Raw genomic sequence first — 144,179 nt, 5'->3', positions numbered from 1 at the left:
ATAAGACACTACAAAAAAAAAAAAAAAAGATATCAGAATCAGAAATGGTTTATTGCCAAGTAGATTTGCACATCAAGAATTTGACTTAATCATTTGGTGCATAACAATAGACAGTGTGAAAGTATAAAGACATAATATAAAGTGGTGGCACTAGATGGAAGGTCAGGGAATCTCCAAAGTCACTGGGATTTATCCTCTGGGTATCATGAATATCTGTGTCAAATTTCATAGTAATCCACAAAGTAGTTATCTTGACGTAAAGTTGGGATATTTTCAAAGTCAGTACGATTAATCCTCTGGTGACCATGAATGTTTTACTAATGATTTCCAAATGATTCTAAAAATATCAATACTGAACAGATGTAAATGGCTGATTTGTAAATGATAATGTATCATTAATTGATTATAAAAGTGAACGTGAAGTGTGAGAGCAGCACTCTTTTTCATCACCCCCACTGAAGTGCCCATGAGCATTGCCCTTAACCCCCAATCCTGCTGACGTGTGCCACCTGCAGTCTGCCTGAATACACAGGCGCTGGGCAGGTAAACATGGGGCCTGACTGTCTCATGAACACACTGGAAGCGGCAGTGTGCCTTTTGAGACACTGTGGGTTTTCTGCGTGATAAGAGATAACTCTGTAATGGGCCGCGATGAAACATTAATGTGCATTAATTCCAGTAATGGGTTCAGTCTGTGCTCATGGGGTGCTATATAACCAACAACAAGACGCGTACAGTATACCTTCATCCATATATGCAGAGAGGGACACAAATTATTGATGTCCTCTCTGGAAATAGACCAACAGTAAATTGGACTTGGAGCATAAAATATATGTTGTGTGACATGAAATCAGCAGAGTGATGATGCTATATATCAGATACATTCTGATGACCTCATTCTGGATTTTGCACTCTATATTTTGGAGCTTTTTGATTGGCTCAGGACTTAAAATGTGTCACACATGTCTCCAAAGTCAGCCAAAAGTTCACAGCCTGTATTTTACACAGTCATGCAGGCTGTTTGTGTAGGATCTAAGCTATAGGGCTGCTAAGATACAGTAGCAATCACAGATTGGATGCCATGGTTACTACCCCACACCATCACCATCCTCCATCACATATTGTTGTCACGGTAACGTCTGCTCTGGCAGAAGGGCGCACGTGACTTAGGTGAGAATGCGTTACAGGGGCTCAACAATGTGCACACACAGGCCCTATTGATCTGCTCTACCAGGTCTTGAGTGCGACTGAAACGTGCCTGGATTACCATGCCAGGAGTCCCACAAACAAAACCTCCCCTGCTTCACACTCTGCTCTGTGCATTGTACATTAGCCATGATTAGTTACTGTATTCTCTATCGGACAAGACAGCCATAAAACAAGACCAACAGGCCTAAGTGAAAAGGTTTAAAGTGATTTTTACATCAATGAGGAAAACATTTCTGTATACATTTGCATTTCAATGTGGAATATCTGATTTTACTAAAACATAGTGTTGGATAAAAACAAACATATTTCACTCATGAAATCAAATAAAAAATGCGCCATTACTGTAATAGCTGTTTGACATTTGTCATATTTGTAAGGCTGTAATGTCACTTTCTGCCTTTTAAAACTTTTAAATTTAAACATTACATGGATGTCACTAGATGATTAAGAATATCTGGACAACTCAATGAAAGGCTATGCTATCTCTATCGGAGATTCCTCAATGACTCTTTGGTTCAGTCAAACAAAGATGATGGCAAAAAGTTACTTCTCAGTCATCTTGTGGGTTATCAGATTAATTTCTCAATAGTCATCTTAGGCTGTAGGCTATTTCCCCCAAAACTTTATTAGAACATGTGTATCACATATAGAACAACAGTGACAGAATCAAGACATCCACAAGCCTTTGTCGCAGCTGACATTTCAACATGTCATGCTAGGAAAAGTACAGGTGTTAATAAGAGTCATTATTCAAGTGTTCCACTAAGCTAAAATGGACTGTGTGAGAAAAGGCCTATGTCATCATTATGACCATTTATAAGAATTATTTTGCATAAGTTATAAAAGATAAATTATCATCTGTCATAGCTAGACTTATCTGAAGAAGGTCCGGCTGCTGAACCCATCATAATACTGCACTAAGGGAGAAACCTTTAAACCAATTACAATTGCCTGGGGCAGTGCTAAGCCCAAGAAACAGCAATGGTGCCTTTGCAAAATAGTGTCAGGAGGGAACAGTCATTAAAATGGATGAATACCTGCAAAAGAAAACCCCACATAAAACATTAAAAGATGTTTCAGTGTGTAGACTGCAAGCTTGGAAGTTGTTCTTTCATGCACAGCACTAAAACAAAGTGTGGAGATAGGTCTTATGCAGATAGGCAACTGTTGATTTGCTGGTTTACTGTCTATTGATGAAAACACATTAGTTGGCATAGTCCTGGTGCATGTCTAAAAACTGTACGATGATTTTTCCACCATTTTAGTTCATTTGTAGTAACTCTTGATCTTATCTTACTCCTATTGTTACTCTGTTGGACACTGGTTTTTGCTTTTGCTTCTTGTCTTATATATTGGAATATTTTGCCAGATATTTAATACTGTATTGTTTTTAAAACTGGGCCCAGTAAGTGATCCTGACCTGGGGAACCAACTGGTTGTCTGGTTGTTACTGGCTGTAAATGTTAAATTGTGGTTACTGTAATTTGAAGCATTCTCTGGCACAAGAATTTCCCTCAAGATAAATAAAGTTCTACTGAATTAAATTGAACTGAATTGAATTTTATTGTCCTGATTTTTTAATTTTATTTTAAAAAAGCAAAGCAATCTCTTTTGATTAACCAGTATTGTGTTAATCATGTAGTATACAGTACAGGCCAAAAGTTTGGACACACCTTCTCATTCAATGCGTTTTCTTTATTTTCATGACTATTTACATTGTAGATTCTCACTGAAGGCATCAAAACTATGAATGAACACATGTGGAGTTATGTACTTAACAAAAAAAGGTGAAATAACTGAAAACATGTTTTATATTCTAGTTTCTTCAAAATAGCCACCCTTTGCTCTGATTACTGCTTTGCACACTCTTGGCATTCTCTCCATGAGCTTCAAGAGGTAGTCACCTGAAATGGTTTTCCAACAGTCCTGAAGGAGTTCCCAGAGGTGTTTAGCACTTGTTGGCCCCTTTGCCTTCACTCTGCGGTCCAGCTCACCCCAAACCATCTCGATTGGGTTCAGGTCCAGTGACTGTGGAGGCCAGGTCATCTGCCGCAGCACTCCATCACTCTCCTTCTTGGTCAAATAGCCCTTACACAGCCTGGAGGTGTGTTTGGGGTCATTGTCCTGTTGAAAAATAAATGATCGTCCAACTAAACATAAACCGGATGGGATGGCATGTCGCTGCAGGATGCTGTGGTAGCCATGCTGGTTCAGTGTGCCTTCACTTTTGAATAAATCCCCAACAGTGTCACCAGCAAAACACCCCCACACCATCACACCTCCTCCTCCATGCTTCACAGTGGGAACCAGGCATGTGGAATCCATCCGTTCACCTTTTCTGCGTCTCACAAAGACACGGCGGTTGGAACCAAAGATCTCAAATTTGGACTCATCAGACCAAAGCACAGATTTCCACTGGTCTAATGTCCATTCCTTGTGTTTCTTGGCCCAAACAAATCTCTTCTGCTTGTTGCCTCTCCTTAGCAGTGGTTTCCTAGCAGCTATTTGACCATGAAGGCCTGATTCGCGCAGTCTCCTCTTAACAGTTGTTCTAGAGATGGGTCTGCTGCTAGAACTCTGTGTGGCATTCATCTGGTCTCTGATCTGAGCTACTGTTAACTTGCGATTTCTGAGGCTGGTGACTCGGATGAACTTATCCTCAGAAGCAGAGGTGACTCTTGGTCTTCCTTTCCTGGGTCGGTCCTCATGTGTGCCAGTTTCGTTGTAGCGCTTGATGGTTTTTGCGACTCCACTTGGGGACACATTTAAAGTTTTTGCAATTTTCCGGACTGACTGACCTTCATTTCTTAAAGTAATGATGGCCACTCGTTTTTCTTTAGTTAGCTGATTGGTTCTTGCCATAATATGAATTTTAACAGTTGTCCAATAGGGCTGTCGGCTGTGTATTAACCTGACTTCTGCACAACACAACTGATGGTCCCAACCCCATTGATAAAGCAAGAAATTCCACTAATTAATCCTGATAAGGCACACCTGTGAAGTGGAAACCATCTCAGGTGACTACCTCTTGAAGCTCATGGAGAGAATGCCAAGAGTGTGCAAAGCAATAATCAGAGCAAAGGGTGGCTATTTTGAAGAAACTAGAATATAAAACATGTTTTCAGTTATTTCACCTTTTTTTGTTAAGTACATAACTCCACATGTGTTCATTCATAGTTTTGATGCCTTCAGTGAGAATCTACAATGTAAATAGTCATGAAAATAAAGAAAATGCATTGAATGAGAAGGTGTGTCCAAACTTTTGGCCTGTACTGTATACTACATGATTAACACAATACTGGTTAATCAAAAGAGATTGCTTTGCTTTTTTAAAATAAAATAAAAAAATCAGGACAATAAAATTCAATTCAGTTCAATTTAATTCAGTAGAACTTTATTTATCTTGAGGGAAATTCTTGTGCCAGAGAATGCTTCAAATTACAGTAACCACAATTTAACATTTACAGCCAGTAACAACCAGACAACCAGTTGGTTCCCCAGGTCAGGATCACTTACTGGGCCCAGTTTTAAAAACAATACAGTATTAAATATCTGGCAAAATATTCCAATATATAAGACAAGAAGCAAAAGCAAAAACCAGTGTCCAACAGAGTAACAATAGGAGTAAGATAAGATCAAGAGTTACTACAAATGAACTAAAATGGTGGAAAAATCATCGTACAGTTTTTAGACATGCACCAGGACTATGCCAACTAATGTGTTTTCATCAATAGACAGTAAACCAGCAAATCAACAGTTGCCTATCTGCATAAGACCTATCTCCACACTTTGTTTTAGTGCTGTGCATGAAAGAACAACTTCCAAGCTTGCAGTCTACACACTGAAACATCTTTTAATGTTTTATGTGGGGTTTTCTTTTGCAGGTATTCATCCATTTTAATGACTGTTCCCTCCTGACACTATTTTGCAAAGGCACCATTGCTGTTTCTTGGGCTTAGCACTGCCCCAGGCAATTGTAATTGGTTTAAAGGTTTCTCCCTTAGTGCAGTATTATGATGGGTTCAGCAGCCGGACCTTCTTCAGATAAGTCTAGCTATGACAGATGATAATTTATCTTTTATAACTTATGCAAAATAATTCTTATAAATGGTCATAATGATGACATAGGCCTTTTCTCACACAGTCCATTTTAGCTTAGTGGAACACTTGAATAATGACTCTTATTAACACCTGTACTTTTCCTAGCATGACATGTTGAAATGTCAGCTGCGACAAAGGCTTGTGGATGTCTTGATTCTGTCACTGTTGTTCTATATGTGATACACATGTTCTAATAAAGTTTTGGGGGAAATAGCCTACAGCCTAAGATGACTATTGAGAAATTAATCTGATAACCCACAAGATGACTGAGAAGTAACTTTTTGCCATCATCTTTGTTTGACTGAACCAAAGAGTCATTGAGGAATCTCCGATAGAGATAGCATAGCCTTTCATTGAGTTGTCCAGATATTCTTAATCATCTAGTGACATCCATGTAATGTTTAAATTTAAAAGTTTTAAAAGGCAGAAAGTGACATTACAGCCTTACAAATATGACAAATGTCAAACAGCTATTACAGTAATGGCGCATTTTTTATTTGATTTCATGAGTGAAATATGTTTGTTTTTATCCAACACTATGTTTTAGTAAAATCAGATATTCCACATTGAAATGCAAATGTATACAGAAATGTTTTCCTCATTGATGTAAAAATCACTTTAAACCTTTTCACTTAGGCCTGTTGGTCTTGTTTTATGGCTGTCTTGTCCGATAGAGAATACAGTAACTAATCATGGCTAATGTACAATGCACAGAGCAGAGTGTGAAGCAGGGGAGGTTTTGTTTGTGGGACTCCTGGCATGGTAATCCAGGCACGTTTCAGTCGCACTCAAGACCTGGTAGAGCAGATCAATAGGGCCTGTGTGTGCACATTGTTGAGCCCCTGTAACGAATCTACAATGTAAATAGTCATGAAAATAAAGAAAACGCATTGAATGAGAAGGTGTGTCCAAACTTTTGGCCTGTACTGTATGTTGAAAAATAAAAAAAAACAATAAAGTAAATAAAGTGTAAAATAGATCTGCGGGCCACAATTGGCCCCTGGGCCAGACTCTGGACATGACTGCTGTAAATGATAAGTATTTGGACATTAGAGCAAAAAATTAAAGAAAATAAAAATAAATAATAATATAATAACCTGTCTCTTTAAATAATTCCTGAGGCTGATTCATGATATACTTTTCTAATTACTGATAAACTCAAGAAACTCAATGTTTCTTCAAAATTCAGCGATTAATTATTGAAACTATGTCACTTCCGGCCGCCATCTTTGATTAGCCGGAAATGCACCTGCTGTTCCTTGTCACTTTATTTTTAATTTCACAGCCGTTGGAATATTATTTCAGCTGGAGAGTCTTTGAGAAAGCTGGAAATGTTCTCACAACGGAGGTGTGGTGTCATTACGCGACCTGTGCTTTTTTTTTCCGTTAACATAATTTGGAAAGAAAGATTCAGTCTAATTTTAGCTAACATTAGCTTAGCTGGCTAATTTTCGTTTACCGTCTGTGTTAAGCTAGCTAACTGAGAGCTAGATGTGAGAATTTGTTCTTAACTAACAGATGTGAGGACCATTTTTTTCTCCTTGTCCAGCTCCTTCAGGTGTTTCAGTAACTCAGGAGCATCTTGATAACACCAGGAAGATCCTCAGTCAGATAACAGCGACACCACCGACAGACCGTGGGAACATAACAGCTCAGGGTGTGAGTGTTGCAGCAGGCGGGCAGAGGCGCAGCAGCACTTTGCAGGCTGCTGCTGATGGAGAAGGTGGGATGAGGCTCCACTCATGGCCGTTGTAAAGAACTGTTTGTGTCTGCAGCGCCAGCATCAGCAGTGTTTGTAAAGGCGCTTTGTGCATCGCTAATCCGCTCTGATGTCACGGTGGAGAAGGAGGGGCTGAACGAGCTCTCCGCTTTAATCCGAGCAAGTTGTCTGGAGGGACAAGCCGAGCCAAGCCAACCCGAGCCAAGCGAGCAGGCACGGGAACAGGGAGCGATGTGTACTGCAGCAGCCGAACCCGGGCCTCTCCTCCTCTGACATGCAGGTAAATGAGTGAATGTCCAGTGACAGGAAGCCGGGTTTAATGTGTGGGCTGGAGGGAACGTGTTAGGTCGTTTCTCCTGATGGCGGATCCGACACCTGCGAGATGTAATTTGGACCATCAGGAGGAAAACAGGGAGGCATTTAGACAGGTGACAGTTTGCTGCACTTTATTTCCCCACATAGATGTCAGGCGCCTGAGGCATTGAGCTACAAGGAGAGACGGTGTATGTGCCTCCCAGCATGTACAGTACGTGTTTCATATCTAGTACAACGCCATGATCATGCATTAATTGTATTTGAAAGAGGAGGGGTGCTGGACTGATCAACTGATAATGAGTACAGATCCCTAAAGGAAAGGCTTTTGCTCCTTTTAACATAATAAAAAAATCGGTCAAGGCCATTGGAGGGGATTTAAGAAGCCAGCAAGCCTTCAAAATAAAAGCACTTGCCAATTTGGCACTTGTTCATGGATTAATCTTCTCCCCCTGGAGCAATGGCGTAGTCTACATGTAAACACAATCTAAGTAATGCGACTATTGATACATCCCACCATGGATTCTATGCCTGCTGAGTGAGTGTGGATGTCACTGTGTGTGTGTGAGTGTGAGGGAGAGATGGGAGGATGAATCATGCTGTCAGGAATAGAAAAGATGAGAATCTTCCAAAGTGAGGACAGTTGCAGCTAATGATGATTTTCATTATCGGCCGATCTGCCACTTCCAGGCATTTTCTAGATCAATCCTTTGGTTCATTAATTGTCAGGAAATGGAGAAACTGCCATCACGACTTCCTAGAGCCCATGGTGATGTCTTCAGATTGCTTTTTTTGACCCAAAGATCAATTTAAAAGAAGCAAAAGTAGCAAATCTTCACATTTGAGAAGCAAGAACTCGGTATTGTTTTCCATTTTTGCTTGAAATACATAAATCTAGTATTGAATTCTTTACATTTCTGCTAATTGACTGATCTATCGACCAGTTGTTTCAGCACTTGTTCAGATTTTAGGACACTAAATTATGAGGTTTGTACAGTACTGAGGCCTGCATTAAGAGCAAAATTTATATTCTAGACTGAATCTGTTTATACAATCTAATATAATCTCTGATATGAGGCTTGATACTACTTGCATAAAGCATTTGGTTGCTAATTTTGTGACCTTTCAATGTTATCTTTTCCTGATCACTGCACCACCCACTTGAATAACAGTCTGTTAACCTCATCATTTTAACACAACATAACATAATAACACAGTCATGTCCAGGATCATTTTTATACCCTGCTTTCACCAGATGATTTTTCATTTTTGCTCCTCCTGGATCCTTGTCATGTTGTTTTAAACACGGTGTTGTTTATTGGTCTTGTTTACTGGAGCTGCAGGTGCAAATTAGCTTAAAGCTTATCCAGGTGGTGTTGCTTGCTTTTAACAACAAACAAGCAATCAATGAAACTACTAAACAGAGTCATATGTATTAGTTTTCAGAGCTTATTTAGTTATTGAGGAGGGTGAGAAATGAACAGTAAATGCTTGTATCTGTAGAACTCATGACTGTTTTTTAAAATTTACATTTCTTTTGTGTGCCTTCTTAAATCAGCAATAGTCTAGTCAACCCCAAATTAGAGCTCTGGGAAATTGCATTGGTAATTTTTCCCCACTTTTCTGATATTGTTTTGACTAAATGTTTAATCTGTTAATGAATAAAATAACAGACAGGTACACTGATAATGAAAATAATATTAAATTGCATCTGTTACATTGTCGTTAAACCCTAGTTTTAGGTATATAGCCGAGAAAGTCAAAGGCTAGTGAATAAATTGAATCAGTTCTCCCAAGTATGTATAGCACACACGTGTTGTTGCCAGTGTGTGCCTGTCGGTCAGTATAAGATCAGGAGTTAATGGGCTAGTAAATCCCCCACCCCGCAGCTTTCACTGCAGCCTGACAGATGGAAGTGCAGTGCTGGGCTCGCAGCTCTACAGGCCTGTACGTTTCACTGCCACGCTGCCAGGGCCATCTGTGACCCGGGCAACCCTTCCTCCCTTGACCCCCACCCTCCGAGTCACCCAACCATCGCGGTCCTGTCCTAAACTCCCGGCACACAGGGACATTAGCCACCCTGGGGGCCTGCCCTCGCTCCTGCTGCGTCCCTTCGTGTTCCCTCAGTAGCAGTTGTGGTCCGCGCTCAGATTACAGGATCAACATTAACCTTTTGGCCTCCGTGTCTTCGCTCTGTCCACATGTTCGATCTTTTTAGAAGTCCAGAATTTATATATATCTGCTTATTTAAGATGACAACCACATCACTTAACATTCTGCTACCTAAATCAAATTTGAAACGTGTTGATTCAAGAGGAGCTGCAGCAATTGACAGAAAGCTTATCATTAGTTTACTGAGGTTACAAGTAATCCACTCACATGTATACAGTCAGATAGGTTGTAAACAAACTACTAAAGATGAAAACAGGAATGAAAATTCAAAAAGATAAAACACGTTCAATTTTATTAGCAGTTCTTTTAAGATTTCTTCACAAAAAAAACAACAATAATGGTTTTGTTTCCAGTCAAGTATACAATAAGTACAGAGTTGAGTTGAGGGATCTTAATGAGAAAAATCGAGATGTCTCTGGCATACAGTCCCACATTTATGCCTTCTGCTGATCATTAAGTCAGATAAATAACTTATGAAAGCGGCCTCAGTGAAACATATGGAGTAGCAATAATGAGAAAGGCTTTTAAGCTTTCATGCAGACGTGCATAAACAAGCTTTTGCTTTCTCCAAATCAGACCATACAGTTGTCTCTATCGGTGACCTTTTCTGGAACCACTTTATTATTCCCGAAGCATCTAGTTCGATTACGTTCTGGTGTCCTTTCTCAGTGTGTTGACCTCGGACACGGTGACGCCTGTGATAACTGATGGGTACCCTGATAGCCTCGTCATATTAAATGAATATCAAAACTGGGCTTCTCACTCACAGAGGGCATTTATTATTCAGATCGCCGCCCTATCCATCGCTCTCTGTCAGGTCTTATCTGATACCACAGAGATGTCCCTCCTTGTCCTTCTGCCCTGCTGCCTCCTCCTCCTCCTCGTCCTTTTCTCTCTTACCGTCCCGTGCCATCTGCCAGCTGTCGGTGGACGGATGAATGTGGTGCAGATTAGAGTGCACTGCACACCCAGATGAATCCCTTAGGATTTAGGTTTTCACTATTAGCAATATGAAGACTGGGAGTTCCCGGACTGATATCCAATATCCCTGTATTATTTTCTTTTTAATGTGTATCTATAATCTCAGGTTGGAGAAATGTTGCTTAAAAAGCCTTAAATGTTTTTAAATACTAGGCCTTAGAAGGCATTAAACAGTCTAAAATTCGAATTTCTGAGGTCTTAATTGCCACAGATATTTGATCTGATTTTATTTAACCGTCTTTTAATTCATTTTTGTGAAAATGATTCTAGCTCGCATTGAAGGCCACATTTCTGATGCTGTAAATCTTCAAACCTGCCACTTAGGCTGTGCAAAATGCCTGTCACAATATCCCAGATCCAATGTCATGTCTTTGTATTGCTTGTTTTGTCCAACCAACAGTCTGAAACCTAAATACATGCAATTGTCAATAATAAAAAGCAAAGAAAAGCAGCAGATCCTCACATTAAATGGCAAATGACATTTGAATTTTAGTTTTCTCACATTCTTTAGACTAAATGTTTGATCAAAATCAACTGATTAATCAATTAAAATAATTGTTAGCTGAGTCCTAGGTGTCTTAAAGGAATACTTCATCCCCCAAATGACCATTTGTATATTAATTACTCACCCCATGTTACGTTAAATTCTTAAAGAAAACTTTGTTTTTCTTGCATGCTTCCGTGGTGAGAGAAGAATCCAAAAATGGAGAAAACTTTTGATGAATTGAGGTCATAGGGGATTTGTGTTAAACAACATCAAAACGTCACTTTCCAAACTCTCACACACAACTCGTCCAGTACAATCCAAGTTTCATTTATCTACTCATATGCTCAGTGCTTCCCAAACGGTTAGCCCTTTTCAACAAATAAAACTTATCTATGCTCTCTTCTAAGCCAAACTCCATAAATAGAAACAGTAATTTTACCTTGCTGAGCATGGGAGCTGCTGCTGCCTCAATCAGGTGGTCTGTGTTATTGTTTGACTTTGGTGTTTTAAAGGTTCAGCTCAGATTCACCAAAGTCACACAATAACACAAACAAATGAAGTGATCGAGGCAGCAGTAGACCAGCAGCTCCTGTGTTAAGTCAGCTAAAATGACTGTTTTTGTCAGTGGAGTCTGGCTTTGAAGAGAGCACAGATATGTTTAACTTTTGGTTCAGTTCAGCTTCAAAAAAGGGCTGTCTGTTTGGGAAGTACTAAGCATGAGACTTGGATTATACTGCATGTGTTGTGTGGAAGAATTCATACCGAGATTTCTCAGTTTTTGGATTCTTCATTGACTGTGGAGGCATGCAAAACAGTTTTCTTCATGAATTCAGTTTTAACACAGGGTGAGTAATTGATATATAGATTGTCTTTAGTGGTGAGATATTCTCTTGACACAATCCAAATGTCCAAGAATGTTGCCAAAATTAAATTCAGTCAAAAATTAACCATATTAAACAAAATATCTGCTCAAAGCAAGACTGAGAAGCAAGTATTCAATGCCATTAATGTTCAATATCCAGCCTTAATTAGGTTTCTGTTTTACACGTGAACTTAAACCTTTTCTTGGACCTCTTATGCATGTCATTAATCCCTGTTAATATCCTGTCTCTCCCAGGCCGTGCTATGAGCGGGGTTTTCTTGGAGACAAGAGGAGCATGTTCTGAAAACTGGAGTCGGATCACACCCCAGCCATGAGCCACAAGTATCAGGGAGAGGCGTCCGGGGAGGCAGGTGAGGAGCACAGGTTGCCTCCGAGGAACAGGCAGCCCAACGGGACGTCACCCGGGGAACCTCCTGTACGTCGGTCCTGGAGACCATGTCAGATGCTCAGCCAGGATGGAGAACTGAATCCCCATCACCATCATCATCATCATCACCATCACCAACACCACCCACCCACAGGTCGCGGACCTCATCGGCATCGCAGGCGGCCTCCATCAGGGCAGGGACAAAGCCAGGGTCAAAGCCAGGCTCAGAGTCCAGGTCAGGTCCCGGCAGTAACTCCTCCCAGGCCAGACAGGGACGAGAGTCGAGATGCTGAGCCTCGTCCTGTCCAGCAACCCCGTCCTGCTGTCACCCGTTACCGCCGTCATGGCGACCCTAACCCCAGGCTCAGAGGTCACAGACACAGGCAGCCAGTCAAAGAGATGCAGGACCTTTCACCTGGTGCAGATGAGAGAGAGGGTCCAGTAGAGGTGAAGGTGCAACAGCGCTCCTCAGAAGATCCTGTAACCGACCAGTTGCAGGACAGAGGATCTCCTCACCAGACTCCTGTTGCAGTCGTCACCTCCACCCACCTCTCACCTGGTCCTGCAACCTGTAACATACAACTTCCTGCCAGTCACACTCCTCCTGTTGAGGAAGAAGAGGACCTCCAGGAGCATAAAGCAGAGTGTGAAGATGAACTGGAGGAGGTAAAGGAGAAGGACGAAGAACCAGAACAGGAGGAGGATGATGGAGACCACCACTTGACCACAGGTCACTCCAGCTGCAGCCATAATGACACGAAAACAGTTGATGACGAGGCAGAGGAACGTGCAGAGAGGGTGGAGGAGGATCAAGAAGAAGTGATGGATGACGTTGCGGAGGACATGGCAGCTCAGGGAAGTGAAATCACTGATCTCTGCTCTGACACTGAGAGCGCCGCCTCGCTCAGTATGGATGGGCCTCTCCACAGCCCGCCGCCACTCCACTCCCCGACTCCTCCTTCGTCCCCTGATGTTCCACCTTTCCCCCAGCTGGACCACTTCAGTGAGGACGCCAGTATGAGCCCTCTGCCCGACAATGACCTGCTTCCTGAAGATGAAGATGATTGCTCTGAATCATGCTCGCTGTCTCACACTTCCTGCTCTGACTCTTATCCTAAAACCTATGCAGACTTTTATACGGAGTCCCACCAAAAATCGAACCCAGAGCCTATCTACGATTCGTACTCAGAGCCAAAATCCCATCCTAACTCTTTCCCTGAGCCCCTTAAGACCTCCTACCCCGAGTTACACAGAGAGCCTCGCAGGCAATCTGGTCGGAGGACTGAGTCTAATGAGGCCCAGCAGGAGTCCCGCCAAGAGCCCCGCCAAGAGCCCTTTACCAGCCATAGACAGGAGAATGTACCAAAGGGAGCTCCATCCTCCCCCACCAAGGGCTCCCATTATGCCCCAAGGCAGGGCAGAAACCACAGCTTGCATCACGCCCCGCTGGACCGCTCTGTTGGCTGCAGGTTGCACCACTATGACGGACAATCTGACGGCGAGGGGGACAGCACCAATCAAAGTCCCATTCCCAAGAGTCGTAGGCAGGCACCCAGACAAGCAGAAACCCAGGCCAAGAGCCCCTCGTCTGGGCAGAGCAGCTCAGGAGAAGCCCAGGAGGAGCGAAGTGCGATGAGTCTTCAAGGGGAGGACGGTACGAGGGGCTCAGGAGACGCCATCAGCATGGCAATTAAAGACATTAAGGAGGCGATCGAGGAGGTGAAGATTAAGACAATACGCTCCCCTTACACACCTGATCAGCCTGTGGAGCCGATTTGGGTGATGAGGCAGGAAGTCAGCCCCACAGAGGAGGCGTACCCACTGCAGACTACAGCCGGCCATGTAAGTATGATTTCACTCATCCTTAAAGCTCCCAAAAGACTTGCAGCACTGTGTCATCTGCTCCTGTTAGAATTTCTTAAGAGCCTTCTTGGGGCTAAGTGACTAATGGAGACAACAATTTAAGAAATTGGTCTAGTGTTGAGTGTGACGGCTGCAGACGGCAGCCGGGAAACAGGCTGCGATGTAACTACTCACCAAATTACATCCTCTTGAAGTGCTTGTTTTTGCCACTGACAGGCTCAGATTGTTATTTTAAGTGTTCAGCAACATTATGGAAAGGATCCCTACAGAGGTGGACCTGTTTGCTTAAGAGTAAGATCCTTTTTGTTTAACCAGAAACAGCCCTGAAATTGCCATCACCAATTTCACCAGACTCCATTTAAATAAACAGTAATTTTAGCATGTATAGGGCCAGCATATTTTCACATGAAACTGGCTGAATTAACGGTTTATTTAAGCCAACCAGTCACCTAGTGATTGTTTAAACAGTCTTAAGAAAAACCAGGGTAGCTTTTGTGAGTTTAATTTTGTTTCTGTCAAGTTTGAATGAAGTGGGTTTTACAATTATTAAATCACTGTTTATTTAAATGGAGCCTGGTGCGTTTGGCGATAGCGATTTTGGGGTTGTTTATGGTCAATCAAAAAGGATCTTAGTCTTTAAGAAAAAGGTCTCTCCCTGTGGGTCCTTTCCATAATGTTGTCAGACACTTATATTAACAATTGGAACCTGTCAGTGGCAAAAACGAGCACTTTAAGTGGACATAAATTAACAGCACTACAGTATGAAGCCTGTATTGCAGCTGTCTCACTCAATACTAGACAGATTTTAAAAAGTGCAAGTCCATTACTTGATTAGACACGAAATGTTGGAAAACAGGGACCAGGTTGAAAAATACCAAACTTACCGCTTAGGTAGTTAATAATAAATATGGAAATTAGAGCAGTGTGGCTTTGGGATACAGTCAGTTACAGTTATTTGGACTAAGCATCTGGTAAGAATAGATGTATTTGTGTTTTCACACAGATTTTTTACAGATTCTGTAAAGGAGTACATTGGTTCAGACTGATATATATATATATATATATATATATATATATATATATATATATATATATATATATATATATACATATATATATACATATATATATATATATATTTTTTTTTTTTTACCAGTTCTTGATGTTTCTGTTGTCCTATTTTGCAGAGTTCAGTTAACAGGGTTTTCTCATGTTGGTGGCAGCTCAGAAAATGATTTATCAAACAGAAACTGAACTGGGTTGAATCCCCAAAAGTGCTGCTAGCTTTTTCGCAGATCAGCCCTTGTACTAATTAAAGGCAGTGAAACTACAGAGTATTTGTACTGTTAATGATGTTTTTTGTTTTTAAATCAGATCTTTTTAATATTCAAAACAAGTTCCCAGATATATCTTTTCAGGAGCACTGCTAATTGTTGGGAGTCTGTATGAAGCAAGACATAAAAGAATAGCGAAACATTTTGGGGACTATGTTTTTTTGCTTTATTTCTGAGACTGAAATGAGAAGATCAATATCAGTAATGTCCCTGCGTTATGTATGTACAGAACATGTTTAGCATAGCTTAGTATAAAGACCAGAGGCAGGAGGAGACCTTGCTACATCCAAAGTGAAACAGTATGCATACAAACTGTAAGCTCTAAAGCTGTCTTTATCTTTTTATATCTTGTTTGATTAACACAGGAACATAAACAGAATAATAAAAGTTACAATTGTAGGGTTGTATCATTATCAAGATTTATTTCTTCTCCTAGTGCCATTTCTATTTCTCTCCCAAAATGGAGTACTGTACCTTTAAGGCTGTGCTGATGAGTGACATTGCCCAAGGAGTTTGGTCTGCAGTGTTGCAATAATTAAATTGGATTTCATTGCTTTCGGGAAGTTTTACGACAAGATTTACATCCCGGGCTCTCATTTCATTTCGTGTTACTTGGAGTGATGCCCAAATCCTGAATCATGTATCGTCATAAAAAGGTGCCAGCTGAGTTCCTGTAGATGCTTTGCAGTTTAAAAAGAGTGATTTAAAAAAAAAAATACTTTTTCTATTTTCTCTCTGTGTCCCTCTCTCAGTCTTCTCCTCACTCCCCTGCTCAGTCTGTGTCTGAGTCTCCGTCCAGATATGCTTCAGTCCCGGTTCGGGAGCCAGTCAGTCCACTGAGAGCCGAGTCAGCCAGAGCACTTCATCGTCAACAGTATCACCAACAGCAGTCCCAACACAACCATCACCACCACCAGGGCCACCATTCACAGCAGAGGGACACCGCCAGGCCGCCACAGACATACGCACAGCAGCAACCGTATGGACACATGCCGTCGAATCAGCACCACCAACGTCAACATCAGCAACAGATTCAACATCAACAACAGCAGCAGCAGGTGCCAGCTCAGCGGCCACGACCTCCAGCTCAGCCACAGTCGCCTCCGCAGCCACCGTCTGTCCAGGAGGTGAGAGTTTGCAAATAAACATCAAGAAGTTACAGAAAAAAGATTCTCCTTATACCTCCAGAGCTTGCCTGAGACTTGTCATATAAGTAATCCAGTGGCAGTAGTCTGCACGTCCACGGGTGCACTGCAAACAGGAACCTTCAAAAGCTAATTCCAGGAATTTTAATGCTGCCAATTTGTCAAAATTTTAACAATTACAGGCTTTAAAAAAAAAAAAAATCCGGGCTCAAGTTGCAGACCGTTGCGTAGCTCTGTGATGATAAATCCTGCAAAAACATTCATCATTTACAAGGTGTTTATCTGCCAGCAGCTAAATGGCTGACAGCAGTAAATGTCTTGCAGAATTTAAATGAGTTAGGAGAGACCTGCAGTATATGAGTAGAAATAATAAGGGCGTCTTTTTCCTTTTTGTTCCTTCTCAGCTTCGCAGATCTCTTCCTTCATTCCCTACATTTGTGGACGGTGAGTGGACTCACGTATGAAAATATTAATTATTTTTATCTGTTGACATAATGATGAATATTTGAGCATATTACATGAAACCATCTGTTAAGTTTTGTTTATTTTATGGTCAAAAATGTACCAATATTGTAGATATTGGGTGTGGTTTTGCCAGATCACTGTCACATGTTTGTTTGCTGGTATGTATACATGTTTATAAATGAGCCTAACGAGTGCATCTGGTCCACGCAGTCCCGGGACCATGCGACCCTGAGGACCTTATTGACGGCATCATCTTTGCAGCGACCTACCTGGGCTGCACCCACCTGTTATCAGAGAGGACGCCCACGAAGAGCGCCCGCATGCAGCAGGCACAGGAGGCCATGAGCAGAGTGCGGGTGAGAGCACACTACAGTTTATTTGATTTCATCATGCAGTTATATCATAGTGGAGGAAGAACAGGATAAAAATGACTCCATTGTTCACTCACTATAGACACTCAGTAGTTTAATCTAACGAGAGCAGAAAATTAAGATTTTGGACACTCATCAGTCATAGTCCTTTTGCATCATTTGCATTGTGAGATTGTTAGCAGAAAGTAGAATACATCCCTTGCACATCACCTCTTCTGCACTGTAGTAGGAATATTCGAGGGCACTCTATACAGTAGTGTTAAAAATTCACAGTCAGAATTTAGACACTCTTATTTCAGAAAAATAGGCATTTTCAAGAGCTCAAAGTGAAACTGTGGTATTTTTCAACCTGGACCCCAAAGTTAACCTTTAACTTGTTAGAAAATACTCCATTATTAGTTTTTAATTTTACTGGTACAATCTCTGCCTATTTCAGGCTGAATTTGGGGAAACCAAATCTAGAGTATGCCTATTTTACTGGACCTTAAAAACATGGACTCTAAGGTTCAGCATTTCACTAAGTATAACCATCATGTAGCCTCAGTATAGAGATGAAACAAGCTGACACAGCAGATATACATAAGCCTCGTTTCCACCGAGCAGTCCGGTTCAGTTCAGTTTGGTACACATTAGAACGATTATTTTTCCGTTTTCATATTGAAAAGTTGTGGATGGTACCAACAAAACTTGGTCACCATTTTTGGTCCCCCCTCTGTTGGGGTACCTAGCACACAGATCTGGTACTAAAAGGTAAAGCTGTGAACACCGCAGTTCGTTGATTGGTCAGTAGAGGACGGTCACTCTGCTCAGGGCTGAGTTGTGGCTGGTTTTGAAGGTTATGTAACCACTGTTCATACTGTGGAGAGTTTTCCATACATTAGTAAACTAACACTATAAAATGAAAGGATGTTTTGCTGCACCCTGCTGTTAAAAGGCTTCTGCTGACAGCTACTGGCAACTTTAAGGTGGAATGTTTTCTTGCATGTTACTCAGTGCATGAAGTGACGATGTGACGCAATTAACACACCTTAAATGTCAATATGACAACTCTGACCACTCCATTTGTCTCTATGAGATGGGCTTTAGTGATGATTTGATCCTTAAGCGTTTAAAAAATGTGAATACATTTACACTGGATTATGTGAACTGTAAAATCTATTTGCCCAGTTGGAGAAAAAACATGACGTTCAGGTGTCGTTCCGGTAAGCTCTGGTAGCTCTACACCCTGCTCTTGCCCGAGGCTCATTGCACAAACCCGCTGTTTTTAAATATCCCATGGAGAGAGACTCTCACTGCAACCTGTCCTGTTTTGTTCTAAAAATGTCGGCATGCCAACCCTTTTCTGTGGACGATAAATGAGGTGCAGAAGTTCCTCTGTATCACTGGTGAAGAGGAAACGCAGCGAGAGCTGGATGGGGCAGTGAGTAAAAAAACCCTGCCTACATTTAAGAGTGCTGTCTGTGGTGGAAATGCTAAACGGATCCAGGGTCTAGGTACATGTCCATTAGGGTTACTTTTGTTTCTTAAGGTACTATACCAAAACATTTTGGTGGGGATGTGGCTTTTGTGATACTGTCAGACAATGTGGTGTAAGATAATTTTCACAACCAACATTTTTTAATTAATAATAGTGCTTTACAACAGATATCAGGGAGCTCAAAGATTAAATCTGCATCTCCTTGGTTTGGAGCTACATTTTCTAACACACTTGGACGAATCATCAGTGATGTAACTGAGGTTCACTTCATATTTTGGTCTTTTAAAGTCAGAAACCCTCAGCAGGCAGCACAGCCAGCGGGCGAAAAGTCTCCGGGTTTGTGCACAATGAATCATCCACACATCACCGCTCCTGATCCGCAGTCATACAGGATTTTCTCCTCAGCTCCACTCGAACGTTATATAAACTCTTGATCAAGGCTGCGAGACCCTGGAGACTGTAGACCCCGCTTTCTGCTCCAGTCGCAGTGCATGATGTCAGACACATCACGCAAAGGAAAAACATTTCTAACATCCATCACAGGGATTAAACTAAGTATATCAGTGCATATAAATGGGACTTGTATGAGATATTATTTCACATTTGTTGTATTTTGCTGTTGACATGAGAAGAATCTTTGCGTTCCCTGTGTGAGTGCAGTTTGACTCAGCTGAGGGCCGGTGGTGTCAGGGAGTGAGTGTAAAAGATGGCTTACAGTGACAGTGTGGCATTCAAACACAGAACAGTGTGAGTGGGAGAAATGGGCAGTAGCACGTTGCCATTTTGAAGAGACGAGCGGAGAAAGTCAGAGGCAGGAAGAGGACACGAGTTGAGCCCAACTCTGCTTTCCAGACGGCTGACTGACAGATCCAGGACATCGCCTCCGTTAAGGTCTGAGAAACCTACAGGGAGGGAGAAATTTAAAGACGGCATAATGATGAGTGGGATACATAATAAGTCATTTTACTTTTTTCGAGTGGAAAGGACAGAGAGGAGGATTGCTGTCTAACGGGCTGGGTGAGCTGGCATCTCACTTACAGGGATCTGACTCAAAGAAGGGGGTGATGCAGAGAAGCGATCTGATACCACTACTCCTTTTTTTCCACATTTAAAATCTGTAAGCCTGTGTCCAACTGAGGAAAGGATTATGGGTTTAAAATAAACTCATACATGCACCCTTACATATATAAAATACAGAGATGAAGAAATTGCTAGTACATTTAATATATATTGAAAAAATGGCTGTTAATGTTTAGATGTAAAAAAGTAAACTTAATAAGAGTTAATAGGTAGCTAATGGTCCAGACTGGAGCTGATAATTCTTAGCTCACAAACTCAGTTCAATTGTTAAACACAAATAACATAAAAGTCTGTGTGTAAAAATCTCTTTTTTGAACGAGGACAATCAGTTCAGCAGGCTAAGCTGACAGGAAGTTCCAGGACTGTATATAAAGAAGGACTCTGTTTGTTATATAAGATGTTGCCATATATGAAGTGAAATACTTGAGGTGACATGGCTGCCCTTAACAGAGTGATATAATGTAGCGTCCACCACAGTTCAGCAGTTCATCCTGAGTTCATGATGATCAGCGAGCAGCGTGCTTGAGGTGACAAAAACTGTTGAGGTCGCTCTGTGTTCAGAGAGTGTCTGGGAGCCAGTCTGAAATAGGCATAAGACGATATGAATCATATCATAGAATAATAACCATAGAAATATTCTTAAAATTAACATTTAAAATGACACTAAAACACTTGACCTTACATTTTGTTGAGACATAAATTTATTGCATCATAGATACAATAAGACACATCTTTTTTTAGTGAAAAGCCAGGCTCAAATTCAACATCAAATTCAATTTTTATTCACAAAAACAGATTAAAAAAAAATACAAGTACACTTCATGAGAAATAATGGAAATGTGAAATGGGACACCCTGATATGCTGGGATGCAAAGCTTGAGAACAGTGGCCCAGATATGACACAAATTGTGTTTTAAAATAAGTTTACTTACATGTGTCTAGATTTTAAAAAAAAAGAAGGTGCATGTAATATACAGGTGGCGCAATGGTGCAGTGGTTAGCAGTGTCACCTCACAGCAAAAGGGTTCCTGGTTTGAATCTGGGGTGGGGTAGCTTGGGTTTTCTCCAGGTACTCTGGCTTCCTCCCACAGTTTAAAGACATGCAGGTTAATTGGTGACTCTAAATTGGCCGTAGGATTGAATGTGTGTCTCTACGTGTCAGCCCTGTGATAGTCTGGTAACCTGTCTCGGTGTACCCTGCCTCTCGTCCAGTGTCAGCCCAGAACAACTTTCCTGACCACAACCCATGAATACTAGTTAGTAAGGTTGAGCAGAATACTTGGATGAAGCAAGTATCTGATACAGATAATGCACTTTTTACAAGCAGGAGTATCATCTGAGTAAAATGTGTCAATATCTGTGCTTGGGATGAAAGATAATCTAACTTATCTTACTCTTGTGTTAATGAGAAATCCAAGGCTTAAATTTGAGGCTGATTTGTAAATAGTTTTATAATAGATATAGCAACATCTTATCAACCCACATCAATCCCTGGCTTAGAATAGCAACCTCAGATGAGGCCCCACCTACAGTTTTAGTTTTTTGTGCAGTTTTAACCCCAGCCATTCAGAGTACAGATACAAATACTGACACAGATACTGGTGTGCTTGCTCATCCATTGTAGTTGGCATTATGTGTCAGCTTTAATAGAAGTCTGAATATCACCATTTATACATGTCAGATTTCAATTCAGCAGAAGAAGAGTTTTTACATTGCATACATGGTCGAGGGCAGCAGCTATTGATTTTCTCCGTTATTGATTGTCCTATCTGCACATTATTTTCTTGATTAAGCTATAATTGTTTGGTCTATAAAATCTCAGAAATTAGCAAAAATGCCTCATGTCACATTTTCATTTTCAACATACTATGTTTAATACATTATTAATGCCTTAGTAACACCTTTGCTTATCCTACTGCAACAAGTCAAAATGGCTGTTAACATATTAACATTAACAGTGACTGATTACATCTGACTAAATTTGCGACAGTGTTATATCCGGTGGCTGTTGGCCAAAATGTTCACACAGTTCAGTCATTAAAAGTGCAGCTTTCGCAACTTGAAAATTACATCTTTAAAAATGCAATTTTAATATAACGAGTCTAAATTGTTTGAGCCTAAATAAAGCTTCCACAAAGTGTGCAACATATAAGCGCCATCTCTGTTGAAATAAGCTGTAGTCTGATCCAGGTAAAAGCTACAGTCCTTTTTGATTTCACAGATTAAATCCACTCTAATCACATCCCTGCTGATGAAGGTGAGCAGACAGATTTGGATTATAAACCTTAAAACAACACAGACGTAGTTTAGAGAGGAAATGGTGGCACAAGCCAACATTTGTAAACACAAACCCTGAGCTGTCAGGAGGCGTCTGGCACAAACACATGCGACCGCTTGTCTGTCTTCAGGGTTGTTTGTGTCACACTGATGAAGAGGAAACTTTTGATCATGTTGGCTGTAGGGGCCTCTGGCAGCCTGCTGTTGTCAGATGTGATAGACAGCAACATCACCATCTCTCAACATGCACACACCCAACGTACACCTTTAAGGTCCTTTTGTCCCTTAATTTGTCATTCGGAATGGAGGCGGTGAATGAGGCGATTGGGTTGTTGTCGATCCACTCTAAGCTATTTTCTTATGCTGTTGTCTTGATGTGTTGTTTCTATTCTGCTTTCTGATCACTGCAGGCTGCACAGAAGCAGGCGAAGAACAGGAAGAAGGTACGTTTGTTCAGTTTGTTCTCTTCGTCTCTCTGTAATTGTATGTTTCATGTACAAGATGTCTTAAATGTACAGAAATTTAAGGGTCAAACGCTAATGATAGACGAGGGGAACATCCGCGAAGGTGTGATTGACATTGATTGTATTCTTTTGCGTGTAGATTGCGTGAGACATCTGTGTTTTTCTTTCATTACTCTTATCCGTAGCTGTTAGATTTGATGGCTCTTGACAGTTGTGACGCCCGCTCTGATCTTCTTCGCTGTCATTCGTCAACCTGTTGCTTCTTCTTTTCACTTGTTGTTTCTTTACGGTTGTACAGAGCCCCGACAGCGAGGCTCCGTCCACTGCTGAGGTCGATCTGTTCATGTCCACGCAGAGGATCAAAGTCCTCAATGCAGACACTCAGGTATAAAAATAATAACATGGAATTCTGACCCTACTTCATCAACATATACCTTAGATCTCTTAGTAGCATACAAAGAGAGACGATGATTAATTAAGATGTCTTTTTTGGATCGTCAGGAGTCTCTAATGGACCTGCCGCTGAGGACCATCTCCTACATAGCTGACATCGGTAACATGGTGGTGCTGATGGCCCGGGGGAAGATGGTGCGCTCCCGCAGCGCACAGGAAAACCTGGACCACACAGCTGAGCAAACCACCATGAACCACGACGACAGACGGCTGTACAGGATGATCTGCCACGTCTTCGAGTCTGAGGATGTGAGTTATTAATTATTAATCTGTTGTTGTTGTATTATTTGAATCTACTAGCATATAAATCATACTGCTTGGAAGATTGGGTGTATTGCTTGCCACTGTCTGGGCAGGAACTGATCCAGGAAATCTACATTTGTGAGCTGAGGTGGGATGAGCTAACAGAAATCCCCATGGTTGACTGTGGCATTACTAAAACAGCACTCAGACATATCTTCTAAATACACTAGAGATTTGTGAAAAGTTATTCTGGACCTGAAACTCTTCTCATCTCACTCCCAGCAAGACAAACACTGGAAGCAGGGGAACTTTCTAGCCTTCACCAAAAGCAAAAATACACCTTTCCACAACTCATTGTTTATATGTTGTTAGCTTGTTAGCATGTGAGCAAGTTGCATGTACATCTACGAATCACCTGGATATTGTTTAGAGTGAAACTGTGAACTTAGTGATTAGGACAGGACTTCTAGGAGTAGTTAAAGGGGAACACCACGTAAATTAAGACTTCTAGTGTATTATTAACATGGCCTGGGGAAGTTCAATAAATATATGTGAACATGAGCTACTCTCTTGAAGAGGAGGAGGAGGAGTAAATCTCAAACTTGTGATGTCCTAAGATATAAAGTCTGGAGCTGCTCCTTAATCAGTGAATGGGAGACTGATTTTGTGGACCCACAGAATGTTTGTTTTCTTTTTTATACCCAAATGAGCATTATCCTATTGTAGTGTTCTCAGCTCTGAAACACGAAATGTCCCCATATACTCAGAACATTCCCGTGGGTGCTCTCAGTGTCAACTATAACATCTTCCCACTTCATTTTCTTTGGAGCAGTAGTAGACTTTATACCCTATGACATCCCAAATTTAAATTTCAGCACTCTAGTTTTTGGATTTGGAAAAAGACGTATGTTGTTAACAGTAAGAGTCTTAAAGAGCATCTGATCTTAAACATGATAAAACACATGTCAGTGTCTGCAAAACATTTCAGAAATGGAGAGAAAATGTTGCTAATAGTTTAACCTTCTGTTAACCGGAGCCAAAGCCTCACAGCTCTGGCTTCAAGTTCATGTTTACATAGCTAACGTTAGCTAGAACATCTAATCAGTGTGTCCTCCACCTCACTCTTCATCACTACAGACAGGAGAGTGGGCCCTGGAGACAGACCCTCAGTCAGTGGCTGTAGCAACTCAAACTAAGCCAGCACAGGGGGACTGGTCAGCCCAGACTCTGTTGCTGCTGTTTCACAGGTTAGACCCACAGTCACCGGCCCGCTGTGACTGCTGAATTTGTGTTAACATGGCCCCTGTCCAGCTGCCCTCCCCTTGTTAAAGCAGTCCACAGTGGCGGGAAGTGAGGCAGAGGGACTCTGGGGTAGCTAGCTAGTTAATTCTTGTCTCATTTGTTGTCTGATAAACACAGTATATGAAGTGCATGAACATGCCCATACTTGTCTGGTGGGACAGGCAGAAAACTGACTATCCCCCTTTTAAGTCACAATATCAGATTTTCAATGTCAACTTGATGAGAACAACGCAGTCCCAGAACCCACTGGCTGTCAGTCTTGCAACAATTCAGCCTCTGGGTGCATTGGGGTTCTGGTGTAGCCTAGACTTCATCTTCCATGTGCTGGTCTTTATTTATGGTCAGATTAATAACTTGAGATGAGAGATGACGAATCTCTATAAACAGGTATCTGCTTATGAATACAGACAATTTAATTTAAAAAAAATCCTGCGCAGATGATAGATGATGGGTTCCTGGATTGCATTTTGGTCCAGGCTTTTTGGTCTCCACACGTATGATTTACTTACATGCTACCAAATCCTGCTCAAATGTGATTGCTCAATACTATTTGGACTACAAAAGGAAATCAGAACACTTATGATACCAAAACTTTGTCCTGTTGCTTACAGATTTCACATTCGTATGCAGATACCTGTTGACAGAGATGAAGTATAACGTGTAAATATGACAGCTGTGGTGCTGTTCGAAGCCATGTTTGATTAAGTGAAGTTAAAAATTCCCACCTGCTTCCAGTGTTTGGGCTAGGCTAGGCTCAACATGTCAGAGACACCTCGGTTAAAAAAAGAGTACTCATTTACACCCGAATATCTGCTACTCTGAAATACATTAGCAGTAGGAGAGGCACTCCTGACACCCTAAATTATTATGCATAAAAATACTCAGTCTGTTCAATCTGTTCTGAGAGAGAAGGTCAGAGAATTTGGCCTTTGGAGGAGCTGCAGTTTAACGGATATCCTGGTGTATTACAACCTTGGTCTTATTTTTGTAGGTTTGTCCAACATTCCCTTTATTAATAATAATAACATAGCACTTACTAAGTTAGTTGCTTAAATCTAGGAATACATGCTCATTGCTAAAAAAAACAAACATTCTTCTGTTTTATTTATTTAGAGGTTAACACTCAGAAACTCAGCTATTCCACTTCATTATGTGTTGGTGTGCCCTGCCAACATAAGTAAACAACTCGCCAATTAGTGCATGGAAGTACAGCGTGACATCCTGTGTTTTTTTTAGTTTTCACAGCCCAACCTCGCCCACTTAAAAATCAGTAAGGAGAGCACAGATGGAGAACTTAGATGAAATATCCAAATCTGTTGTAACGTTCACAGAATTCTTTTCATGTAGGACCAAGTACACACAGCAAGAAGCTGTTTGAGAAAGTGCGTCGTCAGGGTCTTTAAGACTCGATTTTAGAGATGAAGTTAGAATAATGTCTAGGTTAGGGTGAGGTAAGATGAGGACAGTTAAGGAATGCATCATGTCAAGAATGGTCCTCCTGAGCATGGGGTGTAAACAAGCCTTTTAAACAGGAGGTCTGTGCTCAGTTTGTCTGTGTAGGGTCAATTAAAGTTACCGTCATTCACAAGCTCTTGTCCTGATCTTCCTCTCTTTCAGGCCCAGCTGATAGCTCAGTCTATCGGTCAGTCTTTCAGCGTTGCCTACCAGGAGTTCCTCAGGGCCAACGGCATCGACCCTGAGGATCTGAGCCAGAGGGAGTACAGCGACTTGCTCAACACTCAGGACATGTACAACGATGACCTCATCCACTTCTCAAAGTCAGAGAACTGCAGAGATGTGAGTAAACCAGCAGGTGGCAGCACAGTCACAGGAGTTTTTAATTTACTCTGTGTGCCTAAATTGAGTTTCTTCTCAAAACTAAACCGCTGCTGTAATTAATACAAAATACCACTCCACATATTGACACCCTTTTATATGTTGTGTGATGTCTAAACCTTCTGTACATGTAAAAACAACACATCCCCTCAGTTCAGGTCAAGTCATGTTAATTAATATTTGGACGCTAATGAGCCAGTGCCATTATTTTTCTGCTCAACCGACTCTGCTAGTTTGCCTTCCAGTGGTTCAAATGAGCAGCTGGTTTTGGAGTCACAGCTGTGTGACAGTTTTAAAAAATCAGATGTCGTTAGCCCCATTATGAAGGTGAATTAGAGATGCTCAACCTGGTCTGACCTGAGACCCCCCCATCACACTGCTTCAAACGCCTCCCGTCTGCTCACATTTTTCAGAATTGTGCAGTCGTCTGCGAAAAGCTTAGAGTGGGCTCAGCGTCACTGTTTCAGGTTGTTTGGATGACTAATTCAATAAGAGGGATTTTAAAAAAATACTTCACCCTCTGTATGACCATTTGTCATCAGTTACTCACCCTATGTAGTGCTGCATGTATGAAGAAAATTCTGTTTTTCTCGCATATCTCCGGTGATAGCAGAATCCAAACTTCATGATAAATTGAAGTGAAGGTGCCACCTTTAACAACAGCAAAAATATATCCAAGTTATTGATATAAAAATGTTCATTTTGGTGGTGATATATTCCTGAATTTGAACTGTGAATGTTATGTTTCCAATAGTTTATTCATCAAGACAAATGTCCTTTTCAAAATGGTTACAGTACAAACAATTACTTTGCGATGAGTTCACTGTAATCTGTCTTTGAAAAGTTGTACGAATAAATCTGTACGCGGTTCTCTGCAGGTTTACATTGAGAAGCAGAAAGGAGAGATCTTGGGTGTGGTGATTGTGGAGTCAGGCTGGGGGTCCATCCTCCCCACCGTCATCATTGCCAGCATGATGCATGCTGGTCCGGCTGAGAAGTCTGGTCGACTAAACATCGGAGACCAGATCATGACCATAAACGGAACGAGTTTGGTGGGTTTACCGCTCAGCACCTGTCAGAGCATCATCAAGGTAAGCTGGCATTACAGTTACTTAATTCTAATTCTGTTGTTTGTTCGTTTTTATCTCTGACAGGTATGAGCCTGGAGGGGATCATGGGTTGGGTCTCGAGTGTATCTGTCTGTCTACAGCTAATCTTGCAAACTGCTGGACCGATCAGCCTAATATTTTATGTGCACATGACTGTATGACTGTAAGCTCAAGGACTTCTCGTAGCTCACGGTGATCCACAACAGTTCAAAAAACTAAACTGTTTTATTGTCTGCTAGCTCCTCACTCCTCCTAGCCAGCTGAAAGTGGCTGCAAGATTTGTGGAAATTGTCTCGGCTAAAAACAACGAATTTTATGTAGTCTGATGAAGGCCACATTTTGGCTTTCATTGTGTCTCAAAAACTGACATCTATAGAAAAGTTTGGTCTCCTTTTAGACTGGAGCATCTGCAGATTATTTCCATTCCCGATATGTTGTGATCGACTAAAGTTAAGCACAGTATGAGATTAATAAATCCCCATTTTTTGTTGTCTTTGCCGCTGTTTTGACTGTAAGGGAACCTGGAGGGACCGTTTCAGTGGCCCCAGCTCTACTGGCTCCCCCAAGTCCCCCAAGTGTAGACCTTCAGAGTTTGTTGATTTGGCCATGTTTGGCCAGGCTATGTTCTTAAATGCTTTATTTTTTGCCTGTTTTTTGTGTTTATTGTTGTTTGTCCTACAAAGTTCATAGTACCATTACAAATGACTGCATTCTACATACTACATTCATCCTCCTATTTACCTTGTAGGCTATCCATAGGCCTATTTCACATACCGTGCCTGTTAGCAGGACAAATAATTTGTGGTATTGGACGGCCCTTTAGTCTCGTTATAACGCGGGCACATGGTAGCCCTAACTATCTCCTCATCTTCCACTGCATGTTTTTACCTTTGTGATGTCTGTCTCCTGTAGCTAATGAGACTCTGTCTCGTCTCAGGGTCTCAAGTCTCAGTCCAGGATCAAGATGAACATCGTCAGGTGTCCTCCTGTCACCATGGTGCTCATCCGCAGGCCGGACCTCAGATACCAGCTGGGCTTCAGTGTCCAGAATGGCATAGTGAGTGTGGGGGCTGATCACCTCCTTTATAGCACACACACACGCGCGCGCAGAGGATGTGGTTGAATTGTGGTCCTGCTGTGGAGTAATGTTCTCTAAAACCAGTGCGAGTTTCTTAGCAACAGACATAAAGTAGTGATTGTTACACATTTACAGTATTTTCATGATTAGTCTCAGTGACTGTCACTGGGAGTTAAAATATTATCCTCTGCTACAGCTGTCTTTGCTGGACACAGCCAGTTTGAGTCCACTTCTCCTGAGTTCATAATGTTCTCTGTGTGCAGATCTGCAGCCTGATGAGGGGAGGCATCGCTGAGAGAGGAGGCGTCCGCGTTGGTCACCGCATCATTGAGATCAACAGCCAAAGCGTTGTGGCAACGCCTCACGAGAAGATCGTTCAGATTCTGTCTAATGCCATGGGAGAGGTAGGAGCTCTGAGTGTCTCTTTAAAATCAAGATAAAGACATTCTGAAACATACAAAAACATTTGTTCCTACACAAAGTCTGCCAGTAAGTTCTACCTTTTTTTTTTTTTTAACATACTCTACTATGGGTCATTTTGACTTTTGACTTTTTTTTTTGTTAAATTACTATTCTATGGCTTTTTTAATTGATATTTTTTTTATAACATTTTACTATGGCTATACTATGGCCCTTTTGAACATATGTTATGACATGACTTATAACTTTTATAACTATGACTTTTATATTTGTAACATACAATACTATGATCATTATGTTTTTTTATAACATATAACTATTAATAACAAACTATAGTGTGACTTTTTATTATTCAGTTTTTATAACATGCTATACGTTGAATTTTTTGGGGCATTTTTTTTAAAAAATCATACTATGGTATGATTTATTTATTTTTTTTTATATTTATTTATTTATATATATATTTTTTTCACTATTTATTATATTCTATACTATGGCCATTTTTTAAGCATTCAATACATTGAACTTTTTGGGGGGCATTATTTTATAACATACTATAGTATAACTTTAAAAAACAACAACTTTCTATTATATACTGTACTATGGCCATTTTATAACATACTATACTTATATATATATATATATATATATATATATATATATATACAGTACAGGCCAAAAGTTTGGACACACCTTCTCATTCAATGCGTTTTCTTTATTTTCATGGCAAGAACCAATCAGCTAACTAAAGAAAAACGAGTGGCCATCATTACTTTAAGAAATGAAGGTCAGTCAGTCCGGAAAATTGCAAAAACTTTAAATGTGTCCCCAAGTGGAGTCGCAAAAACCATCAAACGCTACAACGAAACTGGCACACATGAGGACCGACCCAGGAAAGGAAGACCAAGAGTCACCTCTGCTTCTGAGGATAAGTTCATCCGAGTCACCAGCCTCAGAAATCGCAAGTTAACAGCAGCTCAGATCAGAGACCAGATGAATGCCACACAGAGTTCTAGCAGCAGACCCATCTCTAGAACAACTGTTAAGAGGAGACTGCGCCAATCAGGCCTTCATGGTCAAATAGCTGCTAGGAAACCACTGCTAAGGAGGGGCAACAAGCAGAAGAGATTTGTTTGGGCCAAGAAACACAAGGAATGGACATTAGACCAGTGGAAATCTGTTCTTTGGTCTGATGAGTCCAAATTTGAGATCTTTGGTTCCAACCGCCGTGTCTTTGTGAGACGCAGAAAAGGTGAACGGATGGATTCCACATGCCTGGTTCCCACTGTGAAGCATGGAGGAGGAGGTGTGATGGTGTGGGGGTGTTTTGCTGGTGACACTGTTGGGGATTTATTCAAAATTGAAGGCACACTGAACCAGCATGGCTACCACAGCATCCTGCAGCGACATGCCATCCCATCCGGTTTGCGTTTAGTTGGACGATCATTTATTTTTCAACAGGACAATGACCCCAAACACACCTCCAGGCTGTGTAAGGGCTATTTGACCAAGAAGGAGAGTGATGGAGTGCTGCGGCAGATGACCTGGCCTCCACAGTCACCGGACCTGAACCCAATCCAGATGGTTTGGGGTGAGCTGGACCGCAGAGTGAAGGCAAAGGGGCCAACAAGTGCTAAACACCTCTGGGAACTCCTTCAGGACTGTTGGAAAACCATTTCAGGTGACTACCTCTTGAAGCTCATGGAGAGAATGCCAAGAGTGTGCAAAGCAGTAATCAGAGCAAAGGGTGGCTATTTTGAAGAAACTAGAATATAAAACATGTTTTCAGTTATTTCACCTTTTTTTGTTAAGTACATAACTCCACATGTGTTCATTCATAGTTTTGATGCCTTCAGTGAGAATCTACAATGTAAATAGTCATGAAAATAAAGAAAACGCATTGAATGAGAAGGTGTGTCCAAACTTTTGGCCTGTATTGTATATATTATAACTTTCTTGGGGCATTTTTTTTTTGTATGACTTTTTTCCCCCTTACTTTTTATAATGCACTATACTATAGCTGTTTTGGGCATTTTTATAGCATACTATACTATATTAATATTTTGACATATTGACAGTTTGTAACACTTTTTAAAACATTTGTCAAATGACCATGATCACATTTGTAACACTATATTGTACTATTTTTTAATTTTTTACTATGCTATGGGTGTTTTTGACCTGTTTTAATAATATATAACACATTTTTAAAAAATACTATTAATTTATTTGGAATTGAATTAAAGTAAAGGTGGGTGGGTTTAATGACATACTATAAATTTTAGATCACATTGTTCTAACATACTATACTATGAATTTTTTGAAACATTTTTTGAAGCACACTATACACGGATCTTTTTTTTTTCCACATTTTTAGAAAATACTATGACTTCTATTTGAAATAAAATTGAAGTAAATGGGGCTGGGTTTAACAAACATACTGTACCATGTAACATACTACACTATGCCATTTGTAACATACTATACTGTGAGTTTTTCTTTTTTGGTAACATTTTTAGGACATACTACGCCTTCTTTGATATTTTCTATAACATACAATACATAGAACTTTTTTTCTATGTTTTTTTTAATTTTTTTTTATTTTTTTACATTTTTATAATTTTCTATAACTTTTGTAATTTGAATTGAATTGAAGTAAATGGGGGCTGGATTTAACAACATACTACACAGACTTTTTAAAACATTTTTTTATGACATACTGTACCGTAACTTTTTTTAATGGCACTTTGTATCATACTGCACTGTGACTTTTTTCTGATATTTTCTATAACATACTATACTATGACTTATTTTGGACATTTGACACAATATAAATAGAAAAAAGAAACAGTCCTGCATGTTCAGATGCAGACACATTAATTAGCTTTTTTTTTTTTTTCCAAGCAACGTTTTTGGTTGTGTTGCTCGTTAAATCTTTGGTTTCTTTCTGCTCCAGATCCACATGAAGACGATGCCTGCAGCAATGTACCGTCTGCTGACAGCACAGGAGCAACCTGTCTTCATCTGAACTCACACTTCTTCACATCACTCTCCATCTTTACTACCGTCCATCCATCTTTTCGTTGTTTTAAATACCTTTCTCCTCTCTGTATCCTGTTTGATATCACTTGACTTGCCTTAATCTGTACAGTACACTGTCATGTAAACATGTACATCTACAGTATGACAGCAGAAGACAGATTACCACACTAGGCTGAGTGTTAACGTGATGTGTTATGTTTGACCAAAGAAAAATTGTGGATTTTGTTGTGAATATTTAGGTGGCAAACAGAGTAAATATTACCTTTGGTTTAATAGCTGTAATATCTGAATGTACTCTAATCATGTTGGACCTATAAATTGTCAGGGTGACCCAAATGATAAAGAACTTTTAAACTGAACTGGTCAAGTTAAAGGGGATATGCATGTACAATTCTGCTGAATAAACTCTGAAGAAAAAGCAGTGGTCAGTAAAGTCATGTTTGTTTTATTCCCAAGGATGTGACCTGAATGTAGTTGGCTGTTAATTCTGATAAATGAGTGAGGTTCCAGTTCAAGAGCGAAAAGAAATGACTGTAGCAAGGTAGGCCAGAAAGCTTTGAAACTCAGTCATTATCCTACTTAAAAAATGTTCAGAATGTAAAATATTACTATTCATTTTACTGTCTGTGCAGAGGTGGGACTGTAGGCAGGATTTTGAACTCTTGAGCTCACCATGAATGCCCCAGAGGAGCGAATGTGCACTGCTTTGCTCATTTGAACACTTAATGCATCTTGTGGCTCACTGTGACAGCACATTTTCACCTGCTTTAGTGGGTGGCAATATGGAGCAGGTGTAACACTTTAAAGGGATAGTTAACTCCGAAATCAAAACTACATATTTTCTCTACTATTATAAATGTAGATTGTTCTGGTGTGAGCTGCCGAGTGTTGAAGTTGCTTGCCATAATTTGCCTTCTCCTGAATTACTTTTTTTGGACATTTCTTACAACATACGAAACTATGACTTTTATTTTTAGACATTTTTCTTTTTTTGTTAAAATACAACTTTTTGGACATTTTCTACAACATACTGTGACATTTTTTATATTCTTTCTATATATTATAAAATATGTCAGACTTTTTTTTTGACAGTTTTTAAAACACTTTTTCAGCATTTTAGACGACATACTATACTATGACTTCATGTTTTGGGACGACATACTATACTATGACTTTTTTTCATGATTTTGGATGACATACTATACTATGACTTTTTTTATGGTTTTGGACGACATACTATGCTATGACTTTTTTTCATGATTTTGGACAACATACTATACTCTGACTTTTTCATCATTTTGGACGACATACTATACTATGACTTTTTCATGCTTTGGGACGACATACTATACTATGACTTTTTTTCATGATTTTGGACCACATACTATACTATGACTTTTTTTCATGATTTTGGATGACATACTATACTCTGACTTTTTTCATGATTTTGGACGACATACTATACTATGACTTTTTTCATGGTTTTGGATGACATACTATACTCTGACTTTTTTGCATGATTTTGGACAACATGCTATACTATGACTTTTTTCATGTTTTGGGACGACATACTATACTATGACTTTTTTCATGATTTTGGACGACATACTATGACTTTTTTGCATGATTTTGGACGACATACTATACTATGACTTTTTTCATGTTTTGGGACGACATACTATACTATGACTTTTTTCATGATTTTGGACGACATACTATACTATGACTTTTTTCATGTTTTGGGACGACATGCTATACTATGACTTTTTTCATGGTTTTGGACGATATACTATACTATGCCTTTTTTCATGTTTTGGGACGACATGCTATACTATGACTTTTTTCATGTTGTGGGACGACATACTATACTATGACTTTTTTCATGATTTTGGACGACATATTATGACTTTTTTGCATGATTTTGGACGACATACTATACTATGACTTTTTTGCATGATTTTGGACAACATGCTATACTATGACTTTTTTCATGTTTTGGGTTGACATACTATACTATGACTTTTTTGCATGATTTTGGACAACATGCTATACTATGACTTTTTTTCATGTTTTGGGTTGACATACTATACTATGACTTTTTCATGGTTTTGGACGACATACTATACTATGACTTTTTTCATGGTTTTGGGACGACATACTATACTATGACTTTTTTTTAATGTTTTGGGACGACATACTATACTATGACTTTTTTCATGTTTTGGGACGACATACTATACTATGACTTTTTTTTTAATGTTTTGGGACGACATACTATACTATGACTTTTTTTCATGGTTTTGGACGACATACTATACTATGACTTTTTTTATGTTTTGGGACGACATACTATACTATGACTTTTTTCATGATTTTGAACAACATACTATACTCTGACTTTTTTGCATGATTTTGGACGACATACTATGCTATGACTTTTTTGCATGATTTTGGACGACATGCTATACTATGACTTTTTTCATGATTTTGGACGACATGCTATACTATGACTTTTTTCATGTTTTGGGACGACATACTATACTATGACTTTTTTCATGATTTTGGACAACATACTATACTCTGACTTTTTTGCATGATTTTGGACGACATACTATGCTATGACTTTTTTGCATGATTTTGGACGACATACTATACTATGACTTTTTTTCATGATTTTGGACAACATACTATACTCTGACTTTTTCATCATTTTGGACCACATACTATACTATGACTTTTTCATGCTTTGGGACGACATACTATACTATGACTTTTTTTCATGATTTTGGACCACATACTATACTATGACTTTTTTTCATGATTTTGGATGACATACTATACTCTGACTTTTTTCATGATTTTGGACGACATACTATACTATGACTTTTTTCATGGTTTTGGACGACATACTATACTATGACTTTTTTGCATGATTTTGGACAACATGCTATACTATGACTTTTTTCATGTTTTGGGACGACATGCTATACTATGACTTTTTTCATGTTTTGGGACGACATACTATACTATGACTTTTTTCATGATTTTGGACGACATACTATACTATGACTTTTTTGCATGATTTTGAACGACATACTATACTATGACTTTTTTGCATGATTTTGGACAACATGCTATACTATGACTTTTTTCATGTTTTGGGTTGACATACTATACTATGACTTTTTTACATGATTTTGGACGACATACTATACTATGACTTTTTTCATGTTTTGGGACGACATACTATACTATGACTTTTTTTTAATGTTTTGGGACGACATACTATAATATGACTTTTTTTATGATTTTGGATGACATACTATGACTTTTTTGTATGATTTTGGACAACATGCTATACTATGACTTTTTTCATGATTTTGGACGACATACTATACTATGACTTTTTTCATGATTTTGGACGACATACTATACTATGACTTTTTTCATGTTTTGGGACGACATGCTATACTATGACTTTTTTCATGATTTTGGACGACATACTATACTATGACTTTTTTGCATGATTTTGGACAACATACTATACTATGACTTTTTTGCATGATTTTGGACAACATGCTATACTATGACTTTTTTCATGTTTTGGGTTGACATACTATACTATGACTTTTTTACATGATTTTGGACGACATACTATACTATGACTTTTTTCATGTTTTGGGACGACATACTATACTATGACTTTTTTTTAATGTTTTGGGACGACATACTATAATATGACTTTTTTTATGATTTTGGATGACATACTATGACTTTTTTGTATGATTTTGGACAACATGCTATACTATGACTTTTTTCATGATTTTGGACGACATACTATACTATGACTTTTTTCATGATTTTGGACGACATACTATACTATGACTTTTTTCATGTTTTGGGACGACATGCTATACTATGACTTTTTTCATGATTTTGGACGACATACTATACTATGACTTTTTTGCATGATTTTGGACAACATGCTATACTATGACTTTTTTCATGGTTTTGGACGACATACTATACTATGACTTTTTTCATGTTTTGGGACGACATGCTATACTATGACTTTTTTCATGTTGTGGGACGACATACTATACTATGACTTTTTTCATGATTTTGGACGACATACTATGACTTTTTTGCATGATTTTGGACAACATGCTATACTATGACTTTTTTCATGTTTTGGGTTGACATACTATACTATGACTTTTTTGCATGATTTTGGACAACATGCTATACTATGACTTTTTTCATGTTTTGGGTTGACATACTATACTATGACTTTTTTTCATGGTTTTGGACGACATACTATACTATGACTTTTTTCATGGTTTTGGGACGACATACTATACTATGACTTTTTTTTAATGTTTTGGGACGACATACTATACTATGACTTTTTTTCATGGTTTTGGACGACATACTATACTATGACTTTTTTCATGTTTTGGGACGACATACTATACTATGACTTTTTTCATGTTTTGGGACGACATACTATACTATGACTTTTTTCATGATTTTGGACAACATACTATACTCTGACTTTTTTGCATGATTTTGGACGACATACTATACTATGACTTTTTTGCATGATTTTGGACATGCTATACTATGACTTTTTTCATGATTTTGGACGACATACTATACTATGACTTTTTTTCATGATTTTGGACAACATACTATACTCTGACTTTTTCATCATTTTGGACGACGTACTATACTATGACTTTTTCATGCTTTGGGACGACATACTATACTATGACTTTTTTTCATGATTTTGGACCACATACTATACTATGACTTTTTTTCATGATTTTGGATGACATACTATACTATGACTTTTTTTATGGTTTTGGACGACATACTATACTATGACTTTTTTGCATGATTTTGGACAACATGCTATACTATGACTTTTTTCATGTTTTGGGACGACATGCTATACTATGACTTTTTTCATGTTTTGGGACGACATACTATACTATGACTTTTTTCATGATTTTGGACGACATACTATACTCTGACTTTTTTGCATGATTTTGGACGACATACTATACTATGACTTTTTTCATGATTTTGGACAACATGCTATACTATGACTTTTTTCATGTTTTGGGTTGACATACTATACTATGACTTTTTTGTATGATTTTGGACAACATGCTATACTATGACTTTTTCATGTTTTGGGATGACATACTATAACTATGACTTTTTTCATGTTTTGGGACGACATACTATACTATGACTTTTTTTTAATGTTTTGGGACGACATACTATAATATGACTTTTTTTCATGGTTTTGGACGACATACTATACTATGACTTTTTTCATGTTTTGGGACGACATACTATACTATGACTTTTTTTCATAATTTTGGACGACATACTATACTCTGACTTTTTTTCATGATTTTGGACGACATACTATACTATGACTTTTTTCATCATTTTGGACGACATACTATACTATGACTTTTTCATGCTTTGGTACGACATACTATACTATGACTTTTTTCATCATTTTGGACGACATACTGTGACTTTTTTTCCATCAAAATGATGAAAAAAAGACATAGTATAGTATGTCGTCCAAAATGCTGAAAAAAAGTCATAGTATAGTATGTAGTCCAAAATCACGACAAAAACGTCATAGTATAGTATGTTGTCCAAAATGATGAAAAAATGTCATAGTATAGTATGTAGTCCCAAATCATGAAAAAATGTCATAGTATAGTACGTCGTCCAAAATCATAAAAGAAAAGTCATAGTATAGTATGTCGCTCAAAATCATGAAAATAAGTCATAGGATAGTATGTTGTCCCAAATCATGACAAAAAGTCATACTATGGTATATTTTCCAAGATCATGAAATTCATAGTATATCAGGGTTGGGCGATAATACGATAATAAGGTATCCCGCGGTTTCTAAAAATACCAACGGTATCAGTTTCATTACCATTGTTAAAAAAAAATCTGCCACACATATAGGACTATAGGGGCCTTATATAATATTAAATATAATTCATTTAATGCCTAAATAATGAGTGTTTGTCCAGCACCTATGTATGTATGGTTGAGGTTTCATTTTAATACTATTTCAATTTAAAGCTAATGGTGAGTTATTATGTTTCTCTTATAACTGCCCTTAACTGTTGTCGGGAGATGACATTTGATCAAGGTTTTGGATGTGACGTCGTCAGGTGACAGCTTGGACCAGAGAAAGAGAAGAAAAGATGACAAGCCGTGTCAAGTTAGTTGGTCCCAAAAAACCCCCACAACTTCACAACTTCTGCAAGCAGCAGCAGCAGGTCCCAGTGGCCATCAGAGTGGAGGAGGGAGAAGCGCAACCCGAACCACCCAGCACCGCGGCCAAAGTTGTCAATCCACTACGTGCCCTGCTCCAGCCGTTTTTCTGGCAAAAAAACCTTGAATAGTTTTGAAGCATAGGATGCTGCTATAGTTATCAATATACTTTGTTTTTATGTCATTTTCAATGAGGAGTAGCCTGTTCTGACGGACAGAAAAGTTCAGACTTGGAGAGGGTGAACTTTTCAAACTAAAGGTAGGCTCTAAAAATAAACCAACGAACAGTATTTCCCGTTGCAATCTCAGGTTGGGATTAAATATATACCTATTTTCGGTTATGCCTTGTTATTTCTTGTTCTGTTTTTTTTTTTTTATTTGATAAGCCCTAGTACTGGATGCTGTAGAGCTGGGCTTTTAATTTATTTGATTTATGTTGATAGGTTCTAAAAATAAACGAATGGACAGTACCCGTTGTGGTCTCAGGATACGCTGTATAGCACACATTATCGTTACTGCCATTGTTATTTATTATTACTTGTTTATTATTTGATAAACCTATAAGTATTGGATGCGATAGGGCTGTGTTTTAATTTAAAATATCTGTGTTGATTACTGTACTGGAAGTGGACTGTAGCGCAAAGACAATTTGTTGTTATTTCATTCTGTTTGGTTGACTGCTGTATGTGCACTATTTAAAATATTTATTAATAAAAGTTGTTGTTGTACATGTTTTGTTGTTATTTTTGAGTATTCTTAGGCCTATGTAATGTTTGCTATTCTGTACAGGAGCAAGCCGACATTTTGGTGACTCCCGTTTAGCCCGTCAAAGTGATTTTTAATTAACCACAGTAATACCGTATACCCCGGGAAAATGTGCAGGAGGTTTACCAGTAACAAAAATTTGGATACCACCCAACTCGATAGTATAGTATGTCGTCCCAAATCATTAAAAAAGTCATAGAATAGTATGTCGTACAAAATCAGGGAAAAAGGTCATAATATAGTATGTCGTCCGAAATCATGAAAAAAGTCATAGTATAGTATGTCGTCCAAAATGCTGAAAAAAAGTCATAGTATAGTATGTCGTCCAAAATGCTGAAAAAAAGTCATAGTATAGTATGTCGTCCGAAATCATGAAAAAAGTCATAGTATAGTATGTCGTCCGAAATCATGAAAAAAGTCATAGTATAGTATGTCGTCCAAAATGCTGAAAAAAAGTCATAGTATAGTATGTCGTCCAAAATGCTGAAAAAAAGTCATAGTATAGTATGTCGTCCAATATCATGAAAAAAAAGTCATAGTCATATGTCGTCCAAAATGATGAAAAAAAAAGTCATAGTATAGTATGTCGTCCAAAATGATGAAAAAAGTCATAGTATAGTATGTTGTCCAAAATCCTGACAAAAAAGTCATACTGTAGTATAGTATGTCGTCCAAAATGATGAACAAAAAGTCATAGTATACTATGTCGTCCAAAATCATGAAAAAAAGTCATAGTATAGTATGTTGTCCAAAATGATGAAAAAAGTCATAGTATAGCATGTCGTCCAAAATGATGAAAAAAGTCATAGTATAGTATGTCGTCCAAAATCATGAAAAAAGTCACAGTATAGTATGTCGTCCAATATCATGAAAAAAAGTCGTAGTATAGTATGTCGTCCCAAAACATGAAAAAAAGTCATAGTATCGTATGTTGTCCCAAATCGTGAAAAAGTCATATTATAGTATGTCGTCCAAACTCATGAAAAAAAATTGTAATATAGTATGTCGTCCAAACTCATGAAAAAACGTCATAGTATAGTATGTCATCCAAAATCATGAAAAAAAGTTTTAGTATAGCATGTCGTCCAAAATGATGAAAAAAGTTATAGTATGTGGTCCAAAATCATGAAAAAAAGGTCATAGTATAGTATGTGGTCCAAAATGATGAAAAAAAAGTCGTAGTATAGCATGTCGTCCAAAATCATGAAAAAAGTCATAGTATAGTATCTCATCCAAAATGATGAAAAAAGTTATAGTATAGTATGTTGTCCAAAATGATGAAAAAAAAAGTCATAGTATAGTATGTCGTCCAAAATCATGAAAAAAAGTCATAGTATAGTATGTCGTCCAAAATCATGGCATATTTTTCAATATACTACATTATGACTTTATTTTTTTACAATCTTGTTACCCTGACTCTCTCTACTTATTTTAATACCATTTTTATTCTTCATATTATACTATATACTATACTATGGCTTTTTCATGTTGTTTTCTAAACATTTCAAGCTACTATGACTTTTTGTCAATTTATTAACATACTTTACTAAAACATTTTACCTTTATTTATATATATATATAAAGGTAAAATGTTTTAGTAGTATATATATATATATATATATATATATATATATATATGTATGTATATATATATATATATATGTATATATGTATATATGTATATACACACACACACACACACACACACACACACACACACACACATACATATTTTTAACATACTGTGGCTCATTTGACACTTAACTTACTATACTATGGCTCTTTTTGAAATTTTTACACAACATACTATGTCTCTTTAATAACTTTTTTGTTTAATAAACAAAAAGGGGGGGGTGGGTGGGGTTATAACAAACTGTACTATGATTTTGAAGTTTTTTAATAACATACTATGCCTCTTTTGACATCTTTACAGCATAGTTTTCTTTGACTTTTATCTTATATAACTTTGTTCTGATATCGATAAAACAAGAGTTTTTGTCCTGCATATATAAATACGCTATGCCATGTATTCTGTTAAATAACACTTACCTATGACATTTTTACAACATACTGCAGTATCAAGCATTTTTGCAACATACTACAGTACATAGCCATGAGATTAGGAATTACTTTCAGAATAAGGAAGGATTGTTCCCATCTTTGACATTTAAGAGATGGAAAGGGTTAATAACCAGTTTCCTACAAAGATTAAGAGATAATTGGTGTTACTTTTGTACAATAAACAATATAAACAGAAAAACAGTAACGGCAACAAAAATGTTAAAAAAGAGATTTATTTATTTGAATTTACCAAGAGTCTGTTCTGTAACACTATGGAGATCACAAACTATTAAAAAAAAAGAAGCAAAATCACAAACTAACCTACATTTAAAAGAAACAGATTGTCGTCACCACATTCCAGATGCTCCCGTGTACAAAGACTTGACTGAGTTTGGTGTATATTCAGTATAAAAACATAAATGCAACAACAATATGATTGTCTCTGGTTGCAAGCAGATAATAAAAACAAACATACATCAGCTTTATGCTGTGCTCAACCCCTTAAACCCAGCTCAAATCTTAAAGGTCCAGTGTGTAGCATTTAGGGGCATCTATTGGCTGAAATGGTATATAATATTCATAACCTGGAAATAAGAACCATTGTATTTTTATTTTTGTACCTTAGAATGATATTATATCTACATACGGAGCGGGTCCTTTCCTGCTAAGTCCGCCATGTTGTTCTGCAGTAGCCCCGAACGGACAAATCAAACACTGGCTCTAGATAGGGCCATTTGTGTTTTCACATCAATCACCGTAGTTCTCCTGCATGCTTGGCATGTGGGAGAAGTTTGAGTTCTGCAACCTCACCACTAGATGCCACTAAATCCTACACATCAGACCTGTAATTACTCACACCATCATCTGAACATCCTGTTCATGATATATTTTAACAGTGAAATCTGTGACGTCATTTATCTGGTCCGCCTGTTCCAGCTGACTTAAATACAGAAATGCTTTACATACACCTACACAGTCTCCCTACTTTATGGAAGTCCACTGCATTGACTGATGGACAAGTTTGGCCCTGATCACACAGGATGTGTTTTAGCAGCTGGAGGTGCCTTTTGCAATTGATTTAATAAGAATAAAGATTTTTGCGTGGGGTTTTTATGTAAGTATGCGCCTTGCGTTTCTGCGCTCTAAGCGCCTGGCGTTTTTTGCCAGAGCAGTTGCTGGATACACAGAGCTATACGGCCTGATCATAGACAGCAGGTTGACAAACTGCCCCCGAGTCATTGTAAAACATGCCTGGAGACGGCCATAATTGAGGCGAAGCTCCTGGACCAACTGGTGGTACTCCCTGTGACCTACCCTCATTTTTAGGGTCTCTGTTTCCCTGTGTCCAACAAACTATTTACTGATACCCCCCAACCAGAGCTACAACAGGTACCCTCTGCGTGAACATTTTAGGGACTAGATACGAATTACTGTCAAATAAATAAAATAAATAAACAGTATATTGAGTACATGGGAATGTTAGGAGGTGATGGGGTGGTTGCCTGGCAGCAACAAAAAGGCGCAGCAGGCATTTCATTTTTGTGTGGTGCGCCTCGTGTTTTGCAGCCTGCAAAATGCATCCTGTGTGATCAGGGCCTCATGTTGTAATTTTGACTTCCATATGTTGTAATTTTTTAACTCATGAGTATGAAAAAGTGAGGTCTTGTCAATTTAAGAACCTCGTGCTGTCGAGCTGACATCAGAGCTACAAGGCACTTGAAAATATGCCGCTTCCCAGATCGCACACATATTACACAGTGTATACATACAAATGTCCAATCAGGAATGTAGAGAGGTATAATAAATCTTGACTTGGTAGGAGAGTGATAACAAGAGGAAGACTAACACCTATTCGACATCAGCGCAGCTGCTGACACCTGTACTGACACACTGTCTGATTTTTACATTGTCCTTGTATGAGTGTGCCTCAAACGAGCCAGTCAACAATGTGAAGGGTTATTACATCGGTGGCACACACACAAAAAAATGCATGAAATAGGATGTAAAATCTAGATACTGTACACAGTCTACAGTATCATATCGATGGTTTGGTTGTAGCACGGTGTTAGCTCCAGTTTCTGCCTTCTCCCTTACCAGTACAGTCCAGTAACAGAGGTTTGGTTTTTCTGAAAAACATCGACCTGGCGACCTCTGAGAAACCCAAGATGGCGCCTACAAAGTTCTAAAAAGGTATTCCCAAAATGCTCAGACTCTTTCCTGATTGAAACAAAGACGGTGGCTGGAACAGCTGGCAATATGTGCATCCTGGAAATACCTTCAAAAATACAACAATGACAACAAGAGTTTAAAAAAGGTCTTTTCAAAATTCATATCTAATATATATATTTTTCAGAAAAACTTGGTGGTTTGGTGACGCAATGCAATGGTAATTCATGAGAGACAAAAACGGGGCTAGATGTTAGTGTAGTGGTGGAAAATAAAACCTCTTCAGACACAAAAAGAATATATACACACTAAAAACATCATGTCTGTGATATGGTATGTCAGAAAAATCAGTCATTTTTCTTTTGTGTGAAGGTAAACTTTCCAAAATACACTCTTTATAAGAATATTCTGTGTGTCACCTGGATCAGTAGGACATTTGCAGAGTAGTGAGACAACAGTATTTAAAAGTGTCTGATATCATTGACATTTTTCCCGGAATCTGACTACAAAGTTCTGAGAGTTTACATGGAGGCAAAGCTGCATGAGCGGTTACCAAGGCAACAAATGCTGTCTGCTTGTGGCGATGACGCGAGAGGAATCCAGCCGTGTGCAGTGGTGATGTCACTTACTGACTTCTCAGCCTACAGCTCAGTGTCATTGTATTTCTGAGGATTGTAGTATCCTTTCTTTGTCTGGTCGGCGAGCTGTCTGCGGTACTCTGCCTCATCGTCCTCGTATCCTCTGGACTCTGAGTACGGTGGCCTGAAGGGAGTCTGCTGCTCGGGATTGGAGCTTGAACTGATGACACACACACAGACAGCAATTTAGCTTTCCTTTAATAACACTTAAACTTAATAATCTACAGCATCTTGATACATATGTCATTTTTACTGCTCTCACCCTATTGGCTGAGGACGGTTAAGGTTGGGTTTTGGCAGTTTCATTGGGATGGCATAGATGTCTGGATGCTTCTGGGCGATTTCCAACTGTGCAGAGAGAGAAAAACAGACCCAGATATGTCACAACGAATACTAAATAAATAATAAAAAAAACACAAGACATCCTAACATGGACCCCAAAAGGCTGCAAGTGTTCTTGCAGCTTTCTCCAACTCTGTGCTTAAAGGAACAGTCTATCATAAGACAATACTGACATGACCACTTGTACTTTGAAAGAATTATTGGCAGCTGTAAAGAGTTAATCTCCTACAGCAATTTCAGTGAAAGATGGGGGACAGAATACACAGTCCTTGATCTGGGTAATGCATCTTTCCTTATTTTCTGTCATAATGTATAATGTTACAATGACGGATGTTCATATTACACGTGGCCTAAGTTTGATTAATGAGATAAACGTACGTAGACGTGATCCCTGTGAGTAAAAATCTTAATCTTCAAACTGGTTTGAATACACTTTCCAATGTTATTTTTTGCTACTTTGGCTACAAGCTGACACCAGCTTGTGACGATTTCTTTAAATGGTCATCTACTCCAGGCAGCTACTGCAAGTGTTTACATTAATGAGCCTACACTGCTACATGTAGCTACATGCTAACGTTGGGGAAACCTGTAATCTTGGTTGCTGTTATAGTAAATTTCTTCTTTGTCATTTCTTTGAATCAAATCCCTGCTGGAACATGTCCACTGTGTTTAGAAGCTTTTATTAGTGATTTATCATGGTATAAAGTGCTATACATCATCATTCCCCTGCTCCAAGAACACTACAGCATGTGGCTACATGCTAAAGGCAGGGAGACATGTAATCTTGGTTGGCGATGTTGTGAATTTCTCCCTGATTTCCAATGACATTTCCTGCTGAACATATGTGGTTGCGTTTCGAGGCTTTTCTTGGTGATTTTCAGTGGAAGAAAGTGCTGCAATACAGTCATTATTAGCTACAGGTACACTGCCACATGTAGCTACATGCTAATGTTGGGGAAACCTGTAATCCTAGTTGCTGTTGTAGTAAATTTCTTCCTGATTTTGATCTATGATCTCTCTATCTTTCTATCTCTCTATCTATCTGAGAAGTGGTCCCTAATTCTCCTTCCCCAACTCCTACACTGCTTCAGACCATAATATGAATAAAAACAATACTGACTCGAGCATTTTCTGCCTCCTGCAGCTCCAGGATCCTCTGTGCTCGGGCCAGGTGGTCCATCTTCTCAAAAGCTTTGATCTAGGAGAAAAATAAATGTTAACCAACGTCCGTTTTAGACAGGAAATAGTAGATACTGCACACCCACATGGCATGATTGATGTAAAAGTGACTGTAAAATGAAACATTTGAGTGTGATAACCTGAAGTGAAGATGACACGATTATGATGGATGATGTGTTCTTATGGATATAAAAGGAGGGCTACAAACATTCAAGATGAATGCAGACACATTCAGTTACCTGGTCACCCATTCTCTATTTCATAATAGAAGCAATGAAAGCGAAAGAGGAGGAAAATGAAATAAACAGTCATTTAATAACTGAGTCAAAGTCTCTGTCTTAAGCATAAGAGAAAATTATTCTTAATGCTGGATGAGCTAGGAAGAGTATTTATTAAAAGGGATATTTAAAATTCAATAAATCACAAAAGCAATCTGTTGCACAAGTATTTTGTTGGTCTGAAAGTGCAGTATAATAACACTAACCTTGCCCAGGAAGGATTTGCTGGCGGGGTCCTCCTCTGGGCTCTGCTCCTCTGATGGCTGGATCAGACGGGGGATGGTGGGCTTCAGGGCTACAGGAGGGGGTAGCGGCTTGTTTACGCCGGCTGCATCGCTGCTGATGGTGCTGCTGGAGTGTGAGTCATAGCTTCGGGATGAGTCAGTCCGAGTCTGAGCCCGAACCTGTCACAGCAAAGGTCTGTTTGTGATATTTTGGACCATCTGAAACCTTTAGCTGCCAGACAATGTCTTGGTGAGGGTGGTCTGCCTCAGCATCGTGCTACTTCAAATTAAAACACCTCCACATGGAAAAACTAAAGTGTGACACAAGGTAAAAATATCCTCGCTAGTATTCATGAAATTCTGTTTGGGTTTATATCAGAATGACTCCCTTGTCAGACTGCGGCATCTTGGAAAGACAAGATTTTTCAGCTCAGGTTCAGCAATGTGTCAAAAACAAAACATTTAAAAAAACAAAAATACATTTAAAACAATGGTGGAACCTGCAAAACTTATTTAAAGGGTAGTTGTGTCTGAGTGACTAATGGGATCAACAACTTCTGAAACTGGTTCAGTAGTGAGTGTCAGTGCTGCAGCCAGCAGCGGAGAAACAGGCAGCAACCACTTTGGGCATTTGTGCAACATCAGTACATCCATTACAAGTGCTTGTTTTTGCCACTCACAGGCTCAGATATAATAAGCGTCCAACAACACTGTGGAAAGGATCTATAGAGAGAGACCTTTTTGTGAGAGAGCAAGATCCTTCACCAGAAATAGCCCTGAAATTGCTATCGACAAAACCACCAGCGAGTATATTTTGACATCTATTTCAAATGGAATTGATGATTGTTGAAACAGTGGAAAGACAAAGCAAAACTTTTTTTGTGAATTTTACTTTGTTTCTGTCAAGGCTGTTTTCAGTCAAACAAAAAGGATCTTACTCTTTAACAGTAAAGTTTTATTTTTGTGATAAAGATATGACAAATTTGTAAAAAATAAATAAATAAATAAAAATTAAAAATTGTTTACTTAAAAAAAGTTGCAAAAGAGTTGCAACAATGTAAGTGATATAGTTTTACAGTTTGCCTTCAAATATTCAGTAAAAACTAAACAAAAATGATCTCACATGTCTGCAAGCGTCACGTGGGTTTACATTACCATAAGTTTAATCACTTGACGATAGGGCTGCCACGATTAGTCGACTAATCGATGACTAATCGACTATTAAAATAATCAGTGACTATTTTAGTAGTCGACTAATCGGTTTGAGTCATTTTTCTTAGAAAAGTACTATAAAAGTACCCCAAAATACTCGTATTGCAGCTTCTTATGTTCAGATATTGGCAGCTTTACACACTCTCCCATGATGGTGAACTAAAACCCTTTGGCGTGAGTGCGAAACAAGACATTAGATGACGTAATTTTGGGGTTTGGGCGAGACAGACCGACAGTTTTCAACATTTTAACACATTTTTCGATGGAATGATTAGTCGACTAATCGAAGAAATAATCGACAGATTAGTCGACAATGAAAATAGTCGTTAGTGGCAGCCCTACTTGACGACACAAACTCCACTGTGTGCAAGGCGAGAAAGGAGAGAGAGAGATGCGGTGTTGCTGCCAGTAGAGTGGATGAATGAGTTACCTCTGAGTGGTAAGTTGTTGACGATGCAATAGATTATTCCACACTACCAAAGCTGCTCCTCTTTTTGGAACCACGGCAGAGTCGGTAATAATTTCACTTTTAGCAATGCTAGTTGTTGCCATGTGTAAGAGTCAATATGTCAACAAGCCGAAATATCGTGAGTATCACAATAAACATTTTTCATATCATATTAAAAAATATACCCGTATCATCATGAACAAGATGATATGGCACACCCCTAGTGCAAACATGCTCTAAGTGGTTACATTGCAGCCTGTGTGTGGCTGCCGCCTGCAGCGACCTCATTTACTGGACCAAATTCAAAACTTGTCCAGGTTAAAAAATACCGAACTGACCCTTCAAGGTTTACTTTATACTCATTACCAGAAAGTGTAGATAAAGTGACATAGAGTTTTTGGGGAGGAAAGAGGGGAAGGATCTCACCTTCGGGGGTTCGGGGACAAAAGCAGGGGGAGGGCTGGGCTCTCTGTTCAGCATCTCTCTGCTCGCTGACCTCCTCATATGAGCCCGGGGTTCAGGATGAGGCTTCTACACACACACGCACACAGACACAGGAGGGTTGTTGGGGTCAGATTATGGAAACACAGACTTTAAAACTGACAATGAGGAAACAATGGTGAGAATTCAAAGGGTGACTATTTCCTACAGCACGTTCAGTGTACATTATTTAATATATCAGCATTCCCACCTCATCTGGCAGTACAGGCTCTGATGATCGACTGATAGCTGACACCGGCTGGGGCTCGTCCAATGTCTCATCCAGCTCATTGTCAGTGTAAGCCCCACCCTCGTCTGCTGTGTCATCGTAGTCGCTGGTCAGGCGGCTGTCCATGCTCAGGTAGTCTGCACTCATTGCTGATAGGTAGGACATGCGGTCATCATGGAGATCCAGGTCCTCCTCTGAACCATCCAACTGAGGAGAGAAAGTGACAATACAGACTTAATATTGGATTTATTACAACACACAGCTCACACATATAGCATAGCAAAGTTCATATTTAACTGTCTACTTTTGGAGCCTATGTAAATTTTTGACAGATGCCTGCAGCAGTGTCATTCATACAGATAATAAGACTCACCTTGCCCTCACACACCCACACAGCTCTGTCCTGCTGCTCCCGAATTGAATCCTTCACGCTGCCATACCATGCGTCATTAGCTGAATTCAGGTCGATTGTTGCTGGATGGGCACACAGACAAAAAAAAAAAAAAAAAAAAGACAAGAGTTAGGCCAAAACATCACAAACAGTGTGTCAGTTAATTCCTGTGAATCCTGATGAGTCATGGCAGCACTCTTAAAATGAAGTTAGTGACATAATAACAACCCTGCCATCCTAGAAACTGCTAAATTTATTCAAAAGTAAAGGTGTGATCGCCAAAGAATCCTTCTTCTTTATCTTAAAAATGTTTTTTTTTAAGTATTTCTTTATTGTTAACTCTGTTTTTCTTTTGTCATCCTTTTTTTGCCCATTGCTACTATGCGTAATCTTGACATCTTTAATGTGGATTTATTAGAATATATTAGATGCCCTGCTCCTCTGTCCAGAGGCATCCCCCAGGGTTCGGCGCTTGCTCCTCTCCTGTTCTTCCCCTACATAGGGGTGTAATCGATACACCAACAAACTTTTTAATACCAGCAAATATCATATCATTGTCTAGAGAATCTATACCAGTAGTTCCCAACTGGTCCAGCCGTGGGGTCCAAATTTCTCCTTAGTCATTGGTTTGACGTCCACAGTTTAATGTATTCAGCGTCACACTTGTGTTTGGCCATGTTGTTGAGCTAGTTTGCTGTCTCTGTTTAGTAACGGTCCATTTGTTATTAACTCTTCTTCAAGTTTAATGGCAGTTGGCAAACCAGCTTTAACATGCATGACCGCCACCTACTGGACTGTGGAGCAGTAGATTGGCAGGAAACCAAACAAAAACAAAAACTAAATTCTCTCTACTGTTCCTGTTACTCTCAAATAACTAAACAGAAGCTTACGTTCATTCCTTAATGTCTTTCCAAGTAGATTCCCTAATGTGATAATGTGCTTTTCTTGCGTAAGTCCTGTTTAGTCACTCACTCTACAGCAGGAATCGACACTTCAAAATAAAACCTCTCTGCTGGAAATTCACTAAACTTAAAAATAAAGCAAGTTTTTTTTCCCCAAACATGACCTGTTTGCAATCTGTTGCAGTCCATCCAGAATGGACCCACAACCCACTTTTGGACCATGACCCACCAGTTGGGAACCACTGATCTATACCATATCATGAAGAAACTAGTGATTTACACTCCTACCTCTATGGGATGGGCATGAAGCAGCAAGTAAGTTATATAAATAATAAAAGAGAACACATATAACAAAATAACAAGTGTGCTAATACAGCCATTTTGTGTTTAATGCCTGTATGCCAGAGGGATTAAAATACTTCTTGTATATGTACCTGCTGGCTCTTGCGATCCTAAATTGATGACCAGATGTTGCAACATTTATACATTTATTATTATTGACTTTACTGCTGCAGAGTACCAGACTATTTCATAGTAAAACATACCAGTGAAAAGGTGTGAGCAGGTCTTCCTCAGCTTGACGGCCTGCTCATACAGTTTGCGAGCACTGCGGTTGGATCCGGGTACCAGGCGGCTCCTCATGGTCTTGATGCCTTGCTTGCTGTCTGGGTTCAGGAAGATGACAATGGGATACCACTGGGTGTAGTTTAGAGTGTCCACAGCTTTGGGTGTCACATCCAGCAGAGCATGACGGTCCTGAGGAAACAGGGAGGTGGATGAATGTTTGATGATTCAACAGTATTTTCATAAACCTGCATTTTCTTCTTTGTATACCATACCTGCTCAATGATTTGTCTGATGGTGTTTAGTCTCACCACTCCAGAGGATTTCTCACTTCCTGCATCCTTGGGCTCCGTTTCTTAGAGAGGGGGAAAAAAACATCACAATAACCGTCATCCTTAAATACTTTCAATATTAACTACGTTCACTGTATATGTAATAGAACCCTGCTTAACACAGTGTGCTAGAGTACAAATTAAAACAACTTCAATAAAGAAGTGATGGGGTAAACACTTACTGGCGACAACAAACTCATTCGGCATGTCGTTGCCCAGTTTTTCATTTACTGCATCAGAAATGGGCCCAAATATCACCACAGGTCTCTTGAAACCAGCTGAACAAAACAGGATGCAAATTCAGTCATGACAGTTGACAGGAAAAACACACAACATCTCAGCAAAACGTTGTATGAAATTGCAGAGTGACCAGTGGATAACTTCTTTGGGTACCTTCACGTAAGACTACTCTCTCATATGCAGGAAATCTTGTGGTAACTGGAGCAGCGCTCAGGTCCTCTCGGCTCTTGCGCAAATCTTTCTTCTTCGCTGCCCTTTGGCCTCTTAGCCTCCAAAAGTCTCCTCTGTCGTTGCCTGATGCTGCCCGAGCTGCATTCTGAACGTTGGCCATTTGCTCTGCCCTGTGAGACAAAATAAAAAGGAACTTTAGTTGGCATCGTGTCTAATTGTCTAACCAGTGCTGTTTTTTCAAGATACAATTCTCCACACTACACAGTTTGTAATGACTCTTGGTGAAGCAGAGCCTTGTGATGCTGGACTGTAGAGCTGATCAGAGGGTTCAGTTTTTGCCAGCTGAATGGACTCTGTGCTAACATGGCATTATACAAGCCTTATAGATGCACACATATCAGAAAAAGTATTTAATAAATACTCAACTCTACATTCAAAACCATAACAACCACGAACCCTGAACACACCTGCTCTTGTTGGGAATGATTCCTTTCTCCAGCAGCCGATTGTCTTTGTCAGAGCGGATTGCCAGCCAGTTGCCCAGTTTGCCATCATAAAGTGTGTCCGTCACTTTGAAGATCTCTCCTCTGGTGAAAGGAAGGCTCTGAGGAGCCTCCTTCTCATACTCAAAGTGGGTCCTGATGAAGAAAGAGTCGCCTCTGCCAGATGCTAGAATGTCCTTGTAGACTAAAACAGGAACAAGAAAGTGGGGGGAAAAACTCATACTGGGTCTATCCATTCACTTAGTCTCCAGTAGGTATAATTCTTGTACTAAAGGCTTCAAAACTAAACTGAAAAGTAAAGTAAGTGAATAAATAACCCAATCTTACAGTATTGTAAAGTGGATTTGGTGTACCCCAGGGCTCCATTCTGGGTCCTCCGCTATTCTCTGTCTATATGAAATATCTGTCTCCCAAAATCCAGAGTATATTTTTATTACTATACAGATGACACCCCACTTGACATTATCGTTGTGGTTATTTAAATCAATCAGCTATATCAAATGCCTACCTTAAACTGGACCACTAAGGTAAAAATGTAAGGTATTTTTTTAAGTACCCACACAACTGAAAAGATTTTTTGTATATGTCTGTATTTATCTTTCTGTTTAACCATTTTCTTATTAACAGCATTATGTTTTGTATTAGTTGTATTATAAGCCATTTTATATACAGTACCTTCAGGTTTGCTTTGAGCAAGAATGGTAACATCTTCTCCTTTGGGAATCTCCAGAAGGTAGAGGACAGCATCTTCACGTACCATGCCTCTGAAGTCCATGTTGTTCACCTGAAGCAGACAGACCAGATAAGAAATATCATCAGAGAGAGATTGGTATAGTGTGGAACAGACTTAAATACAACATGACCAGCAGATAAGTAAGGATTTTTTTTCACAAAGGAATAAGATACCAGAACACTGGCATTTGAGTAAAAAAAGGGCTGACTTTTTTGGTTCAGTCCATCTTTATGAAGTTAATAGCAGATTCTAATCCTGCCTTTGGTTTTTACAACTTGGATTATTCCTTTAATGGTTTGGCTCTTACATAATTTTAATCTTACCTTTCTCTTGCTTGTCTTTTGTCTTCATGCTATATGTTTACAGCACCGTAATAGTTGGTACCTACACCTAGTCAAGAGTCTAATTGGGATCCTAAATATGGGATATTAATCAATTAATGTGGAATAAAAGAAGTAATTTTTTTAATTTATATAGCGTCTAATCAAAACAAAAGTTATCCAAGGACAATTTTCATGTAGGTCTTGACAATACTCAAACAACTCCCACCAAGAGCAAGCACATAGTGCTACACTTGGTCAGTCCACACCAGCTACTGGGGACAGCTAACCACAGCAGTACACCATGGAGTTTCCATGATGCAGAGCAGCACTTCCAATTCACAAAGCCTCTCCTCCAACACTTCAAATAACCTACATTTAATATACATGTACCAGTATCACTAAAGGAGGCAAAGGGTTAGTTAACCAAACACCAAGCAAGAGAGAGCAGAAGCGGGCTAGGGAGTATGGTAACTAACTGTGCTAATAGTGTGTAAACAACAGTGGGATTAGCGAGGAAGCCACTAAAGGAGAAATCTTGTAAATGCTTGAGCAGAGGTAGTTTATGTTTAACATCACGTGTAGCTAGTAATCAGGTGCCATATTGCTGAATACACCAAATATAACTGGAATGAGCTACAGCAGTGAAAAAGCTACTGATAGCACAGCAAATGAGACAACAGTGGAGCATGTCAGCAAGTCTCACCTTCATGATCTGGTCTCCTGTGCGGAGACCCTCCTGCTCAGCAGCACTGTCCTCCTGAACACCAGCGATGAAGATGCCGACATCATTTCCCCCTGCCAGCCTCAGACCCACGCTGTCACCTTTCTGGAAATGCACCATCACTGTGTTTGGCCTGGATGACAAGGGCAAGATCTCATTATACACAGAGGAAGGACCAAAGATTTTTTTTCATATACAATTCTCCTTTGGGTCTCTGGTTTTAAACAGACAGAGAGATGATAACAGATGTGTGGCTTAAACTTGTGGACAATGTCACCCTGACTATGTGATATACTGACCCATATATCTCCTGGTCCTCTATGCTTGGCTTTAATGGCACCTTAGGAGGAGCATGTACCCTTGGGGCTACAGTGACTGCTGGTACTGTAGAATCACAAAACCAACATATTATCAACTACAGCAGCCAAATTTACATCTATTCACAAGTTTTACATACTCAGAGGGAGACACGTGTGTACCTGGTGGTGTTTCTGGTCGTGGGTCCTCCCTCTCTGCCTGCAAATGGGGCACATCTTCTACAGTTCTGTCTGGAGGTCTGAATGGTGTTGGCATAGCACCCATTTTTGCCAGCCTGTTAGGTGGATCCTCTCTGGTAATATATCACAAATTCAAGTATCAGAATATGTAGAATTACTACAAGGACATTCTGGTGACCAGTGTTCAGCCGCTGACTGTTGTTTCATGAAAAATAAACATACAATCAAACGTTACAGCACTTAATCAATACTAATATTATATATATCATATTAAAATCCATGACAAGAAAATTTAAAAAAAAAAAAAACCTATTGCCTCTGTAACTCTCTTGATTTGACTTAATGTGATGGTTCAGCTAAGCTTAATGAAACATAAATCAACATTATCCTGATTTTCCCGCTCAAGTTACCAAAGCACAGATAATAAAATCACTGGGAATATGTCAGTGGACTCGTTGTGGCTTTGATTTTCTAAAAACAATAAATATTTCTGTAGCTGTGGAAGCTAAAAAATGTATTGCTTTAGAGATGGGGCAGCAGCCAAACAAATTTTAGCCACCTAAAAAGTCCCACCTACCTGGTAAATGACTGTTTTTCTCAATGGAGTCTGGCTTTGAAGAGAGCAATATAACAGCTTCAGTTCCCCGTCGAAAATTGCCATCTGATGGCACGGTAAAGTGGTGACAATACTCTGAATATAGTGTACACTTACTGTAAACTGATACTGATTTTTTAGGTGGCTAAAATACATTTTGCTGCTTCCCCCAACCACAGCAGTTAGCTTTGCTTCCGTGGCTGTACTCCTGCCTACTTCTCCAAACTGGGGGTTGGTTGACTGCCATCTACTGTTTGTAATATACTGACTATGGATACCTCATACAACCAGACCTCAACAGACCCAAACTGTCCCTTTAATAACAACTTACCTGGGCTTCTCTCTTAGCCTCTCATTGGAGGAGTGAGAGGAGAGGTCAGAGTGGTGGCCCCGCCTGTCATCCTGTGGAGAGTAGGAGCGGTATGACTCGATCTCAGAGATATCTGTAACACATGAAACACAGGTTGAAAAATATCATAACCTTTCTGAACCAACTCAAGACTTAAATGTCTGTGAGGTCTTTGGGTTTGATATTGTCTTCATGTTCAGGAAATAAAAACTAAAAACATGTCAGGTAGAATTAAAGTGTTTAATTTCACCTTGATGTGTGTTATAGAAATTACATAAGGTGGCTTTTACATCATTCAAATGGCCCACAGGTCATGGAAGCAGGAAAAGGCACACAAATTAAGGTCACATGATGACAAAGTTTAATATGCCCAGAAACTATATGTATTACCGGCTACAAGGACCTTGACGTTTAGAAAGAAGGCTATACTGCAGTTCCATGTATTTCAGGATGATTGATGAAGCATTGCAATCCATTTTAAAGCAACATTAAGTCGATGCACTTCAGGTGATTTGAACCTGGCAGAGCTGAAACACCTCTCACACACAGAATCAGTCCCTATTGTTCTCAGAGGTCTCTATAGAGAGGGATATTGGATGGCTGCTGCGGTGCCAACCTTAACATAATGAAATTCTGTCATATCCAATAGCAGGATTATGATGGGGGATTAGATCACCCTGCCTGAGGCGAGTGAGCACTTTCTCACATGCAGAAAAACACACACACACCACACACACACAGTTCCAAAACCAGACAAAGTGGGTCACAAGTCTTCCGGCTATCCCCCCACCTCCCTGCAAACATTTGGTCAGTGAACAATCCACTCACACCACTTATCTTAGCTTGGTCCTGACCAATCACAGCACACCATCCTGTCATGTGACATTAAAACCAGGTATAAAAGAGTGAGTAATCATGACGGTAGAGGAATAATGATGACAGTTTGGTGACTCTCTGGTTAGCTCATGGTGCTGTTACTGTTTTGTAAAGTATTTGTACACATGAAATATAAAAACTGTGTTAGTAAAACTTTTATTTGATGACGGGAGAACAAGTTTGAAAGACAAGTACAACAACAGCAAGAACGTTTATACAGTTCATATGAAGTTCATGCATGATGGGTGTATATACATGATGATGGCGGCCACTCGTCAGGTTTGCCTTTACTCTGGGTAGGACCTGCTGCTTTTCAGTTTCGAGTATCTCTCACCATCGAGCTCCGAGTCGCTGTCGACCATCGGAGGGACTCGGATCAGCACCTGCCGTTTGTCTCTCTGCACCACCAGCTGCAGCTTCCCACGAGACTTCTCAATCAGCTTCCCCGCATCGCTGAGTGACAGGTTTTCTGTCACTGTACCGTTAATCTGACAGAGTGAGACAGGAGATCAGGACACAGTCAGATGCTTATCAGTGCACTAACTACAATGCAACAGTATGAGTCCTGTGCAGTTACATATTCAAACAGCTTCGCTATGAAGAGAGAGAGAGTGATTGTAAGAGGTTTGAAACTTCATCCAGTAATAAAAACAAGACAGAAATCTTCCTTTGTTTTGATAGATTTTTCAAATAAGTACACAGCATCCTCAATAACCAAACTCACCCCCTACACCAGGAGCTGGAGTTTACATATGAACCCATTTGTGCCAAAAGACTGTGTTTGGTATGATCAGGGAAAATGCCACAACATTTGTTCTGATTGGTCTAAAGCTGGGGTCGACAACTTTTACTAACAAAACAATGATTTTTCACCAAAAAAAGTCTTAAGCCAGAAAACATATTTGACCCTCACTGAACTAAAGTTCCTATTAAGTCTAAACTAGCCAGTCAACAATATTAACAGGTCTAAATGAGCTTTCATTAATATGTTTTACCACAAGGTGGCGATCTGCAGTGGGCTATTTATAATTATTTAGTACTTTAACTTTGGTAAAGGAACTGCATTTGTGTGGTACCTTTCTAGTCTTCCAACTACTCAAAGCGCTCTTACACTACATGTCACATTCATCCATTCACACACACATTCACACACTGGTGGCCAAGGCTACCATACAGGGCGCCACCTGCTACTCGCTAAGCATTCACACGCTATAGAGCAACTAATGACCCAAAGACTACACATAGTATGATGAGAAAATTTAACTTTTCAGCCAAATAGTTTGACCGATTTTGAAAATTTCAAGAAATAAAGATTTCAGTCGTGACCACAAATGGGTTAATGACTAAAAAAACAGACAGAATAGTCAGAAAATAATACATTTAGTAAGTAATAATCAATATTTCCAATTCTATTCTGATGAGAAACAGTCTGCATTTTGAGGAAAATTTTGCCCCTACCTTTAATATAATGTCCCCTTCCTGCAGGTTTCCATCTCTGCTGGCGAGTCCTGTGCTGGTCATCTCTTTGATGAAGAGCTGGCTGCCCAGACGAAGGCCATACTCTGGAAAAGATGGTAAAAAATAACCATCCTTGTAAACTATCAACAAATAAAAAGGCCAAACAGTCTACCCAGCCTTAATTTCTTACATGTTATAAAACATAACAACTACATATTAACAACTTTATCAAATCCCTATCAAAAAACATATCAAACATAATTAATAATACCAAATCAAGCAGGACAACTTTCTACAGGAAGACTGTTTTGGGGTCCATACAACAAAAGCACTGTCTCCTTTAGTTTTACGTCTAGATTGGAAGATCATTAGTAGATTTTTGTGGTAGGTAGGTACATCAAGACATAACAGTTCATAGATGTATGCTGATGGCATGCTGTGTTTTAAAAGTAATGAGTAAAACCTTGAAATCAATCCTGAAGTGAAATGGAAGCCAATGCAGGGTCGCTAAAACGGAAGTAATGAGTACCAAGGTTTGTTAGTGTCTCACCTTCGTTGGGGCGGTTCTTCAGCAGCAACACATTCAGAGGTTTCTCCAGTGGCTCCAGGTCCCGCAGGGGGCGGGGCAGAGGGATGGGCATGGCAGCAGGTGATGGCGAGCGTTCCAAACGATCTCTGCTCCCACTCCGCTTCATCGGCTCCTCATACTTCCTTGGGTCACTGGGGATGCGTTCACGTCCTCGTTCGAAGCTGTGGTCGCGTCCACGGCCTCGCCCCGGGCTGTGGCTGTCATGTCTGTAGCGCAGGTCCGGGCTGTTGGTGCGGTCCAGCGTTCGCTCGCTGCGGAAGCGTCTGTCCGGGCTGTAGTCCCGGTCGAGGGCTCGCTCGCTGCGGTAGCGCCGGTCAGGACTGTGTTCTCTGTCTAATGCACGCTCGCTGCGGTACCTCCTGTCTGGGCTGTAGTCGCGGTCCAGCATGCGGTCGCTCCTTAGATGGCGTTCCGGGCTGCGTTCTCTGTCCAAGGTGCGACCTCTGCTGCCATCTCTCCTGTACTGCCGGTCCGGGCTCAGGTCTCTCTCCATGCTCCTGCCACGCTCCCGCCGGTCATAGTCCCTGTCGTAGTCGCGCTCACGTGTGTGGTAGCCAGAATCCATGTAGCCTCCCCCACCTCGCTCCCTCTCCAGGCTGGGGTCCCGCCCGCCTCCACTTCGGCCGCTGTACACACTGCGGCGGTCCTGGTCGTAGTTGTAATCGTCATTGTAGTCGTTGTTGAAGACTCTGTCATCAGGTGATGGAGGACGATTCAACAGATTGACTGGAACCTTCCTGGGCCTCTTGACCGTCTGTTGATTCACAAAGACAAAGAGTTTTTCAATGAAAACAAAAAGGAAAGATGTCACAATAAATCCTAACTTTAAGTTTATATTTCGGAGGTTGTTTGAGCCTTTTTGGGGGCTGGAAGTAGAGAGACAGTCAGGAAATACTCTGAGTGAGAAAGGGGATCAATAAATTTGATTACATGTCATGAGCCAGCTTCAAACCCTCAACACATCACATGGTGAGCAACTTAAATGAACACTCGTTACTATTTAACAAAACAAGAATAAATATTAAATAACAAACAAAAGCTGTACTTACAATTTTTGCTACTTTGCCACACTTCCTGAGGGTCTGGACAGCGAAGGAGTGGAGGGCTCCCTCCATTGGGGTGGCGTTCACCTGCATCACTCGGTCATTCTCACTGAACACAAACACACATTTATATGAGCTCAACATGCTTAACTTAAAAAGTGAGGGATGAGTCCAGGATTCATACAGACGTTACCAAATTCAATTCAAGCACTTTAAACAACTTTTATCAAGTACTACTTTTTAATTTTCACTCAAAGCTACTAATTCATTTTCAAATACAATTTTTATGAAGCATAAACAAATTATGTGATGAATGTCTCTTAGTCCTGGTTAGTTTTTTTCTTGCCAACCATGGTCGAATACATACAGTGATATTAAAAAGAAGAGATACCTCGGTGTAAACGGTATGGCAAAATCTCTACGTGGTCATAATTACGTTTTCCATGATTAAAGGAAGGTGAACTGTACTAAATCTTAATTAAACACAGATAAATTGGTCAAAACAACAGTGTCTGTTCTAACTTAATGACACAACTCTACAGCTTCAGTACAGCAGCATTTAACTGATGGATTTCTACTAAATTATGAGCAACAACAGTACGTACAACAACAAGCCATCAGCAGGTCCTCCCTGCAGGACGTCGGACACCACTATGGACGTCTCGCCACTCTCCTCGTTCGGGTTGTCTCGCCCCCCTGACACTGCAATGCCGAAGCCCATCTTTGAATCCTGAGAACAACAACAGAAAACGTGAATCACGTCGAGTCTCCATCTATTCTGTGCCACATTGTGTGTGTGTGTGTGTGTGAGAGAGAGAGAGGTCCTGTAATCCCTGTGGTGTGGGTCAGCTCACAGTGTATTATCATGGCTGTATGTGTATTGTACATGGCGATTAAAGGGATTTTGACTTTGATTGTGATTACAGTTGTGCATACTGGAGTCATGAATGACTGTGCAGCACTTCAGCGCCTACACAGCCATCCTCTGTAGCCTGGTGTATTGTGTGTGATTAACAACGATGCTAATCCTCGGCTTCCCAATGTTACCAAATGTCAAGAGTGTGTGAGCACGTGTGTCTGTGTACTTTCCCTGCACACTTGGTGTGATTTTAATTTAAAGACAAGGCTTCTTTGGAAACGTGCTTCAGCTTTAAATGATTCTACCTGCCACTGCTCCAGTTTGCCCAGATGAGATTAGGTCAGAGATTTGGTGACCCCGTCTCTTTATCCCCTCCCTTCCATCTGTACTTAAAAAAAAAACCCCATACAATTCACCACTTCTCTCTGTCTCTAGCAGATGGCCGCGGAGGCAGAGGGAGGGACAAAGTCTGAGCAGGGAAATCAACAGAGAGGCAAAAAAAGAAGGAACACATGAGAAGAAGACAAATACTCTCTTTCACTGTGATTTAATCATCTTAAAACATTAAGTCAGGAATCTAATACTTCTCAAATACTTCAAAGACAGGAAATTTAAACTGCTGCTGCCAGCTATCTACCAAACATCAGCTTTGTTTTTATCTTGACAACAATGCATGTTTGACATAATCTGATTTTTTAAAAGGTTTTAAAAGTCTGAGAGGCTAGAGACTATTTTCTACCCAGAAAAACAAGCATGTGTTTTTTCAACAAGTGAAAGTAGGAAAACCACCAAAACAAAGGAAGCTTGCCGCTGTGTTACGTTATTTCCACAAGCAGTGATAATGGGACTTAGTAGCCTAGCCCTGCCAGAGTGTGCTGTGATTGGCTAGTGCTAACCCTAACCCAGAGTCCTGTATGGGTCTGCGGTTTGCTAACTTTGTAATTTTTTTCGTTTTCTTGCCTGTGTATCTGCCCGTATCACTCTGTGTTCTCTCTTTGAGCTCTGAGGTTTTTGCAGGTCTGTGAACGAAGCACAGGCGGAGCTCTTCACAAATTCTTTTCCTCAGCAGCAGTTTGTCAAGTTTTAAGTCGTGGAGTGGATAACTGATCAATCCATTGTATCATATTTGACCGGATCTGATTGATGGATGAGAGCAGCTGCTGCAGAGGCAAATTTTGTGACCCGGCAGAATAAATGATTAACTGTCAATTTCGCCACGCCTGACATTCTGCTGCTCTGTCTTTGCTCAACATAGGCTCTGCACTGCGAGAGTGTGGATCCATAATATCCCAAAGGTATATATAGTCCCATAGCACTCCTAAGGAATGGTCAAGCTCCGAAAACAGAAAATCAAAACATAGCGGCAGATGTTTTACTCATTGCGGGCTGTCGCAAATACTGTAAAACTTAAATTCATATCCTGAGTTATTATTTGCTTAAATCACTGACATTAATGGGCTCATGTTTAGGACAGGCCTTAATTTCCTTTCACATTAAACTGTTGCTCAGCAAAGAAATACAATCAAACTGTTTGTTTAAACCAGCATGAATGCTATTTGTGTAATAATTAGGCTTCAGATAGTATATCAATTATGAATCATTAATTTGATCTAGCTCTGACAGGCAGCGACAGACAGAGAGCATAACTGAGGAAAGGACACATAGGTTGAGGTAGCCAACAACCCAGTTTTATACGTCCAAAGCACCTCTATTAAAAAAATAAACTGCTTAGCAAACAGACCAGGCGTCTAATTGAGACAGGTCTTTATTTGTCAAAATGTGTAGCCACATCGGGCTAGTAAAAGGGACTGGGCATTTAATTTAATTGAAGTTTTACGGTATATGAATATGTGGGAAACCCTATATTGATATCATAATATGAGACAAGGTATCGTCTTTGATTTTGGTTATCATAATATCACAAGTGTTGTCTTTTCCTGGTTTTAAAGGTTGCACTACAATAAAGTAATGTAATTTTATGAAGTTACCAGGCTGTTCTAGCTGTTGAATTATTCACCTGTACCTACTTAGGCATTATAGGCACACTACTGATGATTATTTATCAAAAAACAGAACAAAAGTCATGTAAATATTTTGTTAAAGCACCAACAGTCCACCCTACAATATTGCTGAAATATCAATATCGAGGTATTTGGTCAAAAATGTCATTGTATTTAATTTTCTACATATTGCACGCCCCTACAATGATTACAGTTGTAATCATTGTCCCTAATAAATAAAGCATGTCTCTGCAGATTTATGTTATTATGTCATATTATGTTACGTAATTAATATAATTATAAATGTTGAGTAATTTAATTTAAAGATGGTATTTTTCCTATGACCAAGTAGAGATGTTCTGGGGGACACAGGCAGCAGCAGCAGCGGTCACATGTGTAAAAAGATTACTCAGTTAACTAATGGTAGAAAAGAATAAAAAGTAGACGTGCAGAGCCGAGTACGACAGCTGGCTGTGGTGGGGTTGGGAGTCGGGGGTCACATGCCTGCAGCAAAGGACCTTTTTGTACTAAATCTGCTTTTCTGGCTCCAGTGAACCACAGCAGGAGACAATGAGCTCATCATGATGATTACCTAAGCTCAACTGGTTTGCTCTGCTCACATTGTCGTACACCTGTTTAATGTTAACAGCAGCGTAGAACTTGGATCACTTGGCTGGTGGCGAGCTGTGGCACAAGTGTGACACATCCACATTGTTCATGACTAAAATCATAATTGTCCAATATGGACTGTATTTTATTCAGGCCTAGATCTACAGCTGCTTGTGTGAAGATAACATTTAACATTAGAGAACTTCTAGAAAAACATTTTTATATTTCTCAAATGCATCCCATTAGTATGAGTCCATGTCAAGTGATACACAGCCGCCATAAACACAATTTAACAGATTACAAACCTTTAACTTAGGCTATGATTTCTCACTTAGTCTTAGGTTTTCATTTTGTAACATGAAGTTTAACAATTAGTATCAAAAAGCATAATATTGGGAAAGCTGGAACACTCAAAGAATGTGTGCGTTTTAGGGCTCTACCCAAATATTCGGATATTCGAATTCGAATATTCGTTTCTATGGGTAGGTATTCGTTTTGAAAATTTGGTATTCGATATTCGTTTTTTATTTACTTTTTTAATTATTATTATTATTTTTTTTTTTTTTTTACATATTTTTTGGTGCTAAATGTAGTCTTTTTGTTGTTTGTAAATGTAGGTTATCAATAAAAATCAAAACTTTTAAATTGCATTGTTAAAAATGTGAAAATATAGTATCACCTACCAACGGAGCTTGTGTCCACGGCACGCTTGAGCGCATCCGTCTGAGGCTGTGGCTCAATGCCAAGTTTTACCACTTTATCACTTTATCACCACTTTACACAACAGTAAGGCTATAACGTTAGACATTATATTCTATTCAGGCTGGCAGAACCAGCAGCGCATCAGCTCTACAGTGCACGGCGCAGCTGATTAACCATTTTATTGCAGCACAGAGTGTCTGCCAGCAACCAGTTACTTGCAGAGGCTTCCTACAACTTGTTTCAACGGTTCCAATTTAATCAGAATACAAATTAAACAGGATGACAAGCTAATGTGAAAATCAAAAGAAAGCACAGAATAATGCACTGAAGGAGACTGTTGGGCCATCACATTTTTTTGTGGTTTGAGAGCAAAGATCCGGTCGCTGCTGTGCAAAACTCCGCAATACAATTAGGTCCGAAAAAAACCCGGAGGAGTGCTGCACAAAGAGTCTTTGAAAGGAGCCGAGCCTGGTGTAAAACCGAAGAGAGCAGGCAGCACGGCCGCAGCACGCCCCCAACTGAAAATGCCAGGCGCTCCACAGGAAGTGCCCAGCTAGGGGTGTTTGAGAGCTCTTTGGAGGCGCAGCATTTTTTCAGTTGTGTCTGATTGCTTTGATACTGAACACTCTGCGGAGTAAATGTCAGCACAAAGTGGAGTACTTGCTTTGGATCGGGGAAAGCCTGATGCAAGCAGGGAGAGAGGACGGACACACAGGTCTGTGGGTTCATGAGAGGGACAAATAAATAAAACAGATTTCTCCTCCACTGTTATTGTTGTCCCTGCTCCACTGTAACTGAACGGCTGAAGTGATAGTGACAAACGAGTGTTTTTAACCAAAATTTAACATGTTTTAACTCTCGTCTGTCAGAATAAAAAAAGCCAACCGACAGTGCTCAGCGTAGAATTCACGCCCAATTGCTTGGCATTTGTAGCGCAGCTTAATACGGTGCTCCCATTGCAAAGCATCACAAATAATATGCTGGCCTAAAATTTAAAAAGCTCTCTAACTGTGCATTCACACCAAAAGCGTCATGAGGGCCAGTGGTCACTCAGGTCGCTGGCATCGCACTGCCTGGCAGTTCTGGCAGGGCTTGCAGAAGGCTGCCAAGGGGCGGGGCTTTCAAGCTGCGCTGCAGATGTGTTCAGCTGATCAGCTGTGCACAGGATGACTCGTAGGACCAAGAGAAATGTAATTGGTTGAAAATAATAAGCGGGAACTTATTGGGTTGGTGGTAAATAAGCGGGAGCTCTTTGGAGGGAAAAAGTGTGTATAGCATGTACATCTTCCGCTTCCTCTTTCACCATGGATCGCACTTTGGGAAGCCTGTTTTGTATTGCAGCGGTGTATTTGCTGAGGAAACGCAGGGCTCTGTACCGTCGGGCCATCTGGGTCCTGCGAACCCAGCTACTCCACGGGGAATATCACGGTCTGCAATTGGCTGCTGCTCGCTGCTGCTTTGGCGGCTGCGCTGCTCATTTGCATAAAGTTGAGCTTCTCTCAACTTCACAGTGACGCTCCGGTCGCTGGCATCGCGCTGCTTGCTACCGCTGACGCTCCAGACTCCCTTCGTAGCAAGCGTACATTGAAAATGAATGGCTGCCGGCCACTTATGACGCTCATGACGCTTTTGGTGTGAATGCACAGTAAGGCTTACAGTTATGCATAGTTATTTATTGCTGCTGTGAGTGACAGCTGGGTGCCATTTGTTGACAAGTTGGTAACCCAGTGTATAGACTTAGCCATAGCTGTCACCATTTCAGTGTTTTCAGTTCATGAAAGTTAAATGTAATGTTTTGGTCGCCTAAAAAAAGTCTTGTTAAGCGTTTGGTTGACCTAAAAAGGAGCTGTATGTTCAGTTCTTCCAGTAAATTAATTTTGTTTAAATGGTGTTAAGTTTGTTTTTCCCTGGCAAAAATTAGCCTTATCACAGTTAACAGTACTGTAAATGCACCATGCTAACCAAGTTAGCAGGTAGCACCAGGGTTAGGACCATTCTCTTGTCCAAAAATGGTCACTTCTCACCATTTTTGGGTCCCAAAATTTAAGATTGTGTTGGTCAAAATGCCAGACTTGGAGCTTCAAAACGGGAGCACACAATCCAACGGGTGACGTCACCATGGCTACATCCAATATTTTTGTATAGTCTACGCTTAATGCTCCACTGTGTTTACTGTTTTACCACATATATAAAAATTGATATAGTTGAACTTATTGTGTCAGTTCTTCACCATACAGCAAGCTCAGGAGCTCATCAGACGAGGCAAAACTTAAAACTACAATAATTATATTTTTTCCATGATTGCGTAAGTTAAGTCGGGTTCTCGCTCAGAGGACAGAGGAACGTCTGCTTCATCTGTAGTCTGGATGCTGTTTGCTCTCTTTGCTGTTCGCTGAGAGCAACGTGTCAAACTAATAATTTAAATGCACTCCATGTGAGGAACTGGGAACAACAGCCTATGTTTATGGCTAAAATGTAAATACTGTAAATGAGATGAGGTCTGGTGCGTGTCTGTGTGTCTGTGTGTGTGTGTGTGTGTGTCTGTGTGTGTGTGGTGGGGCAGATGGACTCACCCTCTGCAGGGTCACGGTGTACTGCTCCCACACGGTCTCTTCCATGACCGGGTTCTGTGGAGAGAAAGGAAAGATTACCATGGGGAGTTTCATTTCACTGAACAGATTAATAATGTATTACGTGATGTAACGACAAAGCCAGTTCATTAGCCTACGCTGTCGTTACACAACCAGGAGCTCCCAGAAGAACAATGACAGGCCTCCACAGGATTGTTTATAACAAGTCTGAAACTTCTGGCTGTTGTTGATTAAATATTGATGAGACAGTGAGTTTTCTTTAACAAGCACTTGAGCATAAGTCAGGATGAAAGTACTTCTTCAGACTGTTTCATGAAACAACCAACAGGTTACATAAAGCAACCGCCACCTGCTAACTTATAACTGACAACTCTGCAAGGTCTAGGGCTGCAACAATGCATCCATAATCAATTAAAATGATCATTTTTGACTGGTTGTCAGGACTATCAAGAAATGTAAAGAGCCCAAAATGAAACTGGTTTTGTTGTCCGAGAGTCAAAAACCTCAAAAAGGTATTAAATCTTATAAAAGAGAAAAAACGAACCACATCTTTGCATTTAAGAAACTGAAACCATTCCTTTTTTTCATTTCTTAAACTTCATATAATCACGATTAGTTTCCTGGTAAGTGACTGATCAATAATCAATTAGTCCATCCATTCATCGGCAGTCCTTCTGAAGTATAAACTAACTTTTGTCAGAAATATTCCACCATTTAAGACCAAGTGAAAGGTGATTTCTGAAATCCAAAAACGCACATCATACCTCAATTTCCCTACAAAAATGTAGCATTAAGTCAGTTTGAGTTTGACTACGTCCATCAGTCTCTACTCTCTAAAAATACTAAATGTGATCCCAAATACTAATTTTACACCAGTTGACGCCACTTTTCTGCATTTCTGGATCCCTAATTTCAGAGCAAAACTCAACTCAACCCACTCTCGAACACTCAGGTTGATTAAAAAAGATCCATGACAGAACCGTCCCGCTGCCCAGCCGACCCAGTTGCCCTGGCCACAGATCTGATTGAATCTGTAGCAGAATCACACTCACGAGTCCCTGAAGGATGCGTATGGTCTTGACCGCGTGGGCCCATTTCCTGTGCAAGCTGAGGACGGTCTTCATCGTTGGCGCTCTCAGTCTCTTCCTATCTGCGTCTCTCACTGTTCACCGCCAGCGGTGCTCTGGCAGACTGATGTGCGCCACAGCCTCCTCCATGGTCACAGCTGCACAACCACCAGCAGCTCTCTTCCTGCATCTGCCCGCCTGCCTGCCTTTGACGTAAGAGGGATTCTGCTGGCCTACATTCAGCACAAATCCCACCGTCTGCAGACAGTGTAAACATACAGACACACCAACTCCTGCACAGGCACACGGTGATTAAACGCCTGAGTGTTCATCCACAAACACAACGGCAAATCACCACACATTTTGGGTTTGATGTCTGCTCACTCCCTGAGACATATCAGACGCTCTTCAAAGTTTTGGAGATGATTCACATATCGGCAAAGACAAACAAACACTTCAACGTGCGCGGAGTGCTAATTTGAGTTAGTGACAGAACAATGGTCGGGATTTTCAGTTGTTGGGGGGATTTTTGGGAACTAAAGTGGAAGGAGAAATCTGTGTGATGCTGACATCTCAGGCCCAGGCTTAGTGAAACGGGGGCACGACTAGGACTGGCAGCTCACCCACCATAACCCACTTTTCTGATCTTCTGGCCTACAAGAGGAAACCAGATGACCAGCAGCAGCAGCAGCAGCAGCAGCGGGGAGACAGCCGAGGGCCATACAACTGTGTGAATGAAAGCAGGACAAATGCTACCTATACGCTACAGAAACAAAGAACAGAGAGGATTTTTATTGTGGCTCTGCCATTTGTACTGACCATCTAGAAAATCTTCTTAAAGAGCAAGTCTGATATTTTTCAACCCGGGCCCTATTTTCCCATGTTTTTGTGTCCAAGTGACTAATGGTAACAACATTTTTTTGAAATTGGTTCAGTATTGAGTGACGCAACAGGCTGCAATGTAAACACTTGTGGTGTGTTAACACCATCAATTTACATCCACTAAAAGTGCTTGTTTTTGCCACTGACAGGCTCAGATTAACCCCGAAATCAATACCGCCAAACCCACCAGACTCCATTTAAATAAACAGTAGTTTAACATGTATAGAGCCAGCATATTTTCACATCTAACAAATGATGAATTGGGGGTTTATATTAGCCAAATCAGAGTTTGTGATTGTTGGAACAGTGAGTAGATGAGCCAAGATGTTTTTTTGTGAGATCAATTTTGTTTCTGTTGACTTTGAACAAAGTGTGTTTTATGACAATAAAATTATTTTTTAATTATTTAAATGGAGTCTGGTCGCAATTTTGGGGCTGCCTCTGTTTAAACTAAAGTGCTAACTCTTTTTTTAAAAAAAACAAACAAAAAAAAAACAGATCTATCTCTCAAGCAAATTTCCCTTGTGTGCATGTGGGTGTCATTTTGCATTTTTTTGTGTCCCGCATCTCTAAATTCTGAGGTTTTTGCAGGTCCTTGAACGCAGCGCAGGTAGATCTCCTTGTGAGTTTATTTTTTTCCTTGGCAGCAGTTTGTGGAGTTTAAGTTGCGGGGTGGGAAATTGATCAATCAATCTGAGCAAAGCTGATCAGATCAAATCGATAGATTTAAGGAGCAGCTGCTGCAGAAGCAAATATTTAGACTGAGCACAATTAACAGTTACGTTTCACTTGCACTGCACCTAAAGCTCTGCTGCTGTCTGTGTGGTGAAATGAGAAACCAAATGGTATTTATATTGTAACAGTGCTCCTAATCAACAGTCCAGCCTCAAAAATAGAGAATCAATAAGTGGCACCAGATGTTATTGTGGCAGGCGGCAACAAATAAATGAATGCGTGGGTATCCATGCACTTAGAAAAATAACAAGAGCCTGTCAGTGGCAAAAACAAACACTTTTACTTGATGTAAACTGACAGTGTGAACATGCCCTGAGTGGTTACACTGCACCCTGTTTCACTGCTGCCATCTGCAGCGGTCTCACTCAATACTAGACCCATTTCAAAAACTGTTCTCCCCATTAGTCACTTAGACACAAAAACATGGGAAAATATAGTCCAGGTTAAAAGATACTGAACTTACACTTTTACCTTAAATGATCAAACCCAGCGGAAAAGAAATCCATCTCCAGAATTTGCTTGAACCAAGTGACATGTCCTTGAAACAGGGCAGGGTATACAGTATGTCTGGGAATCATTTAAGTTACAATAATTTGAAAGAACAATTATTTTAGAGTAAGGTTTTATGAACTTGTAGAGTATCAATTGAATTGATTAATCGTTATGCTCAACTGAGGTGAACATCCCTTTGCACCAAAGGCCAAAACATTGCAGGAGAAGAAGAGAGCACCACTATGTGCAGACAGAGGAAACATATTAACTCATGAAAGTCGTATAAATGACTTAGAGTCAGCCAGTGAAAGTGCTCTGTGCAAAACCAAACCCGTTTTAATCAGACTGTCTTCTTGTGCTGTGTGATATGATTGTGATGGCTGCTCACAGGCAGGCCTGCTGGATAAGTCCTAGCCTCCTGAGTGTTGGCCATTACATAACAAGACACAAACACATTTTCAAAGAGGGAGGTTGAAATACTGGGTCATCCTCGCAGGCCGTGACCTTGAAAAAATCTTTTGTATGACAGAGACATGGAATGTGTGGGTGGACTTTAGTCAAAACTAAAAAAACACATTGGGTGACTTTCAAATACAAACATGCACAATTATAGTTGTTATTTGTTTTCTTCTTTGCTGTGAAAGTGTTTTTCACAAGTGGAGATATTCATTTGAGGGATTTTGTGATTAATTACTGATTGCCTTTCATTCCCACACATTTTTTTCATGTCATATAGTATGATTAAAAAAAATGTTTTTGCTAATTAGGGATGTTTCAGTTTTAGTACTTATTCAAGCTGCAAATAAAAAAAGCATTATTTTATTATCATTTAATCTACTTATTACTTTTTAGTTATTGTTTAGTCTATAAAATGTATTAAAAAAAATGTCCAAAACAATGTTGATAATTAGGAAAAGCAGCAAATCTTCACATAGAAGATGCTGGATCCAGGGAATGAGAAATTTTTACTTACAAAAAACTCAGATGATTCATTCATTATCAAAAAATGTTGCCACTTTAATTTTCTGCTAACTAAACTAACTGATTAATAAGCTCATCATTTCAGCCCAGGTGTCAAGTAGAGCGGACGATATTTTAAATCTTTCAATACTGGTTTCAGTACCAATATAAGACATGTTTTGTAAAACTGTACAAACAAGAACTGAAATTATTTTGAAATTTTACTACAATGTATAAGATGCTGACTTCAAAATAAAGTACAAATTCAAATCAAAACCTGAAATCGTTATAGCATGTGCAATAAAGAAAAGATGACTCACTTTCTGGTTTCCTACTGAACATTTCTGAGTCTGCCAACCTCAGTACTCAGCATGGTTACTGTAGGTAATTAAAACTAATTTAAGATGAGAACTATGTATAAAAAAGATTTTAAATAACTGAAATAAAACAAATAACTGGACTTTAAAAGGGCTTAGACAGAAAAAAAATGATGTACTTACAAACCTGATCAAAATAAAATAAAAATGTGCAGGAAATGTTTTTATCAAAGAGGCCAAATTTGTTAAAAACAACAAGTATCAAGAGGCACTGGTGCGTATGTTTATGGAGACTGGGATGTCTACAAGACTGTGAGTTAATTGTTTCACCTGTTGTGTTGGTACCTATTCTGAACTTCTTAAGCCCTGCCCCTGGCAAATAACCCCACACAGAGCAAACCCACTCCGGAAACTAACGTAAAGTAATTCATTGGCAGTCTCTTGTTTATTAAGCTTTTCTTGAGCCTACTTCCAGCATACTTATTAGTGTATATTAAGCAAAAAAATTAAAATGGCTATGCTCTCTCGGTTCACAAAACATGTTTTTATTGTCTGTACCGAGGGAACATACAGAGTTTGGCTAGCATGCATTTATGTATGCAGCTCCTTATATGTCAAATCTTCTGCAGAAGGACTTAAAGTTGCACTCATTGATTCCACTCAGCCGTTTCAAGGCACTGATGCAGGATTTTTTTAACACAGTCGTCTATATGCCAATGTCTCGGTGTGTCTTAGCTGGTCTCTGTAATCATGTGTAGTGCAGTTTTTTGCGTTTTTTTATGGTTCATTTCTAGTATATATTAACATACTTTATGGCTTTTCTTTGAAGTAATCATATTTAGTGTTTCATTTATATAGCTTTACATTTTTAGTCTGTGCTTTTGTTCTATGTTGTCTGTAACTTTTGTTGCTGCCTGTCTCGGCCAGGACACTCTTGAAAAAGAGATTTGTAAACTCAAGAGGTTTTTCTGATTAGATACAGGTTAAATAAATACATAAAATAAATTAAGTCCTTCCCCTGACGAATAACCCCATAGTATAACTGTAGCCAGTACTATCAATTGAAAAAGCTGCTAAGAGGCTGAGTCTGGCTCTCAACTGTGACTCGTTGAAAGAAATCCATGCATTTTTATGATCATTTATCAAACAAACAACTGACAAACTAAAGCAAAATGAGATTACGGTCAACAGCAAGGGAAAAAAAAAAAAATCGGAGCTAACTCTCAGCCTCTTTGTCAAAACAAACCGCCGCGCCAGTCGTGAACAGGTAAAATAATGTGAAACTACACCCACACCTATGCCAAATACAACCAGAAGTGAAAGTGACCAAAAGAAAATACACATTTTGGCTCCAACAATAACCAAAAAAAATACCACTAATACTGAAAGTAATAAAACTAAACTAAATCATCACAACAAAAAGTAAACCCAAACATGCAAACCCACTCTGGAAAATACCTGAAAGTAAACTCAACTGAAATATAAATACGTATAAATAAAAACTGATTTGGGAGAATTTCAGTTGTTAAACTGTGAAACTTAAGATGTGTGGCTTAAGCCAGGTGTTGCATGTGAAGGCCATTTTTTATGTTTAGCAACTATCTGCTAGAGAGCAGTTTGTAACTTTCTTATGGAGGTTTGAGTCAATGCATTTACTGTTTCACTTCAGGTGTCTCAAAGTTTTTCCTGTGTGCAGCTGGCTGCTGATAACAGAAAAGTTACACAAGCCTGCCCCCTACTGGAGACAGAGCCACGCTACACCGTGAGGCACAGGAAAAAACAACACACCAGTACACACATAACTTAAATAATAAAACCATTATAATAACCTTTGATATTTCTAGTTCATAATGCACTGCAGGCCACATCAATGCTAACTGTTGCTCCTTGAAAAAGAGTGATATTCAAAACAAAAAATGAAGCTGTTTTCAGCGCCAAAGGACAGAAAGATACCACTAAGTGCACTGTAAATGAGTCCATGTAACCAATTACAGGAGAGGTGGAGATATATGTGAAAGTTTAAGGGTCAGAACAACGTTTAAAAACAGGATTTAATAACTTTAAACGTGTTCCAGCTAACTCACAAACTAGCTGACAGTTAGCTTAACATCACAGCAGGTGCAGCAGGATGCAACAGGCAACTGGGATTCATGGAAACTCCTGAATAACTACCTCTCCCGTAAAACACACACACAAAACACTATAACAGAAGTATAGTGACCTCGTAAATAATTTGACTTTAGCTGTGTTAGTACTTACGGTGAAATACTGAGTGGCGTATCTGCTCAGAGAGAGCAGCCCCCCTCCGTTTACTGGCATCACGCACTTTGAACTCCCCCGACTGGAATTTAAGATTACACAAAACTACAACTACTTAAACGTTTCCGGTCGGATGTACGCCAAAGTTTTAACGAAAGTGAGGGGTTAAAAGTTTAAGAAGTATCGTAAACTTTACTTTAAATATGGCACATAACTTTCTAAACACATCAAGAGTAGGGATTCAGGGCAAAAATTAGCGCCGACGTCTCCTAGCTTGGTTCAGGTTATACCAAATGAGAGCAGAGGGGGGGTTAAAATTAAAAAGTAACTGTGATAGATAACAGAAAGCTAATACAGCGTGTTATAACATCAACCTCGTTTTAATTTAAGAAATTTTATTTGGTTATGAGTAATAACACACACGTGATCACATTATAGATATTATGTGGGAGTACAGGTTGCACCTCTAACACCGTCCACATGGATCCGTCCAAAATTCCCATTGATTTTTAGGGAGCCTGCTGTGAGGCTCCAGACAGACAACACAAAAACAGATTTAATGCAGCATACCGCAGAATATTACTTAGAGATAGACATGCAATTTTAGGATAAAAAACAAAATTTAAAAAAAGCATCTAAGCAGATAGAAGGAATTCATTTGAAATGTGCTTTAGAGTGTATTAAAAAAAGCCTTATACTCAGCAAATGCCCTCAAAAGGCAAAAAACAAGATTAGTTCAGAGAAGTAAAAGCTCTAAAGAATAAAGACTGCAACACAAAACAGATTAAATCCAGGGCTGGACAAAATATCAATATAATAAGAGGAGATATTGTCTTAGATTTTGGATGCATAATATCATGAGTGTTGTTTATTCCTGCGTTTAAAGGCTGTGTTACAGTAAAGCAATGTAATTTTTATGAATTTACCAGACTGTGCTATTATTTGCCTTCACCCACTTGGTCATTACATCCACATTACCGATGATTATTTATCAAAAATGACATTGTGATAAAAATTTGACTGGGATGACTATATCATAATTGATTAATGAGAACATACATCACACCGATGAAACAGAGTGAAACTGGGAGTGTTGAGATCAAAAAATGCTGCAGTTTGTGTCTCAGATGACCTCATCGTCATTAAGTCCTAGGCTCTGCTTGTTAGGCATGTTTCCAGACAGTTTCATTCTGCCTAGCAAAGAGAAAATGATGGTTGAATTATATTTGCTACAGGTGGTGTTTAGTTGTGCTCTGCTAGAAAAATGTGTGTTACCCCTCTCTTGGCTGTTGGTTGAAAGATTTAACAGCAAGTCTGGCTCTTGAAAAACTCACCTATATAATATAGTGAGAAATAGTGCTTCTGAGTTTACTGATATTTGGGAAATGTATTTGGAATTTGTTAAAAAAAAAAAAAAAAAAAAAAAAAAAAAAAAAGGTGACATTGAAGATGCTTTGAAAACGTGACACTAAAGGATGCAACTAATTTGAGGATAGAGTGCTGTACCCAGGCCTAAATGTGTGCTGAAACTATGAATTTTTTGTTTTTGTTTTACTGCATTATTATTATTTATTTATTTTTATGTATGTAGAGATTTTTTTTTTTTTAGATTTTTAATAATTATTATTATGAATATTATTTTAATAACCAATTTCCTTCTATATGTAATGCTATATGTTCTACTGTTCTATCTTGGGGGATTCATATATGTTTGTGCAACTTGTTAAATGTTTAAAATCAATAAATATATGTTTACAGTCAACCCTACAATAACATCCCAATTTTGATGTTGAGGCATTTGGTCACAAATATTGTGATATTTGATTTGCTCCATACCTCCCAGCCCTAATAAAACCCATATGCATGGACGGCCATGCATGGGCATGTCAACATACACACCGAAACACACACCTCGTACTTAAATAGGAGAGTCATTGTTAATTGTTTTTTGTCTCTGTTCTTATTGTGGTCTCTTCTTTGACTTAGTCTTTGCCCGTATTTTACAAAATATGTTGTGTTGTATTTTTATTTTATTTTTTTAATACACATGAAGCCTTTCATTCATTCATTTTCCATAACCAAAACCAACACTAACACTGGAGAACATGCAAACTCTGCACAGAAGGGCTCCGCCACCTTGGGTTTGAAGCAGGAGCCCTCTTGCTGTGAGGCGACAGTGCTAACCTTTACACCACCATGCCGCCCGCATTCGTTCTCGTTACATAAACATGAAAATAGATAGATAAATAATAACATCTACAATCATTGCCCCTGAGTAACTGATACAACCAATACTTATGACAGCCACTGTTTTAGCTGTTTTATTTTGCTTTACAAGACAAAATACCTTGCAGTGAGGAAAATACACCACATGGCCAACCTTAACATTAACGCCACACTGTATTTGATTTTTTAACCATGTCATTCCAGAGGCATTACCGTTAATCTACTGCTTAGGCAGCCTCTACTCTTCTGGTTTCAGGCTTTCCACAAGATTTTGGAACCTGGCTGCAGAGTGTCTCTCTCATTCAGCTACAAGAGTATGAGTTCCAACACTGATGACAGGTGATGAGGTCTAGCTCACAGTCAGCATTCCAGTTCACCCCCAAAGTGTTGGATGGGGTTGAGGTCAGGGCTCTGTGCAGACCAGACAATTTCTTCCACTCCAAACTAAGTAAACAATTTCTTTGTGGACCTGTCTTTGTGCACAGGGGAACTGTCCTGCTGAAACAGGAACAAGCCTCCAGCACACTGCTGTAACAAAGTTAAGAGGTACACTACTGTCTAAAGATTTACTTTCTCTGGAACTAAGGGGCCCAAACTATGAAGAACAGGCCCCAGAGCTAAAGTACACAAAAGTATGTGGTGGTTATAAAGCTTTGTGTAAAAATGTAAGGCGTTTACACATGAGCGGCTGAAGCAAAGGTCTGGAGAAACTAGACACCCATGTGTAGCTGTCCCACAATAACCTAATACCACATGCAATTTAACAGTTTTCTGTCAATACCCATCATATTCACAAATATTAGAGGCTTTTCTTCTGGCAAAAAAAGAACAATCCAGGTTGATCAAGTCAAATCACCAACATTCCATCAACTGGAATATGTGAAAGAGGCCTTAAAATAGGCCATCCTCATGCAAAACAGCTTCACTGGCCTGAATAATTTGTGTGACCAAGTCATTAAAACAATGAAGTTTCCGGGACGCAACATGTCTCTCTGGTTAATCATCATCCTGGATGCAGGAGGGGTCACTAAAGCGCACTTGTATTCAAATAAAGGAAGGAAGTCTGGGAAACACTGACTCACAAAACCTCACATCTCCAAATCATCAACAACATCAGGAGAGAAGCAAGAAGCAGCCTTGTTTGCAGCTTACCAACTATTTTCGGATAAACTAAATTTAAAAAAAAGCATGCATGCATTTTTCATCTTATCCACTGATGGGATTATGAAAGAGCTTCAAAAGATTAAAATTCATGAAAATTTCATCAAGAGACAAACACAGAATCATCCGAGCAACGTTAAAGCAACACACTCGCTAAAGCTGAATGGACCTGTGAAGGTTTCAAACACAACATACAGAAAACACACAGACCTTAAAGTAGAGATACAGAAATAAATTAAATCTATTGACTTGTACATGTGCAAACATATCATGAATATAGCTGCCTCATGCTTCCATGTGACTGGATTACAAACTGGAAAGTCTACAGCATAATAAATGCTAATGTTTAACAGATTAGCATATTCAAGACTGGTGAAGTACGAGTGCAGACATGTTGGATTAAACATTGAAAAACCACACATACGTCTACACCAAATCAGACTTTGCGTGATGAAAACTAGAGCTGCCACAATTATTCAGTTAGTTATCAACTAATAAATGAATCGCTAACTAATTTGATGATCAGTTTGAGTCATTTTTTAAGGAAAAATAAAGTCAAAATTCTCTGATTTAAGCTTCTTAAATGTGAATATTTTCTGGTTTCAGACCTTTGAGGACATCCTGGGTTGATATTTCATAGACCAAACAACTAATCGAATAATAATACTTGACAGATTAATCAACAATGAACATAATCATTTGTTGCAGCCCTAGTCAAAAACACAACATCATTGCTAAAGATTATGAAAACAACGTACCATCATAATAGCCGAGTAGCTGCGTGAAGAGAGGCGGCGAAGATACAAGTACTGGGCTTCTCTGGACCAGCGGAACTTGCGGCCGGACTTGAGCAGGTCAGTGCTGGTCTGGTCAGTGCCAGGCTGCTCCCTGTGCACCCAGAGAGAAACACACACTTTTAACTGCAAGCTCTTGACTACAAGTGTGTTACACCTAAAATATATTTGTAGAAAATCAAGCGTTTACTTTGAAGATATTTGTCCAAAGAGATCAGTGTATGATGTGTGACCAAGTGACTGCATCTCTGTGAATGGCACCAAAAAACACTTTTGGTCTCTATAGCTAATTTCAACATTCCTGCCAACTGTACAGGAGGTGAAGTTTTATACAAATAATCCATTTAAATGTTATTAAGCCTTACGGTTTTGTATAACTAAGGGCGTGACTGCTTTCAGTTACAAACTGTCTGCAAGGCTTCACTACGGTCTGTGAGTCAGATCCACCCCTATTCCTTCACAGCTTTACCCTCACATCCAAATATGGTCACTTCTGGCTCCAATATACCAAGATGGTGATGGCCGAAACCGGAGTCCACAAACCAATGAGTGATGTCACTGTGGCTACGTCCATTATTTTTACATTCTATGTGTCTGACCTCAGTATTACTGCCCATAAATGTGTCATTTTTATTAAGCACACTGACCTTACGTTTTTTAATTTGCAGAGCTGATCTGAAATGATCAATGGGGCACTCTGCTAATTTAACGTAACCTTTGTCAGTTTGCCTGTCGCGATTAGTTCTGTTAAGCTTATGAAAAATAGTCGTATCAAGACTGAGGAAATAACCCTGTAAGGGCAAAGTGATGTCATCAGGGGTATCTCAGCTTGGGCTTTGAGACTTTTGAGACATTAACCAGGCAGAGAGGGTCTAATGAAAGATACTATCCAGTTGCACTATGGGAAATGTAGTATGCAGTGATTTTGGAGCTTGATCCCAACTTCTCTCTTTATTAATTTCCAATGGGCATTATGAACAGCCATAGAAAAAAAATGTCTCTGAACACAACTGGATAGCTCGAAAACCAAACAAAGCAGCGAAACGTGACGTAGTGCTGAGCGACAAACCAATGTAATCAGATTACAGCATACAGAGATGAGCTGTGATGGTGTATCATCTATATGCCGTTGAACAAGTGTTGCTGTCATTAGAACTTGAAAATAATACTTAAATAGAAAGGTCCACATCAGCTTCAGCCATCTTGATCGTTTTCAAAAACGCCTTAACAGTGCTTCTTTTTACGAAGCTAGGACTATGCTCTATGACATGTCCCCTGGCGTGAGGGTGCACAAGCCAAATATATTGTCATCACACATTTTATGTTAAACGCAAACACCTTACAAATTGTCAGTCTTCATATTAAACCTGTCCCACATTAGATTAATGGCTTTGATTGGCCTGAGGTAGGTCAGGTCGGGCGGAAATCTGGGAGACGGGAGATGGCTAGATGCATCTGCCAGAGCAAGTAAAACAGATCCCAGGCTATTAGGGACTACAAATCAGAATGTCTTGACCTCTGCTGCAATTTTGACCTCTTTTTTAAATCCGTTTCTTTTAAGTCCCGCAACTTTATGAAAGTGCAATATTAAAACACTGGACGACCCCTTCAAGTGCAGATTTGGACAAAGACAAATCTAATACAAGCTTTTCAACAGTCTTTTTTTTTCACCTGCTTGTGAGGACCACACCAGTGATGAACATTCATTCAAGAAAGATCAGGGATCACCAAAGTAGGATACATCGAGTGAGTACCCTGAATGTGTGTACAAAACAATGCTGAGATATTTCACTAGGTAACTGAGAACTTCAACCTGATTATCCTTCTAGAGCAAACTCAGAGGATCACAGAAGTCAGTAATTATCTGCTATTTATAGGATTTCCACCAAATTTCATGGCAATCCACTCAAATGTTGTTGAGATATTTCAGTCTGGACCAAAGTGGAGCAACCAATGTTTCCATCCATAGCCAAACCTCTAGTGACTAAAATGCCAAAAAGTTTTCTTAGATGTCCTTTTTTCTGTTTTATTTAATTGTAAACTCTATTTTTGGGTTTTGGACTCTTTCTCAAACAAGTCCTTTAAAGATGTCACTTTTGGGCTCTGGCACAATTTGTTCACGTTTTGTTGACACTTTCCATGTCATTTTTTGCGCATTAAATTATTGGTGGATGAAAACCACAGCACACATCTCATTTTTGAACAGTCACAACGACAGCTAAAACCTTAACTGCCGAGGAAATAAAAGCCAAACATTTAAAAGACCGCAGGACCAGATGAGAAAAAGTAGAGCTATAAATAGAGAATCAAATGCCACGTTTCCCAGAACTAAGCCACTCGTGTATGGCTCCGCGTAAAGCCAGAGGAGACCTGGCTCACACTGATACTACTGATTATAATACTATAATCTGCAGTCTCACTTCGAGAGCAGCGTCCCTGACCTGATCACCAACATGTCTGAACATGTGGCATTCTCCGCTGAGCTCAAACAACTTTTTGTTTCTCAACTTCATGGCAGCGAGTCAGACATGAGGCTTCAGATGTGCTCAGACAGTCTGACTGGATACAGTCAGAGACTATTGGGATATATTCTGAGAGTTGGGAAAGCAGGTTGCCTCTGCATGACTGAACCTGCTGCTCTGTACACATTCAGCACAGACTTGTAGGTTCAGTTTGGTGTCTCCAACAAACTACACCTGCCAACTGTACCACTGCGCACAAGGAAGTGTGTATCTACTCATGGACAAGAGGCTGCTTCTGAGATGTTAACATTAATGGTGTCATCCTCGGCTGAGCTAGAACCTTAGCTAGCTTGGTGCTAGGTGAGCTAGCAGTAGATGCACACTTCCTTCTGTGCTGTGATATAGTTGGTGGGTGTTGCGCGTTAGAAAGAAAATAGTTCCTGCATAAAACTGCTCACAACAAGGTCTGTGGATTATCTTGAGGAACCAGGTCATCATTTTTTTTTAACTTTGAGCACCACAAGCTGAGTGCCAACAAGTTGCATTATATCTGAGTCCAAGTAGACATCCAAGTAGATACCTCCAACACTTGGCAACTCACACCCAAACAATGTAGACTGAGAAATAGCACTATAGGTAAGAGAAAAATAGGTATGTTTTATTTTGCCGTGAACTGTCCCTTTACAGGTTTAACAAACAATTTATTGCACGTCTGACTCACGAGCAACAGATCCAAGCAGCAAGAGGTCGAGTTATGCTGACTTTCAGTCCCTGGTATGGGGTCAAGCTCACAAAACTATGGATGCTGCATGCTAAAACTTTACAGCATCTTTCATGAAACTGTCCCTGTCTGATAAACACCCACGTCTTTCAAAGTTCACTCCTACAATTTGTAATGTAGCCTTCTGAATCTAAAGTGTCAGGCCCAATCTGAGCTAACCTTGTAACCAAATCTCACGTACAGTGTTGGCACTTGCATTGACAGTCTTCAAACAACACCCTATTCAATCAGCTCTAACTAAGACTGAGGTATAATAGATTGAATTTACTTGCCTTACCGTGGCCCATTTGACTCGGACTTGAGCAACAATTCAATAATAGTGTTTAAGTTTTACTTTCAGTTAGGTTTTAGTTTAGTTTTAGTTTTCTTTCAGTGGTTAACATAATGATGTCATCATGAAGATGATGGGTGCACACTGTGATGCACAATTCCAGCATCACAATTGACAAGCTGTTTTCATATTATCACACATTACAGTGGTTCTCAAACCTTTTTCTGTCACGCTCCCCTTCAGAAAATGAAAAGGTTAATGCACTGCAAACTTACTTTCTTTTTAAAAAAAATTTTTTATTAATCATTTACAATATTTGGGGAAGCAAACAACTAATAAAAAGGATCCAGGTTACATTTAAGTGAAGTAAATGTCACCATGATAACATCAGCAAACTCTGGTTCATTTTCCCTACATAAATCATATCTATTCAACTTTGTTTTACTCTGTATTTTTCCCCTGGTCATCCACACCTCACCTGCAGAAACACCTTGTAAATGTATTTGCAAATGTTGGTTTCAAAGATAAAATCTGCTGCTGTTCATTTTTGAACCCTCCTGAGACGATTAAGTAAATTGTGGCTGGTTGCAACTTGGTTTGTCGAATAAAACTATGGTAATTGTAAGTAAAAAACAACAACCTTGACTCTACAATTGCTAAACAATTATTTCTTTGACTGTAAAAAAAAAGATTGTTTTAGTACTTTAACATTCCATCGCCCACCCACAGTACGACAGTACTATGTAGAACTTTCACTGACTGCTTGTACCATAAAAAAAACCCTTTATATCCAAGTGTATAAGAAGGATCCAATAATCATAAATAGTCCATTTGTCTTGATGACGTTGGACCACCCTGAAAACAGGGCATTTGTTCTTATTTACTTTGAGTGGTGCCTATGGCGATGCAGATACTTTTATTTTTATTGTGCAGGTTTTTAGACGTCTCTCTCGGAGATGTCCGCCTGTATTACCCTGAATTATCTAGAATAACAGAGACATTGTTTTTTCAAGGACCATTTCACCAGCACCAGGCTGTGAGAACAAAACTAAACTAAACAAAACTCTCAGGAACTCAAAACTGATAAATATAACACTAAAACTATCTGCATGACCACACACCACTAGAAGTAAGCATGTTTTTCTTTGTGTTTTTTATTCATCCATAATCCATCTGTTGCTTCCCTGAACTAGGCACTAAAAGGCTCCCTTACTCCTGAAACATTATCAGGATTTAGAGATCTATTAGCAGCAGACGTTACAAAATGCACTTCGTTACTTTGATGCACAGGCTCCATGTCCATGTTTAAGGGAATGACACAGATACACACACAGTGATCCGACTCACCCCGGGGGTCTCCACAGTTTCCTGCCGGGTGGCAGAAGCTCCCGTTTGTTCAAGGGTACGATCCCTATGGCTGCCTGCATGATCGTGATGAACTTCTTGAACTTCATCTTCTAACTCTTCTCTAACAGCGACAGCATCACACACACCGCACTGCTGCTACACTTCCATCACTGATCCTCTAACAAAGTGCAAAATCAGAGGCATGTTCAGCATCTCCATCTGCATCATCGAGACTACAAACTTGTCCTCTCCATGACAACGAGCCACAGCTTCAGCACCCGGAGCGGCGAGGTTCTCCCGTGGCAGAGCTACTACAAGTCCCGTCCCCGGCCGCCGACTCTGACAGATGTCCTTTTGGCTTTTCTGAGCGAGGGAGGATAAAAGGAAAACAAACGGCCACGTTCCTGCCTGGCGGTGGGCTGGCCGTGAGAGGATGACAGCACGTCACTCTTACATAATTCTGGAGCTTCTCTGGACATTACACTAATGAAAACGCAGCTTCTGCCACCACCACCACCACCACCACCACCGCCGCTGCTGCTGCTGCTGCTGCTGATGCTGCTGCGGCCGCCGGGATAATTGTGGTACTAAGCCCTGACAGATCATGTATGCTCCCCGCCCCCTCCTCCTATAATCCCCCCCATCCAGGCTTAGTCTTCTCGCCATTTACACCCGGACAGACCCATCTACTTCACCGTCACATCCTTGCACACCCTTCCACCAGGGCTCACCCCTTACGGAGGTTTAATAATGACAAAGCTACTACTGAACACATTTAAGCTGTAATCAAGCTGCACTTCAAGATTTGAGTGTGCACAGGGACAGACTTGTGAGTACAAAACACGTTTTCAGAGCAATGCCCTGATTTTGTGCGTGCTTCCTTTGAAATCTGCTTTTTATTTACTTTCTCCAGCTGCTCTGGCATATTCTGAGTGAGGACTTTGATCTTACAGTCACAAGAATTAAAGGTCAACACTGTATGCTTTTCTTGTTGTCAAACAAAATACCAATGTTGGAGTTTCATACCCTTTTAAAATGTCATCACTTCTTAAAGTGCAACATTGTGTTGGTCCATCTCACGATATGCAAATCTCCCTATCCTGTCTGTGGAAATCAGGCTGTTACTGAAGATGCAAATCTTTAAAAACATCTAAAAAATATGAAGCTTGATTTAAAAAACGGCTCAGTAATTTTCTGAAACAGCTGGGCACTGTAGTTTTTTTTATAAACGTTACTCAAACAGGAGTAAATAATGCATTTGTTTGGGACTATTTTCAGCCATGGATTAATACACATTTAGTGCTCTAGTGAGTATTTAAGTATGCAGGATTGAGTCAAAATAAATATAAAATGGAAAATGTCACCCAGTGCAACAGTGTGGCTCATTGAGCTCAATGCGCTTTGGCTAAACAGACAATACTTGTTTGTCAGATTAGTTCATCGCAGGTTTTGGTCTTTTCATATGATTTGTTGGTAATAAGTAAAATATAAAATATCACCAGACTTATCTTTTAACACAAATTCAATATTTAATGCCTGCACTTTCTCTGCAAAGACATTATCAAACTGAAGAAATGTTTAACAATTTTACCAATCATCATTGTTATCCATCTACAAATAATCAAATGCAGACCAACCAAATCTAACAAAAAAAATCCACAAATACACTTAACTACTGTGGAGGACTTTGTTTTCCTAGAACACGGCTCAGACAGAACTTTGTGCTGCTCAGACCAAGCTCGTCTAAATATTCATTTATAAAATTAACTAAACTAAACCATTTCTATTGGTCAGAAATTCTTCATGTTTTATACATTGTTTCCCATATATTGATTAGTTTGTGGTGACCCGCCACAATATGAACGCTGACCATAGGCTGTCCCGAGTACTTTTTGGGGGCTTTGAAGCTTCAGCGATAATTACCTGCGAATATTTCAAGCTTTGAAACTTGCAGTCATTATTCATGAACTTTGCTATTAGTGTCGTTATGAGTCTAATTAGAGACAAGGATAAAAACTGGACTTCAAGAACTCTCCATTTCATTGAACGGAAACAACTACAAAATGTGAAATCATCACATCAAATAAATTACAGCCATACCACATAGAAACAGATTTGCTCATATGCAAGCCTATATACAAATAATTAATAAATAAATAGACTGTAGCCAACATTGAATAATGTTGGATTACCTTTTCTAATTTCATTGGCTATTTGGGATTTTTGGAGTAATGCCTATATAATTTAAAAACAACAACAAAATGAAACATTCAAATGCTGATTTGGACGCCGTTTACCGCAGTAACAGTAAAATCTTTGAAACATTTGGGACAGCCCCCCTTGGCTTTCTTTCTTTTATTTTTTTACTATTCAAAATGGGTAAAATCTTATTTCATTGTGGAGCTGCACACTGTGCATTCTGCCCCTACTTGCCCCACTCTCACTCTCTGACAAACACATTTACAATGGGCCTGTCTGCGTCTCATTTTTCCAGCCTTCTTCAGCTCCAACCTACTGTGTTACCATGGAAACCACACTTGCATGTGTCCCACGAAAGATCACAGATAAAGTTGCTTGGAAAATAACAATATGCTGCACTGAATTTGATGAATTTATGGTTTATCAGACAACTAAAACAGGAATTAGCTAGCTAACACATAGTGCAGTCCCTCTGCCTCACCCCCCGCCACTAGGACCTTCAGTTAGTAGCTGCAGCAACCCCAGCATTGGGGGTCATAGAGGGCTGGTGGCCAGCGGCATTGTTGGGTCTAACCTGTGTAACAGCAGCAACAGAAAGTTTGTCAAACCGGCCAGTCTAGACTGAAAGACCACTATTAATAACTCCTTTAAAACATCAGAACTGCCTTTAGATAATAAAGGGACTTGCAAAAATGTTTAAACTAACATTATATTCACAGCAAAAATAGCACTGCATGAAAAAAAAGTCACTGGGAACTAGCATCCATCACTCCCTCTTTTCCTGTCCTCTCTCCACTGCTGTTATCTAATAAAGGCATTAATGTGCATAAAATAAATAATTATTGAAACCAAAGCCAACTAGATCATTTTATTGAGACCACTGAAGTGATGACGCAGAGTGTAGAGGTGTGTGGTGGTTTGGGAAAAGGCTGAACCTTGCTCAGCTTTGTGGCATGTCGGTGCAGTGTTTGATCTGAATGCCCAGTAACAGGACACAGGACAGTTTTTAGGGAACAGAGTTTAAGACCCATAAACACTGAAAAACAGCCTGATGTTATTTTGTAAAGAGCTCAAGGTCTAAGAAGATGACACCACCATCAAATCTGACCTCACCTGCACACCCTCAGACCTAAATTTTAAGTCTGTTTCTTCACCACTTGAGCGCTTGTGCAAACTCTCAGCGGGCACACCACGCCACCGTACAGATTAAAAGTCTATATCTTGTCTTCCCCAAGTCACCAGCTGACAGCAGGCCGCCATGTCCTGAGTGGTTTGAAATAAATAAATAATCTCTCTAGCCTCTTGATGAGCTGCCAGCCAATGCAAACTCCGGACAGGATTTATATTCCAGCAGCTTGGACGTCTGGATTATGGCTGTGGATGGTCGTGCCATGAGAGCTGCTGCGGATTTCACTGAGCAGCAGAAATCCCTCAGAACTCCGAAAATACCAGGAGCACAGTGGGGGAGACACAAAAATAACAAGCGTCTATTTTTAAAAAACGTTGGGTAACAACGGCACAAAGGGAGAAGAGAAAGAAGGAAAGAGGTTTTTTAAGTTCACCCTGTTTGTTGTCTTTGTCAGAGGAGCCCAGATTAGGAGCCTCGTCTGGGCTGAAAGCACAGAAACAACATCATTAAACTGTGCAGTATTCACACAGTGGCACGACATTCACAGGCAGCTTTATCATAATCCAACACCTTACAGTAATCGCACAGAGAACACTCATCCAGCCCAAACTGCATGGAGACAGAGGAGAATATATATGTCTATGTGGGTGGATAGAAATGCCATACAGATGAGCATCAATACAAACACAACACGCAAGGGTACTCGAGTAGTCATGCATGCAATCCATAACTTATAGACCTGTAATGTTTCTGTTTTTGTTTTCTTAACCAGGCTTGTTCTGCATAAACAGAGGCCATAATTCTGTTTAATCATCAGCTGACTCTGCAGTTCCTCTCAGCTCTACTGAAATTTACAGCATATTTTAACTCATATATTCACTGCTTTACTGAGCCTGTGAACGTCTAGGGCTTATGGGAAATGGTGTTTGTCAAGGGCAACAAAAACAAACACCAAATAAACAATGATATCAGATTGTTTTTCAAATAACCACTTTGCAGACATATGAAGCATGTCACATGACTTACTGTTGAGAACGGGTTTACTGTTTCAAGGCTGTATTTTTAGTTATTAGCATACCAGTACTTAAAATGTCAGCTGGACCTTGAATGAGGTTTTCTTACTCTTGGAACAGACATCGCAGTTCACTGCTGCTCTCCATAGTCCAACTACAACATGTTGTTTTTACACTATCCCCTTTTACACTGCCTGTTCAAGGCGAGAATATTGCACTGTTATCCTCATCGAGCTGTTTATGGTACGATCTCGCCTCTAAGCTGCCATGGGAGGTAGTAACAGCGCTGAAATGGTGTCTGTATCAGGACAGTTGGCAGACTGGGACCATGGGCAGGACAGGTATGATGTTTTGATGACATGTTAGCATGCAACCCATCACATGAGATTTAAAATGTAGCTGGATAAAAGTCTATGAGTAGCTGCTAGCAGTTAGCGGCTAAGTCAAAGACAAACAGTGGCCGTTAATGTCTGCAAATTGGGAAAACAATGGGATTCGGGAACTCCTTATTGTCAGAGCAGAGGACAAGATTAGCCGATACTAAATGAATATTATTGCCATGTTTTGCCACTGTTACTTTTTATAAGGCACTGCTGAAGCGGATGTTTTATGTCACAGTAGAGGCCATTACTGTTCTGTTACATGTGACATCCATCACACCTCTTTAGATTCCACGATGCAGGGATGCAGTCTATATTCACTAACTGGAGCACAATGATGCTGCCAACATTTGGTTTTGTATTTAAAAATGCAAAGTGAACAAAAAGAAGGGACTTCGTAGCCACAATGTAGCTCGATCTCTGTGTGAAAAGGGCAACTCCCATTTTTGTCTCTTAAATAAACAAGAGTTGCTGGTAGGTGGATCCCTGTTTCCGGTGTTTGCGCTAAGCTAACTGTTTGCTGGCAGTAGTTTTATCTGAGAGTGGAATCAATCTTCTATTTTACACTGTCAAGTTGTGTTTTCCTGCACTTAAACTTGCTATTTTGAGTGCATTAGTGCATTCACACTGAAAAGTGTGGCAAAATGCACTGTGAGTACCTGCGTGGTGTAGTTATTACCAGGGCTGACCCACATGCTTCAAAGCTTCAAAACTTTGATTGGTGCCATGGTAGTCGGTGTTCAAATCAGTAGCCTACTCAAAGAATGTTTAAACACAGTGATAATTTTGTGACTCCAACTCACTCTCACTTAATGCCGAACACAGAAACTGGTTTGACCACACCTGACAGGCTTATAGATATGTTATCAAGATGTCAAAAAACAGTCAGGCAACCGGAATAGTTTCAAAATTTGTGAAGATGACCCCCAAAAAGTCGAGTCCCAGATATGCTAAAATAAACTGGCTTGGCAAATCAACTTTCTATCATGGCTAATGTTACTGCCACCTTCATGCTAACAAAGTGGCTAACTTCAAATTATTTTGGATGCATCAACTGATAACTGCTGTTTCAACAAAGACGTATGTTAACTTCTCTCCTTGCGCCATCTTGTCACCATCTTGGCTACATAGTGGAGGGACCACCAAACTTTAGATAATAGCGGCCTTGGAGGCTACCAGATAATGCTTTATCTGGTTGGGCAGCAGTAGCTCAGTCCATAGGGACTTGAGTTGGAAACCAGAGGGTCGTGGGTTCAAGCCCCTATCCACATCAAATATGGAGAGGTGCCAGTTCGCCTCCTGGGCACTGCTGAGGTGGCCTTGAGCAAGGCCCTAAACTGCTCCGGGAGCCTGGCCAAGGCACTCTGATGCCTCTCCACTTGAGGCATGTCTAGGTCCTGTTTGTGCATGTGTGTGTATTTTGGGCCTGTGTGTATATGACAACAGAGTGAAAAAATGGAATTTCCCCTCGGGGATTAATAAAGTATATCGTCCTCTTCTTCAATTTGTCATTAAAGAGAAAAAGACGTAAAGCAGTCAAATGTTGCGATTGTCATTTCCAGCCAGTGCACAACAGTCATGCTTGATTTGAGACAAACATACCCTGTCGAAATTCACGCACTAGGCAAATGAGTACAGATGCATAGTGTACTACATGGAAGTGCACTAACAGAGATATCCAAAGGCACAGCCTGGGTCTCTGCAGGACAAGCAAATGAGTATATTTCCCTCTGGAACAATATAATTCAAAAGTTGCACAAGCTTAAAAGACTGTTGTTCTGAACCAACGCTGCAGCTCTGGGGGGCATTTTAGCATCTTTAGCTCATGGTTTTGATCTTATAAACACATTTACAGTTTGCAAACAATAAATAAATAACCTCTGACCTGTCCACCACCAAACAGCACACACATTTAACAACTAGCTGGAGAAACTGAAGCATCTTACAGCTAAAGAGTCAGATATTTTTCTAATTATTTGGTCGAGACAAACAGAGCTAATATTGGACTAACATTAATCCGGTGGGCAGGCACATGACTGCAATGGGATGATAATGTTGCTCTGTGTCTGCTGGATGTGGATGCAGGCAGCTGTTTGCCAACTCATTCACAATAACAACTTTATAAGGCGATAATAGTCTTTATTAGGCATTACAACACAGCCAGAAATTGTTTTCAGCCACCAAATAAGTATAGCCATCTGCTTCAGTCTGCACTCGCAATAACAAACCTGATGAAAATCCACTCTGACAGTACTAAACATCATTTCAGTGCACATTTATTCACAGTATTCTCCTTTTAATATTTCACTGCACGCTCTCATGCACAAACACAAATATTCGCGACTTCTTAAGCAGTGACATCCATTTGGGTTTGCACAGGAGGCTGCATGATGGTGACTCGCAGTCATTTCCAAGATTTGAAAAACATGCTACGTCTTGTCTTGGCTTTTATTTTGGCTCTAGTGCTGCTGCAGTTTCATAACTATAAAATTTAAATTTGTGATCTTTTGAAACTATACAGTAATATCCATTTTCCCTGTGCATATATACGAGAGATATACAGCTATACTTTTCATATAATGTTCTTTATTTTAAGTTTAAAAGCAAAATTCAGGCCAATTTTAAAGATAATTGTATCTAGAAATACTTATATATGGAATTAAAATTCTTACATGTTAGGTTTGGGTTTAAACTATGTAATTCAAATCAATATTTTAATCAAATCTACTCAACGAAATACTATGAATGTGAACTGCATCAAACCTGCAGGTCAGGGCTCTTACGTTTTTAAAAGCCTCATATTTAAATTATGAAAGAGGACGGAGAGTGATTCACTCTTCTGCCTAATTCCTTTGTCACTAAATGTTTTCAGCATTTAATGAGAACGCCTGCTATTTTCTCTGTCTTTTCCCACAGGGTGTGCAAATGTAGCTGGAGCTGTGCGGTCGTCTTAATGCTTTTACATAAGCAGTTTGTTTCTCTGGCCCTTGACACTTCCCCACGTGTCGGAGTGGAGCGCTGTAGTGCTGCATTACCAGGGCCCAGGGCCATTATGCAATGTCCATATGCAATGCATGTGCGAGCCAGATGGAGGGACACATGCCACTCACAAATCTGTGATGAGAGTGTGGGGAGAGGGAGGGAACGAGACTGACAGGCAGAGGAAAGAGAATCAGTGCGTGCACGTGCCCTTCACAGGTATAATCTGGATCATCGGGATGGATGCGGTGACCTGGAGAGGAAAACTAGAAAAAATGACGCATTACAGATTTGGACTGAACAAGGCGTGGTCTCCTTTCTGGAGGTTTTCTTTTTTTTAAAGGGATGGTAAAGTGAAACAATGTAAGCTGAGGGATGAGAGAGCAGCTCAGTGTAGATACTGAACATCACCACAGGTACACCTCTACATTTCAATGTGTTCAAGTTCTCAGTGTTGTTTCTGGGAATCTGGAGATTAGCGATCCAAAGTCAAGTTTACATTCTGGAAACACACATAACGACTTTAAGGCTGATTCTGAGTCAGTATCAGCCAACAAGATAACAGGACAAAGCACTTCACACTGCCTCTCCTCTACCCATTCACACACCAATGACTGGCCTGGCCATGTGGAGCAGTTTGAGCTTTTAAAAACTCTCAGAGGCCTGTACTACAAAGCCAGCTCAACTTACTCAGGATATATTTTCGTTATCTGGCTTGACTAACCCTAACATTGGCCATCTGGACAACCGGTACTATAAAGCTGGTTATCAACTAGTTCAGTCAGCTCTGGGTTTTCCTATCCAGCCACGTGTGAGTTCATGTGAAAAAGGCAGGGGTGTTCATGAATGAAATGAATAAAACCATGAATATCAAAGAGAAGAAACCATACCTAAAGTGTCTGGTACTGCGAGATAGTACAATGTCAGTGGTGAGGTATGTAAACAATACTCTGTAGACACACTGAAACTACTATCCAAAAATTCACCATCAGCCGAGACTTATCTGTAGGCATCGCTAGGCTATAGGTTGCATAAGTATAGAGTATTTTTTGCTTTTTAGTTGAATGATGGTGAATATGTTCACTGCTCTGAAGCAGGTTATGTTCAGCATAATTGCCACAGTGATTTATCCTGGTAAAAAGAGTACCATCTTCGTAGTACTGAAACCCAGAGTTTACCCCAAAGTTACCTCGCTAACTTCAAGTCCTGCTTCGTAGTACAGGCCTCCTGATAAGGGAACCATGAAAACCTGAATACAAGTTTTATTCACAGAGACTTCAATCTCTGCTAAACAGCCTTGTCCTACAGTGGAAAAGTTTGCAGGTAACACAACCAAAGGGCTATTAGAACAATGGAAAAACATAGATATATAATTCAGACAGAGAGTTGTATAAAAAGTTACTAAAAATACCAAGGAAAATAATCTTTGGGGCAATATTTACAGAAAATAATCTGCTCCAAATTCATCCAAATCGCTCATTTTACACAAACTTCCTGCAGTTAACATGTTCACTCTTTGGGTTAACTGTACCGTCAATCACTTGTTCTGTACTGTTATTGCTATGTACTTAATATAATATGAATTAAAGCTGCAAGCAGAGATGAACGGGCCCTCGCACCTCTGCGCAACTCGGGGTGCTGGCAGGACACCAGCTGAATATTGTATCATGATGACTTGAATATTGTGATAATATCGTTTCATGGATTCTCTGGTGATTCCCACCCCTAAAAATAAAGTATATCATATCGTACCATACTGTATCGTATTGTACTAGTCTAAGACAGTGGTGCACAACCAGGGGTTGTGGGACCGCTAGGGGTCCTTGAGGGGTGTCCCCGAGAAAATGAGGAACAGTTTATCTTTACTATTAAATTCACTTTTGAAGAGAACCCAACATGACTGGGAGCCACAAGATTCATAAGTTTCACTTCCTGTTTGATTCTGGTTGTAATCATATCTAACACCCAAAATCATTTCAGATGGAGGTCCCTAAAGCAGTTGTTTTCACACCCAAGACACACCAACGGTCTAGCCAATATCTCAAGGCACACCTGTATTTATATCTGTGCGCAACTGCTTCTATAACATGTTATCACTCTTATCACGACATAAGACAATAAATATAATAAAACATAACACGTAGCTTTCATGATACTGTTTTTTTTTTCTTCTTTTCTTTCGGGGATAGGTCGTCTTTGCCATTGTCCCACTCACAGCTTTGTCCTTTAAAATGTTATCATCCCTCACACTGGACGCCAATCAGGGCTTTTGTTGTGTCACACAATTCTAATTCACACGTAAGAACGGCGACAAATAGGTTCCCCTAGAAGATTTTTAAAACTAAATTGAATTCAATTACATTTCTTAACTGGAGTTTGTCTTTTTATTAGGAAATGGGTGAACACAATATATGGATACTGTCAATTAAAAAGTCATCCATAACTTTTGCAATAATAATCTGTGATTATCAAAGAAAAAAAAAAATCACACGGCACACCTGGATTGGCATCACGGCACACCAGTGTGGTCCCTGACCTAATGTCTATCAATTTAGGGGTCCTTGACACGAATAAGGTTGAGAACCACTGGTCTGTGTAACCAGACATGTAGTAGAGTATTGCAGCTACAATATTACTCTATGAAATATAGTAGAGGTAAAGTAAAATGTCACAAACTGGAAAGGTGCAGTATTTGACTGTTAGTTTGGTCACCTCAGTAAAGGTACCTGATTCATCTGAGGTTATTTTTGGGTACTCAAAGTGAGTTTCTGCCCAAAATGCTGTCTGCCAACAACACACACACACACACACACCACAAACACTGAATACACAGCAGCCTTTTAACAACAGCACAATGTTGGCCCAGCCCCACTTTGTGTCTCTAGTGTATTTACACTGTGGCAAATACAATGAAAACATGAAGAGAGCGGACACACACACACACACACACACACACACACACTAACAGTAACACTGAGGCCTTGCAACACAATGCAGGTCGCATTTGGCGCCGGGTAAAAATAATCTATCAGATAAAAGTAAAACAACAAACTGCTGCGTTTAAGAGCGAGATAAAAATGTTGTTTATTACATAACCCGCCGAAATAACCTATCTGACTCCACTATGCACCAGTTTAATGTCCTAATATGGCAGCGAGCGCGAGAGACACGGTGAAAACATGTCGACACTCAGGGCGAACAATACGCCACCTACTCACCAGGTGAAACTCCGTCTGTTTCCGCTTGTTTATGAGACCACAGCTGATATATCCGAGAGGTAAAGGTGGAGGTGAAGGATGCAGAGGGCGATGTGGGTTTCAATGAGACGAATTTGTGGTATTTTGGTCTCGTCTGGTCCTCGTAAAGTGGTTTCCTGGTTCTCGCAGGTATGTGGGCGTGGCTTACAAACTGCAGGTGTGTAGTGCTACAGCCCAACTGTAGTTTCAGCATGTGACTCCCTGTGGGTGTGGAAGGTGGTGACGTTTTCCTGAGTCACCCATCCTGTAACCTGAAGGTGACATGATGACTCACTTCACTATTGTTAATATGTATAACGATAAAAAGGTAAATGAGGGCACAGGAGCCTACTGTAGTAGCAAGTTTAACACATAAATAAGCTGGTTTCATCTGAGGCTGATGGGAAATCTGTTTTGGGGTGGTCAAAAACTCATATATAGCATATGAATTTAAACAAACAAACAAACATGAAATTAAAATGCAATTAATGACAATAATTTTATGTTTAATTTCTGATTAATGGATGAATAAAATGTTGGTTAGTGTTCATATCACAACAGGTATTATCATGGATGGATTCCTAAACGGACCCATACTAGGCACAGGCCAAGGAGCCCATAGTGTCAGGGGGCCACTGGCCTTCATCTGCAAAATGTCGCTCAAATTGACAGGTAGCAATCAGGAAAATACACAAAAAGGAACACAGACAGATGCACAGGAACTACAGGGAGTGACATAAAAACACTACTAAAGGGACAAAACAACCACAAAGAGAGACAAAATGACTGATAAAACCCCCCAAATGATCTCAAAAGGATCCAAATGGTGCAAAACAACCAAAAAGAGACGTAAAAATAATTACAAAGAGACATAAAACGACCAAAAAAGACACAAAATTATCTAAAAAGCATCCCCAAATTACCCCAGAGACACACAGAACTAATAAAAGACAAAATAACCATAAAAAGGGGCAGAACAACCGATAAGAGACACAAAATGATTGCAAAGAGAAATAAAATGACCGAAAAAAAGACAGAAAATTACAAAAAAAAAAAAAAAACAGACAAAGTTACCACAAACAGACCAAAGAAGAGACAAAAAATAACGATAAAAAGAGGCCTAATCAACACAAAGTCTGTGTGTGTGTGTGTGTGTGTGGGTGTGTGTGTGTGTGTGTTTCCAGTCCTAGGTGAGGTAGTGGAGCCCCTCACATGTCTGTTTCCAGGGGCCCATTGTCTTATAATTTGCCCCTGGGTGTTGTGACTGCCCTTTCAAAATGTGAATTTTGTGTTTTCACATGGGAAATGTGTTTAACAGATGAAGAACCACAGGTGCCATGACTGTAAATGGTTAGTAAAGCATTGTATTGTAGTAATGGATATCTAACTGGATAAAAATAAAGAAATATATAAAAAACAGGAATTGATTGAACATTTCACAAATCTAAAAAACAGATTAAAAAACTGCTTAAAATAAAGTAATTTCATTTATTGAGCTTAATATGGGCAAGAAAAGTTTAAAAGTTTAATAATGTACTACTCCCTCAATAAACAGGTCAAATTAAACACTAATGGATAAAGGTGATAAATACTGATGATGAATATCAATGATAAATGTGATAAACCACATGTGTATATCTCATGTGAAGGGTATTTCATATGTGTCCATAGGCTGTATGTGAAATAAATGCATATATTTTTTTTACATGTGATTTCTGATTTCTTATATTTTACATGTGAAATATCACATGAGCTGTGCTGATACACATGCGTGCCACACCCCCCTCAAAATCTGGAACTTGTGCATTTGCCCACCATCCCCAATAAAACCATGAAAATAGCAGAGGACTTTTATTTTGACAAGATCAAAGACATTTATATCGTACATTCATGTAGAAAAGGCACAAATTGCTGCATAAAAATCACCTGAATACAGGAAATTAAGTGTTTCAGGCCCAAAACTTAAATGCAGACGACTCCCAAACCCACCATTTTGTATGGGTCCTCTCCAATATTAAAGCAATACCTACGTCCTTGTGCTGATATCACATGACTTTACCACATGTGAAACATTTGAAAACCACAGTCTCTTATACTGTTCCACAAAATCTTTGACTGGAAACAACTGGTCCTGCCTGTCAGATTACAGGATCCGGAGAAAGTGCGGATAGTGATGGCAAATATACATTATTGTTATATAAATAAAACAAGGCTGTTTTTCTTGTTTGTCAGTGTGTCCTTGAGGGTTACAGTGTTAAGATGGTCCTTAACAAAGAGTTGCATTTGGTCTAAGTCTCTTTTACTGTAGCATATTTCTTGTATATATAGTGTATTAATGTTCACATTATGCATTGTGTGAAAGAAAGAACACTTTCAAGCTCAACTTTGCCCTGCAAGATTTTAGAATACATGTCTGTCTGTCTGTCTGTCTGTCTGTCTGTCTTTCTTATCACTTCAGTTTCTCAACAGTAATTTTTTCTTACAAATCACTCTGCATACCAATGCAAATACTCACTCGAGTAACAGCAATATTCATTAACCAAATGATGTCCCCTGTGCACACATTAGCACTATTGTTAGCCACGACTCGTGTGGGACAAAAGCAACAGCAGGCTGTGATTCTGGTGCTGGTCTGACTGGTTTAACCAGATCAGGTTACGACCCTCTGGCATGTCTGATGTTAGGAGACAGAAGGGAGACAGAGAGGTCCTGTTGAAGCTGGTGACAATTTGTTGTTGTATGAAACTCGACTCGGCCACAGCTATGATTGTCACTCCTGCCACTATATCACCTGAAGACTTTAAGTCATTATGAATGAGATGAAATACAATGGATAAGAGGAGAAACAAATGCATTAATTAAATCCCTGAACAAATTATTTAGTAACATTAGCAAATATGGATATTTATTGTTTGCTTTGCATACAGTTGCTTCACAAAGTGTAAATTCTCGAATACTTCAAAATGACACATTAAAACAGAGAATAAATGAATGTTAATTTCCACCTCCGGCAGATGTTTCATCCAAGTCAGATTAGCCTAAATCCTTTAAACCTGCAGTGTTGGCTTCACGCTCTGCTCTGTAAGACCACCAGTGGCTGAAGACAGAAACAGAACATTACTGCATGTTAGAAACTGATTTGAACCATTCAGATAAATTCAGATTATAAAATTAGATGCACAAACTATCTTTATCTCTTGATATTATCCAGAAGGAAACAGTCGGCCTGTGAATCAAAGACCAAAGAGATTCATGTGATCACCCTTTAATAGTGTGCAGCAGTGGACAGGGCACATGTGTAGATGTGTAAAGTAAAGGCAAACCTTCCCATCACCATCTACTGTATCCTCTTTACACAGTGTATGATTGTATCGTCACTGCACCCCCTTGTGTTTAAATAAAACGTGACACCTGATAGGAGTGTATCCTTGCAATTCTGTGTATTATAATGTAGTATATAGGGATGGGAATTGATACGATTTTATTGATACCAATGCCACTATCGATTCTGCATATTGGTATGATTCTTTATCAATTCCCTTATTAATTATTGATCACTTTTCTGTGTGGAAAAAAAGTAGGCCTCCACAGGTTTACAGCATCAACACAGTGTAGAGACAGAGTGACTCAGGTGTGCAAAAGCTCCACTGCTTAACTGTTTTCTTAGTCAAAGGAAAAATTTGCTCAGCTTGCCTGCTTTGCACTAATGTTTCTGTAACACAGGATATTTAACTCGGTAACAGACATGTGTCAAACACATGGAATTCCACTGATTTAAACCCAAGGTTTAACCCTTACCTGAAATCATCATCTTACAGTCATTGCTGCTGTCATCTTGTGAAATGAAACCACGTTTGGACTGTTTCTTTCTGTCATAACTCATTCTCATTGCAAGTTTCCGAAAATGTAGACACACCGATTTGACATCATTGTTTTGCAATGTGCAACCGTCAGAAAAACACAGCACATGATTTTAATGGATTGGACGATTGTAACAGGGTCAATTATACAGCAGTAATATGTGTGACAAGTCAAATACTTAGGCCTCCATATTCAATATGAGGAATATTTGATACTCAGTTACTGCACCCCTACGTTCACCTTTGGGGGTATCCCACCTATAAAGGGCTGTCTCCCGCCTTGCCTCTCCCCTTCTGCTGTTGTGCTCTGTGGGAGAGGTAAGCCACATTGCTCTAATGGTAATTTCCATGTTTTAGCGCCGTGAAGCTCAGTTCATTTTATCCCAACATAGTCCTGTGTCACTTAATTTGTGTAGGGGCTCCAGTTTGTATGGCTGTGTTTGACAGAAGGTTTTGTTTTTGCCGCTTTGCCACAGGAACAAATGGAGATTGCCTAACCTCGGAAGAGATCCACGGTCTGGGCCTCTTCATATCAACACAACGCAGACATCACTAGAGTCCACCAGTTACATGTGCACTGTATGTATAACATATGTTCACGAAATTCAAATTCTCAAGAAAAAAGAGACTGTTTAAGAACATAAAATATTAATTTATTTCACATGTACAAGTTCAAAGTATTGCTATAATACAGTTGTAGGCCTATAAATCACATGAAAGCACAGATTCTTAAACTTCTGAAGGCACAAAGAGAAGACAGAACATACATTGGTGGACATAACGTACAATGTGCTCATGACTAACATCCAGGATTCAAAACTGTTCATGACAGACTGCTTCAATAAATCCAAGCGAAAATGAAATGTACATTTTCTAGAGAAATGACAGAGGGATGCATGAAAGGTCAAAGATAGAAAAATATATTGTAACATGAAAAAAAATCTTGTTATAACAAGAAACTGAACTGAAATACTTTTTTGTAATGGTGGCAGCAGAAATGAAGTTTGAAAAAAGAAATACACAGATACAGAATAAATAATTGTGCAGCATAATATTGATATATTATTTTGTGTAAATTGGGATTCTATCATGTTGATAAGGTTATAAACACTATCACTCATGCATACTTGAATGTCTTGACAGATGAATTTCCACTCAGATTCCTGACACCAGAATGATCTCAACATGGCTCTGTATAATTATATGATTTAAAAATGACAGCATCATTTTTTCCTGAAGCTGATTAAACAACAAGACAATCTATTTCTTCAGGGATCCAGCCGCTGAGAACATTTGAACATTTGCACATAATTCAGACATCCAAGAGGATTTTTCTTTTGTTAGCACTGTTGTTAAATTAGCAGCAAAGTGCAGATAACAGGAAAACAAACAGCTCCATAGTGTTTTACATTAACACAGTGGTTCAGTGATCTTCACGCACACAAACACAAACTGTGTCCCCATCTGTTCATGATGGGATTTCTACAGAAGAATCAGTGATTTGGCACATTTACTCTGACTTAAAAAGGAAAGTCTCGGAGGCACAGAGTGATGCTCACAGTGAAGAAGCTGACATCAATGTGTTACTTACAGTTTGTGTCACATTAACACTGTTGTGAAGTGCTGATATCTTGACACGCAGGACTGGGAGGTCAAAGGTCTGACGTCCAGGTGGCTGGAGAGGAGCCATCACTTGTTTCTCTTCACTAGAAAACAAAAAGATTATTTTTTCCTGTGACTGTTATCCTTTGGTGTCCATGTGAATAACAAACTATTGTAAACTTTAACATTTATAAACTAGACATACTGTAGATGGATGATTGAACGGGTCTACCCGGCACCAACCCAATCACTGGAATAATAAATGTTGGCATTGTGCATTTCTGCAAACCATGGGTATGTAACATTTGTATGTTATCATATGTGAAACTTTATGTTTCTTTACATTTCAACAATACTGTTGTTAATGTGTGATTATGTTTAGGCACAAAAACCACTTGCCTATGGTTATGAAAATATTGCATTTTGGCTTAAAATATGCATGTTTGGAGTCACAATCGCCCCTGGAAATGCAGCAATGTTTTCCTAACAACAAACAGCTTTGTTGCTTGCTGGTCTTGTGCAGTGGTCTGTAGTTTGGCAGCCATCTTGCCTAGGTATCACACCATATACATGCAATCAGAACTACATCACTTTATAAATGTTGATATGTATGAAATTTGATAGATAAATGTATCTGTGGTTTGCAGAAATGTACAATGCCAACATTTTCTTTCAGCGACTGTGCTGCAGGCACAGGCCCAGGGGCCAGAGACCCTATTTGAAGTGGCGTTAAACTGGATCAAACTGTTTTTGCATTATGAAGCAGCACAATTATTTCAAGCAAAGACAGTTGACAGTGTGCACAACCAGTCCTGGTTGAGTACGGGTGCAGAACAGCAGACAAGGCACATGAGAAAGTATCAGGGCTCAGCTCAGGTTTGGTTTCTAAATACGATTTAAATGTATCTCTCAGTCTTGACTGTGTCATATGTTGCAAGTAGATATGCAATGCCATGTGGGAAGAGCGAAAGCAGCAGAAAATGTGCTGCATTAGCATGCTAATGGTAAAGAATGGGCTTCGAATCAGATTCGAATCTTAAATTTGGCAGCCAGGTTTAGGCTCTTTAGTCGAAATTATGGTCAGGTCTTAAAAAGGAAGGTTTAGGCCTCGGTTTTAGTTCTGTGCAGAAGTCCAGTGTGGACAGGGATGAAGGCAGCAAGCTGAAACACACTGATCTTACAGTAAAGCAAATGCTCCCTTAATGAGGCAACATTCTAACCATCTTTGTAATCCATTAAGAAAACATAGGCTTTAATAAAAATGAAGAAGAAGAAGAAATAATAAGTGATGGGATGTCTCTCCAGGTGCCAAATATTGTACGTTTTGTTCCTACATTTCTAAAAATGTGTGTTTACACCAAGTGACAATCTCTAGGGCTAAAAAATCAGGCTAACATGGAAGTGCCAAAAACTGCAGCTCCTTGAATGCCCACTTGAGGCAAGCTCTGAGAGAAAGGTACAAAAGGCACAGCAACAAAAAAGGTACAAGGAAACAGTTTTGGTCTCTGTAGCTTATATTCCCTTTCATGACATCTGTACCCAGCAGGGGGATGGGACAAGTCGCCACTATGGCGACAACGTTGGTCAGACAACATAACCATGGCGTTACTCCAGATTCATGAAGGTGTAGCTGTTGCTATTTAAAGAAGTGTTGTTCAGCATTGTTTTAATGGTTTCAAGCCTGTAGTTGGCTAGCGAATATTAACATTAGCATTAGCATTATCACCACACCATGATAACCATAGCCTCGTAATGACACTCTTGTTCTAATATAATCACTTCTGGCTCCAAAAACCAATTGGTAACAACTTGATGACTACGTTCATTATTTTATACAGTCTATGGTTTACACCTGTATATCCTCTATAGGGTTCAACTTATTTTAGCTTATTGATTACTGTCTGTATTTCTGTGCACAGCGGATTACTTTGGGGATTCTTCACATGGATGTTTGCCTGATGAAGACCTTGTCTAAGTGTTGCCTTTTTAAGCTTTTGGATGCCTGGTGTATTCAGTGTGTGGACTGCCTCACTATTTCATGTGTGTTTCATATTTTTGTTTGTATTTTTTTTTACCTTCAGGCAGCAAATGGTTTCCATAGACGGTGATGCTGTCCATCAAAGGGAACATTTAATATATTTTAATGCTCAACAAGTTTTATGTGTCTACATGTTGTTTTCAAACCTTACTGAAATAGATATCCCAATATTGAAAACATTAAGACAGCGAGTGCAAAAACCTTGTAATGGTCCTTTTTGTGTAAAGTTTTAAAAGAGCTGGGAGTGTGCAGATCATCTCTCTGAGCGAGTCAAGAGACAAATGTCTGTCAGAGAAATCCTAAAGTTCACTTTCACCCTCGCTATAATATTTGAATCCCTCTGTCTTCTGTCAGAGGCTTTGGGATCAGATTAACTCCGACGTCTGCAGGCTTCCCACAGAGCCTGAGTAGAACTGCTTAATGTGGTCTGAAGAACAGCTTCATATAAGCCTGAATGAGGATTTGGTGGTTATGTAAGAGAAGTGCTGCAGAAGAGGGGATTCATGGAGGTTTCTCAGGCTGATACAGATGTAAGGGCTGAGGGGGGTTGCAGCAGACTGGACTCGGCTCAGTCACGCAGTATAGACGTCACAGGATGCCAGTGGGGCCTCTAGGACCTCAGAGCTACAACCAGCAAAGACGAAAGTTCTCGGAAATGTGAGAAGTTGCGTGTTGGATTAACAGCAAAAATTAGTGGCGGTAAGATGGAAGCAAGTAATGCGTATAAGCTCTCCTGGATAACATATTCACTTAGGCTACATGTTTCTGTTAAGGTTTTTGTGAGGCAAAACTGAGTCATCGTAAGGACAGCGTGGCTTTTTGTTGATGGAGCTGACATTGGCCACAGACACAGTGGTTTGTCCAAAAGAGAAAATCAACAAAAAAATCAATAGAACAGTCTATGGATGTCTTTTGCTGCTTACAGTTTATGGATGCGGGGACACAAAGCACTGATCAACTCCAGCTGGGTCGCCTGGGTGAGACTTTGTGATGCTGAAAATGCAGAAACACCCAGTGACCCCTGGATTCATCGTGACAATGTCCCCATATACGTCAACACAACAAAATATTAGGCCCACTGTTTTTGAGAAAACAGTCATAAACAGGTAAAAGCTCTAATTTCATGCCGAATAAACGCATGAAAGCATCAGGAATATTGTTGTAACCTAGCCAACGTTTGTATGTGGGGCCCACATGGGCAGTAAATGGGCCCTATATGGGATTTTCTCCAGGTTCCACATTGGCCCCATGCCATTTGCCCACATGGGTTGGTTTACCCAAGTGGATGCCACATAAGATGCCCAATTCGGGCCCATACCCACTTAGTACCTAGGTAGCCCTAGCATAACTCTTGTGGGGCCCACTTGGGTAAACCCACCTATGTGGGCAATTACCATGAAGCCAATGTGGAACCTCCTAACAGTCCCATTCAGGACCCATCTTTCAGCCCATTTACAACCCATGTTGGCCCCACATGCAAATATTGGCTGGGAATATATATAAAAAAGTAATAGTTTGAAAGAAAAGTCTTAATATGTTAAGAATAACCCAACTGTTTGAGAATTGCAGAGTAATTAAGAGCCCTTCCTGACCAGAGTTAGATGAGGAAATTGATACCACTCTCACGTTTAGATACCAAAGCTACAGCCAGCCAGAAGCTAGTTAGCTTAGCTTACAAAAAAGACTGGGAACAGAGGGAAACAGCTAGCCTAGCTCTGTCCAAAGGCAACACAATCCACCTATCAGCACCTCTAAAGCTCACCATTAACACAATATATCAACAAAAAACAGTGTAAAGTGGCAAGTTGTGGTTAAATACTGCCTTTTATAATGCTAACGTGTCTCGTTGCTCCCCTCACTTGCGTCTCTGCCTTGCGTCTGATATCCACCTCATGGATTGTGAGAAAGAGACAGCAAAGACAAATTCTTGGTTTCATAGCTTCAGTGTTCAGTGACATCAGTTACTGTGCCACATGTGGAGATGTGACCACTTGATAAAACTCTTCCACATAGGGTACAGCTGTGATTTCTTGCTTTAAGCTCCTCCAGAAGACTCCTCTCTCCTTGCTCCTGATAGTGGAAGGGGAACAATTTTTAAAATGGAGGAGGAGCAAGGACCCCAGGAAGTATGTTAGCGTAATGAAAAGCACCCGATGTCTTGGCAGGTGCAGTGACTACCTTAAGTCTCATCATCACCACGTTGTCAGGCAGATGAGATATAATTTGTGAACTTTAGAGTTGCTGGTAGGCAGATTTTTTTGGCCTGTAGGGGGAGCCAAGTTAACGGTTTTCTCCTTGCTTCCAGTCTTTGTGTCACGCTATAGATATTAAAGCCTAAAGAGAGGTATATTTGGACAAACTGGTATACATATAATTAATTGAAGTAATTAAAGGATAAAGTTGGTGATATTCTATAATTTTCATGGGGCTCAGAGCTACGGACAGGGTAGGAATATCAAACAATATTGACAGACAAATTAGCACACTGTTGATTTTAGTCTTTTCATGGGATTTGTTGACAATAATATCATATTTTTTTTCCTTGTCAAATTGTATACAGTAAACATTTCATACCAAGTAGACGTCCAGCTCAGAGTCTGATGTGCTCCTGCTGAGAGACGGCAGAGGGTCGTCCAGAGCGATTGTTGAACTGGAGGCTCGTCGGTCTTCACTGCAACATAAAATACAAGTGAATACACTAAATTTCTCTTCCCTGCATTTTGCTTGACAGAAAAATGTAAATATAGGCTCTTGTTAAGTGTTAATTTTAACACTATCTGTGTGTCCATTGGTCAATAATGTGAAATCAGCCATTCAGTATTTCTCTTTATTATATTCCACCTTTTCTTTTTGACGCTTACCTATTATATTGCTTTGTGTTTTTATACTGTTTGCTCATTATGAAGCTTTTTATTTTTGCAGTTTATTTATTTTACTTACATATATATTGCTTTGTATTTTTTTCCTACCGATGCTTCCTGTTTGTTCCTTGCTGGGATGAATAATGGGTCATCTTATCTTAGCTTATCTTAATTTTAATGCTATCATTTTTCTTATGGGTCTCGACTTTGGGATCAGCAATGAAATAAAATAAATTAAAATAAATAAATAAAGATTGATTTTCTAAATGAAACAAAAAGAAAAATGAAGCCCACACTGTTCAGATTCTCCCAGTACATATATTTTTTCATTTAAAATGCATTTTGACTTGAATTAAAAAACCAATATCTTTTTATATTGAACATCTTGTCAGTTCATTACCTTGTATCATCCTTTTTGTAAGTGTGAAGCAATCAAACAATCATTACTTGTTAAACTTTGTGGTGAGCAGACTTGTTAAGGATACAGAACTTAGATGTGAGAGCTGCTCGCGTAAAATACCTGTTTTCAAGATCGTCCTCGTCTTTTTGGATCCCCTGGAAAGAAACTTTCGGAAGGAGATCCGGCTGTTTGGAGGAACTGTAAACTGTTGTAACAAGCAGATCACCGATAAGTGAATCAAGCAAAGTCTCTCCTAAAAACCATGACAAAAAAATGATTGCTAGAACATCATGTTAAGTGCATTCTTTAAGCTTACAGTTTCCATCCAGGTTGTCCATGCTCTGGGCCTTCTTCTCCTCCTTCTTCTCCTCCTTCTGTGGTGACAGAAACTCCTGAGAGGCTGATTTCACTGCATAAAGGGAACTCCTCTTCCTCTTTGAAGATGTTCCTCTTAAAGCTGAGAGGCACAAAGACAGAGTGACTTTAAAAGAGAAGCTCACTAATCTCACGGTTAATGCAGGGTTCTGAATAATCTCAGTGACTTACGATGGAGCTTTTTAAATACAGTCATCCCCATGAACTTCAGAAATCTGTCCGCGTAAAAACTGGGCCTGTGAACCGACACTGTGTCCTGAGAAGCAGAGAATGATATTAGACACTCACACACTCATATACTTGTGCAGATGCATGTGGTTGGACATAAAAACCTGCAGTACATACGTACCCCATCATGCACAAGAGCTTTCCAGGAGTGTTCAACCTTCTTGATGAACCTGAAAATAAGAAGTAAAAATAAAAATGAATGTCATTCGTCACCTGTTTAATTATAATAATCATACAGTCTAGAGCTTGGTTATTCACTCTATACTCGACATTAGACTAGACATTTTCAATGAATCAAAATTAGTGGATACATTTATCAGTTAAATAAATTAAAACTTAAGTGATCGTGAAATGTAAATGAACAGAAAAGATGAGATGGAAAATGCAGCCCATTGCTGCATTTCCTGCGGGTTTGTTTCACCAAACAAGGGTGTATTTAGCGACCTGTCACTGTGTTTTCAAGAGGTGTTTTTGCTACCAAACAAGGGTGTTTTTTGGTGACCCACCGCTGTGCTTCCAGCTGCATGTGTGCCCTTTAACATGAGTATTTTGAGCGGCCCATTGCTGCATTACCAGTGGCCTTTATGTAACCAAACGTGGGTATTTTTATCAAACCATTGCTGCATGTCCAGTGGCTTTTCTGCCACCAAATGGGTGTTTTTAAGCGACCTATTGCTACATTTTTAGTCTAGTTTGTGTCACCAAACGTGGGTATTTTTTAGCAACCTGTCACTATGTTTCCAGCGGCATTTGTGCTGTGAGTGTTTGTTGCTGACCCATTGCTGCATTTGTGTGTCTAAACATAGATGTTTTTTGACGCCCTTTGCTGCATTTCCAGCATTGTTTGTGCCACCTCATGTGTTTTTTAGTGACCTAATGCCTAACATAAGTGTTTTTTAGTGACCTGTTGCTGTGTTTCCAGTGTCTTTTGTGGCACCAGTCATTGGTGTTTTAAGCCAAAACATGATCTTCTCCTAACCATGTCCACTGGTTATGGATTGTTGATGCATTCAACATGCAACAACAGTAAGCAGAACTATTAACAGTGAAACCAAAACCTCATTACGATATGATACGATACAATACACTACGATACGATCTTGGACTCAGGAGCTGCACAAGTATTGCTGCCTTACAATAACAGTTCAGAGGAAATAAAAATCATACACCATAAAAACATTAAAAAAACATAAAAACACATACTACACATAACAGTATTGCACATCAGTTATTCATGTATTGCACATACCACCAACACCATAAGCAAAGTACAACACAACCCATAAGCATCAAGCAACATTATTTAAAATCTTAATTGAGGTTGGCACAAATAAATTTCTAAAACTGTTCTGTTTAAATTTACACTATAAAATACACAATATACACTAAATGTGCATATGTTTGTGTGTGATACTGTGAGCTCACCTGTAGGACTGAAGGATGTCAATGATTCCTAAAAAGATCAGAAGGTTCTCGTCTTTATGTTTGGCAGGAATTCCACCCAGTCTGAAAAAAAAAGGATGTGAATAACACAGAATAAAGCACCTTTGATTTTGCTATAGTGCCACTATCAGGAAAATTATCACCCTAGTATAATGAGTCATTTGGACCAGATCACACCACTGTGCAAAATTTCACAACAGTTTTTGCTTGTGGGAAAACAGCTTGTGTAAGAGGGCCGAAGACAAAGCAAAAGAAGAGACTTTAAACTAAAAAGAGGAAGTGCAGGATAGAGAAGAAAAACACAGACAGACCTCGGACAAAGAGTTATTTAATCATATTAAAGCCATCACTCCACACTGTTAAACACTTGGCGACCATATGTAAGCATAAAAAGCTGACCATAGCCAAACGCTAACTGTCTTCATATTACATACAGTAATGACCTCCTCTCATAAAGCTTCAAAAACAACTCTAATAGGAAACCAAGCTGTGAAATGTGCTGTTTAAACTGTGTTTTCCATATTACATGCCCTGCAAAGCCAAAATGAGTGCAAAGGAAAAAAATGCAGAAAATATGCTCACGTTTCATCGTCATCAGCCACCGGTTCAGGAGCCTTCACGTTCCCCTGGATGGACTCGAGGGCAGTGGAGTAGAGGACTTTCTGTCCTTTCCTGCTGTCACATCGGTTTCCTCTGCTCAGCGGCTTCCGGTCCAAAACATGAATCCCCAGCAGGAGACTGTAGTCCATGATCTTAAAGCTCTCCAGGACCTGATGAGAGATGGAAACTGGACGTAAGCAACTCAAGCATTTAGCAGAAGCAATTGAACTAAGAAATTCATTGAAAAACAAGTCTTAATAAAATTCATGAATGCCATTTTAATGTTTATTTTTTTGGTATTCTGAGATCCTTCCGCCCTGTGTGTGTGTGTGTACCACACTGGCTAGCTCATCGCCACTGCTCTGCACAGTGCACGTAAGCACGTAAGTTACAGCATATAACAGGGCGTTGTCAGCGTAGAAACATAGCACCCACCCTTTGGTTCCTTCCCACATAAACACAGTAAGCTCTGTCAGCATTGTTGCTGTGGTCAGCACTGTTAGCCGCTAGCTGCCGGCTCAGCCACCTCCATGTTGAGAGCTGTGTGCAGACAATCCTGGCCCAGACACTGAATCAAAGATATGAGCTGAATGTCGCATACAACTCCTTTAACTAAGCTGTAAATTAACCTCTCCTACACCTAAGTGGGTCGCAGTTAAAGGGGCTAAATCTTGATCTGCAAACTATAAATACAGTACAGCATAAGCCTCAATCCCTCTGACCAAACACTGATGTCATGAACTAACTCCTGAGAACAAAGAAACCTTTGCTTTCCACTGTGTTACCTAACACACTAACTGAGCTTGTGCACTGAGAGCATGTTACACCCAGATGGACCAGTTTGTGCTCCACAGTCCAGCTGCTCAGCCTGATCATATGAGTCAGGTGCTTCGCTCTGCTGGGAATTAATCCTCCATCAAGTGGCCACTGTTGTTTCACACTAATGAAATAACAGGCAGGCGCTAACGAGGCCATCATAACACCTCGGTCCTGGCAGAGGGAGGGTGGCTCATAGAAGTGGGCTTTGGTGATTGCATAATGTTATCTAATGGGCCGAGTGGTGCTGTGATTACTGTCTGGATTCAGTTCAGGCTGTGTTGAGGAAAGATTTAAACCAACTGTGAGTAATATTCTTGCTCAAATGAACAGGTGATAAATTGAAAAACCAAGTGCTGATATATGGCCTATGTAATTTTGGCTATTTCGCCCATTCTCTGGTTTCAGTTTCTGAAATGTAAGAATTTGTCGCTGTTTTCTGTTTTGCATCATTGTAAATTAAATCATATTTTTTAAAAAACTGAAAATAAAAAAAGCAGTTACAACTGTGTGAACACACCCGACAGTCCCTCTGCAGGGTTTTCATCAGGGCACTGTAGGTGTCCGGGTCGAAGAGCAGGCCCTCGTGCATCTCCTGGAAGTCCAGGTCTTTGAATGTGGGTGAAGGTTTGCCACGCTCTTTGCGTGAGGCACGGCGTTTGTACGAAGAACCCTTCAGGTCGTACTTATAGTGCATCTTCATGGCGCGCGGCAGCACGTTGTTCATCACCACCACGCGGATGTTGGCACCGCTGCACTGGATGCAGTAAAGGCCATAGAACTTGGGCAGCAGCGTCCTTGGGTTCTGATTCAGATTCTACAACAAAGACAAAGCAGATTTTTTTCCAGGATTATATGCAGAATAGTTTTAAGGTGTGCGTGTGGGTCTATGAAAAATACTGGCTTAATTAGAAGTAGACAAAAATATAAACTACAACTTAAATTAATAACCATTCTATCTCTGTATAATTCAGAGTAAAATTATGTTCACAAATCTGTGTTTTCAAATTTTGTTTTGTTCTGCCAACATAAAGTAAATGAGGCATGTCAGATTTGACTACTGGATAGTCGTACCCAAAAACTGTCATACCAAAAGGCACTAACACTCTATCAAGAAACTCTTCAGAAAGACCACCAGAGCTGTTTTTATTGACATCCAAGAACAAATACAAGCCAAACGAAAGTTTGTTTTGTGGGTGGGAGTAAAAGTGGAGGATTTCTATCTGAACTGTATCTTTTACTTAAAAGGTATCTTGTATTTTTGACCAAGCTTCGGGTACAAACACGTAAAAACATGGTAAAAAAAAAACACTCAGAGAGTGCAGACCTCTGCCAAGTAGGTGATATTCCCTCCCCCTCTGCATCAGATTTTGCAGCCTGCATCACAATTAGGTTATTTATAGAATCCTATTTTTTTCGTGTGAGGTGCGCGTCTTGGAAGCGTTTGCATGTGTTTTCCCTATGGCGCTGGAGCTTGCGCACTGAAATGCGACGTGTCTGGTGAGAATGCCAACAAAAACTGCGTTGCTTCTGAGCCGCTTCTGGGACGCTTTTGGGACGCAGGCGAGCAAGAGGTAAGCAGTGAGAATCCAGCCTTTACTCTTCTGCCACCCAGACACAGGTTTCCACGTTAGCCCCGCCCAGACATCAAGTTGGGAGGCAGTTTTAATGAACAGCAGCATCTTGTACATACTGTGTCACTGAGTCAGGAAATCCCCCATTCAGTCAGACGATAGACATTATGTATTCCTGATGAGCCTAAGTAGGCCTACTCACCACTGCAAACCGGTGGCGCACGTCTGGTCATGGAATGAGTGTATTCTAAAACTCGGTGAATACACTGTGCTATTTAGCACTATTTTATTATTTTATCCACTTTGCTTCAACCGATCACCACCAATTTTATCATGTGTTCCTTGTCCCATTATGCATCTTTCCTGAAAATTTCATCAAAATCCGTTTATAACTTTTTGAGTTATTTGCAGACAAACACAAACAAACAGACAAACAGACCAACGCTGGCGAAAACATAACCTCCTTGGCGGAGGTAATAATGTACCATGTAATAATAACACTAGTGGCAGCTATGCGTTTACAAGTACATCCCTGTTTTGTTTGCACTGTGCAAGAAGAAGCACATGCACCAAAATGTGTGCATGTAAACATAGTGACAGTTTATTTTGGAGGAAGGAGCTCACCATATAGTAACCAGGAAGAAGCTTCTGCAGGAACTCGGCCTCTTTAGGCTGCACCGTCTTAATGATGAACTCATCATCGCTGGTGAGGTAGAACCAGGAACTGCTGGCTCCGGGGTTGGACAGCTCGATCAGAGGCTCGTTACAGATGGAGTACTGAAATTCAGAATGACGTAACAGTCTTGACGTGACAAAGTGTTTCATTCAACCCACCACATCAACTTCCACCATATTGTGCTGAATCAGAATGACGATGTGAATTTCCACACTGACCAGATAGTCGTCTGGTTTGATGCCAAACAGCTCTCTGAAGTAGCGAAAGGCCAGCGGTGCGTACGTTTTCAGACGGAAATCTGGGTAGTGATGGGCTGGTGTCAGATTGCTGCCCTCGCTGGAGAACAAACAAAATGTATTGAAGTTAGGATAGAACAGAAACAGCAGCTGTTTGCACCATCCTGTTGGCCTTTTTCACATAAAACATTTTAACTTGTCACAACAGGAAAAACAGGCATACATAATATGAATTATGGCTGAATACCAATTTGCTGCTCCATTTCAGGGTCCTGGGACATTTGAATAGAATGAAGCCATTGTTAATGTTTTTGGTAACACCTGTGGATTTCCATGATGTCAAAATATCTGCTGTGGAAAAAGACGATTGCTGAAACGTGTGGTTTCCGACTAAACCACAGCTAAACAGGTTGTAAACTTCCGAAAGTGACTTCCCTATTTGTCTTAATATTAATATAAACCTATATGCTGCCACATCTGTGTTTTTAGAGCAAAAACTATGTTACATATTTGATAATATTAATTAGCATTAACAAGCACTGTTTTTTGAGGGGCATGAAAAGTGTAAGAAATGACATTAGAGACAGAGCGATTACGTTACACTCAGGCAGCCAAGTTTCAATTCTTTCAGCAGTTCAAACACAGTAACTTTACCCTGCATTTCATTTGGGTGTACCACAGACTGTATATACAGATAGACAACACATCTTCACTTCCTCCTACTGTACAAAACTGAAGCCAATACATCCTGCATATGACCACTGCCATCTTGCGCTTGTGATGTCATTTTGAGTCTGCGCAGTAGAGATATTTGTGGTATCAAGTTCCTGCCAATGCGTGCAAGCACACTGACTGGCACACAGCTGATGTCAAACTCCTTTAACTATTTATAACTAAACTTATATTGGCTTTGCTCTATGCAGTCTATGGGGTGGACATGGAGACAGATATTTTAAAATCTTACCGAATAAAACCAAACTATTTGATAGATGCCACCAAAGGGAGGGGGAAAAATAGTAAATCATTTTGTAATTGGGGTGAACTGATCCTTATTGGAACTTGACATTGATTATGCACATACACCACATGTCAAGAAAAAAATGAGATGAAATGAGAGACTATACCTGGGCAGGAAAACGCTCTCCACTACAGAGAAGTCCTGCATGAGAACATCTCTGTCGGGTTTGGAGCTGAGGTTTCCCACAGCGTAACCGATGCCCAGCTGGATGGCTCCTTTCAGGGCAGCCGCTGTGGGCTGACAAACCAAAGAAGGAGAAGGAGAAAACACTTGTTAAAAAACAAATTAATGAACTAATTCATCTATTAACGATTCACTAGACTTTCACCAAATTCTATTGAAATGTATCAATTAGTTTTCAACAAGCAGTGTGGATCATGGGATGGCAATGTCGATCACTTGGTCCATCCAGAAGATCAGTCAGTCGAGCTAAGCTACAGCTGAATGGATTGCCATTAAATATTTTACAGACATTCAAGTCCCCAGAGGATGAATCTCACTGACTTGTGGTTATTTTCTGAATTTTTCCTCCTGTGCCACCATGAGGTTGACATCTTTATTTTCAATGACGCTCCAAAGCTATGGAACACACAACCTATAGATATCAATGAAGCTAGCTCGCTAAATATTTTGAAAAGAAAGCTAAAAATGTATCTGTTCATTTTAGCCTTTAAATAGCTCTGACTGCCTGATACAGGTCTGAAACTCTCTTTTTACACTTTTACTTTCTATTTACGCTGCTGCAACTCTTTTACTTGATTTATGATTTATAGTTTTACAACTCTATAATTTTATGAATCAGTTAATCCATGTTTTAAACTGCTTTAAATGTCCTTTTATATTGAATTGCTTTGTCTGTTTTATGTTCATTCTGTCTTTTTTCATGTGAAGCACTCAGTGCTTATACTGCCCTTATTGTAAAGCACTTTATGCTGCATTTCTTGTATGAAAGATGCTATATAAAGTTTATTATTATCATTATTATTATTATTTTGGAAATGCCTCCACACTGTTGGCTAGATTTCCATGGCATCTGGGAAACACATTCACGTTCCTCTCTTGATGAACTGTATTTCAGCTAATCCCTTAACTTTTCTTCTTGTGCCATCATCAAGTCAATAACTAGCAAATGTTAACATGCTAACTTGCTTAACTGGTGGGCTATATACTAACTTGCTGAGTGTTAATTGACAACAACATGTGTTTGAAAAATGATCCTCCCCACAGGCATGTTGAATGCACAGTTATTAGTACATTTGTGATTGTAAATTAAAAGGTAACACAGCACACACAGACTCGTCCAGTCAAAGGAAAGGTCACAATGCCTCACTGTACAAATATGAGGAAAACTGTTAATGAAATATCACATCTTACAAGCTGTTCCCTGCAGAAGGTCACATGTCTCACCCATACATCAGCACACTAACATGTTCACAGGGAAAACACAAACATGCTGATGCTAAGCAGGTATAACAAACATGGGTCACCATCTTAGTGTGTTAGCTAGGGCTGCCACGATTAGTCGACTAATCGATGACTAATCGACTATTAAAATAATCAGTGACTATTTTAGTAGTCGACTATAGTACTTTTCATAGAAAAGTTCTATAAAAGTACCCCAAAATACTCTTATTGCAGCTTCTTATGTTGAAATATTGGCAGCTTTACACACTCTCCCGTGACAGTGAACTAAAACCCTTTGGCGTGAGTATGAAACAAGACATTAGATGACATAATTTTGGGGTTTGGGAGAGACAGACCGACATTTTTCAGCATTTTAACACATTTTTCGATGAAATGATTAGTCGACTAATCGAAGAAATAATCGACAGATTAGTCAACAATGAAAATAATCGTTAGTGGCAGCCCTAGTGTTAGCATGCTAACATATGCACTAGCACATAACACAAAGCAGGCTACAGCTGAGTGTGACATGGTAAGTCACGAGACTGTCCAGCTTTCAGCCTCTGGGTACCATGAATATACAAAATGTCATGTTAGTCATGTGCATAGCTGGTTACTATCAGAGCTGACACACAGAAGGGTGCAGAGGAAGGCTGGAAGTTTGCCCAGTATTGCTTTATGGATAAAAATATACCAGTGCTGTTGTCTGCCAGTAGTCAATGACTTCCAATCCAACAAATCATAAAGAATGGAGTGATGAGTAAGCAACCAAAATAGTCTATCATTGACATCCCGAGGGCTAAATTAAAACTGTTTGTGATAATTGAGCAATTAATTTATTGATGACGGATAATCGTTAAAATCAACCCTTTAAAACAAACAGTTTTGACGGCAGTGAGACTCCTGAGTAAAGCATGAGGTCATTGAAGGTATCTAGGAATTTTCCTGTAAGTGAAATGTCTCCGCAACACAAAAACTGAGGCTGGTCAACCTAATCGCCTTGTTCACGACCACTCTGTTCCCTCCATCATTAAAAAGCTGTTACATAACACAGCTGAGTGACAAAAACATCACTCAGCTGCAGGTATGGTGTTGCTCTTTGTTTTACTGAAACTGACATTTACATCTTCATTTCCATTTTGGTTGGATTTTATCACCTCTTAGATTCTGACTGATTGACAGCAGCACACTAACACCCAACATTTCTAAACAAAAAACGGTGCCAATGTGGTTTTCTTGTCTTAAAGTATGAAAAATACTGAGAGGTTTTATTCACAAGAATTAGGAAGTCTTCAAAATATACATCCTCTGTGTTTTTATGAGGTAGATGAGTCCAGTCCAATGAGTTCATCAGTTTTATTTTCAGTTCTGATATCAGTAATTATTCTGTAGTAGTGGGTGTCTCTGTCTTCAAAACAGAGGATGTTTGAGATCTTCTCTTCCTTGGAAAGTAGTAGGCGACATAAATCAATAATTACATCCGCCTACCTTTTTATGATCCTTTGATGCTTTAGAGGTTTTGGTTCCTCTTCCTACACTGTCCGCAGTGGCAGTTGACATTGTTCGGACAGAGAGAACTCTGGACAAAGAGGGAAGCTTTGGGCTGTCCTTCCTCCAACTGTGAAGCTGATGAGTTCCTTCTTTCCCCTCAGTGATGAATAACCAGATGCAGTGATTTACCTTGAATGGGCTTTACCGAAACTGCATTTTCCAGGTGCACCGTTCCTGTAGGTAGAGAGAAGACGAGTTAGTGTCAGTGCACGTCAGCTGGTGAAAAACTGCACAGCTATGACGAATTTAACAAATCACATCTCTTCCCTATTCAAATTTAAATATTCCATGAGTGTTTATCATCTGACTTACAGAGCCTTGAAGTGTACAGTCCTCCCTGTCTGAGGCACTGCTAAGTTCTGAGTGGCCACCAGTGTTTGTTTGAGTCTTTAACTCCAGAATCCTGCACAACAACCCTTGATCCTCATTAAGAAGGATTGGAAAACCATTACATACCAAATTCCCCTGTTTTATAACAGTACGCAAAGGGGGCTCAGTGAGTTGTTTCTCAGACATGTGACCCTCAACTTCCTAAAATAGTGGAAGCAATTACGTCAACAGAAACAACAAATAAATTGACTGGTACAGAAGTTCATTAAGTTGTAAAAGTGGCGATTGCTGCTGCAGAAATGTTACTGGGAAGTGTTCAGTGAATTGAAAAAAAAAATACTCCTGTCAAATATTTATAGTGGGACTGATTAAATGTTAGTCAATGTAAAGAATTGATGCAAATAAACCTTAACACTTTTATTCCAACCTTTTTGAAGCCCCAGAAAGGTTTATAAAAACAACTACAAACATTCAAAACATGATTTTTACTAAAGCTATTTAAAAATGTGCTCCTAGTTCTTAAAGTACATTATGTCACATTGGATTGTAAATGACATGGGATTGACCATAGTCCAGTTATGTCCTGCCAATTCTGGATTTAAGGATTACAAAACAAGCCCCGCTGCAATGATGGCTTGTAATTAGCAGCATTTGTAAAATTAGCACTTTGGTAATACAAAAGCTCTACAGAGGCCAAATCAGGACCCAAAATGCTGGTGGACCAGTCATTAAAATGATCACTGTTTTTGTAAATCAGGTATATTGTGAAACTGCATACATACAGAGACAGTACAGTTGAAACTAACCAGATGTGGTATTTGAATTTGAAATATAATTATTTTGGCTGTGTGACAGGATAGACTGTATCGGCACCTTCCTCCCTAGCATGTTTTAACCCTTTTTAAGCATTGTGTTGTCTTTTGACCTTACGTTATTACAAATGCAAGTATTGCAGTGGGGGTGTTATAGCTGTACAACAGAAAATAATGCATCAACAAAAATATATTTCTTTATAGTGTAGTATAAAAACCTGAACCTGCCATTCTCATACATTTTTAGATTTGTACATAAAATTCTGTTTCTTAAACTTATGCAAAGTGCCGCACATTCTCAGTTCCTCAATGCAGCTGTTCCATAAATAAACATACAGATTCCTCTTAAATAATATTGACTTTCGCTTATTTTAAATACGTTTGGGATATGTTCATGTACGACTGTGTTTTTGATGTTATACATGATTTGTGTTGTTAAAAAATGACAAAGCTCTGAATGAAGGAGCCTTTGTGGAAGCATGAGGTTAGTTGGTTCTTGAAAAATAGTTTGGTTTACAATTTTTATGGCTCTCTTTTTAAGTAAGAAGGGTTTATCAATTTCGCTTTGCCATGTATAACCTAGATTCAGCTGAATTTTAACATCACCCATTATCTCTTTTCTGTGAAAATTTGTCAAATGATTGCCAAAGATGATGAATTCTATGTTGTTTAAATTCTGGTATAGTTTGCTAATTGAGCCAACTCTTTAGAAGTTTCAGTTCCCTTTCCGCAGTATCAAAAAGTTTTTTTCAAATTATTCACAAACCAAAACAAATTATTTGCAAATAAGATACAGTACAGGCCAAAAGTTTGGACACACCTTCTCATTCAATGCGTTTTCTTTATTTTCATGACTATTTACATTGTAGATTCTCACTGAAGGCATCAAAACTATGAATGAACACATGCGGAGTTATGTACTTAACAAAAAAAGGTGAAATAACGGAAAACATGTTTTATATTCTAGTTTCTTCAAAATAGCCACCCTTTGCTCTGATTACTGCTTTGCACACTCTTGGCATTCTCTCCATGAGCTTCAAGAGGTAGTCACCTGAAATGGTTTCCACTTCACAGGTGTGCCTTATCAGGGTTAATTAGTGAAATTTCTTGCTTTATCAATGGGGTTGGGACCATCAGTTGTGTTGTGCAGAAGTCAGGTTAATACACAGCCGACAGCCCTATTGGACAACTGTTAAAATTCATATTATGGCAAGAACCAATCAGCTAACTAAAGAAAAACGAGTGGCCATCATTACTTTAAGAAATGAAGGTCAGTCAGTCCGGAAAATTGCAAAAACTTTGTGTCCCCAAGTGGAGTCGCAAAAACCATCAAGCGCTACAACGAAACTGGCACACATGAGGACCGACCCAGGAAAGGAAGACCAAGAGTCACCTCTGCTTCTGAGGATAAGTTCATCTGAGTCACCAGCCTCAGAAATCACAAGTTAACAGCAGCTCAGATCAGAGACCAGATGAATGCCACACAGAGTTCTAGCAGCAGACCCATCTCTAGAACAACTGTTAAGAGGAGACTGCGCCAATCAGGCCTTCATGGTCAAATAGCTGCTAGGAAACCACTGCTAAGGAGAGGCAACAAGCAGAAGAGATTTGTTTGGGCCAAGAAACACAAGGAATGGACATTAGACCAGTGGAAATCTGTGCTTTGGTCTGATGAGTCCAAATTTGAGATCTTTGGTTCCAACCGCCGTGTCTTTGTGAGACGCAGAAAAGGTGAACAGATGGATTCCACATGCCTGGTTCCCACTGTGAAGCATGGAGGAGGAGGTGTGATGGTGTGGGGGTGTTTTGCTGGTGACACTGTTGGGGATTTATTCAAAATTGAAGGCACACTGAACCAGCATGGCTACCACAGCATCCTGCAGCGACATGCCATCCCATCCGGTTTGCGTTTAGTTGGACGATCATTTATTTTTCAACAGGACAATGACCCCAAACACACCTCCAGGCTGTGTAAGGGCTATTTGACCAAGAAGGAGAGTGATGGAGTGCTGCGGCAGATGACCTGGCCTCCACAGTCACCGGACCTGAACCCAATCCAGATGGTTTGGGGTGAGCTGGACCGCAGAGTGAAGGCAAAGGGGCCAACAAGTGCTAAACACCTCTGGGAACTCCTTCAAGACTGTTGGAAAACCATTTCAGGTGACTACCTCTTGAAGCTCATGGAGAGAATGCCAAGAGTGTGCAAAGCAGTAATCAGAGCAAAGGGTGGCTATTTTGAAGAAACTAGAATATAAAACATGTTTTCAGTTATTTCACCTTTTTTTGTTAAGTACATAACTCCACATGTGTTCATTCATAGTTTTGATGCCTTCAGTGAGAATCTACAATGTAAATAGTCATGAAAATAAAGAAAACGCATTGAATGAGAAGGTGTGTCCAAACTTTTGGCCTGTACTGTATGTTTGAATGTTTTGGAAACCTATAATATATCATAAAAACAAACACAATTCACATACAAAATAAACAATAATGGGCCTAACAATGAGCCTTGAGGAACTCCGCAAGTAATCTTCAACAATATTGAATTAATGTTATTTATTTGACCATACTGATTCCAACTTTACAGGTGGCTACTAAACCAGGAGTGTGCAACCCTTCTAATGCCACTTGTGTACTGTATTTACCTGGCTACCTGGCAGTATACTGAGTGACAAGATTAGTCTCAGTCTCAAGACCACTTTTTTAAAGGTTTTGGTCCTGTCTCAGACTCGACTGCATTTTTACTCAGTCTTGTCTAAGTCTCAGAGGACTTGGGATTTTACTTCAAGACCAGTCAAGACCACAACCAAGGGATATCACAGTTGCCTGTGTAAAAACAACACATTCTGACTCCTAATTTGTCAAATACCAAAGCTTTATCAGTGGCCTTACATGTCAAACTACCCTCTAGGTACCCTTCAGGTCAGTTTTGGATGTTCAGGGATGGTGTGTCAATTTACATTCGTTACGTGCTTTGTGTCTTTTCAAAATATACATCTATTTTTAATAGGAAATGTAAAGTTTCTGTTGCATGCATATAGTCCATTTTTAAAATAAACTTGGAATGTAGGTAACAGGTTTATTTCTAGGTTTACTTATTTAGGTTTAGGCTAAAAAGGTAGAAAGTTAGGTTTAGGAAAATAACATGTTTTGGCTTTAAATAAGTATGTATATCACTAACATAGTGTAATGTCACATGACATACTTTATTAGCATATTATGCTACACATAGTGGCACACTACTATGTTAGTAAAATAACTCGACTGACTCTTGGTTTCACGTGAGATACAAACTCCCAGGTTCCCAGGTGAAAGTCTGGAGTTTGTCTGACCCATCCACCTGCTCTCCCATGTGGCCTATAGACTATAACGCTCTTTGAACTACAGTAGTTGCCTAGAGCATCAAAAAATGCCGCAGCCTGGTGCAACTGCTCAAGGGTGCCTTGGTGCATTGGTCTGCCTTTTGGTTATTTTATCAAGGTATTTCTCATGGTACACTTATACATACACACATACAGTATGGCAATAAAAGAGGTGAATGTACAGGCATCTTTTTTTATTTTCTGTGGGTGTTTTAATAGGAACGTGGATCTTTCAGATCAGTTTAAGAATAACCTATGGTTTGCATCTTCTACATTTTATTGTGTGTCATTCAGCCTGGGACTTGCCCAGCCTTGGTCTTTGTCTTCACTTGGTTTCGACCTCAAAAGTCTTGCTCATGTTTCGATTTTAATAATTTGTCTTCTTGTTTTGGTCATGACTTGGTTTCGATGTAGGTAGTCGTGACTACAACACTGGCTGAAGGCGTTTTTCATAAATAGTGTGTCATACTATAGGCTCTGTACTCGCTTTGATACAAATGTGATCTTGTTAAACATAAAGAAATGTTCCTATCAAAACATCTTTTCTTTTTATCTCACTTGAGCAAAATTGCGAAATCCAGCACAGATCCTAGCAGACAAGCCTCTGTTTATTTTAAGTACTGCCTCAGGATGTGGTATTTGTGGTCTGACTCGGGGAGAATGAAACCATTTCATAAGGGTCATGATGAGAAAATGCGTTTCTCAAGTATCTGTCTGCAGCTCTTGCAGGTTGTTTGCAAGTGGAGGCTGAAGAGAGAAGAGAAACCTGCTGAAGATGATTCCTTATCATGAACAGACTTTGTGATGAATGAACGGTGTTAAGCATATGTATTTATAGTCCATGACAGCTTATGTAAGGTTTCCTCTGCTATGCTTTGCATATTGAAAACACAGTTGCATAATACAACAACATGGCGGACAACATGTTGGTTTAAGTACTCATAAGTGCATTAGTTTTCCTTCTGGATGGTTAGAAAGATTAGAAGCATGGCTTTCCATTCAAGAAAATGACAGATACCTTCTTAATCTGCTAACTGCTGGTTTATGATAACATTAAACTTGTTAAATGATAATAGCTTGGTGTGGCTGTGCACTGTATTGCGTCACATGACTCAGGTGAGCTCAGGTAAATATTTAAACCTGCACACTCTCACACGGCATGTACACTGCAGCTCTTTTGCAAACATGTAAACGATGACATGGATATGCTCCAGCTTAGGGTTGACATTTGACTTTCTGCTACTGACTCAAGGGAAGTAGAGCCGATTTCCTCTTGTGATACTATCATCACTTCATCTTCCCCCTGAGGTGACACACATAAAGTCTGTCAGGGCTGGTGACTCTGTAATAATCATTAGTCACAGCAGGAAATAAATAAACCTACAGCGTAGCGGGAAACAGTCATAAAAGTTAACCAAGCAGCTTTATCTTTATATTATATTAAAGTTGAAAAACAGTTCAGCAGATATAAAAGCTCTCTGCCTTCTTACCTTAACAGGCATGGTTGTGTGATGACAGAGGGTGAACGCAGGTCAGTGAAACAGCAGTGACACGTCGATGTTGTGTGAGTGGCAGACTTGACTGACTGTTGAGAGAAGTGCTGCAGCGCCTGTAGAGCATCCTCACCACTTCCTCCCTTTCTCTCCCTGACTGTGCGTGTCTTTCTCTTTCTCCACCTACCTGCTGTATTATTCCCAGAAGCTGCATGACTCACGCTGAGTTGTAGATGTTAGTATTGTTGGTGGGAGAAATATATGCTTTTTAATTTCTCCTAGCTATTTGGGAACAGTAGGACCCGATATGTCTAAAAAAAATAATGCTGTCAACAACAATTAAATCCCAATGTCCTCAAACGAGACAATAATAAAGTCATAATGTCTTCAAACAACACTTCTCACTTTGACCTAGTAACATACCAGCATTTGGTCATAGACTTTCCACATCCAGATACAATGTGAAAGGTACCCTGGGTGTGTTGGTTGTTGATGTTCTGGGACGACATGTCAAGTTCTGCCTGTTACATGCATTGTCTTCTTTCAAAATACACTTCTGTTTTCACAGGAAATTTACCATTTACATCCAGCCTCTTTCAAAATAAACGCACTACATCCATACAACAGTGCGAATGGACGTTTTTTTCCTTCAACAACAAACACACGTGGCTAGGTTTAGGAAAAACGAACAGGGTTTGGCTTTAGAATCTTAAGGGGATGCAAACACTGCTCTCTCTGGTCAAAGTCAGTGTTTGATGGACCCATCCACCACACCTCCTGCCCGCCCCAGGTGGACTTTCGCCACCTTAACTTTCTTCATTGTTCTGCAGCATTTCACCCTGCCAGGCACTGTTAATCTATAACAGCAACTGGCGGCATATCATGCTGACGTTGAAGGATGGCTTTTTTCATTGGCTCAAAGTGAGACAGGGCTCCTTCAAATCCTTTCTAATTAACAGCGTCTTAGCTTATTACTGTTGCTAAAATTGGTCAAATTTGTTGCCATATCAAACTACAGACATAATTAATCATAAATAAACAAGTTTCAACCATAAAATGTGATCAGGTTTTGGACCTTGTCCACCTTTGTGTATGGGTTGGCCGCAGACTGACTTGGCAGAGATGTGCTCTTACTACCACTAGATGGCACAAAAAGTGTCCATGAACGAGGACAACAGGTCTATGTTAAGTAGAACAAAGAATAAGGTCAAGTAAACACGAAATGTGATGTCTCCATATGAGGACACAGGGTCTCAGGAGGATATTGTTGACTTTATGTAACCTTTTTAATGTGTGAAAGTCAGTTTTTAATATGATGAAAATGATGATAATATCATGAAGCAGCCTTTTAACTATGTTATGTGGTCATAGAAATTATGTTTATGATGATAATTGTGATGATTAGTGTTATAAAGAGCTGCTAGGTGTTGATTATTATTAGCACTATTTTGCCTTTGTAGAAGAGGACAAGAGAGATGCCATGAAATGAGGGTAAAGAGAGATGGGAAATGACATCCAATACCTCCTCAGGCACATTTGAACCAGTGGTGTGATCTACATTTACGCATGTATTTTACTTACAGTATGTACTAATTTGAGGTACTTGTACTTTGCCTGTGTTTGTCCATTTCGCTTAACAGGTAAATATTGTACTTTAACAACTCAAGGCTCCCCTTAACTTCTCAGATGGTTTCATTTTACTAATTTTTTGAGGCCCAAAGAGGTAAAATTGTGCATTATTTCACAAAAAAAAGAGCAAAGAAAAAAGAAAAGTCCAAAAACTGAATATAGATCTGTGTCGTTTATTCTTTTTTCCTACCTCATTAATCATCTCAGGACCCTTCAGATTCATCTCAGGACCCTTTGCAGGGGGCTTGACCCCTAGATTGGAAACCTCAGACTAAATAATTGTATATAGATTAGTTAAAACTAGCTCCAGCTTGAGCAGATATGGTCGTAAATCATAAGTCCAAGGCAGAAGGTCAGGCAGGCTGACAGGTGACTGGTGATTACAAATGCTGAAGCAAAGGCATGAGTCACACGTCAACACTGATAAGCTGGTTAGGGGGAAATGGAAAAGGGCTGGTAATATATCTGCAGGGGTGATTAGGAAAGTGGGAACAGGTGAGCAGGTGGGCGGGGCAGTCATGTGATGGGGGAGAGAGGAAAGTCTGAGGGCATCTGGTGGATGGATGGACAATGGCATTGAATTGGGCATGGGAAATGTGACTGAAGACTTTGACAATGTTAGTCACCTACTAAGTATAGGACCTGAGTAGGCTACTTCTTCCACCACTGATGTGAACCAGGAGCATTGTGAAGTTTATAGCTTAAAGGGAGGGTTCAGATATTTTGAAGTGGGGTTGTATGAAGCATTTATCCATAGATACAGTAGTTGACTGCTTGTCCCCACTTTGGAGAAGCAGGCTAGAGTCTGACACTGAAGCTAAGCAATTTACTGCTGTAAATGGGGTCAGCAACAGAAGGTATTTTAGCTACCTAAAAAAGTCACACCTAAAAAAATTAATATCAGTTTAGGTTTACGCTATATTGAGAGTATTTTCATCGCTTTACCTTATTGTCAGGCAGTGATTTCCAAGTGGAAAATGACAACGTTTTACTGCTCTCTTCCAAGCCAGACTCCATTGAGAAAAACAGTGATTTAACATTAGTGAACACTGGAACTGCTGCTCTACTGCTGCCTCGATCAGTTAGTTAGTTTGTGTTATTGTGTGACTTTAGCATTTAAAAGGATAAGTTCGCATTCACCAAAGTCCCAAACTAACACAAATCAACTAACTGATCAAGGCAGTGCTAGACCAGCAGCTCTGTGTTCAGTGTGCTAAAATGACTGTATTTGTCAATGGAGTCTGGCAGCTTTTATGAGACCACTGATGGGGAACTGAAACCGTTAACAGCTTCCTTGCTGGAACAGTGTCAGATAGAAATAAAATACTCTCAGTGTGGCATACACTTAAACTGATACTGATATGTTTATGCCAGACTGAATCAAGAAGGTTCTAGCTGCAGAGCTTCTTTTCTTTGTTGGTCTCGAGCTTGGAGAAGTAAGCCACCAGAGATGTGAATCAGGATGCAATAGCATGCATTTATTAGTTTGAAAAAGCCACATGCCCTTCATTATAATGCAAGGTTACAAGTGTAACCTATTAAGCTAGCTAATGTGATGCTAAACAGCAAATAACTCAGACTAACCTTATGAGTTTGCTAATGTTAGCTAGCATAATTTCAGCTAATGTTAACAACAGGTTGCTTTTAATAGGCCTACTTATACAGTGGCATGGATGTGATGCAGTGTACTGAATACATTTTCATCCATCCATCCATCCATCCATCCATCCACTATTTTTGCCATCCTAGCATTTATTCATCCATCCATCCATCCATCCATCCATCCATCCATCCATCCATCCATCCACTATTTTTGCCATTCTAGCATTTATCCATCCATCCATCCATCCATCCATCATCCATCCATCCATCCATCCATCCTTGTACCATCCATCCATCCATCCATCCATCCACTATTTTTGCCATCCTAGCATTTATCCATCCATCCATCCATCCATCCATCCATTCTTGTACCCATCCATCCATTCTTGTACCCATTCTTTCATCCATCCATCCATCCATCCATCCATCCATCCATTTTCCTAACCACTTATCCTCTTGAGGGTCGCAGGGGGGCTGGAGCCTATCCCAGCTGACAGTGGCTGAGAGGCAGGGTACACCCTGGACAGGTCACCAAACTATCACGGGGCTGACACATAGAGACTAACAACCATTCACACTCACATTCACACCTACGGACAATTTAGAGTCACCAATTAACAGAGATGGGGACTTGAGTCATTGTGACTTGGACTTGAGTCGACTTGAGTCGCTGTTTTGATGACTTGTGACTTGACTTGACAAAAAATAAAAGACTTGAGACTTGACTCGGACTTGGAAGTTAAAGACTCGGGACTTGACTTGACTTGAGACACGATGACTTGAATGACTTGAGTGTTATTCACATCATGTTTTCAGTTTGAATATAAAATTAATAAATTCACTGGTGGAACTTGTTTTCTAATTTATTTGCTAACATTTACCCCAGAAAACGTGAGCGAACATTGTGACCGGTTCATCACAAGACCGGCTGGACGTTTTATGAACGAGCAACACAGGGTTAAATGAGCTAAATGGGTGATTTTGGCTGCTGCCTTGGTTAGTGTGTGTGTGTGTGGGCACGCGCACGCATGGGGGTCATCCCTGCAAAGTAAACATTGCAGTGATGAAGTCACCTAAAATTTGGTTAAAACTGAGTAACCCAAGTAACTTAGGTTGTAAAGTTGAATGAATACTGTTTGAGATGGATTAAATGAAGTAATGGTTTTAAAATTGAGTAATTATTACATGCTAAAACACTAGTAAACAAAGTAGATATTACTTAAAAACAGATCATGACTTAAATATGAGTTTAAAACTTAGCAAAGTAAGTAAATATAATTTAAAATGGAATAAATATGTTAAAACAGTACATGAAATAAATAAGATTTTAAAATGAAGTAACTTTTAGTTAAAAACAGCATATGAAGTTGATTTGGGTTAACAGCTGAGTTAATGAGATGTATATATAGCTAAGATCAGATTCTCCAGGTAAAATTACAGTAATAAGGTGACTTGACTTGCACTTGACTTGACCTATTACAGGACTTGACTTGACATAACCTGTGACTTGACTTGACTTGACTTGCCTGAGAAAAAATGACTTGGGACTTACTTGAGACTTGAAGGTTAAGACTTGAGACTTACTTGAGATTTGAAGGTTAAGACTCGAGACTTACTTGAGACTTGCACATGTGTGACTTGGTCCCATCTCTGCCAATTAACCTGCATGTCTTTGGACTGTGGGAGGAAGCTGGAGTACCTGGAGAAAACCCACACTGACATGGGGAGAACATGCAAACTCCACACAGAAGGGCTCCCTCCTGGGATTGAACCTGGATCAGGATCGCAATTAAATAGTAGACTGCACACTGGGTCCTGGCAATGGAGGAGTTGGGTCCAAGCCTGGAGCTCTGCAGCACGACGCTATTGTGTCTCTCACTTCAGCTCTTTCCATTACTGTATATTATACACATATTGCACTTTGGGGTGGCACAGTCATGTCATATTTTGCATGCACCATAGACTAGACAGCACTCACTTTTTAATTCACTGCTAAATAAGCACCAAACTTAGACGTACACCATTAGGAATCTTCTTTTTTACATAACCCGTATTAGATTAAACAGAGTATAAGTCAGAGCTGGTTAGAGGGTGTCTTTTCACTGACAAGTCCACATTAGTTTAATGGAGAAGCACCTAGGTATGTCAGACCACACTAAAATACACTATATCGGCATTGTACACATTGAAAAACCTTGTGTCTTCACTTAAACTTATCAAAAGTGCAGGAATTGTTCACACAAGACAGAAAATACTGACTGAAAATGTCCCACAGACTCTGAAATATGCCCCAAACAGGCCAAACAGCAGCTGGCATGAGCACAACTGGACCTGTATTTGTTCTGAGCTCTAAGCCCAGAACCGAAAAAAGGCAAAGACATTGTTTTGTGGGGTGTGTGAAAGATTAAGGTGACATGAGAGCACTTTGAAAACTTGGCTGCAGCCAGGCATAAAAATGACCTTTCAGATACTTTGATAATTTCACCTCTAGGGGGTGCTGTTGCAGCTCAGACACACCTGCTAAACCCTCTCATTTCAAAGGCATCACTTCATCCTCTCTATGTTCACTAACACTGCTGTGTGTAATAATGTGAACTCATCTGAGCTGCTTCCTGAATTCACTCACTGGTGTCACTTTCCTTCCCTCACTTTGTTTCCTTTGTTGCTCTAACTCCTTCCTCATTAATTGCACTCGCTTCTGTATTGTTATTTAATCCTGAGAACAATTCTCTCTCACTGTCTTTCTTCCTCTTTTTCCTCCTCCCCAGCTCTTTGTTGTCTTTCCTCTAAGTGGGACAGAGTTCGTGTTGTCGGAGGTTTGTTTGGGAACACCAGAGGGGACAGACTGCCTGCGAGTCAGCCGTCAGGACTTGAGGCCATCAGATATCACCTCAGTCCTCGGAGATTCAACACATGACCTTTGTCACATTTGGCCCAGAGACAGCTGTGAGGGTGCAGAGCTGGTGGGAAGATTTCCTGTCCCACATATACATATAAACTGTCAGAGTTTAGACTTAAATTCTCAATGAAACCCCCCAGTGATTAAAAAATGTGAGCATCCGTGATTATGAGGCCTGTTACTGTGACTAGTTTTATTGGACGATATATTGACCCAGAAACAACTGCACTTAACAATATTATTGTAATTTCAAGACATTAATGCCACTGATACATTAATAATATAATAGAATATTAACGCAAGTGCACCCTTCAAAGAGCAACAACCTTTTAAATTGACCAGAAATGACAGCAAAACGTGTCTCAGCATTTTTTTTCTCTGTTCATTCAGCTTATGCGCTGTCACCAGGTCTCATAATGGTCGGGGAAAACCCTGCCAAACTTTGACGGCATTCTTGAGGACATGACCTCGATTAATTTTGCTGAACTCAACCAGCTGACAAGGTAATTATCGTGGCAGGTCTAGTCATGTCAGGCCACCGCTCTGAAACTTTTAAACAGAACCCTTTACGAACATGTGTCTACATACAGTATGGTTTTAATATACTCTGAAACTAATTTTAATTGTTATCCAGGTCATCATTGTGCTGTTTAATTAGTCTATTACTATGCAATATTTATTCCTCTGCACTTTACTATTTTTATTTTCATGAGTATTTGCAATTTCCTCTATTGCACTTTAATGTTGTCACGTCCCTGTTGAATTTCTCGTTTGCTACATGTCCTGTACTGCACCTGGATTTGGAGTTATGACAGTACGTTCACTGTATGCTGCTGTAAAAAGCGAATGACATTAAAACTGAATTGAACTGAATTGAACTGAGCAAGCTGAATACATGTAAGTATACACTCAGGCAAACAGCAAACACTAAAAGCAGGGAGGTCCCTATCAGGTTCCTTTAATATTAAGCATAAGCTGATACTGAGTACAAACACATATTTATTTCCCCCCATATAATACACCTGCAGAGTCCACACACAAGAGATAGTAAACCTACAGTCACCTACAGTACAGTACAGCCACGTCTAGTGTGCACACTCTGGTGACTTTAGCTCATTTAGCATGTTGCTGCTAACAAAGACCAAGAAAACTGCTGCTTGTTTATAAAGCTTTCAGCGCTTTAGGGCCGGCCTACATCTCTGATTGTCTTTTATTATGCTACTTTTAATAAGTTAAAAACTTTTAAGTTCTCTTCCACTTTCGACTGAACCTTAAACACTCAATTTTATCAACCTTGCACTTAGAGTTTGGCCCATGTCATTGTATTCACAGTTTAGTACAGTGGTTTCTTTCTTACTGGTCCAGCTATGAGGTCTAGATTTCTCTTTAGTCATGAGTTCAAGGTCCACACAGTTTAATATGTTCAGCGGTTTGGCGTTGGCTGGGTCATAAAGCTAGTTTGCTGCCTCTGTTAAGCAGCTGTCAGTTTTCACTCCCTCTACAGCAGGAAACAGCACTTCAAAATAAAAGATTTGTGCCAGAAATTCACTGTACTTAAAAATAAAATGTGTTTTGTACAAACTTGACATCTTCGTGAGTTACTTGCGGTTCATTCAAAATGGACCTGCGACCCACTTTTAGACCGTGACCCACTAGTTGGAAACCACTGGTCTAGTATTGTTTCTCTGTTTAATTTCTTTTTAAATGTAAAAATCTTACACTGTCTTTTTTAATGCATTTTCCAAAGCCTTTGAATTACCTTTGTGTATGAAATGTGCTATGAAGTTGTGACCTGAGATGAACAGGATTCAACATTTGGAACACAGCAGTGCATACTGCATGTCATGTGACAAGGACCAACCAATCACAGCCTACAGATGTCTTTCCCTTCTTCTTTGAATATCAGTCGGTGGTAAATATGAAAAAGATGTTAATCATTTTAGTGCCCAGAGCTTTACATCTGCCCCACGGACGATATTTTTGGCCTGATACACACCTACAAAACAGTGCCTGGAAGATCAGTTCTGCACTCAGGATTTCAGGTATATAGGCCATGAATCGGTGCTTGTTGAAGTTGCTTAGCGACCTCAGATGCAATCTGCCGGCGTGCTCTTGAAAGCTGGCACAGAGAAGGTCCAAGAGTAGCACCCAACGCCTGACCTCACGCTTTTCGGGTGCAGCATGTGTGCGGCCCCTAACCTTGTCAGACTCATGATGAAAACTGATTCTATGTAATCTTCTTCTCTCCTTCCTTCAAAACCTGGTGCATACATTACCCACAATGCAGCTTGACCTCTGACAGTTCGATCAGAGATCTAAGTGTGTCATGCTATCAATGTAGCCTCGAGCTGCTAGCTTTCATTTTCAGTCTCGTAGTCTTTCACCCCAACTGACGCTGACTCAGGTGACATCATTTGAGGCAATTTATCAGCAGCTTCCTCTAAAGACACAGAAGGGTTCGTACAACTTTATTTGTATACACATATGCAGCAGTACGTCCCAAAACCTGTAAACAGATGTTGTTGTGTAAAAGTGGTCTTTATCTAATAACTCCAGACAGCCTTGAGCTTGAGAGATATTGACCTGTAACGACATTTAGATGAACATATCCAAAAAAATGTGATGTAATCAGTATGTTATGTCACAGTATGAAGACTTACAGAACAACATAAACCACTTGTACAATCATTGAATATTTTACTTTTATTGTAACTACTGAAATAATACTCCTCTGTCTTCACTGAACATGACTCAACATTATACAGTGTTCATTATGGCACATGTGACCCATCAACTTAATGACACACACACAGACACACACACACACACACACACACACACACACACACACACACACACACACACACACAAACAAAAACATAAACGACTTATAACTTGGTCAGAAAACTCTCAGCAGTGTGTGTTTATGTATGAAAGTGTCTCTGACTTCAGTGTGCGTCTGTTTATTTGGGTGTGTGTGAGCAAAGTGTATCTTCACAAGGCGTTTCACCGCCGTCGTCAACCACAATATTATGGAAGTCATAGCCTCAACATAATGACTCAGGAAGAGGAGTGTCTTATTTCTGAATCATTTTTAAACAGAGGCGTGTCTTGTTAAGGACAACACACACACCGACAACAGTTTGTGTTATGTTGTATTTGACACATTTATGTTGGAGAGGAACCCACAGCAGAGTTGAATTTGATTGTGACAGATCCTTTGGTGAGATTCAGCACAGTTCATTTTGTCAGCCTTACAAAGTCTTGTCATGAACCAGTTCAGAGCGGCTGTGTTGATGCAGCTGTGCTCATCAGACACAGTCGGAGTCAGAATCTGCTCTCAGTGCTGCTGGAGGCCTCGCGGACACCTGCAACAAACACACAGAGGTCAGAAATAAAGAAATGCATTATTGTTAAACCACAGATAGCTAAGACTTATGTGCAGCACATCCATCAGGGCTCATTACTTGAAAGTCTGCAGCCAGGATCCTCACAAAAACTGCTGTACATACAGTATCAGCAGCACACTGACATCTGCCCACTGAGCTGTAGTTTGACTTGAAGGTGCTCTTCATCATATTTTATGGCCTCTCTCCAGACTACATGAGTGAACTCCTCACAGCTCCTGTTCCTGACAGATCTCTGTGTTCTGCTCCCACTCGATGCTGCATTTAGCTCACACGCCTCCAGACTCTCAGAGCTGAGAGTGTCCACCTCACTCACAACTTTTGAAAGAAGACTCGGAGCTCATCTTATTGAGCTGGAAACTTTTACTGTGTTTTACCTCGCCTACAGTACATGCTGTTTTTTACTATTGATTTTATTTGGTTGAAAATCTCTCTTTTGTTTCTTTATGAAAAATATTTTTCTGACCTTTTATCTGTGTTCTTTTTGAATCTTTGTGTCATTTTATGTTCTTATATAAAGCTGATTATAATGCAACATTTTAGATACAATGTACAATATAAAATTAATTGTTTTATCATTATTATTATATATCATGACTCATTTCCACCACTAAAATTATAAAATTATTTCTGTAATGATAATAATAATAATAATAATAATAATAATAATAATAATAATTATAATATCTGGATAAGTATGAAAAAAAGAAAAGAGATTATGGAAAAATATTTGAGTATTGCCTTTATTCTTTTTTCTAAAATCTAAAATTCAGAATTTTTAAATTAGATAAATAAAATTATAAATGAATATTAACATAAAATAAATAAATAAAATAAAATAAAATAAAATAAAATAAATGAATGAATAAATAAAATAAAATAAAATAAAAGAATGAATGAATAAATAAAATAAAATAATCATAGTAATAGTATAATAATTAAAGTAATTATGTCAGAGAATAATTTGTAAGCCCAAACTTACCCATTTCTCCAGGTGGTCAATGTGCTGCAGGCGCCTGTCAATCATTCTGTCTCGGGCTGAAACCTCTGAGGTCAGACTGGCGAGCCGTCGGGCCTGTTTATCCATGATAACCTGCAACAGGCAAATCTGTCATGTCTGCTGACATGTTAACAAAAGCCACCAACTTACTGGCCAAATGTCGGTTTGTGTCACCAAGACAAATACCTGTTTGTTTATTGGTTAAGTTCTTGGTTTTTTCTCACCTTCACGGATCTGATGTCGAGCTGAGTCCGACCCACTGACCTCGGATCGCTCAGGCTCTTCACTTTCTGCAGGATCTGGTTCATGCGGTGCTGCATGGCTCCCTGCTCCCTCTCCAGATCCTCCAGCCCCTTCTGCAGATCTCTGGCAGCCCTCCAAAGCCTGTCCCCTCTGGCACTCAGTATCTGCAGGTCCTTCCTCACCTAAGACAGAACATCACACTTCTTTATTCAAAGCAATGATATGTGTCACAGTATCTGGATGTTGCTGATACAGTATCTCCCAGTGGTTTCCAAGTTTTGGCAATTAATTTCAGAAGCTGACTCATATTCCAGCCCTGTCCTGGAAGAAAATGTTGGCATTGTACCTTTCTACAGATCATGGAAACATTACATTTGTACATTTTGTACGTATTATCAACATTTCTAAAGTGACACACTACATGAGCTGACCTTGTCTATCTGATCTAGAGGAGGAGAGGATGGTGCATGGTGTGTCTAGGTGAGATGCCTGCCAAGCTGCAGACCACTGTTTCAGACCTCAGACGACCACCCTGATTGTTTTGTTAGTGAATCCTCGCTGCATTTCAAGCGGCTTTTTAGCCACCCGTTGCTGTGTTTCGACTGGGGCTAGTGCCACGAAAAGCAGGTATTTCGAGCCCAAATGTGATCTTTTCTTTACCATAACCAAGTATTTTTTGTGCCTGAACATAACCACACATTAACCACAGCGTTGTTGACACATAAAATAATGTAAAGTTTCAACATATCTGCTACAAAATAATGTAAAAATGTATAGTATCCATGGTTTGCAGGAATGTACAGTGCCATTCTTACAATTGGGCTACATGTCCTACACAGTCTTTGAAGGACTCTCTTTGACTTATACGTGTTCCCAGTCTGCAGTACCATTAAACTGTGTCCTTCTCTCTGGAACAGCTTGAAACCAGCTAACATCTCACTGACTGTGACTGTGATTCATTTGCTATCCTTTTTTCCTTATTCTTTTATTTGTCAGTAATGATTGTATTGTCCTTTTTTCATGTGCAAACAAAGAAACAATAGAAAAATTACACTTTAAAGAAGTTGTTGTTGCCCAGACCAGCTTTCAATGCAAGCTGTGGAAACCAGTGCAAAATGAGACACTGAGGAGCCTCTGTCCAATGAGTGGGTGCACCATTTAGAAATTTAAGTTACACAGTTGAGAAAATCATCCATCAATAAATGAACCAAACGTTATCTTTTTTATCGTACCTGTTACACAGGTTAGTCCAGTTCAAAGTGCAACAGAAATATAAACAGTTAATCAATCAGAGACTGATGCACCCAAGAAAATGTAGAAATAAAAGTGGGAATAAAAATAATACAAGTAAAATAAAATAAGTAAAAACAATGTCATAGATTAAATAACAAGAGAAATACAAAAATATCAAAAATAGAAATCAATTAATAGCTAAAAAAAAAAAAAAAAATCCATGCAAAAGGGCAATTTAAATTTACCCTTAAGGATTTTAACATTTCCAGCACTAAAAGTCAATATAATTAATTTATTTATATTTTTAGCATAAAGAGCTCAGACTTTAAATTATAGCTCTTAAACAAGAGGGTACAGAATATAGTTTATTGTTACCTTGATAAGGTGAGGAAAGTGTTCTTTTTATAAGGATTTGCTGCTATTCTTAAAATCATGTGGTACGAAAATAGAATACATTTGGGTTTCAGAGTGCTGGTCAGACAAAACAAGCAACTGAATGGCATCAGCTTGGGCCACAGAGAATTGAGGAGGGTGTTTTTTTTTTACATATTTTTTTACATTTCAGGCTGAGCGAATAATCGAATAAGCATGGAACTTATTGGCAGATTAATTCAGCTCAAATTCCAAAGAATGTGTAAGCTGAACAAAATGCTGTGGACCTGTGGGCTCAGAGAACAGTGAAGAGTTTGACTTGTGAGCTCTGATTCCTCCTCACCTGCCTGTGAGTCCGTCCTGCCTGTAAATTCTGCTTACGAAGGCTCTCCAGACTCTCTGTGGCTCCGTCCAGCTCTGCCGCCACCTGCTCTCCCTGCTGCTCCAGCTGCTCGGCGTTCTCCTCCACCCCCTGCAGCAGGTGAGCCAGTCCCAGTGACAGCATCCTCAGCTGGGACACAGGGACCTCACCTGCTTCCTGGGGTGTGGAGGGACCACCGGGTGGAGAGGCACGGCGGGCCTGACATAGTCCCACCAACAAAAGGGACAGCTGCAGCACCTGGCTCCCCCTCATACTCCAGGAGTCTCTTTCTGCAGGTCTACAGATCTAGATCCTAAATGCTGAGAGCCCAGAACCAGATCTGATCAACATACCAGATCTGTGGTTTCAGACAGCAGCTGCTTAAAAGCTCAGGAGAAGAATCCACATCTGCCGGGCCTCCAGAGTCCTGGTATGCCTCAGATGCTCCCTGAGGAGGTCTGGAGCTCGAGACTGGTGCAGGACAGAAGGATGAGGAGAGGGAGGAGAGCCAGACGGAGACAAGGGTGGAGTTCCCAGACTGACGTATGAACTATAAAATAGGAAAATGTAACAAACGCTCCGGATATTCTGTTTAAAATCATAACCAGAGTTGATCCCCACATCACAAAGATTATTAAAAGGTTCCTGCATGAAGGATTAAAAAACTCTCTGCTGCTAATGAATGCTAATAAAGTGCATGATCTGAAGCTGCAGGTTCACAGTAGGGAACACTTGGCTGAACTTTGGACACTGTCCTCTTAAGGCAAATGAACCTGTGCTGGATTGATACATGACAGTGAAGCAAGAGAGACATCTGCTGGCTGTGAGAGGAACTGCACTGAGCCTCTTGTTCTGAGAAGGGTATCCCAGGCCAAGCCAATAATAAGCTACATCAAATAAGAGCCTCTCCTTGTCTCTGCAGTTTTTAAACAAGTATTTTTAAGATAAACATCTATCAGGCAGATTCTAACCTGGAAAAAGTTAATGCATCCCTAACAGGCCCCCAGGAAGTGCGCTGGGCTTTGAAGCCCAACAAGCACAACTTACGGGTTCACCATGTGATGCCTTTGGGCCCGGTAGACTTACATTGTGAAAGACATGTCTGTGAGTCAGTGGATAATTCTTTCTGAATGTCACAACCCCGGAAAAGTGACATGTTTCACTATCACGATTTGATCCCTTTAGTATGTTAACTTCAAAATTAATTTCAAAAGTCCAGAGGAGCTGCACGATAAAATATCTGGGCTTACAAATATCTTTTTCACATCACACATACACTCTGCTTGTTACACACACAGGGATGCACAGATGGGTTGTGGGTTTGTGAAATAATACATCATTATTGGGGATAATATTAATAACACTCTCTAAAATGTGAACATAGCAGAGAGCAGAGCAGAGCTGCTGTCTGACTCTACATTAAGAGACATGCTGTGCACATTTATGAATGAGGGGCAGCTTAACTTCACTGATGCCCTTAGATGTCCCATAATATGTGCAGCAGTGATATTACTGCTTTTACAGCCTAGGTTTTCAACAGGAGGACCCTAGGGAGTCCTCAGAGTAACTGCAGGGAGGCCACCAAATTATTGTTTGATAATTGTATGAAACGTGTTGATTTGTCTTTTAAATAACTAAAATATGTCAGAAAATACACCTAAACATGAATGCAACATATTTTGCCTTTTGAAACAACTTGCCATCATGAAAGTGAAGCTTCCTCTCTCACCCACACAAGTCAAGACTGCAGCCTGAGACTGATATGAACCTCCATCCGCCCAGTTTAAAGTGCAATGAAGTTCAACACAGTATATGTGGCAGGGGGTCCCTGTTCTGTCCCCCTAAAAACATTGACTCCAGTCTGACTGCATCACTCAGCAGGAAACGCCCTCGCTTCTCCAGTTTGACAAACCTGCCTTGTAGATAGCAGTCCACCAGGTGCAGGTGCTCCCAGCTTTTAAAGGGAATGGGGGTTGACACTGATTGGTTGAATTCATGCTATGTCCCAAAACACCTTAAGGGCCTAAATGCAACCCTTTTGCCCTTTGTATTTTATTTTGCACCCACATTATGTGCCATTTAAGCAGCAAAAGTGTTTGGACACACCCTGACTGCACTTGCCCCATGCACTTTAGACCATAGATTGTTTAAACAGGGCACATGGACTTTTGATCTCAGGAGAACTTAAAAAATAGCATCAACATCAGTAAACTTCCTCAGGTTTGGTGCTGGGCAGGTGATGTACAGTGAGTTTAGGTTGATGATGATTCAGTAAATGTGCAGTGAAGCCAAAACTATGAACCAAAAGAGGCTAAAAAGTTCTGTGAAGCTGCAGAATTTGCAGAATTGGTTCAGAACACCTATCACACTGTGCAGTCTGATTTAACCATTTGAATCCTGACCACACCTCTTGATTTCTTTTAAAAATATGAGAAGAAGGCAGTGAGCAACGAAAGAAGAAATTACTCCAAAAAATTAGTAAGAAATTAGTAACAGAAAGAAAATTAAAAATAAAAAGATAGTTTAAAAAAGAATGAAAGTTAAGAATAAACAAACAAAAATTAGTAAGAAATTAGAAAAAAGAGAAAATAAAAACAAGGAAATTAGTTTAAAAAAAGCAAGGAAGAAAATTAAAAACAAACAAAAGAATTAGTGAGAAATTAGTAAAATAAAGAAAATTGAAAATGAGAAAATTAATAAAGAAAGAAAGTTAAAAACAAAGAAAAAAAATGATTAAGAAATTAGTAAAATAAAGAAAAAATAAAATAAGAAAATTAGTCAAAAAAGAAAGTTAAAAACAAACAAACAAAAATTAGTAAGAAATTAGTAAAAAGAGAAAATTAAAAAGAAAATTAGTTTAAAAAAGAAAGAAAGAAAGTTAAAAACAAACAAGGAAATCAAAAATAAAAAATAAAAAGAAAATGTGCTTAAAAATCATAATAATTCTGCTACATAAATTTAAAATGTAATAAAAAAAATATAGTTTTTCTTTTTCCCTAGTTTTTTAAAAATAATTTTCTAAATGTATATTATTACATTATTATTATTATTTTGCAATAAGCAGGACATTTCTTACCAAGTTGGTCATTGCCTATTTTCTCATATTTCTGAAAGATATCGCACCAATGATGCTCAGGGTTCAAAGGTTTAAATACTTTTAAAAAGGGCATCTGAAAGCAGCACGAGAAAAGGAATGTTTCTCCATGTTTCAAAGGGTTAATAAAGTGTTAATATGAAAAAATGTCAATTAGTGGAACTTTAAAAAAAAATAATCTGGCTTCCTGTTTTGGGTTTTCTAATAATTGGCCCCCATGTGAGATGTGGATGAGTCTCCTGGTGGCGAAACAAACAAACAAAAAAATCAGTAGATCACTGTTTCTGCCATTATCTACATGAGTATAAGTATAATTCCACGTCCCACATAGAAGTACTTTTAACATGGGTTATTATTTACCAGCATCTTTATTCTAAATCAAAATGTCCTGCCAATAAAGCTTTGTCGGAGTGAATTGGATTGAGAGAATTGGGGGGACAAAACATGACTTCCTACACTCAGACTCCGGCTGAATGAGGTGCTTTGTGCCAACGAGGGCCAGACCAACAAACTGCTCTTTGAATTGTTTTGGAGTCGGGGCTGGCCTAATGCACAAACGACACTATGTCAACTCATAAAGCCTGATTTATAAAAGGAGAGAAAGGCGTCAGTCTCAGCCCACTCCTTCCTGGCATTCAGGATACACACAGAAAGCTGCAGGGAGTCAGCGTCACTGGGTCACTGCGGGAGCGAGGCGATGGACCAGAATATACAGTAAGTTGACATGGTTTTATCATTTTAACAGACATTTGAATAATTTCTGATGAGGGTAATGCTACTTGTAACTATTCAACTTTTCCCAAGAAAAGTATTATTACTGGTGGCATGTGCTGTGGCAATCCAGGAATTTCAACCTGCTCTTCCACCATGTTGCTCTAATGCTTCTGATACAATCCCTCAGTCACCGGGTCTCCACCTTTCATACAGGCCCCACCAAGTCAAGCATGACTTGACTCCGACTCTCAGGGGTTTGGAGGTCAGAGGTACGGTGACTGAACAGCTGGCGGGGGTCACATGCCAAGATCACGCTTGGTATGTCCTGCCTCTGCGGATCAAACATGTAAAAACTGAAACCCCAGCGAGCGGGATCGAGCGTGTTATTGTAGTGTGATTCCCATCAAGTACGCTCCGGCAGTCACACGCACCACTAACCTCTCAGCATGCAGCAGGATCGTGTTATAGTCCTCAGCACGTTGGGTTCACTTCTAGCTTGAGTGTGCTTAAACTCCTAACGCACAGATTGAGTAAGAACTAATGATTTATTATAGAAGTCATATTATGTGACATGAGAAAGTGGGATGAATGGCAGGTTAAAGAGGCAGCTGTGAAGCACAGACATGAACCATAAATCATCACTGATGGGAGGTAATTTATTCACTGCTGGCACCCTATCTTGATGATCTTTACATCATGCATTCACATCTTCTTATGAAAGCGACCAAACAATAATCTGAGCGTGAGCCTGCTGAGCTGATGACGTAAAGATCTGATATTTAGCCTCAGGCTCAAACTGATGATGTGATTAGAGCCTGAGAGTTTACTATCAGCCCTGCAGCATCATGTCCTTGCATGCAACCAGCACTACACCACCCAACACCATGCATGAGTTCCTATTAGTCTCTGTATTATTTCCTCATAAACACACTAGTTCCACCTGCAAACTTACAGCACATAAGATGACTGTGACTGGCTGACACACCTGTCACCCAAGTAAACAGAGCCTGAAATGTCAGTAACATTTACCAAGCATAACATAATGAACATACATCTTTGTATTTGTGCGTGTCATCATGTCAAAATGTGGTCCTGGAAACTACCACAGAAGCTGTACTTTGCCAGGTGTCTATATATCTGTCTGTCTATGGACAGATTTTTTTCGCCGCAATAGTGTCGGTGCAAGATGTAGTCCAACACATTCTAACTCCGACCTCGTCACATATCAGCGTTCGGTCATGGACTTTCCACGTCCAGATACGACACAAAGCATCCTGGGTATGTTGGTTGTTGATGTTCTGAGACGCCGTCTGAAGTTCTGCCTGTTACATGCATTGTCTTCTTTCAAAATACACTTCTGTTTTTACAGGAAATTTATCACTTACATACAGTCTCTTTCAAAATAAAGGCACTATGTCAGTACAACATTGTCGTTTTTTTCCTTCAACAACAAACGCATGTGGTTGGGTTTAGGAAGAAAGAACAAGATTTGGCTTTATAACCTCTCTCAGGTGGAAGTTGTTGGACCCATCAACCACCACTCCCCATCGCCTTCACTTTCGTTCGTGTCCCGCCCTGTTTCACCCTTACACCACCAAGGGCCATTAAACTACAACGGCAACCAGCTGCTATCATTCAGACGTTAAAGGACAGCTTTTTCGCCCTAAGTCATTGCCCAAGTGCCAGATTTCGACAACTTCAGGGTGAGATGAGGTTGTTCAGTCACGAGGCTTTACAGATGTGTGGCTGAGATCACAATGAAGGCCGAGTTTGAAGATGGGTGCGGTCCGAGCAAAGGTGCCAGAAGTAGGGTTGCAACAGTTTAAGATTTTCATGGTATGATAACCGTCTCAGAAAATATCGCGGTGTCAAGATATCACAGTATTACAGAATTTATATTATTATCAGTCAGAATGACCCTTAAAGGAATGAAAATGGAAGGGTTATTGTTGGTTGAACAAATGTTTTATTACTTTAATTGAAACTTTACGCCATTTAGTTAATGGAAGTATGTTTAAAAAGACTCCCCCCAGAAAATAACCAAAATAAAGGGGAGATTCAATGTCCAGTTGCATTTCTTTTTCAATATTGTAGAGGGGTAAATGTACTCATGTATGATAACCGCCAACTTTCATATCACGGTATACCTTGAAATTGGTATATTGCCGCATCTCTAGCTGGAAGAAGGGGGGTACAAGGTATGAAAAGGGCACTTGGCCTGCTGACTTTACACCCCTAACCCACATTTTAAGTCACAGATTGTTGCATCATTGCTGGATTGATCCCAGTGCAAATGGTCTGTGGTTTAAATTTTGTTTTTAAACCATGGAAGTGGTTGTTTGTTGAAAACTGTTTCAAACTGAAATATGCATTTACACGGAAGTGCCCTCGTAGTGCAGTTATTGACTAATCTTCCTCTTCCACATTTATTTGTTCTTCTCTTACCCTCAGAGTCCAGCCTGGAGTAGCCTCTTTGCCTCTCATTAGGTGGTGTTTCCTTGCACTGAGTCCCCATCGGGACCAATAAACAGCTGTGATGGGAGCCAGAGCCTCGTTGACAGGTCATACTGCCTCTCGTCTTGCTGCAGGAGGAGGCACAGATGGATTTGGCTGGATGAAACTCTGAAAGTATTTCTGGTATGTGGCAGCAGTAAGATTTGGCCTAACAATACACCTTGTTCTGTTTGTCCTTACCTGAGCAGCCCTGCACTTCACTGTCACACCATATCTCATCATGACCAGATTTACAGGTATATACAGAGAAAATGGCCTCGGCCCTGTATTTATTCCACACTGTTTAGCGGAAAAATCTGCTCCTAGCACCCTCAGTCCTAAAGCACATTTCCCTACCACATATTATACAATGGTTCACACCTTGTAAAAATGCACATACAACTGTTCGTATGATATCTAACAAATTAGCATCCCTATGATTGGTGTGGTTGGGTGTTGTCACATTACGTATTTAACTTAAAGATATGTACTTAATGTAAAGTTATGTAGGTTAGGATTAGGCAAGTAAAGTCATCATGTTATGTACTAATGTAAAGTTCAGTACTTAATGTGAAGTTACAAAGGTTAGGGTTTAGGCAAATAAAGAAGTCATGTAACTTACATAACATACAGTTATGTACAGTACAGGCCAAAAGTTTGGACACACCTTCTCATTCAATGCGTTTTCTTTATTTTCATGACTATTTACATTGTAGATTCTCACTGAAGGCATCAAAACTATGAATGAACACATGTGGAGTTATGTACTTAACAAAAAAAGGTGAAATAACTGAAAACATGTTTTATATTCTAGTTTCTTCAAAATAGCCACCCTTTGCTCTGATTACTGCTTTGCACACTCTTGGCATTCTCTCCATGAGCTTCAAGAGGTAGTCACCTGAAATGGTTTCCACTTCACAGGTGTGCCTTATCAGGGTTAATTAGTGGAATTTCTTGCTTTATCAATGGGGTTGGGACCATCAGTTGTGTTGTGCAGAAGTCAGGTTAATACACAGCCGACAGCCCTATTGGACAACTGTTAAAATTCATATTATGGCAAGAACCAATCAGCTAACTAAAGAAAAACGAGTGGCCATCATTACTTTAAGAAATGAAGGTCAGTCAGTCCGGAAAATTGCAAAAACTTTAAATGTGTCCCCAAGTGGAATCGCAAAAACCATCAAGCGCTACAACGAAACTGGCACACATGAGGACCGACCCAGGAAAGGAAGACCAAGAGTCACCTCTGCTTCTGAGGATAAGTTCATCCGAGTCACCAGCCTCAGAAATGGCAAGTTAACAGCAGCTCAGATCAGAGACCAGATGAATGCCACACAGAGTTCTAGCAGCAGACCCATCTCTAGAACAACTGTTAAGAGGAGACTGCGCCAATCAGGCCTTCATGGTCAAATAGCTGCTAGGAAACCACTGCTAAGGAGAGGCAACAAGCAGAAGAGATTTGTTTGGGCCAAGAAACACAAGGAATGGACATTAGACCAGTGGAAATCTGTGCTTTGGTCTGATGAGTCCAAATTTGAGATCTTTGGTTCCAACCGCCGTGTCTTTGTGAGATGCAGAAAAGGTGAACGGATGGATTCCACATGCCTGGTTCCCACTGTGAAGCATGGAGGAGGAGGTGTGATGGTGTGGGGGTGTTTTGCTGGTGACACTGTTGGGGATTTATTCAAAATTGAAGGCACACTGAACCAGCATGGCTACCACAGCATCCTGCAGCGACATGCCATCCCATCCGGTTTGCGTTTAGTTGGACGATCATTTATTTTTCAACAGGACAATGACCCCAAACACACCTCCAGGCTGTGTAAGGGCTATTTGACCAAGAAGGAGAGTGATGGAGTGCTGCGGCAGATGACCTGGCCTCCACAGTCACCGGACCTGAACCCAATCCAGATGGTTTGGGGTGAGCTGGACCGCAGAGTGAAGGCAAAGGGGCCAACAAGTGCTAAACACCTCTGGGAACTCCTTCAGGACTGTTGGAAAACCATTTCAGGTGACTACCTCTTGAAGCTCATCGAGAGAATGCCAAGAGTGTGCAAAGCAGTAATCAGAGCAAAGGGTGGCTATTTTGAAGAAACTAGAATATAAAACATGTTTTTAGTTATTTCACCTTTTTTTGTTAAGTACATAACTCCACATGTGTTCATTCATAGTTTTGATGCCTTCAGTGAGAATCTACAATGTAAATAGTCATGAAAATAAAGAAAACGCATTGAATGAGAAGGTGTGTCCAAACTTTTGGCCTGTACTGTACTTAACATAGAGTTAGGAAGGTAAGGCTTAGGAAAGTAAAGTTACTTAGGTTAAGTTTAGGAAAGTAAAGTTACATAGGTTCAGCTTGGGAAAGTAAAGTTATGTAGGTTAGGATTAGGAAAGTTAAGTTATGTAGGTTAGGTTTAGGAAAGTTATGTAGGTTACATTTGGGAAAGTAAAGTTACATAGGTCACGTTTAGGGAGGTAAAGTTACACAGGTTATGTTTGGGAAAGTAAAGTTATGTAGGTAGGTGTAGAGGAAACTTACGTAGGTCGCATTTGGGAAAATAAAGTTACGTAGGTTACATTTGGGAAAGTAAAGTTATATAGGTTATGTAGGTTAGGTTTAGGAAAGTAAAGTTACGTAGGTTAGGTTTAGGAAAGTAAAGTTGCATAGGTTACGTTTGGGAAAGTAAAGTTATGTAGGTTAGGTTTAGGAAGTAAAGTTGTGTAGATTACATTCGGGAAAGTAAAGCTATGTAGGTTATGTAGGTTAGGTTTAGGAAAGTAAAGTTACGTAGGTTAGGTATAGGAAAGTTACGTAGGTTATATTTGGGAAAGTTACGTAGGTTAGGTATAGGAAAGTTACGTAGGTTATATTTGGGAAAGTTACGTAGGTTAGGTTTAGGAAAGTAAAGTTACGTAGGTTAGGTTTAGGAAAGTAAAGTTACGTAGGTTACGTTTGGGAATGTAAAGTTGCATAGGTTACACTTGGGAAAGTAAAGCTATGTAGGTTATGTTGATTGGATTTAGGAAAGTAAAGTTACGCAGGTTAGGTTTAGGAAAGTTACGTAGGTTATATTTGGGAAAGTAAAGTTACACAGGTTATGTTTGGGAAAATGAAGTTACATAGGTTAAGTTTAGGAAAGTAAAGTTTTGTAGGTTAGGTTTAGGAAAGTTACGTAGGTTATATTTGGGAAAGTAAAGTTACGTAGGTTACGTTTGGGAATGTAAAGTTACGTAGGCTACATTTGGGAAAGTAAAGTTACACAGGTTACGTTTGGGAAAATGAAGTTATATAGTTTACGTTTAGGAAAGCATAGTTTTGTAGGTTAGGTTTACGAAAGTTACGTAGGCCACGTTTGGGAAGCTACAATTATGTAGGTTATGTAGATTACGTTTAGAAAAAATAAAATTGTGTAGTTTAAGTTTAGGAAAAGAAAAATGGTTTGGCATCGTTGCGTTATGTACTTAGCGTAAAGTTAAGTGAAAAGAGAAGAAGACGTACCTTAAAGTAAGTCAAAGTTCACTTGGTTTCACATGGGACTCGTAAATCAGTCTCCTGCTGGGAAGGTCATGGGTTTGTTTGACCCAGTCACCTCCCCAGCCTCCCTCCTTACGTAGACTTCGTTCTTTATACTACTGTCTTCTTAACTCCCGTCAACACATTGGTCATGTGATCACAGCCTTCTGAATGGCTTGGGTTGTAAACAAATTTCTGGCTCACGTGGGTTATATAGGAATTCTGGTGTATTACTTTTTATAGGTATACGTACAAACAGTGCATGAGAACAGCTTGTTCCCCAACAAAAGTTGTTGGTAAGGAATGAAAAACTTAGGTAAAAGTTGGAAAGTAAACACAATTAGGATGGGAAATATATTGAAAGCATGACGCGGCCTGACCAACCTACACCATTTCTATCTGTGGTGGCAGCTGCTTGCAAGCTACAGACTTCTCACACTCACCTTTCAAGCCAACTTGATGTGAATATTAGATACTCAAAACCCTCCTGTTTTAAAGTAGTAAACATGGCAGTGGTAAAGACAACAAGAGACACCAGATGGAGACAGAAAGTTTTCTCTCATTTGGTCCAATCAGTGACTGCGAGTGCCCTCACACCTGCCATGAGACTTGCCCACCCAGCAGAGCGAGGGGGGTGATCATTATTAATTACTATCAGAGGAGCACGCTGTCATTTTATTTCAGAGCCAGACTTCCTCGGGCCTCTCCGGAGCTCCTGATATAGGCGTAGCAGTTAATGAGGGAAATACCCAAAGTTAAACCGAGCATGGGAGCCTGAGAGGGGAGAGTGGGGGAGGGAGGACCAGCGAGACTGGAACGTGAGAGAAAAAGTAGCAGGAGAAAGGAGACGGAGAGATGACGGGAGGAGGGCAGAGCTGTGAGTCTTTCCTGGAGGACATTGTGGTGTCTTTGCTGTGGCTGTGTGGGTCTCTGGCATGATGATTTGGGACAGAAAGTAAAAATCACATTGCCAGGGATTACTACACTGCTATGGTGTCTTCTCCTACTGCTTCTGGAGCTGGAGGAGGATATGTACCTGTATTTGACACTTCTTCCTCTGCCTGCTCTGTGTTTTACACATTTCCACGAGAGGAGTTCAACAAGCTGCCAGTCTGCGGATAACTGAACTCTTCTGAGGCAAGATCACTGGATTAGTGTTTGTGTGGTGTCGTGTGTATCTGCTGTTTCTGATCAGGTGCAGAGCTTAGTCATCTGCTGAACAGGGAGTCTTAGCAGTTTGTTCACAGTGGCTAAGTTCTTCACTTGCACAGAGATGATGGGGATGTCTGACAAAAAAGTCTGATGGTGTATATTTAATGCAGCATATTTAGAGGGAGCATCTTACACAAAATACTAAAAAAAATGTTTAAGTGATCATTTTTCTTTACTTGACAGTTTTCTTAATTGACATTCCTGTGTGCCTTAGAGCTCCACTGTTGTCCAAAAACTATTAAAACACACCCATGAGCCAAACTGTTGCACTCCTTCATTTTGGACGTTTGAATCTGGGGTGCCGTAAGCCTCCATTAGGTGGAGTTGTGTTGCTACCCCCTCTCCCCTTGGATCTCTGCAAGGGATGTGAGGACTCTAAAACTTCACCTGAGCCTCCCTCGGCATATGGGTGAGTAGATAATGGCTGAATTTTCATTTTTGGGTGCATTGTCCCTTTAGCGTTTTTGTGCTATTATGTAGCCTATCTGTGGTTTGAAGAAATACATAATGCCAAAATTTAAACGGGCGATTGGGTTGGACAGATGCAAAGTGGAACAAACCTCCAAAAAGAAAACCAACACCAAGCCTTATTTCTGACAGTTCCAAGATCTACAGTATATTTCTTGTTCAAAAAAGCATTGTAATGATATTGACTTTTATAAAACTAGTGTTGGATGACATCCAGTTAAATTCAAATGAACACATCTGGAGCATGATGGGTTGGTGTGAATAAAGGGAGCAAAAAGGTTGGGAATCCCTGTGATGAGTCTTAAAGCACCAAAAAAAAAAGACTCATAAACTATCTGTTCCATCTGAAAGGCTCCTTCCTTTCCTCTGTCTGCCTGTATTGGCAATATGCAGCGATTATGTTCTTGGAGAAGGAAGGACTTTGCACCTGCATGTTTGTCAGATGTTTATCTGAGGTTGTGTAACTTCTCTCCCTGTGTTGTGCAAAATGATTGACAGTTTGCGATGTTGCCAGCTGAACTCATCGCTGAAAAATTAAATTAAATTTCTTCTAACAATGGGAAGATTATATTCAATGCTAAAATTGTGGTTGCTTCTCCGTAGGGCTGATGTTAACAGATAACATCATAATATTAAAAAAAAGTCAATTAGAAATATAAAGACTGTTTGATGTTTGGTTGCCTGCGAGTGATTACAATAGAGGAAATGTGTTTTGCATGGAGATGAAATTCCTGCCATGTTTTGTTTTATGTGCAGAATTTGACACTTGTCTCATCGGCTTTGAACGGAATCGCCAGAGAGCCATATGTGGACTGTCTTGACTGCCGTCTTGACATTACTCCACTGAAACATCTGGCCTTCCTCTTGTGCCTTCTGAGCTGACAGCAGTTCAATCAAACACACTGGCTCAGTTCAGCAGGAACAGGAGTCTGGTCAACATGCAACATTTTTTCATGAGGTGAATACCATGCGAATGATCTGTGGTGACGT

At 39.8% G+C, this 144,179-nt stretch overlaps 4 protein-coding genes across 6 annotated transcripts; 1 reads left to right on the top strand and 3 right to left on the bottom strand.

Moving 5' to 3' along the window:
* Positions 1 to 6,628: 6,628 nt before the first annotated feature.
* LOC117270130 (uncharacterized) lies at positions 6,629 to 32,609 on the top strand. Its single transcript, XM_078161976.1, has 13 exons — positions 6,629 to 7,310; positions 12,100 to 14,074; positions 16,182 to 16,556; positions 16,979 to 17,018; positions 17,250 to 17,395; positions 22,655 to 22,687; positions 23,007 to 23,093; positions 23,210 to 23,410; positions 26,324 to 26,503; positions 27,421 to 27,633; positions 28,589 to 28,708; positions 28,993 to 29,133; positions 32,106 to 32,609. The coding sequence occupies exons 2-13, from the start codon at positions 12,176 to 12,178 to the stop codon at positions 32,175 to 32,177; spliced, it is 3,507 nt and encodes a 1,168-aa protein (XP_078018102.1). The 5' UTR covers positions 6,629 to 7,310; positions 12,100 to 12,175; the 3' UTR covers positions 32,178 to 32,609.
* Positions 32,610 to 41,552: 8,943 nt separating this feature from the next.
* On the bottom strand, positions 41,553 to 92,445 carry tjp2a (tight junction protein 2a (zona occludens 2)). 3 transcript variants are annotated; one of them, XM_078161975.1, is made up of 25 exons: positions 92,252 to 92,445; positions 76,437 to 76,566; positions 65,562 to 65,615; positions 59,424 to 59,548; positions 58,825 to 58,927; positions 57,737 to 58,529; positions 57,187 to 57,290; positions 56,063 to 56,216; positions 54,835 to 54,946; positions 53,891 to 54,021; positions 53,711 to 53,795; positions 53,394 to 53,544; positions 52,310 to 52,418; positions 51,599 to 51,818; positions 51,114 to 51,301; positions 50,903 to 50,998; positions 50,664 to 50,743; positions 50,370 to 50,580; positions 48,905 to 49,005; positions 48,514 to 48,738; positions 48,249 to 48,353; positions 46,145 to 46,342; positions 45,602 to 45,679; positions 44,402 to 44,487; positions 41,553 to 44,299 (listed from the first exon to the last, which is right to left on the bottom strand). In XM_078161975.1, exons 2-25 carry the CDS (start codon positions 76,440 to 76,442, stop codon positions 44,143 to 44,145), a joined length of 3,672 nt encoding a protein of 1,223 aa, XP_078018101.1. In that variant the 5' UTR covers positions 76,443 to 76,566; positions 92,252 to 92,445; the 3' UTR covers positions 41,553 to 44,142. The 3 variants fall into 3 exon arrangements, with proteins under 3 accessions (XP_078018101.1, XP_078018100.1, XP_078018099.1); XM_078161974.1 differs by lacking the exons at positions 76,437 to 76,566; positions 92,252 to 92,445 and adding an exon at positions 72,292 to 72,574 and having other exon boundaries at positions 41,553 to 43,610; positions 44,131 to 44,299; XM_078161973.1 differs by lacking the exons at positions 76,437 to 76,566; positions 92,252 to 92,445 and adding an exon at positions 72,292 to 72,574.
* Positions 92,446 to 96,760: 4,315 nt separating this feature from the next.
* On the bottom strand, positions 96,761 to 119,099 carry pip5k1ba (phosphatidylinositol-4-phosphate 5-kinase, type I, beta a). Its single transcript, XM_033647756.2, has 15 exons — positions 118,946 to 119,099; positions 112,889 to 113,125; positions 110,103 to 110,233; positions 108,961 to 109,078; positions 108,691 to 108,843; positions 107,013 to 107,309; positions 105,659 to 105,846; positions 105,059 to 105,139; positions 103,755 to 103,803; positions 103,577 to 103,661; positions 103,347 to 103,487; positions 103,151 to 103,235; positions 102,344 to 102,440; positions 100,693 to 100,762; positions 96,761 to 97,835 (listed from the first exon to the last, which is right to left on the bottom strand). The coding sequence occupies exons 2-14, from the start codon at positions 112,958 to 112,960 to the stop codon at positions 100,724 to 100,726; spliced, it is 1,536 nt and encodes a 511-aa protein (XP_033503647.1). The 5' UTR covers positions 112,961 to 113,125; positions 118,946 to 119,099; the 3' UTR covers positions 96,761 to 97,835; positions 100,693 to 100,723.
* Positions 119,100 to 127,758: 8,659 nt separating this feature from the next.
* On the bottom strand, positions 127,759 to 132,387 carry LOC117270010 (uncharacterized). The gene is made up of 4 exons (XM_033647414.2): positions 131,677 to 132,387; positions 129,710 to 129,910; positions 129,468 to 129,578; positions 127,759 to 128,446 (listed from the first exon to the last, which is right to left on the bottom strand). Exons 1-4 carry the CDS (start codon positions 131,965 to 131,967, stop codon positions 128,390 to 128,392), a joined length of 660 nt encoding a protein of 219 aa, XP_033503305.2. The 5' UTR covers positions 131,968 to 132,387; the 3' UTR covers positions 127,759 to 128,389.
* Positions 132,388 to 144,179: the final 11,792 nt, after the last annotated feature.

The sequence above is a fragment of the Epinephelus lanceolatus genome, chromosome 19 (genome assembly GCF_041903045.1).
Source record: "Epinephelus lanceolatus isolate andai-2023 chromosome 19, ASM4190304v1, whole genome shotgun sequence".
In the NCBI taxonomy this organism is placed as follows: Eukaryota; Metazoa; Chordata; class Actinopteri; order Perciformes; family Serranidae; genus Epinephelus; species Epinephelus lanceolatus.
The sequence above is the reverse complement of the archived record's forward strand: the minus strand, read 5'-3'. Positions and strand labels throughout refer to the sequence as shown.

Coding starts and splice junctions, on each gene's coding strand:
- LOC117270130 (XM_078161976.1), top strand. CDS start 12,176: ATGAGCCACAAGTATCAGGGAGAGGCGTCCGGGGAGGCAGGTGAGGAG. Junction 17,019..17,249: donor ATTCCCTACATTTGTGGACG/GTGAGTGGACTC, acceptor TGGTCCACGCAG/TCCCGGGACCATGCGACCCT. Junction 28,709..28,992: donor TCAGTGTCCAGAATGGCATA/GTGAGTGTGGGG, acceptor CTCTGTGTGCAG/ATCTGCAGCCTGATGAGGGG.
- tjp2a (XM_078161973.1), bottom strand. CDS start 72,351: ATGCCAGTAAACGGAGGGGGGCTGCTCTCTCTGAGCAGATACGCCACT. Junction 50,999..51,113: donor GAGAGTAGTCTTACGTGAAG/GTACCCAAAGAA, acceptor TGTTTTGTTCAG/CTGGTTTCAAGAGACCTGTG. Junction 48,739..48,904: donor TGTGGGTGTGTGAGGGCAAG/GTGAGTCTTATT, acceptor TTCTCTCCTCAG/TTGGATGGTTCAGAGGAGGA.
- pip5k1ba (XM_033647756.2), bottom strand. CDS start 112,960: ATGTCAACTGCCACTGCGGACAGTGTAGGAAGAGGAACCAAAACCTCT. Junction 109,079..110,102: donor GAGAGCGTTTTCCTGCCCAG/GTATAGTCTCTC, acceptor TTTGTTCTCCAG/CGAGGGCAGCAATCTGACAC. Junction 103,236..103,346: donor GGACAACCTGGATGGAAACT/GTAAGCTTAAAG, acceptor TTGTTACAACAG/TTTACAGTTCCTCCAAACAG.
- LOC117270010 (XM_033647414.2), bottom strand. CDS start 131,967: ATGAGGGGGAGCCAGGTGCTGCAGCTGTCCCTTTTGTTGGTGGGACTA. Junction 129,911..131,676: donor CAGGACGGACTCACAGGCAG/GTGAGGAGGAAT, acceptor GTTCTGTCTTAG/GTGAGGAAGGACCTGCAGAT. Junction 129,579..129,709: donor TCGACATCAGATCCGTGAAG/GTGAGAAAAAAC, acceptor TGCCTGTTGCAG/GTTATCATGGATAAACAGGC.